The sequence below is a fragment of the Rattus norvegicus genome, chromosome 16 (genome assembly GCF_036323735.1).
Source record: "Rattus norvegicus strain BN/NHsdMcwi chromosome 16, GRCr8, whole genome shotgun sequence".
NCBI lineage: Eukaryota > Metazoa > Chordata > Mammalia > Rodentia > Muridae > Rattus > Rattus norvegicus.
In genome coordinates, this window is record NC_086034.1 from 18,540,001 (window position 1) to 18,648,329 (window position 108,329).

The window sequence follows — 108,329 nt, forward strand, 5'->3', positions numbered from 1 at the left end:
CCTCTGGAAGACCAGCCAGTGCTCTTAACCTCTGAGCCATCTCTCCAGCCCTACATATATCTTACATTGGTAGAAATCTTTGTAATTGATACAAAGTTGAAGTTATAGTCTCTTACATTGGTACAGAATTTATTTCATACAAATTTAAAGTTTTTGTTGGTATGTATTGTGTTGATATTAAATTGGGATTAATTTTGTTACTCTTAGATAGGCACTGTACCTATGCAACACATTTAAGAACAAAAGGCATAGACCCAGGCCTTCTATGGCTGCCATTACAAACAGTTTTTAGATGACTAAGCAATATGAGTTAAGGCCCAGATCGCAAACTCAGGGTTCTGAGTCAATTAAAAGGGTGGTTTTGAGATACTTCAAGTAGACATGGCCAAGAGTAGTCAAGACTTCACAGTCCAGATGTGCTTTGTATAGATACATAATCTTCAAAGGCATCAGAAGTTCACAGAATCTGATGTTTATGGCCATTTCCTTATTAACATCATTTCACTAGAGACCTGTCTGCTCCCGACAGCACCCCTTCTTGGATTCTAAGAAGAAATTGAGCATCAGTGGAGTTGCTCCAATTGTGGTGAGACAGCCATTAGGCAAGAATTGCCTCAAGTTACCTACAGACAAAATACTGTCCAGAAAAGGACACATTATGCAGAATAGTTGACTGATAATCTCTGCCAAGACAGGGTGATTAGCCCTTCAAAATTCTGCATTACAGGGGTTGGGGATTTAGCTCAGTGGTAGAGCGCTTGCCTAGCAAGCGTAAGGCCCTGGGTTCGGTCCCCAGCTCCGAAAAAAAGAAAAAAGAAAAAAAAATCTGCATTACAAAAATCTGTCAGGTGATCATGGGCCAGAAGGCTGAAGACTGATGCTCCTATGTTTTGAGGCTCGAGAGTCCATCCAGGTGATCAGCAGTCTCTATAAACTGACTAAGTTTTGGAAGCTCTGTTTTGAGCTCCTCATATTTTCAGGTAATATTAGTCACTCTTGGATTTCTGATGGGTAGTCTCATAGCTAACCCAAGCTGTTTAGCACCGAGAACGATGATATAGATTTGACAGGATGGTTTTCAGGTGGCAAGTCATCTAAGGTGAGGACATAAGTCTGGTGTAGAACTATAAGCCTTTTTTTTTCTTTTCTTTTCTTTTCTTTTTTTCGGAGCTGGGGATCGGAGCTGTAAGCCTTTTAAGTTAGGATATAGTCTGGGTGTTATCTGGGTGTTAAGTGTATCTTATACTTTATAAATTATAGAAAGGAAATAGTCATATTCAAATTTTATCTGACAGAAAAGAGCCTTTTAATTGGACAAAAGGGGGAAATGTTGTGAATTGCCCAGGTGCTATTTATATTTTGATATTAATTCTAATTCCCCAAGAGGGGCTGCCTCAGATGAGGAGTGAATCGTGTACTCAGGTGACTTCATGTGAACCTTCTCCCCATTTTGACTTGTAAAATAAAGGCTAGAGGACTGGAGAGATGGCTAGAGGTTAAGAGCACTGACTGTTCTTTCAGAGGCCCTGAGTTCAATTCCCAGCAACCACATGGTGGCTCACAACCATCTGTAATGGGATCTGATGCCCTCTTCTGGTGTCTGAAGACAGCTACAGTGCACTCATATACGTAAAATTTTTAAAAAAAGAAGAAAAAAAAGGCTAGAGCCAGTGATTGGGCAGTGAAAAGGAAAGGTGGGGCTGAAAGTTTTAGAGAGAAAGGAGGAGAGGAAGACAGAAGAGTTGGAGGTGTAAGGAAAATGGAGCAGAAGCACATGGCTGAGAGAAACCACAAGTTCTAAGGGATCTCCTAGCTGGGGAATAGAGTAGTGCAGTGGTAGATCTGCCCAATCTATGCACGCAGCCTGCATTCACTGTAATCAAGTTGTGTTTTCCTTGCATGAACCTACTTGGCTGGAGATTTCCTGCAATCTGTTACCCCTCCAGAACACCCCCATCCTACTCACCCTCTGTCCCCTCGCCTTTGCATCCATGAGGGTGCTCCTCCACCGTCCCACAATTCCTGCTTCACTGCTCTAGCATCCCCCTATGTTGGGGCATCAAGCCTCCACAGGACCAAGGGCCTCCCCTTCCATTGATGTCAGGTAAGGCCATCCTCTGCTACATACATATGTGGAGCCATGGATCCCTCTGTGTGCTCTCTGGTTGGTGGTTTAGTTGGAGTTCTGGGTGGTCCAGTTAGTTGATATTGTTGTTCTTCCTATGAGGTTGCAATCCCTTCAGCTCCTTCAGTCCTTCCCCTAGCTCCTCCATTGAGGTCCCGGGGCACAGTCTGATGGTTGGCTGTATCTGCATCTGTATTGGTCAGGTGCTGGCAGAGTCTCTCAGGGAACAGCCATGCCAAGCTCCTGTTGGCACTTGTCTTTAAACCCCAGTACTCAGGAGGCAGAGGCTGGTGGATCTCTTGTTAGTCAGAGGCCAGCCTGGTCTACATAGTGAGTTCTGGGACAGCCTGGGATACACAAAGAAATCCTGTCTCAAAAACAAAACTAAACAAACAAAAACAAACAAGCCTCTGTGTGTGTGTGTGTGTGTGTGTGTGTGTGTGTGTGTGTGTGTGTGTGTGTGTGTGTGTGCATGTGCATACATGCAGGTAACTCTGGAGGCCAGAACTAGGAACTGAACTCTGATTCTCTGCAAAAGCAGCAGGTGTAAAAAGAGAAAAGTAAAATCGTACAGGTCATTCTACTGGTTTACAACATTGAACCAGCTGATGTGATTGTGCTGTGACATTGGCTCCATGAACGCTGCAGGGGACATGTATGACCAGGTCCATTCCGGTGTCTGCTCAGGATGCCGACTTCACATGCAGATGGGAAGGGTGTTCCCAGCCTCGCCCACATTCTACCTCTGTTCAGTCTGTGTCTTCAGTCAGGCTAGTGCACCTGATAGGTGACCAACCCATACAATTCCAGAATGCTGTGAGGGGTTAAGACAAAAGAAGACAGCTTCCTTGTGTTTTTATTTGTAAGTAAAACTACTTTACATATGATGGCCCAGAGGGCTAGGGCGCATCAGAGAATATCTGTAAGTCCCCTCAACAGAGCCTCAGCATATGAAACCAGATCGGCTGGTTCCAATGACAGATGTAACAAGAGGGCTCATGTGTTTTCCAGGGTTCTTGTGTATGGCTAAGGGCATATCGAGACAAGGTGGGACCCTGAATGAGTCCTGTCTTAACTCCAGTGCACCAATTTGGTTCCATTAGACCACACTGGATTGAAGATAAGAGGTACAAAAAGGCTGCTTCCTCCTCCCCCCTCCCTTCCTCTTCTCCATCCTCTCCCTCTTCCTCTTTCTCCTCTTCCTCCTCCTCTTCCTTCTCTTCCTCTTCTTCTTCCTCTCCTTCCTTCTCCTCTTCCTCCTCCTATTCTTTCTCTTCTTCTCCTAGCCTCTCTTTTTCCTCCTCTTCTTCCTCTTTTTTTTTTTTCTTTTGCAGCTGTAGACTTGACTTAGAAATTAAGAGTACGTAATGTTCTTTCAGAGAACTGGAGTTGAGTTCCCAGCACCATGTCATGGGAATGTAACTGCCTGGGATCCGTGCCTGTTCTGGCCACAAATAAGATAAATATATTTTAAAACATCTTTAGACAGGGTCTTACTATGTAGGTCTGGCTGGTCTGGAACTCAGTATGTAGACCTGATAGCTTTGGTGATGCTAAATTCACAGAGACTTTTCTGCCTCCACCTCTGCCTCCCAAGTGCCAGGACTAAAGACATGTGCCACCACACACAGCATAGAAAATACAGCTTCCCTTAGTGCAAAAAGCTAGAATTTTTCCCCTAAAAATTAATTCCTAGAGTGAAGATAGTTGGAAAAGTGGCAAGCTCTGTTATATTTGTCTTATGGTTTGACACGACACAGTAAGTGTCCCCATCATTCCTCCCTCCCCCTTTTTCTCTCCTCCCTCCCTCCTTCTCTCTTCCCTCCCTCCCCCTTTTCTCTCCTCCCTCTCTCCCTCCCATCTCTTTTTTCCCCTTCCCTTCCTCCCTCCCTCCCTTCCAGACAGGGTAGCTCAAACTGTCATCAAACTCACCATGTAGCTCATGTGTTCACACAGCCTGGTGACCCTCTGTCCCAGCCAGGGAAGCATCCCTGACACAATCCTGTCTCTACACAAATGCCAGAGTCACTATCAGGACCTGGTCCCTATTCCAACCCTTGGTTCCTAATAGGGGACAAGGTACAGGGGTGCAGGGCACAGACTGTCTCAGTGTAGTAGCATCAGGCTGGATCACCAGTCTTGTATGTGCATCCTGAGTTAGGCTGGGCTCTGTGGCATTGATGCAAGTCACTTGAGACGCTCACTAGTGGGTGGCCCTGGGGGGGTTCAGGACGGACACCATATCCTGAGTAGCCTGTCCTGCTGGGCCTCTAAGGGAGATTGTAGTCCCACCAGCTCCTGTTGCACAGGCTACTGGCAGGAGGTGGGAATTCATGCTGCCTTCTCTGAGGTTCTACAGAGTCCCTAGGGTGAAAAAAGCACCTTGTCCAGGAAGAGCATTCATTGTCCTCTTGAAGAGTTGACCTCCTTCATGCAGCTCTTTGCAGCTGTCTCTTCTATTCCCAGGACCCTTCCACCCAGAGAGACCAGCCCATGAGTGAAGCACACACTGGTGAGGGACAGCTGATTTGTCCCTAAGGAAGGCCACCAATTCTGTCATTCCTGAGCCTCATCTGAGGCCTGCTTGCCTTCTATTAGTGTGGGAGAGTTTGGTCAGGGCCTTCTGGCCTTGGAAGTCTCAGGTGGACAAGGGAAGACTTTCCTTGCTGCCTTAGCCCTCCCTGGAACAGATTTCCCTGCCCTGACACCCTTCCCAGCCTTGCCCCACTATCCTCCTATGCTGCCCAGGTGAGATCCCCCAGTTTCCATTGTACACAATTCTTAACAGTCACACCATGGCCAGTGTGGCCCTCCATGGTGGTTGCTTTGAAAAGGAATGTTTGACCCAATTCTGGGTCAGAAACTAGGCCTTGTGGCCCAAAGACGTCCAGGAACATCAATCCCCTGCAGGGTATTAAACACACCCAGGCCCAGGAAGCCCATGGTTTCAGGAGGATATGAACCCAGAGACAGCACACCAAATCATTGGAACCGGAAACGTCATAAAAGAGTATTTCCCAGGCTCGAGAAGCTTCGAGCTGCCAGAACCACAGTTCCCACGGCCCCACCCATGATGTCACATCAGTCGGTACAAGGGTCTCTCCCACCTGTCTGGAGGCCCAGTCTTCCATGTGAGACCCTGCTCATCTCTACTTCTTCCAAATCTATGTGAGATATGTCAGGTGTGGAAGGACAAACATCGGACAGCAGTCTCAGCTGACATGTCCAGACCCTAAGTCTGGAGAGACTGCAGAGTGCCCAGGACACAGGGAGGGAGGGGGTTCACTGCTTAAATGTACCAGAGTTCCGTGAGAGACACTGGAGACATTCTGAACTAGACATGCGTGGTGGGTCCTCCAGGACACGCTCCTTCAGAATTGGTGGGCCCGCACACCACAGTGACCGCAGATGTGCCTATGGGCCTGGCTCTCCTTCACTTGGCCCACAGTGCTTTGCAGGCTGTAGTATGGGCATTTGTTTGTTTAGGTTTAATAAAGCCTAGATTAGCCTCAAACTTGCTACAAGCTGATTGCCACCTGTTCTTGCTTTCTACACACACACACACACACACACGCACACACATACCACATACACACACACATACATACACCCACACATACATACACATACACACACATACATACACACACATACACACACACATACACACAATACACACACAATACATACACACACATACACACACATACACACACACCACACTCACATACATACACACACATACACACACATACCTACACACATACACCCACACATACACACACATACCTACACACACACACACCACACACGCCACACTCACATACATACACACACATACACACACACACCACACACACACACATCCACACATACACATACACACACACCACACACACACATACACACCACACACACACGCACACACACACCACACACACATACACACGCACACACACACACCACACACACACATACACACCACACACACACATACACACCACACACACACATACACACCACACACACACATACACACCACACTCACACACATACACACACACACACACACACACACACACACACAATAATTCAAAGAAGGGAACCCTATCACAGATTTCTACAACTTCTGAGAGTTTTGTCATTTGTTAATGGCCCCAGATCTTTTTTGTTTTAATCTTTAAAAAATATTTAGGGTGAGGGCAGGGGCAGAGAGATAGTGTGGCTCAGTGGTTAAGAGCACTAACTGCTCTTCCAGATGTCCTGAGTTCAAGTCCCAGCAACCACATGGTGGCTCACAACCATCTGTAATGAGATCTGGTGCCCTCTTCTGGTGTGTCTGAAGACAGCTACATTTATGGGAAATAATCTTTTTTAAAATATCGATTATTTACATGTGTATAAGTGTGTGTTTGTCTGTCTCCCCGACTACCAGCCATGGTTTGACTAGGATACTTGATGGGCTAGGGTGATAAACAGGCATCCGCTCTAGCGGTTCCACAGGCAATCATGACCCTCATCTCAGAGATTGCCCTTCTGAGCTAAGGTCCCAGCATGCCCTCCATCCACCTTCCCAGTACCCTGGGGAAGCTGGTTCATCAGATCGTCAGTGATCCCTACAGGCAGGGCCCCGGCACAGCAAACTTCCCCTCTACCTAACCTAACCTAACCTAGCTCAGCTCAGTTGTGTCACAAGGTAAACTGTAAGGGGCCAAAGGCCAGATGCAGGGGCTGGCATGCTAGGTATGAGTGAGGTCTCGAGAATCCAGCTGTAAAGGCCTGGAATGATTACCCCAAGTCATCGGCCATGGAGCAACACCTTCCTTCGTGGAACCTCACTGAGGAAGGTGTTACTGGGGTCCTGACTTTGCCTGCAGACGAGGCTACAGAGTGGAACTGAAGTTTACATGTGTGGTGATTTGAATATGCTTGGCCCAAGGGAAGTACTACTATTAGATGTGGCCTTGTTGGACAATGTGTGTCGCTGTGTGGGCGAGCTTTGAGGGCTCCTGGTGTTCAAGCTCTGCCCAGTGCATAAGAGTCAGTGTCCTCGGGGCTGGGGATTTAGCTCAGTGGTTAGAGCGCTTACCTAGGGAGCACAAGGCCCTGGGTTTGGTCCCCAGCTCCGAAAAAAAGAACCAAAAAAAAAAAAAAAAAAAAAAGTCAGTGTCCTCCTTGGCTCCCTAGGGATCAAGATGGGGAGCTCCTCCAGCCCCATGCCTGCCTGCACGCTGCCATGCTTCCTGCCATGATGATAATGGACTGAACCTCAGAACTGTAAGCCAGCCTCAATTCAATGCTTTCCTTTACAAGAGTTGCCTTGGTCATGGTGTCTCTTCACAGCAGTGGAAACCCTAAGACACATGGGCTCATACAGTGAGTGACCAGAACATCTGACCCGAGTATTCTCCAATGTACTGTTTCCTACCTTGCCTTTCCCACAAGCCTAGCGTCATGATCTGTACAGATCGTGGGGACAAGACACCAGTCCCATCCTCTTGGAGTGCTCCCTCTTCTTGAGAAAAGCAGAGTGTGGGAGAGATAGCTTAGCACTTAACACACACATTGCTCTTGCAGTGGGCCTGAGTTTGTTTCCCACATCCCTGTCAGAAAGCTCCAGGGGAACTGACACCCTTTTCTGGACTCCAAGGGCACCTGCACTAATGTGTGTGTGTCCATAAACATGCACACGCATAGACATGAAACAGAAAATCTTCTGCTGTTTACAGAGAGACATTTCTGTGTAGTCCTGTCTGACCTCAAACTCAAGAGATCTGCCTGCCTCAGTTAGCCTCCTGATTGCTGGGATTAAAGGCATGTGGCACCATGTTGGGCAAAGGTATATCTCAGGGGGGCTGGAGAGATGGTTCAGTGGTTAAAAGCACTGACTGGGGGGCTGGGGATTTAGCTCAGTGGTAGAGCGCTTACCTAGGAAGCGCAAGGCCCTGGGTTCGGTCCCCAGCTCCGGAAAAAAAAGAACAAAAAAAAAAAAAAAAAAAAAAAAAAAAAAAAGCACTGACTGCTCTTACAAAGGTCCTGAGTTCAAATCCCAGCAACCATATGGTGGCTCACAACATCTGTAATGGGATCCAATGCCCTCTTCTGGTGTGTCTGAAGACAGCGACAGTGGACTCATGTACATGCATAAGTAAATAAATATTATTAGACAGTTGTGAGCATCCCAAGTCCTCTGGAGAGATGTGGTTAATCCCAAGCCTCTCTTTAGCCCCATTCTTTTTGATTTTGTAATGGGCCTCAGATGGGGCTGACCTGCCCCCAAATAGTCATGAAGAGTGTTGGGTTGTTGTGGGTCACTGGGTCAGTGGTCCTATGGAGTAAAGGTTTAAACTGCAGGCTTCCAGAGATGGTCACACAGCCTCCCAGCCTAGCCTGTGCAGCCAGAAGCCAGGCCTTGGCCTAGGATTGAGAGAACTGGCTGAACCAGACTTTTGTTTTCTTGCCACCCAGGGTCTGGCTGCGACACTACGGCCCTCCATACAAAGCCTGCTGGCCTTGACCAGACCAAACTGCATCTAGACGGCCTGGCCAGTTACTGGCGCTGTGGCCGCTGCTGGCTGCTAGGCAGAGTGAGCACACAGCCTGAGAGGAAGAGAGAGTGAGTCAGGTATGTGGGAGGATGAGGCAGAAGGATGGCTGGTTTGAGGAAAATGCCCACAATATACCAAGTGAATCCGTGACAGCAAAGAAGTCAGGGAGCTGGCGCCTCACCTAACGGCCCAGCCTAAGCCCGAGCACCACAGCAGCACAGTAAAGTGACAAGGATTTTTTGTGAGACAGGTGGCCTTGGATGCTGAGATTCACCTGCCTCCCCACCCCCACTGGGAGTCCACTTAAACTCACAGCACTGGGGAGGCAGAAGCAGGCCAAGGCCAACCTGAGTTTGGGGCCAGTCTGGTCTACAGTGAGTGCCAGGCCAGTCATCTTGTCTAACAACCATAAAAAGCAAAAAGCTGAGTTCAGGACCTGCTCTGGGTCCTGTCTTCTGGGTGTGGTCAGGTCTCGGTTACAAGAGTCACCGGCTTCACACTGGTGGCTTCAAACAGTGGCAACTGTTCCACATGCTTGGTCTTCAGCTGGTGATGTCACATTGAGAAGCTCGAGGAAGTCCCGTTGGACACAGAGCCTTGGAGAAAGGCATCTCTGGCCTCCCTGTCACACTATCATATTTCTGGCCATGAGCTGAGCTGCTCTGCCATGCCCCTCATGGCCTCCTTCCAGCTGTCTCTGGAAAGTATTTATCACTGGTTATTCAGGCGAGCTGGTGGCTCAGTCTAAAGACTGCCCTGTGCGTGCACGTACCCCCCAGAACCCCTATGAGGCTCAGGCCTAACATCACAGCAGATTGGAGGTGGAGGCCAGGGTCTCCATACTGAGTGGACTGGGGGGATCAGGGTGATGGACACCGGTGCACTGCTGGCTCTTCTTGGGGCTCCCTGCCCAGGTCTCACATCCTGTGGTTTCTGTTCCAAGGGTGGATGAGCAGGTTAACCAGTCACAACACCCTGAAGCTGAAGCCCTCTGAGCTCACCTGCCGCAGAACTGGGTGGGCCAAGGGGTTTCACACACTGCGGTAGCCCAGCCTCTAACACAGGCTGCTTCTGAACCATCTTGGCTTGACTGCCAGTCCCACAGACTTCACGCTGACTCAAGTGCCCATAAAAACCTGAGGGCTGAAGACAGGGTTCTGTGGCTAAGGAGCACTTGGAGAGGACCCTGGCTAATTCCCAGCATGACCATGGTGGCTCCTGAGGCTCTGACGCCTTCTCTTCTGGATCTTGTGCACACTACAGGTACGCGGTCTAGGCAAACACTAATGTCTACAAAATAAAGACTAAGAGAATTAGACCTGAGACCACAAGGGTCACTCAGAAGCAAGGTGCAGTGGCACATGCCTGTCACACCAGCTATCAGGACACTAAAGCAGGATTGCCACAAGTTCTCTCCCAGAATGGGCCATTACTACTGCCTCTGCAGACCCAGGGAGATGGCTCAACTGGTAAAGGTGCTTGCAACCAAGCCAGAACATCTGAGCTCTGAACCCACAGTGAGGGAAGGAAGCCAGCCCTCCAAGGTATTCTCTGAGCACAACACGTATGCCAAAAAATACAGTGACCCAGACCAAAGAGCCATCCTGTGGCTGAGATGGTGACTCCGGCCTTTCATCGTGGAGGTAGGCTGTGTCCATCTTGGAAGGTTTAAGGTTGCAGGGACTCGAGTCAGGAGAGCAGCTGGTCATAAGGAGGCTCACTCATGTGCTCTCATTACATGTGACTTACCTTACAGAACAGACTTGTGGGAGCAGAGCCTTGCTCTTAGACCCCAGATGATCTGTGCCACCAGCTCTGTCCCCTATCCAGCACCCACCCAGAGCCTGCAATAGAAGCTACCTGGCTGGTGATGGGCGCACAGCCCATAGCTGCTTCACAATGGCCTGGTGAGGAGCTGGGACACCCATCAAGGCTCTATGGAGTTGGTGCCCATCTCACTGCCTGGGACAGCACAGGTACAAAGCCATGACCCTGAGTGTTCCAGCAAGCTCCAAGGTTGGTCCCACCCCAGTGTCTTAGTTAGGTTACCATTGCTGCCATGAAGCACCATGACCAACATCGCATTGGAGAGGAAAGGGTTTATTCGGCTCACACTTCCACATCATTGTTCATCACCGGAGTCAGGACAGGAACTCATAGGGCAGGAACCCGAGGCAGGCACCGATACAGAGGCCGTGGAGGGTTCTGCTTACTGGCTTGTTCCCCATGGCTTGCTCAGACTGCTTTCTTAAAGAACTCAGGACCACCAGCCCAGGGATGTCCCCACCCACCATGGGCTGCCCCTCCCCCAATGATCACTAAGAAAATGTCCTGGGTTGAAGAGATAGATGGCTCAGCGGTTAGGAGCACTGACTGCTCTTCCAGAGGTCTGAGTTCAATTCCCAGCAACCACATGGTGGCTCACAACCATCTGTGATGGATCCGATGCCCTCTTCTGGTGTGTCTGAAGACAGTGACAGTGTATTCATATACATAAATAAAATCTTTTTTTAAAAAAGAAAGAAAACAAAAATGTCCTCCAAGCCTGTCTACAGTCTAATCCTATGGAGGGATTTTCTCACTGTCGGGTGACGTTGGCTTGTATTGAGTGGACATAAAACTACCGAGCACACCCTAGCCTTCGTCCTTATGAAATCTTCCCCGTGTGGTGGCTAGAGTCACTGGGGAAAGGAACCATCAGTAAGAAAATGTCTCCACCTGATTGGCCTGGGTAAAAAAGCAGGATGACTGGGTGGGGAGGAGGCCAGCAAGCAGTGCCCGCCATGGCCTCCACATCAGCTGTTGCCTGCCCTCCTGCCCTAAACAAACCCTTCCCGTAAGTTCTTTATGGCCACAGTGTTTATACAGCAGTAGAAACCTAAGACAGTAAGACCAAAGTCTCAGCCATCTGGTTTATTTTTTGTGGTTTTGAAACAAGGATTCACTATGTAGCCCAGGCTAGCCTGGACTCCGCATAGATCCTTCTGCCTCTCCAACCTGAGTTCTAGGACAGAAGGCATGGAGAGCCGTGCTTGGCATGTGATGGGGCGCGGACAAGAGATAAAGCGGTGTGGCTCTCGCCCTGGGTGCGTCACACACAGAACTGTTGCTCCCGGGCCGCCCTGCAGTGTGGGGCTAGAACTCCACCTTGCAGGCAGGGAAGGCCTCGTCCTGCATGGACACCAGGCTGCCGCTGCCCAGCACCCTGATGCCCAGTGCCTGGTGCTGCTCATGCGTCTCCTCATACCACCTGTGCATCACTGCAGAGTCGAAGGTGGGGATCAGTGTGACCTGGGAAGACAGCGGGCAGAAGGTGACCTTTCCTCTCCCCTCTTGATGACCCAACTCCCCTGCAGCACCAACACTTTTGTCACCAGGTGCTACACACAGCCCCGGCTGGCCCACCACTCCCCACACACTGGAGTCTACCCCATGCCACTGTGGTTGAGCCATACTGTCCCCTGGCCTCGCTAAGGCTCTCTAGACCCCTGCTGCAGCCCCAATGAGCTGGGGCAGCCCTGGCATGGGGCCTTGGTTCCTACGGTTCCTGAAGCAGATGCAGCACACACAGGACTGACTGCCATCTGCTCAGCCTGCAATGTGCCTCTCAACCAGAGGCCCTCCGCCTCCAGGCCCCGGCCACACACAGCTTTGGTGACACTCCTCAGCTGCATGAACACCACCTGTCCCCCAGAACTGTCTGCAGGACAAGGGCCCCTAGGGCCCATGCCTCGCGCGTCCTTAGGCTGAGCAGAAACACCTCTTGGAAGCGAGACCTCAGAGTCCTGTGGTCCACCCACCTGCAGGTCAAGGTCCCACTGCCTCTTGCCAGCCAGCAATGCATCCAGCACGCCACGCAGGCCCTCTTCCTGGCGCTGGCCTTGCCCACTGATGACATAGCAGAGTGCACGCACACGCAGGAAGAAGTTCTGGTCCAGGTGGCCAGCACCGCCACCAGGCAGGTAGGCCAGGTCCAGGTACACAGGGGAGCCAGCAGCAAGCGGTGCAGGGCGGCTACTGGGTCCTGTGGGGGATGTACAGGTTGCTGGTGACATCATGCAGATACAAGGCACCTCTGTGGGAGGTGGCTATTACCTCCCGCTGGCAAGGACACCCCAGATCCCTGCACCCTATATTCACTGGGGCTTTGCCTGTGTGGCTGAAGCTCAGGGGCCCAGTGCAGGCCACACCTCCTGGGCCATGGGGCTGGGTGCCCAGGGAGAAAGCTCAGCCCGCAGCCCGATGTGCACAACTGAGGCTGCTCACAAACTAGCCATGTGGTAGGGAGAAACAAAAGCTTTGTCCCCACTCCCAGGTGACAGGGAGCCAGGACAACAGACCCTCACCCCCACCCCCACAGCAGCCTGGGTGCCATGAGGGACAAGGTAACTGCAGAGAACTGCCACAGTGAAGCCAATGGCGGCTCTGCTCAGGACAGAGCAGACCAAAGTCATGGCCCCCCCGGCAAGGCCCTTCTGAACCTGGGCCTCTCTGGGTGTGTGTGAGGCCTGAGAAGCTGCAAACATCATCATCTCTGCCTGGATCTGACATAAACAGAGCTGGTGCCGCGGTTGGCTGTGCACTGTCCTCAGAGGTGTGGGCCTGTGTCCAGCAAGGTCACTAGGAGCCACTCTGGGTAGACAGAGCTATCAAGTCTCTCCCATCGGTGCGGTGCCATCTCCAACTAGGCCCACGACCGACCTGCAGCAGTGCTTATGGCCAGAGCCCTGCTGGGGACGGCCCAGAGACAGTACTCAGTGCTGCCAGGGGACAGTGGACACGCCCTGCCTTCAGAATAGGCGGGGGTCCAGAAGGCATCGCCCTTGGACCTCACATGCAAAGTCAAGCCCAGGCACTCACCTGTTAAATCAGTATCAGAGGGAGGCAAGGGGATCATTTCTGGTTCTAGACCAGCCTGGACTGCAGTGCAAACCCGCTGTCTGCCCCTGAGACAGGGTCTCTCTCTCCCGGCTGCCCTCAAACTCCTAAGACCTAGCTGCCTCTGCCTCCCAAGTGCCAAGGTGAAAGGCTGCACCACTATGCCAAGACCTGCCCAAAACATTGAAAAGAGTTCAGCCTAACCGCAGCTCAAACCCTCAGCCTCCGCAGGCAGAAGGACTCGGCATGCAGCCATCTCAAAGCACAAGACCACAAGATACGGACAGCTTATGCAGGTGATAGGTAGAGAGGGCAGGACAGACCACATACCCTGTCAGCAACACCCAACCCCTGACAGGCCATGTGGGGACCAAGACAAGAGGTGTCTGAAATACCATCACGTTCAACTAGATGAGAGGCAGGAAAGCCCAGAATCTAGTGGAACTTCCTAGAAAGCAAACGTAGCCAGACCCAGACCGGAAGGCCTCTCTGAAGGCGCTAAAGCTGGTGCACGAGGATTAAAGGGACTCACCAGGGGTTGGGGATTTAGCTCAGTGGTAGAGCTCTTGCCTAGCAAGGGCAAGGCCCTGGGTTCAGTCCCCAGCTCCAACAAAAAAAAAAAAAAAAAAAAAAGGAAAAAAAAAAACGGGGGACTCACCAGAGGAGTTCCTTGTGGCAGAGGCCATCTTGGGGACTGTCTTAGGGACCGAGGGCTTCCTGGTGAGGGGCACTCGGCCTGGTTTGTCTGCAGGCTCGCTGCGGGCACTGAGTGGCCGGCTCCGGTCCCCCACTGGACCCTTTGTCTTGGCAGCTACAGTTGCAGCTCTGGGGGCTGCAGACGCAGAGCTTGGCCTTGCAGGGGCCTTGCGGCCACGGCTGGAATTGGCTGTGCTGAGAGGCTGCCGTGCACGAGGTGGTAGCGCCTCAGGGTCCACCATGCAGATTCCTGGTGCGTCCGGCAGTGGTGGTGGCACACGAGGTGTAGGCAGCGGGTCCCTGGCCGCGCTCTCACTGCCTGCATCGTCATCAGAATCCGCCACAGGCACGGGATCAGAGTCAGACAATGTGGGCAGTGACTCGCTCACAGACGTGGGTGGAGTCTCGGGTGGCCGCTCCTGTGACCGAGCACTGCTGTCTGAGCTGCCTGGGGATGCAGGAGGGGGTGGCTTGCGGTGTGAAAACTCACAGGGTGACACAAGGCACAGGTCTACATCATGAGGAGATGTGGAGCGGCGTGCGAGGCGCAGGGGCAGGCTAAGCCCTGCATCACCTGCTGGCAGTACTTGCTCGAAGGACACGGAGAGCGACTCGTCCACCTCAGTTGAGTGGGGTGAGCCCAGCTCCGCGGGAAGAGAGGGTGTGGTCAGCGTGGGCGTTGTGGCTGACGGGGATGCGTCTGGGGCAGGTTCTGGGCGCAGCGGGCTGAGTGATAGGCGCTCAGGGCTATTGCCGGGTGCTGTAGGTGGTGGGGACTGAGCTGGGGACAAGGTCGGGGATGGGGCAGGTGGCCGCTCCGACTCCACGATGTTCTCTGCTTCTCCAGGGAACTCGGGCGCAGGGGCTGCAGGTGGCGCTGCTGGAACTGGGGCACGAGGCCCATTCTGTGACACTCGAGGCTTTGTGGTGACAACACCAGGCCCGGAGCGGCGCACGTCTCGGACTGTAGACCGAGTGGGCCCAGGTTTTGTGTCCTTCTTCTGGTCACGAGTGGCCAGGGCAGGTTCCCTTCGCACTGCACTCCTGCTGGTGGCACCAACAGTGCCACGGACTGGCTCCTTGCGTGTACTGTCCCTCGAGGCCAGACTGTCTTGGCTGTTGGCCCTTGAGGGCACTTCCAGGTCTTGCGTGGTGACTACTGGCCTACGTAGGCACGGCAGGTGCTGCAGGCGCTGTAGCCCATCCAGCAGGCGCGCTGGTGGTGTGCGGCCAGGAAACAGCACTCGGACCACCTTGTCACCAGGCGCTGCTGGCTGCCACACGAGCAGAGCACAGGCAGGTGCTGCAGGGTCCCCAGGAGGAGGATGCAGCACAAAGAGCTCAAGGCGGCCTACGCCTAGCTTCTCGAAAAGGACTGTGGGGCACGAGGGCTGTGGGCCGCGCTGCAGCGGCAGAGGGACGATGCCCAGGCTGCGTAGCAGGCTCCGCGCACACACTGCCTCGTCCTCGCCCCCACGTAACCGCGACCCAGCCTCACGAGCATTCAGGAACACCACGCCCAGTGCAGGTGACAGCAGCCTACGCAGCCGCTCCTCATGCTGTCCCTGCGGTCCTGCGGCTGCCTCTCGCTCTGCCAGTTTGCGGCGCAGCAGGCTGTTGAGGCCAGGCAGGCTGTCAGCACCCGCGTGGGTCACAAGCACGGCGTCCACGCGATCCAGGTGGCGCACCAGCTTCCAGAAGCTCGACTTGGGGTTGGAGCCGCCGTTCACCAGCACTGTAAAGCCGTTGACAGCGAAGAAGGCAGCGTCTCCCAGGCCACCCGGGAACACATAGCAACAGGGTCGTGCCAGGCGCAGAAAGCCACCTGTAGCCGGGGGTTCCAACAACTCGAAGGGCGATGGTGGCTCCAGCGACTCAGCCACATACTCCAGGAAGGCACGGAGGCCCTCTGAGGATGGCAGCCGTGCAGGCGGGTTTAGTCGCAACCGCAGCCCAGGTGCAGGTCCCAGCAGCGCCCAGTCCCCAAAGGTTGGACAGGACACTGTGAGGGCCGGGGCTGCTGGTGCCGAGGCCAGTGCATCCTGAACCTGTGGGGCAAGCACAGGACCACCTGGACCTGAGGACTCAACACCACTTCCCCTAATCCCCACCAGCCCCACTGGTCACCCCCGGCCCACCAGGTCTCTGGTGGAGTTGCCCTCCTGGCCATGGCCCCATTCTGTGCACCATCCCCACTCACTGCGCTCACCTCTTTGTCCCCCAGCACCTGCAGGAAGTGGTGGGCCGAGAACCCCCCAGTCTGCAGCAGTAGCTCCCCAGTCTCCTCCAGGCAGGGCCCTGCCAGGACCAGCAGTTTGTGAGGGGCGGGGTCCATCAGGAGGTTCCGGAGCTGTGGGTGAGGTGGGTGGCCCTGTGAGCAGCATTGAGCCAGGTCCCTGCTCTGAACTCATTATCAGAGGCAACTGAGAGGCTGAAGGGAAGCAGAACCAGCCAGGTGTGCCCACCACAGCCCTCCCCTTCCCTGAGGCCAGCTGACATCCTAGCAGGGCTCCTCCAACATGAGAGTCCTGTGGAGACCCACCTAACCCTTTCTCTTCTTTCTTTAGGCAAGGTTCCTCTACAAAAACACAGGCTAGCCTTTACCTCCTATTCCTGCTTCTGCCTCCTCCTGCTGGGACAGGCCTGTGACAACATTCCCAGATCAACTTGTGGTGAGCAGCAGGAAGTCCCAGAGCTGTCTTATGACTGGAAGGAAGGTACAGACTGACCAAAGCCAAGACTTCTAGCCACCTAGGGCAGCCCTTGCCTGCATCAGGTGGAGGCCAGCCAGGACACAGCAATACTCGGTTCCTACTGCCTCCAGCTAGACACAGGACATTCCATGACTCTAGGCTCCAGCCTTGTGGCCCCACCTCTCCCAGAGGAAGTAGGTACAGAAGCATCAAGCACACATGCTGGGTCAGGAGTGAGGACAGCATAGGGCCCAGGTCCTCCTACCTCATCACACAGGGACTTGTCTGAGGGATTCAGCAGGACCAGTGTCTCCAGGGTCTCTCCACGGTGGTGCAGGCTCCGCTGCCCTATGGGATGACAGGGACAGGCCTTGGCTCAGGCTGCCTCATGCCAAATCCTGTCACCAGGGAACCCCCAGATACTCAAGCTACAGGACCCACACAGGGTGCCACAGCACCCGGTATAGCTGAGAGCAAACATGAGAGAACATGGAAGCCCATGGGTGCCCTGGGCCTCAAACACAGACAACAGAGACAATCTGCTAGAGGTGCTAGGCTACTCACCAGCACAAGCACAGCTTAGCAACTAGGCCAGGAGGCACTGGGAGGCTCCACATAGCGGACAGAGCAGCTTCAGTCCCTCCCCTGCAAACTGCTGCTAGGACTCTAGCAGACCAGGCCAGGGAACATGAGACTACCCAGAAGGGGCTTTTTCATAGGGGCTGTGGCACACTATAGGTCACTTCCAACCTTTTCTCCATTGGATCAGAGATCAGGAAGCCACTGTGACCCAAAGGGACACTTCCTTCCCTTCCTGCAGCTGTACGTGGTGACTCAACCCACTGGGCAAGGGCCAAGCTACAAGCAATAGCCATAAAGGGGCTGCTCTGGCCACCCCGGTATCCCGAGGAGCTTCCCTTGTACCCCATCTCTATTCCCCTACTGGTTCTCTTCCCCAAGGGCCCCTCCTTAAAGTCACTGCACTATTCTGTAAGTTAGGGACAGAGCACATGACTTGCTTCTAACTGTCCCAAAGCCAAGGCAGCAACCACCAACCAGAAGTACTTCTGTGCAGGCCTTAGCAGTGCCTCACCCTATACCCAGCACACAGCTGTCACTCAGCAGCATGGCATCTGGTGAGTGGCAGGAGAACCAAGGGAGGCAGAGTGGGGCAGGTCACCTTTCACTATGCTGGAGAAGGTGGCGGAATGCCGGGACACAAAGGCCTTGAGCTGCTCATCCAGGCTGCAAACATCGGGGTCTACATCCTCCCACGAGCGAACACCTGCAGGCAGCAGGAGACAAAAGCTGAGCCCCAGTGCCTTCCCTTCTCAGCTCCCCCAGCTTAGATTCAGGGGAGGCAAAGTCAAGGGGCTCAGAGACGCCTTGGCATTTCCAATTCGAGGCCTGGCCAACAAGATGACCAGTCCCTGGCTAGCCTCACATATCTGCTCTATTAGGATCCTAAGTCTTTGGGGGATTTTTCTGTGTGTACATGTATGCATGTGTACTCCTGTGTAGCTATGTGTGTGCATGAACATGTACAACTATGTGAGTACATGTGGAGGCCAAAGGACAACACTCGGTGTCTTCCTCAACTGCTCTGAATCTAACACTCAGGGACAGAGTCCCTCAATGAAATCATCAGGTCATCAACTGGGTGGGCTGGCTCCCAGTAAGCGTCCAGGAGATCCTGTCCCCATCTCTCCTATAGGATACAGGCACACACTGCCAAGCCAAGCTTTGATGAAAGTCACAGGTTCTCAGCACTCTAACCGCTCAGCTATCTTAGCCACTGGTTTTGGGGTAGCAGTCTCACACTAGCATATGCTGACTTGCACAACAGTCTCCTGCCTTGAACTCCAAAGTACTGAGATCACACCTAGCTCTCTTGGGCTACCCCCACCTGAGAAGCACCCCCTGGCACCTTTCCCCAATGTGCAGGGTCTCCAGCTGTGTGCCCTCCCTTCAGACTCTGTCAGGCATCTTAAGTCAGTGGTTGTCAACCTCTCTAATGCTGTGAGTCTTTAATACAGTTCCTCATATTGTGGTGATCCCAAATCATAAAATTACTTTTTTAAAGCTTTTAATTGTGTGTATGTGCGCTCTCTCTCGCTCTCTCTCTCTCTCTCTCTCTCTCTCACACACACACACACACACACACACACACACACACACGACTGTGGGCTGTGGGTCCCCTTGGAGGCCAGGGGTACTGAATACCTTAGAGCTGAACTGACTGGTGGTTGTAGCCAAGATGGATTTTAAGTGTTTTAGCCTCTCTTATAGTCTATCACTCACTAGAGGTAGTAGAAAAGAAAGGATTTGGAAGCAGTGGACCTGTTTAGAAAGGTTTTTTGGAGTAACTCTCATCTGTGTTGTCTAGAAATCAGCAGTGTAGGGCTGGAGAGATGGCTCAGTGGTTAAGAGCCCTGACTGCTCTTCCAGAGGTCCTGAGTTCAAATCCCAGCAACAAATGGTGGCTCACAACCATCTGTAATGAGATCTGATGCCCTCTTCTAGTGTGTCTGAAGACAGCTACAGTATATAAAATTAAAAAAAAAAAAATCTTAAAAAAAAAATCAGCAGTGTAGTTTATAGGTTGGCAGTGGCAGTTTGATCCATTCGTAAATCCTTTATGGACATGTCAGTGGTACAGTTTGGTAGAGTCAGGTTAGCAACAGTGGTGACCTAGTGAGACAGCCATGCCTCAGCCTCAGCTCCAGTCAGCAGGAGGGACCAACAGGAACATCAGAAGTTCTCAGCTGTGCCTTGCAGGGAAGAGAAGATCAACGAAGATTCAAGACCCACAGCGTTACACGGCTAGCTGTACCAGCAAGCCAAGTTCTGTCTCTGTCACTCTCTAGAGTCCTATTTATACCCTCCAAACATGTGTCCACTGTGCCTTGCCTCAGCATGTGAATGTAATCAGCCCAAGTCCCCAGAAGTGGCAAGAAACTGTAGGACACCATCAGAAGTTTTGTTTTTTTAATGGAGTCTCAACAAACGTAGCTCAACTACCAAATGTAGGTCAGACCATATATGTGTGTTGTTAGTAAAGAATCTCTTATCGTGTTTCTTTTTATTTTAGAACATCCTCTCTCCTATGTCTGCTTCAGTCAAATGTTCCTTTACGAGTCTGTTCTCAGCCTTTTACATCTGTGTATTTTAAAATGTTCTTTCACGGGGTTGGGGATTTAGCTCAGTGGTAGAGTGCTTGCCTAGGAAGCGCAAGGCCCTGGGTTCGGTCCCCAGCTCCGAAAAAAAGAACCAAAAAAAAAAAAAAATGTTCTTTCACGGTTGCCCCAGCAAAGCCCCACCCAAATGACCTTCCAAAGAACCTAAAGTTTCCACTTCACTCAGGTTCTCTGGAAAATCAGTACTTGCTCTTAATCACTGTGCCACTTCTCCAATCCCATAAAGTTATTTTCCTTGCTACTTGATAACTGTAACTTTCACGTTTGCCCCATCAAAACGACTTTCCAAAGAACCCTTAAGTTTCCACTTCACTCAGGTTCCCTGGAAAAAGAGTACTTGCTCTTAATCACGGAACCACCTCTTATTATTATTGCTACTTGATAACTGTAACTTTGCTAGTTACAAATTGTAACTATCTGCTCTGCAACCCCTCTCCAAAAGGGTCCTGCATCACAGGTTGAGAACTCCATCTCTAGGCCTTCCGACTCCTGGAGTACCAATACCATGGAAGTCATGCTTGCTTTGGGTCCTTTTCCCCAGCCATCACTATTTCTCAGAAGGCAAGGAGACCTTACTTGTCATTCAGCTCAGCACTGCCCGTATGCTGAGTCTAGGTAGACATTTTTCGTTGTTCTGGGAATTCTATTTTTTTGAGACACGGTCTCATGTAGTCCAGGCTGGGTACAACTAATCTATGAAGTTAAGGACAAGCCCTTTATCCTGCGTCCATCTCAGAGGTGCTGAGATGACAAATGAATGCTGAGGATGAAGCCCAGGGTTCAGCACTCCAGGCAACTTCAGTTCTATCAACTCAACCCCAACACTTGTTTTGAAAAGGCTGTCTTGTCCAGGTTGTCCTGGAACTTGCAGTGCTCCTTTGGCTTCAGCTTTGGACTGCAGGGGTGACCGGCACATAGCATCGCACTCACTGCCCTGTGGCAGGCGATGCTGCTGCTGCGCCCGATGCCCCAGTGTGGCAGGTGCGCCTGAGTCAGCTCTCCTCGTGCCAAGCATCCCTAGGGCGGCCGCGCCACCCACGCACCAATTAGCAGCCCGGGAAAGCAGGCCCCCGGGCGCCGAGGGAACGTTCGAGCCTGGTGAAGGGAGGGGCCGTGGGAAGAAGGCCGCACCCCGTCGGAACCCCGAAACTGCAGCGCCCACCCGGCTCGAGGCCGCCTCCCGAACCCTGTACCCCCGGAATCAGACGCCCCATCTGCCGTGTCCCACGCGGATCCCAGCCGGCGGTGCCCCACCCGGATCCAGTAACCTATGTGGTAGTATTTTATCCAGGCGGCCCCTAGGCACGTGCGCACCCGTACGCCCGCCTGGATCGTAGGCCACACTCGGAACGTTGCGTCCGGGGACCCCCGAGCCCCACCCGGACCCCAGCCCGCCGCGCGCCGGAACCCCCAGCCCTGGACGCCCCGCCCCGCCGCCGTCGTCCCAGGTCCCAGTGGGCCCGACCTCGTTCCAACTCCTCCAGGACGTAGGCCAGCAGCCCGGGGCAACCGCACTCGCCGCCCACCACCAGCAACAGCAGGGAGCTGGGCGCCTCCGCAGGCTCCGGCGCCGCCATCACCGCCGCCATCTTCGCACCGCCCGGACGCTCTGAACGCCGGGCCTCCGCTGGCCACGCCCCTTCGAGGAGCTTACCGGAAGCACTGGAGACCCCGGCCGGAAGCGCCCCCTCCTCTCTACCCCTTCTGTCAATGCCCTCTAGGCTTTGGAAGACCATAGAGGGCTGAGCCTGACTCTGTACTAAGATGCCGTTATCCCTCCCAATTTTCATCCATTCATTTTTCATTCATTCATTTATTCGTTCACTCATCTCTCACTCAGCAATATTGTCCCCTGAAAAACTCATTCTATCACAGTGGTTCTACCCAGAACCAGAGTGTGATAGGTACTGCGACCTTCCTAAGGTAGGAATTTAACAGAGACACCTTTAGGATGTGTAGCAGTTTCCTAGGTGTGTGTGGTGGTCCAGGTCCAAGGGAGACAGACATTACAGTATGAGCACTGTTTCTGTCATTTTGGGAGAAAGGACATTTTGGAAGGGTAAAATCACCAAGCCTACTGAGAGAGAGCCCATCTGACATCCAGTCAGTTTATCTCTAGGTGACCCTGGAACTAGTTATCTTCCTGCCTCCACAGCTTCCCACACGCTGGGACAGCAGACAGCTTGGGACTCACTTGGGCTGCACACATATGGCTCCCATCCAGACCTGGAACATTTTCACCCCAAACTTGCATGTTTGTTTGTTTGTTTGTTTTTCAAGACAGGGTCTTTCTGTGTAGCCCTGGCTGTCTCAGAACTTGCTCTGTAGCCAAGGCTGGCTTCAAACTCAACAGAGATCTGCCTGTCTTTGCCTTTTGAGTGCTGGGATTAAAGGTGTGCACCACCACCGCCCAGTCCAATATCACTTCTTTCATGGACATCCATGTTAAGTATTTGAAATGCTGTTCATCCCAAGAAGGACCAGCTGGCTCCCCTCAAGAGTGAGCCTCCTGTCTGGGAAGTAAACAACTAAGACAGGTGCTTTGTCACTCCCAAGGAGGCTGAAGCAGAAGAATCAGTTCACAGTTAGCCTCAGCAACCTAGCAAATATGGGCTACATCAGGTCATATATCAAAAAGAAACAACAATCTAAAAAGACAAAGATTCATACCTTTAGCCTCACCTTTCTAGAGGCAGAGGCAAGAGGACCTCTGTGAGTTCAAGGCCAACACTGGTCTACATAGGGTTACATAGACTGTTTTAAAACAAACGAAAAAAGGGGCTGGGGATTTAGCTCAGTGGTAGAGCGCTTACCTAGGAAGCGCAAGGCCCTGGGTTCGGTCCCCAGCTCCGAAAAAAAAGAACCAAAAAAAAAAAAAAAAAAAGAAAAAAAAAAGCAAAAGGCACATCAGAACTGATGTGAAGCCTCAGGAAGCAGAATCAAGCCTGCTGCTGACTGAAGTTCTATCCGAGACTTGTCCAAGCCAACTTCCTCCTTGATCAGTGTGTGTAGCAACAGCCATGGCCTCAAGCCATGGTCTGAGGTTCCTGGATACTAGTTTCCCTGTCTTTTTGGCTCCAGTATCCTTCCCGAATTCTGACTCCTCCCACTTGGCTGGTCAGCCTGCAAAAGTTGATGGCTTGTGATTTCCTGTTGTTATAACGGAAACAGAACTGGGATTGATCCATCTCTGCCTGTGGCTAATTAAGATCAAGTGCAGGATGGGCTTGGCAGTGTGTGCAACATCCCTGACTCATCACAGAAGGCTGAGGGAGGATGACCTTGGAAAGTCTGAGGCCACCCTGGGCTACAGAGCAAGCCCCAAAACAGTTCAAAGCTAACCTGGAATAGAGAGTGAGTCCCAGGCAAGACTGGGTTAGTCCTTTAAAATCAACACAAGCGGGGTTGGGGATTTAGCTCAGTGGTAGAGCTCTATGGATGCACGAACATGTGTGGGCACTCAAACACTAAGAAATCTTTAAAAAAGAAGAGACAGGCGTGTTGACATGCATCTAATCCCAGCACACTGGAGAGGGGTAGAAGCAGGAAGATCTCTGAATGTGGTGAGCCCTGTCTACATATAAAGTTTTTGGCCAGTCGGGGATGCACAGTGAGATCTTACTACAATATCAGAGCTGGAAACTAGCAGGCTTTTTTTGCGGGGGGGGGGGGTTCTGTTTTGTACAGCGGACACAGTGGAGGCTTGAAAGTTCTTCAGACCAGACCGAACAGCCCATCCCCCATTCTCTGCCCATTCATTTGCTCAGTCTTTTCATGCAGAGTCCCTCGGGATTCGAACCCAGAAGGCCCTGGCTGAAGTTTGAGCTCTCCTGCTGCCTAAGGCTCTAACTGTTCTTTTTTCCCCACCTCTCTCTATATTCCACAGTGGCCTCAAAGTGACAAGTCTCTTGCCTCAGTCTCTCAGCTTAGGGCAGGACAGATGGCACCACTGCATTAGTAGTGAGTGTTGATGTCCTTATGTGGTCTCTGGGCCTGGAAGCTCCACACTACATTTCTGCCATGCGTCAGCTGGGGAAAGATTTGGTTGGGAGTCCCCGCACAGGGAGTACAAGCCTCCTGAGAGATGACTCAATGGTCAACTCCAAAATACTAGACTTGGGTCTCAGGTCACTCCTCACCTCCATCCATACCTAGATCCAGCCAGCTAATGGAGCAGTTGTCTGGTTCAAGGGAGGGGCAGGGGGAAGGAGGAAGTGATGGAGGAAGTTGTGAGCCCTTGGGCAGTCAGACTTTCTATTCTGCAACACTCCCAAGCTGTTTAGCCAGACATCCCTCTCTACCTCTGCAGCCAAGCCTGGGGCTCCACATGACCTAGCCACATCCCAGCCCCTTCCCCTAGTGGGTTCTAGGCTAGCATCCTATCCCTGAGTTGTAGCCGGTCTTTGCAACTTTGTGGGTTCTTTTCCCACCCTCTGTCCCCCAGTTTCACCCCATATCATTACACAGGAGAGAAAGAAGGATAGAGGGGAGAGAGACCACAGCATCTGATTCCTTTCCTTTTGTTTCTTGGAGTAACTAACAAACCGCAACCAAGCCCCTTGAACAACTTACAACCACCTATCCTATACCTATCATTAGCTGGCAAAACCACTCCGCTAGAACATGACATAAATCACTGCCGACTGCTGCAGCCAGTCCAAAGCAGCCCCTATATCCACACAGCTGGGGTCAAAATGAAAACACTTGGGCTGGAGAGATGGCTCATCCCTTGAGGGCTCTGACTGCTTTTCCAGAGGTCCTGAGTTCAACTCCCAGCAACCACATGGTGGCTCAAAACCATCCGTAATGAAATCTGATGCTCTCTTCTGGTGTGTCTGAAGATAGCCACGGTGTAGTTATAGATAGTAAATAAGCACATCTTTTAAAGAATGAATACACTTTCTTATATTTCTGTTGTTTTGAAGAAACCAAATTCCAAAATTATCACTGAGTCACGCCCCCAGCCACTCCCTGGATGAGTCTAGGCTGTCGCTCTTCCTCTGAACCATGCCCCCAGCCAGTCGCTAGAGGGTTTTAGGCAGACAAACTAGACTCCCCTGGAACTTACTCTTCGCATCTCCATCTCACAGCCATGGGCTGGCAGATGCGGGACACCAAGCTTAGCCCTGTTGAGCTTTGTGAGCCATTGCCATAGCTCTGACAGCGACCACAGACTTCTCCATTCCTTCTAACAACTCTTCTGCATTCCCCCACGACAACTCGGGAGCGCCCCACATCCCAGACTGAGCTTTTCCAATCCCAAAAGCCACCGTCAGCCTCAGGCAGCCTCTGGTGGCGCCCGCGGGAGCCCGGGCCACGCCCCCTACAGTTTGCACCAATCCTGTGCCTCTCTCTCTAACACGCCAGTCAGAGCCTTTTCTCTCAGGCACCGCCTTCCCACCCTTCACACTAGCTTCCCGGATCGCTTTCCCTCAGAGGGGTCAAGTCCTCTTTGCTCTTCCTCCCCACGCCCCTTTATCTCTACTCCGTCACGCTGTAATGGTTGATTGCTGAGCCCCTCACTCCTGTGGTTCAGATCCAGCTAGTGTTAAGTGCGCCAATTACATGCAAATGGCCAGCAGGGACAGTCAAAAGGACTCGGTTGGTTTGTTTTCGGTTTTGATTTTGGTATTGGGGGTGAGGGGGGATGTGTGTGCTTGTTCAAGACTGAGTATCAACATAGCTGTCCTGAAACTCACTATATTAGAGATCCGCCTGCCTCTGCCTCCTGAGTGCAGGGACTAAAGGTGTGGTTCACCATCGCCCAGTTTTACTTCCTTGTTTTTTGTTTTTAAGATTTATTTATTATATAGAAGTACACTGTAGCTGTCTTCAGACACACCAGAAGAGGGCATCAGATCTCATTACAGATGGTTGTGAGCCACCATGTGGTTGCTGGGATTTGAACTCGGGACCTCTGGTAGAACAGTCAGTGCTCTTAACCGCCGAGCTATCTCTCCAGCTCCTTGTTTTATTTTTTTTTTTAAAGATTTATTTATTTATTATGTATACAATGTTCTGCCTGCATGTACACCAGCAGGTCAGAAGAAGGCACCAGATCTCATTACAGATGGTTGTGAGCCACCATGTGGTTGCTGGGAATTGAACTCAGGACCTCTGGAAGAGCAGATAAGGCTCTTAACCACTGAGCCATCTCTCCAGCCCCCTATTTTTTAAATCTTAATGTTTGATAATCCATGAGCATTGATTATTTTTTAAGATTTATTTATGGTTTATGTGAGTGCTCTATCTGCAAGTTTGCTTGAATGACAGAAGAGGGCATTAGATCGCATTAGAGACGGTTGTGAACCCACACCACGTGGTTGATGGGAACTGAACTCAGAATCCCTAGAAAACGCTGAACCATCTCTTCTGACCTCTAGTCAGGAATTTTTTTTTTTTTTTTTTGGTTCTTTTTTTCAGAGCTGGGGACCGAACCCAGGGCCTTGTGCTTCCTAGGTAAGCGCTCTACCACTGAGCTAAATCCCCAGCCCCAGGAATTTTTTGACATGCGTAAACTTTGTAACACCTCAGAGCTTGAGGAGGCCTTTTCAGAACCTCCATCTAAACTGAGAACATCTGCCAAGGTGTGGCATGCTATTCAAGATGGCCTCTGGGGCTGGAGAGATGGCTCAGCAATTAAGAGCACTGACTGCTCTTCCAGAGGTCCTGAGTTCAATTCCCAGCAAACACATGGTGGCTCACAACCATCTGTAATGGGATCTGATGCTCTCTTCTGGTGTGCCTGAAGATAGCTACAACATCATATAAATAAAATAGTTCTTTAAGGGGTTGGGGATTTAGCTCAGTGATAGAGCGCTTGCCTAGGAAGCGCAAGGCCCTGGGTTCAGTCCCCAGCTCCGGGGGGGGGGGGGAGGGGGAGAGGGTCCCATTTTGCATTCTTCTTTAGTCTCCTCAGTGGCTAGTATGTCAAATGTATGCGTCCATCCACCCTGGGTACAAGAGACTGTGTGTGTATGAATGTGAGTCTGTGTGTGTATGTGTGCTCACACACAGGTACAAAACCACCCACATGCATGCCACAGCATGTTAGTGACAGAGCACTTTAGAAGTAAGTTCTCTTCTTCCACCCTGAGGGGACCCTGTGTTCTGATTCAGGTCCTCAGGCTTGATGCCAGGGACTTGTGCCAGCCAAGCCATTTTACTGGCTTCTTTTCGGTTTCTCTTTCTATTTTGTTTGAAGCCACATTTTATGTAGCTCAGGCTGACCTTGAACTACCGATCTCTCTGGCTTCCTAATGTTGGGGATACAGGCAAGTCCCACCACACCCCTCTCCGCTTGCCACTGCCCTCTGTGGGCCTCACAGAGTAATGGTGAGACCAGGAGATGTTAAAAGCCAGGAGAGAAAACAACTGACAGAAGGGAATGCGGATGGCCCAGGAGCTGGGGCCAGCAGTAGCACCCACGGATCCATGTCGGAGTCAGCTGAGACATAGTAGACAGAGCCCTAGGGCTTCAGAATTAATAGAAATCGACCTGATAAACAGTAAATATGAAGAAACAAGAATGGCATGACCCCTGTGAGTCCTGTGAGCACAACCAGGCTTCAGCAAAAGAAAACAAATGGAATATTCCTGAGAACATGGTTCATCACCATCAAGTCAACAGCGAGACACAAACGTGGCAGACCAGCTCTCCCAGCTCCCTGGCAGCAGGCACACGAGTGGTGAGAACAACCATACAAGTGAAATAAGTCACCTAAAGTCCCTGAGTCAGCTGTGCGTGGTGGAACACTGGGGAGGCCGAGGCAGGCAGGCTCACAACCATATGTCATGAGATCCAATGCCCGCTTCTGGTGTATCTGAAGACTGCTACAGTGTACTCTTAAAAAGTGTCATTTGTGCTGGGTGTGGTGGCACATGTCTATCATCTCAGATGGGAGGTGGAGGCAGGAGTAATTCAGGGACATCAACAGCTACATAGTGAAGTCAGAGCCAGCCTGGGCTACATGGGAAAGAATAAAAACTACAGCCAAGAAGTCAGAAGTTTAAAGATGCTCTCTCACCCCTAAAAAGCCCTAAATACCCAAATTCCAGACCCTGCTCTCGGCCAACGAGTAGGTTAAAGGTCACATTTCCTGAGCCTGCTCTCCCAGGAACTAGATAAAAGTGCTTAAGATAAAAGTGCCTTCCCTTAGGTACGTGATCCCAACCTGTTAGAGATAACAGAAAGACTTTCCCAGGAACCAGCTGACCCTGACTGTAAAGTTAGATTACAATCTTAAAAGCAATCTTGAGAGACAGGAAGCTTCTCCTTGTAATTTTTCACTGGTATTCTCCACATTTTCCAATGACAGCATCCCTAACCCCTTAGGTTATGGCTTCTTCCTTTAAATACTCCTCTCAGCTACTCAGGGTTGAACTCCTCTGCCCCTGCGTGGGATATGAGTCTCAACCCCAGTGCACTGGTTCCTATCGATAAACCTCATGTGATTACAGCAAGGAGAGTCTTACATGAGTTCTTGGCGGGGGAGGGGTTGCGTCATCCCAAGACTTGAGTGAGGGCCTCCCTGCTCTGGGGGTCTTTCATTTGGAGGATCGTCCGGGATCGGTGACCACCCTCGTCTCCGAAGACCCACTTGGAGGTGAGATAGCATCTGTGTCTTTGTGTATTCGTGCCGACTCAACTCTGGGTCTGTAGTTACTCGCAAATACTGGTGTTTGCAGTCGCTCTGTCTCAGGTAGAGGCAGAGGCTCGTCTCTCTGGAGAAGACGAGGGAATGTGAGTATTGGTAAATGTGCCAGGGACTCACTGACTGCGCTGCCCTGGGAAACATCCCAGGAGGTGAGGAGGGACCCAGGGATGCCTGGGAGATTCCCGTCTGGGGGCCGGTGAGGATTCCGTGATTCTCCTGGATTGGAGAAAAGACCAGCCCTCTCAGCCCTCCCAGCCCTCTGTATTTCCAGAGTGGTCTTTGTGTGTCTTAGGTCTTTGTTTTGTGTTACTTGTCACTTTGACGATGGGACTCTTCTGAGTTTGACTTTAGACCACTGGACTAAACTTAGGGCTAAAGCATACAATTTGTCAGTTAAGATTAAGAAAGGACCATGACAGACTTTTTGCTCCTCTGAGTGGCAGGCGTTTGATGTCGGCTGGCCTCCAGAGGGCACCTTTGACCATTATTTTTGATCTGCTCTCCTTCATCTGTCTTGTTGGGAAAGAGGAGTGATGTGAAATCCGCTCGTTTTCATCTGTCTTTGGTGAGCTCACAGAAACTCCTGTCTGAATCAGTTCAGCTTTGTGGTGATCTCTTGGCGGCCGCTTGTTTTTGTTTTTGTGCGCACTTCTGTTTTTGTCTGTTAATCTTTTGATTGTCTTTCTATGTGACTGAATGCTATTTGTCCTCTTCGGCGGACCTCTATTTTCTGGACTCTCTTCTTGTTTTCTCACCATCCCACTTGAGATGCTTGTTAGTAGCTGTTACAGGTCCTCTTTACCACTGAGGAAATACAGAATCCTACTAGAGGCCAGAAAGAATGTTCCAGACACAGATGGAAGGTCCTCACTCCTGCCTGTTGACTCCAATACGCCTGAAGGTAGGGAGTGTTACAAGTCTTTTACCAGGCTCTAATGGTGGGTCTCTGAGGGGCTGAAAAACGCATCAATCTGGATATAGTAAGAAAAAAATATATAAAAAAAAAGTTACAGAAACTTAAAGGGTTAAGCTAAGTTGCTGAGAGAGTTAGTGTAAGTTAGAGTTAGTGTAAGTTAGAGTTAGTGTAAGTTACAAAGAAAGTTAAAGTACAGTTCAGGTTAAAAAAAAAGAAGGCAAAAAGAGTAGGAAACTAGACAAAAAAAGGGACCAAAAAAAAAAAAAGCTAAAGAAACTTATACTGGCCACGGTAGTTAGAGAGACTAGGAAGACAGTACCTAGCAACAGAAGAGAATTCCTGGCTAAAGATCAGAGTGCCTTTTGTACTGACCAGGATAGAGAGGAAGCCCACCCAGTGTTTTGTGGATACAGGGGCCCAACACTCTGTGCTCCTTCACCGAAGTGGGCCAGTGTCCATCAAAAGACCTTGGGTACAGGGGGCTACCAATAACAAACAATACTTATGGACTACCTGAAGAACAGTGGACCTTGGCGTGGGCTGGGAAAACCACTAGTTCATGGTCATCCTTGACTGCCCCTATCCCTTGTTCATGAGAAATTTGCTCTCCAAAATGGCTTGCATGGGCTGAAATGGCTGGGTGAGGCCATATCAGCATATGTATACATATGTATACATATGGGTGTATACATATCTGCAGACTGTGTATGTGGACCTTAAGACCTGTCTCAGTGCACCAGTACCTGATGCTAGGAGATGTGTGGCTTAGTGCCTTTCTGCCTGGAACACACCACTCCTGCCAGCTGGGCACTAACAATTATCACCCAATCCAGGACTTAAACTGTGATAGAGTGGCTGATGTTTTGCCTTTGAATAGAATGTCCCAGAGGATGGGACCACTGGTCAGCTGACATGGACTAGATTCTCCACCGGTTGGGGGCAATCTGGCCACCTTGAGTCTCAAGTACTGGCAGAAGCCCATGGGTGGAGAGAAGACCTCTGCAACTGACCGATCAACTCATACTGAAAGCCGAGGCTACCTTGTCTACAGACCAGAACAGTTCTCTTCATAAAGGTCAGAGATGAGTGGGTGCTGCCATGGTGGACAACACAAACGTCATCTGGGATGGACAAACCTCTACCCCCAGCACATCAGCGCAGATGCCTTTGCCATCTCTTGGATGCCCTGATGAAGCCAGCAACTGTGAGTATTATTCATTGCCCAGGACATCAGGAGGGAAGAGATTCAGTGACATGGGGCAATAACAAAGCAGATCAAGTGGCTCGAGAAATGGCTATGCAGGAGCCTATACTGGTTAAAGGCCTGCGAGAGACAGCCACTGGGAACTGGGATTGGATTAAGGGATGGCCTCACTTAGAACGTACAACAGAAGAAAAGGCCCAAATTGCTTAGAAGAGAAAGGACAGGGGGCTGGAGAGATGGCTCAGTGTTTAAGAGCACCGACTGCTCTTCCAGAGGTCATGAGTTCAATTCCCAGCAACCACATGGTGGCTCACAACCATCTGTAATGGGATCAGATGCCCTCTTCTGGTGTGTCTGAAGACAGCGGCAGTGTACTCATATATAATAAATAAATAAATCTTTAAAAAAAAAAAAAGAGAAAGGACAATGGCACACTCGAGGGAAAAGCTATTCTCCCCAGAGAACAAACAAAAGACTCACTTTGCCAAATACACAAATAGACTCATTTAAGAGATAAAAAACTTATCCAAGTAGTTAAGATATATGTAACAGACTTTAAGATTTAGCCAGAGAGGGCTGGAGAGATGGCTCAGAGGTTAAGAGCACTGACTGTTCTTCCAGAGGTCCTGAGTTCAAATCCCAGCAACCACATGGTGGCTCACAATCATCTGTAATGAGATCTGATGCCCTCTTCTGGAGTGTCTGAAGACAGCTACAGTGTACTCACATAAAATAAATAAATTTAAAAAAAAAAAGATTTAGCTAGAGAGACAGTAAAAAGTATAAGATATGTCAGCAAGTAAATGCTTAAAAAACAGGGCAAAAAGACCTAAGAAGTTTAGTGAGAAGTCGAAGTAAACTTCATTGAGAAAATATGGTTACAAGTATCTTCTAATGTTTGTAGATACCTTTTCAGGATGAGTGGAAACTTTCCCCACCAAGCAAGAGACAGCCTAGGTAGTCATCAAGAAGATACTGGAAGAAATCTTCCCCCAGTTTGGAGTGCCCAAGGTAACCGGGTCAGACAAGGGCCCTGCTTTCTTGAAAGATAAGCCAGGGTGTGGCCAGGTATTTAGAGGTCAATTAAAAATTACATTGTATCTACAGACCTCAAAGTTCAGGACAAGTAAAATAAATAAATAGAACTCTAAAAGAGGCCCTGACTAAATTGACCATAGAGACTGGTGCAGACTTGGTGGCACTCCTTCCCTCTTGCTTTCTTCAGAGCAAGAAATACCCCTTCCAGATTCAGCCTTACCCCCCTTGAGATCTTATATGGGGCCTCAGCTCCTCTGACTGTATTAGAAGATGTTATTAAATCAACATGTCATAGTAATAATGATTTGTATGCCAGACTAAAAGACCTACAGGTGGTACAGAAAAAAGTTTGATCACAGCTGACAGCAGCCTATGCCCTGGGGACCCCTGAGACATCTCACCAGTTCCAGGTCGGAGACTCAGCTACATACGACGACACCGAGCCCAGACACTCGAGCCTCCCTGGAAAGGACCATACCTGGTGCTGCTGACCACCCTGACAGCCGTCAAGTCTCAGCCCTCACCAGCCGCATACTAGCTGTTGGGGCTGAGAGCTGGAACCTAGAGGGACACTTAGATCTTCGAAAAGCTCCCTAGACTTACACATCAGATAAGTGGATACATCAGAGACATGACTGGGAGGTTGCTATAATGCTCACTTGAGGAGTATGCTTTAGAAAAAAAAAATTTCATGTTTGCCCTGGGTTCCATCGAGATAGGTGTGAGAATAGGCTTGATTTCTATTACAAATGATGCACATTAGTACTCCTAACACTTCTTGGGACTGTGCCTCAGGGATCACAACCTGTATAAGTTTAGAGGTTCTAAAAGACAGTCATGACTTTTGTGTGTAGGTTCAGATAGTGTCCAGATTAGAATCCTGATGCTAAAGACTTTTTAGCTGACCTCCAAGAAACCCTAGCCTCCCTCTCAGAGGTAGTCCTTCAAAATAGTAAAAGATTAGACCTGATATTCCTTAAAGAAGGAGGTCTGTGTGCTACACTAGAGAAAAAAAATGTTGTTTCTACCTAGACCATTCTGGGGTTGTTTTATTCTTAAAAGACGGAAGATTATGCGCTGCTCTCAGAGAAAAGTGTTGTTTTTATAGAGACCACTCAGGTGTATACTAAAATTTAGTTTTATGATTAGAACTAGCCACTAGAAGAAGTGGGGAATGAAAGAATAAAAAATACAGCCAAGAAGTCAGAAGTTTAAAGATGCTCTCACCCCTAAAAAGCCCTAAATACCCAAATTCCAGACCCTGCTCTCGGCCAACGAGTAGGTTAAAGGTCACATTTCTTGAGCCTGCTCTCCCAGGGACTAGATAAAAGTGCTTAAGATAAAGTGCCTTCCCTTAGGTACGTGATCCCAACCTGTTAGAGATAACAGAAAGACTTTCCCAGGAACCAGCTGACCCTGACTGTAAAGTTAGATTACAATCTTAAAAGCAATCTTGAGAGACAGGAAGCTTCTCCTTGTGATTTTTTCACTGGTATTCTCCACATTTTCCAATGACAGCATCCCTAACCCCTTAGGTTGTGGCTTCTTCCTTTAAATATTCCTTCTCTCAGCTACTCAGGGTTGAACTCCTCTGCCCCTGCGTGGGATATGAGTCTCAACCCCAGTGCACTGGTTCCTATCGATAAACCTCATATGATTACAGCAAGGACGGTCTTTTGTGAGTTCTTGGGGTGGAGGGGGGTTCGAGTCATCCCAAGACTTGAGTGAGGGCCTCCCTGCTCTGGGAGTCTTTCACATGTCTGGAAAAGAAAAAGCAAGTTGTCACAGAAGCATGGGTTGGGCCAAGATTTTCTTTCTTTAATAAAGTTTTTTTTTTAAGATATTTATTTATTATGTAGTGTTCTGCCTGTACACCAGAAGAGGGCACCAAAACCTCACTACAGATGGTTGTGAGCCACCATGTGGTTGTTGGAATTGAACTCAGGACCTCTGGAAGAGCAGTCAGTGCTGTTAACCACTGAGCCCTCTCTCCAGCCCCAGGCCAAGATTTTTCAGAAGTTTTTTTTTTTTTTTTAATTGGTTTAGCCTTACATAAAAAAAGATAAAACTTTGCTTTAAGAAAAAAAAAAGCTTTCAGGTAAATGTGGGGATGTTTGCCTGTGACAGCATGCAGAGAATGGGAAGCTCCTGGTCAGCCTGGACTATACAGGGAGGCCTAGTCTCAAAGCAAAAAGACGATGAGACCTGCCTGCAGAGCCTGTAGGACGGGCCGGGAGGGAAAGGCAGATCCTTGCACAGTGAGGAACCCAAGCATGGCAAACACAGCACCTGCAGGTCCTGCCTCTCCCTTCCTCAAGCCACCAGGGGCTCTCCCTTCTTGCGCTACTTCCTTATGCCTGAATAAAACAAGGTCCAGCTATCAAAATTCATTATCTACACTAACTGACCTGACTGGTCAGGACTTACCAAATCACCCTAGCACAGAAGACTTCCCCTTTTCTCCTTAAAATCCACTTCTGCAGAAATACCTGCTTTGCACAATACAGAGACAGCCCTCTCCAATCCCCACCCCTGCTTGTCCCTGGGGGTAAATAAACGCCCTTTGTGCTGAGGATTTGATGTTTGTCCTCAGAGTGTATGGCCTGGTGCAGACAAGAGAAACCAGGGCTAGCAGGGAGTAAGCGTGAGGGCTGGGTGGGGTATCCTGCCTAGTTCGGAATGCACGGGGCAGAAGTTACTAAGGTGGAGACCACTCTGCCTGAAGACTGGGGAATAAAAGCAGGTACCCTGAGATCCCAGATTAACAGGTGTACTGCAGAAGGAGACAAAAGCAGAGGGGACACGTTGGTCAGTGGACCTCGAAGTCCAGAATACTCACAGCCTGTGGTGACAGGGTTGCCGTGACAGAAGCCTGAGGTCTTACCAACAGGTGGCCCTGCTGGGATTCTTCCCAGCCTCTAGGAGGGGAGACAGTTGGAGGGGAGGTCTGTTAAGGGTGGAGGCTGTCACCACTCAGGAGAAGTCAAAGGGGACATCTGCAAAACAGGAGGTGAAATGCCAACACCATTCTGCCCCTCTCCAGCTGGGTGGTCTTTGGCACGTGGTCTTAAACTGTGAGTTTACACCAAGGTTCCACTCAAGGTTAAGGCTGGGTCTGTGAATACCAACCTTTCCCCATACTCCTGTCTCTCCATTCTTTTCCCTGTGCCCGTTCAAGGTGTAGCTTGCACCCCAGGATCTGTCCTGCATCTTATAGAATGAATCTACCCCACTTCAGCCACCTGCAGAATACAGGCATGGAGCAATGTGTTCCAGCAGAGATGGACTGTGTCCTAGCCTGCCCATTGCACACCGTCAAGTTCATAAGCTGTTTATTTCGGGGTGGGGACTGTAAGATGAGCTTTCTGTAGCCAAGGCCATTTGTCATGAGCCTCCTAGCCCTCAGGCATGCACTACAACGCCCAATTTCTAAATCTTACCACTATCCTATGAGCCAGGGAGTGTTAATGCGACTGGGGAAACTGAGGGCCCACACTTGTATGCACCTGAGCGCAATGGAAGCCGAGGACCTAGAGGCACACATCTCAGATTGGCAAGCATTGCCGCTGAGCCAAAGAAAAGCGCTCGCCACCTAGTGGCCACTAATGGAAACACACTGCAGATATTGTTGCCTACAGTTAAGGGGCCTGGCCAAGTAAAGGACAGTCAGTGGCACAATTCTGATGAAATTCTATAAAGAAATAGTTACGTGGGTCTGTAGGTGGCACACTCCAGTATCCCAAGAATCAGGAAGAGGCAGGAGAATTACAGTGAGTTACAGGCTGGTTTGGGCTACACAAATCCTGTCTCAATAAACAGTAAAAACCAAAACAAAAGGGCTGGTGAGATGGCTCAGCGGTTAAGAGCACTGACAGCTACTCGGAAGAACAAAATAAATCTTTTCTTTAGATTTATTTTTTCCCACCCCTAGCCCCACTCCCTAGATTTATTTTTTAGTTATATGAGTACACCGTAGCTGTCTCCAGCCCAATAAAATAATCTTAAAAAAAAAAAAAACTGATGACAGATAAAAAGATAGATGGGGGTAGAGAGATAACGCAGTAGTTAAGAGCACTGACTGGGATTCGATTCCCAGCATTTACCTCACAACTCACAACCTTTAACACCAATTCGAGGGACTTAGGCCCTCTTAGGGTCTCCAAGGCACCAGACGTGCAGGTGGTGCAGGCGACACATCCACACACCTAAAATAATACAGCAATTTCTTAAAAAGATGGATAGGTGGATAGATGCACAGAGGATGGTGTAGAAAAAGGGAAGAAATGGCAGAGAGAGAGGGAAGGAGGGAGGGAGAGAGAGAAAGAGGAAAATCCCGGAGTCTAGCTAGAGACCACGATTAAGCCTACACTCCCAGGATCCTCTGAGCGCGATGATGGGGTCGGCCCCCGGAGAAAAGTGTGTAAGTTCGTCGCGCTCCCTCCTGGGAATTGTAGTCTCCGTGGAGAGAGGCGGGAATTATACGTAGCTGATCCGTAACCAATAACGAAGCTAAGAACTTAGAACGGTAGTAGCTGTACCCAATAGACGCACGGCATTAAGAGGGCGGGACTTCCGTCAAAGACCATGGTGAGAGCCTGCGCGGAGGATCACACTTCCTTTTGTGAGTGGCAGTGAACGAGCACGCACTGCTATGAAGGCGTCGGGCACGGTAAGAAGGCTGCGGCGGGGCCAGAAGCGCGGCGTTGGCGGCGGGGCCGCTCAGGTTGACTGTGTCCTCCGGGATGATAGTGCGTTCGGCCGCCAGGGTCCCTCACCGGTCACGGGCTGCTCTCTTCGCCCACAGACTCCCCAGGCCAATATGGCGGCCGCCTCGTGCTGGGCGGCCGGCGAGAGAGCGGGTTAGATCAAGGATTCCCCGGAAGGCGCTCTCCGTACTTTTGAGTCTGTCAGTATTTCACTCTTTTTCACTGTCAAGTCTTATTTCATGGTTGCTTAGTTTCAAAATCAAAGCTAACCTGGGCTACTTAGATCGAATGGAGGCACGGCTCCATCTCGGTTTTAGAGAGCATTTGATAAGCAAGCGTTGCGGCCTACTCCCACCACCGGTGCCACACACTTATCGCAGTACTTGAGAGAGACAGATCGTCACTTGAGTCATCCTTAGCTCGTTCTAAAGACTAGCTGACACTTGTGAAGGACGTAGAGCAAACAGCACCCTAGAGCGCCATATCATACTGGCCCTGTGAGCAGGAGGAATGCTTTTGAAAGGCCCAGGGCTAGTGTGTTGGGGACATATGAGATCCTTCTGGCTCTTCGTGAGAAGCGAGTTTGGAATCTTCCATTGGTCCCCCCACCTACAGACAGTTTCTCTGTGTAGACCAGACTGGTCTTTAAACTCAAGAGATTTTCCTGCTCTGGGATTAAAAGGCATGAGCCTCCACTGCCATCTTGGCCTGGAATTTTCTGGGAGAGCACAGCAGCCTGTATGTGAACTAGTATATGAACTAGGCTCTGGAACTGGAGAAATTGAGGCAGCTTCAGAGCGGGATGCATGCGTTCTGACATACGTGCCACTGGGCTCTTGGAAGGTGAAGTGTGTGAACCCAGCTTTGGTCAGGGGAAGTGGGGGTGCCAGGTTGGGACACCCAGCCTGTTGGAATTACTAGATCTTGGGCAGACTTCACCTCCCATCACATATACAGCTTATCTCCTGGCATTTCTTTCAGCTTCGGGAGTACAAGGTGGTGGGGCGTTGCTTGCCAACCCCAAAATGCCACACACCGCCACTGTACCGAATGCGAATCTTTGCACCCAACCATGTGGTGGCCAAGTCCCGCTTCTGGTACTTTGTGTCGCAGCTGAAGAAGATGAAGAAGTCATCCGGGGAAATTGTGTACTGTGGGCAGGTGAGCCTTGGGGCCCCACCGGATGACGGTCCCTGGGTACCATCAGAGCCAGGGCAGTACACAAGCCTCACATCCTCCTTACTCCCCACAGGTGTTTGAGAAGTCACCCCTGCGTGTGAAGAACTTCGGCATCTGGCTGCGCTATGATTCCCGAAGTGGCACTCACAACATGTACCGAGAGTACCGGGACCTGACCACTGCCGGCGCGGTCACACAGTGCTGTGAGTCACCAACCCTCTGTCAACCCTTGGCACCCAACCCAAGAACTGCCGCTACTATAGCGGCTGTTTAAACAGTGGTGCACACAGCAAAGTGCTTCGTCGCCTTTGGGGGGCTGTGCAGTGCCCTCCAGAGTGAATCAGGAGGTTCTACAGTTCTGTGGGTGTTCTGGGTGGCTGGGGCTGACTTTCTTCTCTTTCCACAGACCGAGACATGGGTGCCCGACACCGTGCCCGTGCGCACTCCATCCAGATCATGAAGGTGGAAGAGATTGCAGCTGGCAAGTGCCGCCGGCCAGCTGTCAAGCAGTTCCACGTGAGTGAACCTGAGTGTGGGGCTGACGCAGGGCTGCAGGGGGTGGTTGCGCATGGACAGTCCCTGGACATGCATCTCCTCCCTCCCCACAGGACTCCAAGATCAAGTTCCCATTGCCCCACCGTGTGTTGCGGCGCCAGCACAAACCACGCTTCACCACCAAGAGGCCAAACACCTTCTTCTAGACACAGAGACCCACTGAATAAAAGCTTCAGACTGTCCTTGCTTGTTTGCCTCTGTGTCCCTGACAGGGTCCCAAGTGGACCCTAACAACAACAGGCTTGCCCCACCTGCCTGCCAGCCTTGGTTCAGTGGCATCTTTCTATAGTTGTGTATCCTACTGAGTTAACTCAACCCCACTGCAGTTTGTGTGGGACATAGCCTGAGCCCTGTGTGTGACACCGAAGGGTGGCAGGCTGTTTCTGCAGTCTCCAGGGTGCTGGCTTGGGCCTGAGAATTCCAGACATGAACATAATCCAGGCCTGGGGACCTGGTTGAGCTCTTTATCCTGCTGGCTCTAAGCCTCTGCTAGGTGGGAATGAGGCCAGCCAAACTCCGGGGACCTTGAGCCACCAAGCTTTAGGTGAGGACTACACTGTGGATCATGGAAACACGGGGTTGCTTTTGTTGGGTGTGGCCAGCACCATCACGGTGCCTGGTTTTGAAGGAGTATAGCCTGAAGCCTCCGTGGCTGTCTTGTCACTGCTCTCAAGTCTCTACTGGCCACAGAGAGGAACACTGCACTTGCTTCTAGCCCCTTGCAGATATTTCCATACGTGTATGCACATAGCCCAGGGTAATTTTGAGTTTCAACCATCCAGTGCCAGCTAGAGTAAAAGCCTGTGTCTATACTATGAAGGCCATAAGAGGGCACCGTGTCGAAGAGAAGTCTTCCCACTGAGTCCATTGGCCCCACATCAAAGGAATGGGTGATCCCTCTGACTATGCAGTGTTTCCCTGTGCATTGTGGGGCCAGTGGCTGCTACTTTAAAGTCATGAGGAATCTGGACACTCTGAGGACCTGGGTTTGTCCCTGTATTAAGATACTGCTCCAGGGCATCGGATGCCACTGGCCTCTGCAGGCACCCGTATTCATGCAACTATCCTTCACCCACATACATAATTGTGGTTTTTTTGGGAGTTTGGGGAAATGATGTGTGTGACTAAGCCACTAGGAGTCAAAAGTGTAGGCCATTCTGGTCTACAAGGTGAGTTCCAGAACAGCCAGGGCTACACGGAGAGGCCCTATGACATAAAGTTGCAGTGGCATGCAACACCAGCTCCAGCCCTCCCTGGTGGCTGAGCACCGGCATGACCGCGAGTGTCCCAGCATGGCAATCCAGCCTACCTGCCTCTGGAAGGCTCTTCCCCTCCCTCCTGTTTGTCGACCTCTTAGCCTGCCACCTAGGCTTACGAGCCTGCCCTAGTCAGGTCTCCTGACAGCACTTCCAGGCGGGCGGCGAGTCCATATACATCATGAGCCCACAAGGGGGCGCGTGCCTTAGTCCTACCTGCCAGCCACCAGAAACGGAGGACTCCACAGGCAGTCAACCCTGAACACCCCAGAACCGGCCAGTTCACCAGAAAAGGGTCCCTTGAAAGTCACAATGGGCAAACTGTTCTCACCCAGTTATGCCTGCGATAGAAGGGAGTGATGGGTGCCCAACAAACCCTCACTTCTCATCCCAGCAGTAAGGAAGCTAAGGCAGAAGGACCTCACCTCCGAGGCCAGCCTGTGGGAAAGGGAAAACTGAGAAGACAGCCAGGTCAGGACAACATGCCAGCCTGAGCTGCATGAGACTTAGCCTCAAACGCGTGTGCACATGTACACACATCATAGGTCCAGAGTGCCCTTGTACAGGTGGGGAGTCCTAAAGCAGAAGAAAGAAATTCTCCAAGAGAACCTGAGTGCCTCCCACCGGGTTAGCTGAAGGGCAAGGTTGGACAGTTCCTTCTCCCAAGCTGCGGAGAAAGGTAGATGCTCTCTGGGGGAAGGGCTCCAGTCGCTCGCTTTTTCCTTATGGAGCCCGGAAGTCTCCGAAAGTGAACCCTAGTCCGGGGTTCCTCATAACTCCGCTTCCTAAATTCCTTAGACTGTGAGCGGAGGTCTGAGCCGTCCATAGCCTTTCCCATCTCTCCACAACCCTATACGGAACAAGCCCTAGATGTGGGAGAAAGGGTCAGGAGACACGAGTGTTCCCCCACCCCGACTGCCCGCACCCCTGCAGGCCCGCTCGTCCCAGGACCGAAAGGGTGCGGGTCGCGCCCGCCTCCCAGGCTGGGGGCGGAGCTGCGCTGACCCCGGAGTTCAATAAATCCGCAGCGCGAAAAGCGAGTGGATCGACGGCCCAGCGGTGACTCGCGCTGCGACTCTCCCACTGACCGAGAGTCCCCGACGTCCTCCGCATCCTCTCCTCACCGAGTCACCTGTCTCCATGGAGGGTGCGGAGGCCGGGGCCCGGGCCACCTTCGGCGCCTGGGACTACGGCGTGTTCGCGACCATGCTGCTGGTGTCCACGGGCATCGGGCTATGGGTCGGCCTGGCCCGCGGTGGCCAACGCAGTGCCGACGACTTCTTTACCGGGGGCCGGCAGTTGGCAGCCGTTCCTGTGGGGCTGTCGCTGGCCGCCAGTTTCATGTCGGCTGTGCAGGTGCTCGGGGTCCCCGCCGAGGCAGCGCGCTACGGGCTCAAGTTCCTGTGGATGTGCGCGGGTCAGTTGCTCAACTCGCTGCTCACAGCGTTTCTCTTCTTGCCGATCTTCTACCGCCTGGGCCTTACCAGCACCTACCAGGTAGGGAACTTTGTCCCACGGGAAGGTTCCGGGAAGATGTCTCGGGCACCGGGCAGGGCCAGGAAGAAGGAAGATCGAGTCCGGGTCCCACAGCTCACAGCAGCCTTGGGGCAGTGGCCTCCTACTGACACCCGTCCCCGCCTGCGCCCCGGATCAGCCACCCACAGGCGCCCGACAGAGTTCAAACGCCTGCAGCAAGGTGCAGGATTTCCCAACCGCTCAACAACCGTAGTGAAAAACGGGACGGCATCGGCCAGTAGTCTCAGCACTAGGGAGATTGAGGCAGGAAGATTGCCATAGTACCAGGCCAGCTTGGACTCACTAGGGAGACCCCAGTCTCAAATCTGAGGGCGACTCTGCAACCGTCCAACAAGTGTAGTGACAATTTGAAGTCCCATGTCTGATATCTCAGTACTAGAGAAGCTCTGACAGGAGGAGTGCTGCGAGATCCAAGCCGGCTTGGCCTACACAGAGACTCTGACTCTGTAAAAGCTCAGTTGCACACTTCGGGAGAGAGTAGGAACATTGAGGGTGGCTGAGGGGTCACTTGCCCGGTAACCTCCATCCCTTGGCTCCCTCTGCAGTACCTAGAGCTGCGCTTCAGCCGAGCGGTCCGGCTCTGCGGGACGCTGCAGTACTTGGTGGCCACGGTGAGCGAGCTGCCCGCCCTGCCACGCCCACACCAACCATTCTCACAGCCCGCCCCAACCTGACCTCACGCCACACCCCCATTCTACATGGCCCCGCCCCTTCCCGACCTGAGCTCAGCTTTTGTGAACATACCAGAGTCACGCTCATAGCTCCCTCAGCACACCTAGCTCCACCTCATCCCACCTAAAATCGCAACCTGGTTCCGCCCCTCCCTCTGCCTGAACGACCCCCCCCCTTTCTGGCTCCACACCGTTCGCCCTCCCCTTGCCATCACCGCCCTCCCCACCCACAGATGCTGTATACAGGCATCGTGATCTACGCGCCTGCGCTCATCCTGAACCAAGGTCTGGCTGTAGTGAGGGGGAGGGGCCAGGAGCCCAGGCTGGACCCTATGTGAGCAGACAGGATGAGGGAGACTTAACAGGACATGTGTTTTGCAGTGACCGGGTTGGACATCTGGGCATCGCTCCTGTCCACAGGAATCATCTGCACCTTGTACACTACCGTGGTAAATGGGTTGTAGCAGCTGACACGGGGTGCGGGGCGGGGGGAACCCCAGGCAGGCAGCACCATAACTGCTCCCTGGGTCCTGAGGTAGCCCCTGTGTAACTGGCCCCTGTGACCTCTCCAACATAAGGACTGATGGACAGACATGTGAGCTTCAGGTGTGGCTGGATCCAGCAGCCCTGACAGAGTTTTGCCTTCCCATGGTCGCTCTGGTGCCTAAGCTGGCCCTCTGCCTTTCCTGGCTCCTGCCCAGCAGTGAACTGGTTTCAGCTGGATCTGCCTGAGACTCTGGCCTGTTCTTCTCCTGGCCCCCTGATTGGCTGTGCCACCTGAGGGGCTGGCACGTTCTAGTTGCTGTTTCCTGCCGTGGAAGCTCAGCTTTATATGAATGGCAGAGAGAAAAAACAGCTGGTGAAAACAGGAGTAGCTGTCTAGCTCCTGTTACAGCAGCACTGGGGTGGCTGAGGCTGGAAGCTTGTAAGTTCTAGGCCAGCCCAGTCTACACGGGCCAGAAACAAACAAGGGATAATGACAATATTGGGTGTTGGACTGTTTTCTGAGATGCCTGGGGCCATCGCATCCATTCCCCCTCACCCTGTCTAACCCTCTGACCCACCAACCCTGGGAAAGCACAGTTTCCCAGAGGGGAAGGTCAAGAAGGGGGCTTTGGTTTCCTGTGCCACAGGAAACCAGGCAGGGTGAGCTGGGGTCACTCTTCAGCCTTCTCCCCACTCAGCCCAGCCCAGGGGCCCTGGGTGGGCCTATGACCTGCATCCCCTCTTCTGCACAGGGTGGTATGAAGGCCGTGGTCTGGACAGATGTGTTCCAGGTTGTGGTAATGCTCGTTGGCTTCTGGGTGATCCTGGCCCGAGGCGTCATTCTCCTGGGGGGTCCCCGGAACATGCTCAGCCTCGCTCAGAACCATTCCCGGATCAACCTGATGGAGTGAGAGCTGGGGCCTCACTGTGCAGCCCAGGCTAGCCCCACTTCTGCCCCTCAGCCTTCCCAGCACTGTGATGATAGGATGATAACTTTTGAGTCCCCACACCCAGGGGTCACAGAGGGGAACAAAACTCAATGTAGAAAACTCCTCATACTTCAAAACTCACTGCAAATGTCCCCTTAGGATCTAGAAAAGCCATGGGTGATCTGGGGAGGGTGACATCCTTGCATGGTTGGTAACCTGCCTCATTCCCTACTTAGCTTTGACCCTGATCCTCGGAGCCGGTACACCTTCTGGACTTTCATAGTGGGTGGCACACTGGTGTGGCTCTCCATGTACGGTGTGAACCAAGCCCAGGTACAGCGCTATGTGGCCTGCCACACAGAGGGAAAGGCCAAACTGTGAGTATGCAGGTGAGGGACCCACACAGAGGCTTCTGGGACAGGCTGCCCCCTCCCTACACACTCCTAAGGCCACTCCATCCCCCAGGGCCCTGCTTGTCAACCAGCTGGGCCTCTTCCTGATTGTGGCCAGTGCAGCTTGCTGTGGCATTGTCATGTTCGTCTACTACAAGGACTGTGACCCCCTCCTCACAGGCCGTATCTCAGCCCCCGACCAGGTGAGCTCACATACATCAGACTCTGCCTAACTTCCCCCTCCATGGGGACTGGGGGTGGGGGCTGGAAAAGCATTCCTTCTAGAAGGTGCAGCCTGTGAAACTTTGTGAGACAAGAGAGCTCAGAGGATGGTCTGGGGAAAGCGGGGAGGTGAGCCTGGGAGGCAGTAGGGAGCCACAGTCTTGTGAGAACAGACCAGAGGATCAACTGAGAGTCACAAAAATGTCCCTGTGGACATCAAGAAAAGATGAGACCTCAGGCCAGCATGACAGGACACTTAAGATAATAATAATGGCTACACTCTTCCTTTTGGAGGGTAGGGGTTGTTGAGATAGGGTTTCATTGTAGCTCAGGCTAACCTGCAACTGACAATGTAGCCCAGGCTGGCCTGTCTCCTTGTCCCCCATGTCACAGAGGCCTCTGTCTTCTGCAGTACATGCCGCTGCTTGTGTTGGACATTTTTGAGGATCTGCCCGGAGTCCCCGGGCTCTTCCTGGCCTGTGCCTACAGTGGCACCCTCAGGTAAGCTCCCTGCTTGCCCCTCAGCTGTGACTCAGCCTCAGGGCCTCTGGTCATAATTGACTGACTATCATCCCCTGGAGGATGCCAAGTTCTGGCCCTGTCCGTCAGTCATGGAGGATGGCTTCAGGCAGAGGGACGGTACCAGCCCTGTCCATGTGTCTGGTGGCCTGTGCTTAGGCAGCCTGCACTGTGTCCTAAGGCTTGCTTCTCCTCCATCACAGCACTGCATCCACCAGCATCAACGCCATGGCAGCTGTGACTGTGGAAGACCTCATCAAGCCGAGGATGCCTGGCCTGGCACCTCGGAAGTTGGTTTTCATCTCTAAAGGGCTCTGTGAGTTTGGGGGACTGGGGTTCAGGGTTCAGCACCAGAGTGGGTACCCCATACTGACTGTGATACCCCTCTGCCACAGCATTCATCTACGGCTCTGCCTGCCTCACTGTGGCTGCTCTGTCCTCACTGCTGGGAGGTGGTGTCCTCCAGGTGAGACCCCAACCCCACCTGAGGCTCAGGGAGATGCTCAGGTTACTGGGGACACTAGTGGGGGCGGGGGCAGGGGCGGGGTCGGGGCGTTGGCATAGTATTGAATGCCTGTCATCCTAGAGGCTGAGGTGGGAAGATGAGGAGTTCAAGACCATCCCTAGCTACATAGAGAGGTCGAGGACACATGTGAAATCCATCACTGACTCTGTCTACCAGCATTGGGGGAGAAATAGGGTTGAGGAAATTAGGGCACAGAGGAATCTCAAGACTGGCAATGGTATTCCATAGGGTAAACTGAGTCCCAAGAAGTGGTGGGTAAGCCCAGCCCTTCTCCACCACCCTTGTAGGGTTCCTTCACTGTGATGGGTGTCATCAGTGGGCCTCTACTAGGCGCCTTCACGCTTGGGATGCTGCTCCCAGCCTGCAACACGCCAGTGAGTGGGGAGGGTGGTGGGTGTGGTCTTGAGAGGCGTGGTCAGCATGCCCCCCCTCACTGTGGCCCCGCCCCCAGGGCGTTCTCTCCGGGTTGGCAGCAGGCTTGGCTGTATCCCTGTGGGTGGCCGTAGGGGCCACACTGTATCCCCCTGGAGAGCAGACCATGGGGGTGCTGCCCACCTCGGCTGCAGGCTGCACCAACGATTCGGTCCTCCTGGGCCCACCTGGAGCCACCAACGCTTCCAACGGGATCCCCAGGTGAACAGCCTAGGATTGGGGGTCCAGGGTGTGATTTGAGGATGTTAACAGGTATGGCCTGGGAGGTGAGGAAAGAGCATTCCTAGGGGGACAAAATTGGTTTGTGCAAAGGCCCTCGGGTCAAGCTACATTCAAGTTATGAGGCTACAGTGAGGTAACCTGGGCTTAATAGAAGGACAGAGGAGCCAAAGGCAGAAGAATTGGCTTGCTTTTACTTTTTATTTTATTTTATTTTAGTACTTTGAAACAAAGTTTCATGTAACCCAGGCTGGCCCTAGAACTCTCTATGTAGTCAAAGATGACCCTGAACAAACCCCTGATCCTCCTTCCTCCACCTGCTGCATGTTGAGGTGACAGGTGTGTTCTAACACATCTGACTACTCTGTTTCTTTCTTCTTTTCTTTCTCCTCTCCCCTCTTCTCCCCTCCTGTTCCCTCCCATCCCTTTCCCTCCTGTCCCTTTTTTGTTTCTCCAGACAAGGTTTCTCTGTGTAGCCCTGGCTGTACAGAAACTCACTCTTGTAGACCAGGCTGGCCTCAAACTCATATAGAACTGTCTTCTTTCTCTATTAATTATTCTATTTTTATTGGGATGTAATTCACATGCTACACAGCTAATCATAAAAACTTAGTTTTCACTGGGTATGGTGACAGAGCTTCCCAGCACCTTAGAGGCAACAGGTTAGATCACAGACTATACTCGACTACAGAGTAAGTTTGAGGACAATTTGGTCCGCATTAAATAAAATTTTGGGGTTGTGGATTTAGTTCAGTGGTAGAGTGCTTGCCTAGTAAGTGCAAGGCCCTGGGTTTGGTTCTCAGCTCCTAAAAAAAAATTAATTAATTAATTAAAATATTTTAGTTCTCCTAGCTTCTGGGAGGATCCATGTTTTTAAGTCTGGGTTCACCTCTACTAGGCATTTCCTAAGAACAGACTCTTAGAATATGTGAACTTTTGCATCTAACTTTATTTTGGAAGTTCACCCTGGATTATCTATGACTGTAGTATCCACCATCAGTTCCTTCCCTTTCAGGGCTGAGTAATATTCCATTGAACGGATATACCTGTGTATAACTGCTCATCAGTGGATGGCCATGTGGGTGATTATCTATGACTGTAGTGTCCACCATCAGTTCCTTCCCTTTCAGGGCTGAGTAATATTCCATTGAACGGATATACCTGTGTATAACTGCTCATCAGTGGATGGCCATGTGGGTGATGCCCTGGTTGGGGCTGTTGTGAACATAGTTGTGCACAAAGCCAAGTATGCACAAGCTCCTCTTCCCAGCCTTGGGGAGGCTATGAGTTCAAGACCTTTCAGACTTTGGGTTTGGGATGTTGCTCACTGGTTGAGTACTTTCCTAGCATTAGAGAGGTCCTGGGTTCCTTCTAGAAAAATACAGAGAAAGAAGAGAAAATGCTAGGCAAAACTTCATGCCATCTAAAACCTTCCGAAGCTTAATCAGGTCCTGTTGATGTTTTCCTGTGTGTGCCTCTTCAGAGGGCACATCTAGGAACTAACTTCTTCATGCACAGCCATGGAGGTTTTGACCAGGTTTCTTTCTTTCTTTCTTTCTTTTTTTTTTTTTTTTTTTTTTTTCCTTTTTCTTTTTTTCGGAGCTGGGGACCGAACCCAGGGCCTTGCGCTTCCTAGGCAAGCGCTCTACCACTGAGCTAAATCCCCAACCCTGACCAGGTTTCTTTCTAAGCATTCAGTTTCATTTAATTGCAAGATCAATGGGCGACCATGGTGGGTGGTAGGCCATAACAGAAAGAGGGGAGACCTGGCCACTGCACACACGGTATCTGAGGAATGGCTGAAGCTGGGCTCAGCTGACACAGCGGGCTGGTGGACAGACAGAGGAAGAAGGCATCTCACGCCTGTGCTCTCTCACCCCAGTTCTGGAATGGACACGGGCCGCCCTGCCCTCGCTGATACCTTTTACGCCATCTCCTATCTCTATTACGGGGCTCTGGGCACGCTGACCACCATGCTTTGCGGTGCTCTCATCAGCTACCTTACTGGTAAGTGCAGCGGCCTCCTTCGGAGTCAGCTGCTCATCCTCCTGCCTCCACCCTCCACTTTGCAAAGGGAGAGGTAAAAGAGGCCCCCATCGGGCTGACAGCTGGCACGTTTGCATCATCCTTTAGGCCCACAGCGCCGAACAAGGCTGGTTCTGTTTTGCAGATGTGGGAACTGAATGAGGCAGGTTCCACCAGGAAAGTCCCTGCCTTGACCGGGGATGTGGGGCGCTGTCCGTGGTCCTGAAGCAAATCTCAGCGTGGGGAGGCTCCTGGGTTTCACAGCATCCTGTTTGCATGGGTTTGAGATGAGGGGTCTCACTCTGCAGCTCAGGCTGATCCTAGAAACAATCCTCCTGCCTCACCTTTATGAGAGTTTGGATGACCTTTGTGCGTCACCGAACTCAACACAGACTATATTCTTTCTCTTTTAGTCATATATTTCCTTTCGAGACAGGGTCTCATGTAGCCCAGGCTGGCCTCAAATTCCTTAGGTAGCTGAGGCAGACCTTGACTCCCCCTCTTCCATCCGCCCCTGAGGGCATGCACCACCATACCTGGTTTATGAGGTTCGGTTCTGGGGATGGAAGCCAGGGCTGTCTGCACAGCAAGAGCTCTCCCCTCTGAGATGAGGGCCTTTGACACCCGACTCCCAGCCTCAGCCTGGCTTCCTCACTCCTGTGATTTGGTGACCTGATACCCTCAGGCTTTTGTTGAACTTCTAGACATTAGGGTTGAAACAGAGAGGGGCCAAATGCTAGGCACTCCCAGCCAGCTGAGGTAGGTGATGATGCCCGTCTGTGATGCCAACACTCTGAAGGCAGAGGCAGGAGAATGCCATCAGTTCCGGCACACACTGAACTGTACTGGAGACCCTAACTCAAAAGAGACAAATAAACTAAGACTGAAACCATTTGACCCCTCTAGCTGCAGATGAAGCAACTGAGATGAACTGGGTGGGCCACCATAGCTGCTGACCGAGTTGGGCGAACACTCAGCCCTGAGTTCCTGTTCTCTCTGCCCCTCAGGTCCCACCAAGCGCAGCTCCCTGGGTCCCGGATTGCTGTGGTGGGACCTTGCTCGACAGACAGCGTCTGTGGCCCCAAAGGAAGACACTGCCACCCTGGAGGAGAGCCTGGTGAAGGTCAGATCTATCCCGAGTCACTGGGAACCAAGGCCATGGGGACCTGGCGGGTGTGACCAAAGGGGCCCGGCAGATTCCTCTCTGTGGTTAAAGCTGTCCCTTTCCCAGGGGCCGACACATGAGCACTGTCTATTTTTATCTTATCTGTTTTTTTAAACAATTATTTCCTGCCTGTGGCAGGGGAAACTGGTTTCCCCTTGAGAGAAAGAGAGAGAGACTCATGAAGAATATTCTTAAGATAACATTACTTAATTCACAATTACATAAGAAACAGGGGGGCAGGGGAGCTAGGCTAGAGCTGAGGTCGGGGACTGTAGAACCAGTCAATGACCTGAAAGTGGGAGACACTGTCACCTCAGATCAAGTGACCAGAGTAACACAAAGAAAGGAGAAGTTTTTCTAGTACAAAGATAGAAACGTGGAGTGCCAGGCCAGGAGTTCGAGGCCAACCCAAGCTGCATAGCAGGCCTGCCTGGGCCCCATGAGAGCCTATTTCAAGTGACAGTAGGAAGTGACCGGCTAGGCCTGCAGGTCCGTTCCTGGCACTACATGAACACCATTGTCTGCCACTCCAATTCCCCAGGATCTAAGGCTCCAGGCATGCACACATGCTGGCATAACACCCACACCTCACACCATAACAGAAATAAAATAACGTTATGAACCTGATGTAGGCACTGAGGCAGGAGGATCACTGCAAGTCTTACACCAGGATAGAGTGAAACCCTGTCCTCAGAAAACACAATGAAATAGAGCCGGGGCTGGGGCTGGGCCTGGGTGGAGTGCTTGCATAGCACCAGGAAGGTGGAGGCAGGAGGATGAACCTCAGCTACAAGGCTAGCCCGGGCAGCAGTTTACTCTGGTGGACGGTTGCTGGGTCACCCTGCACGTAGCTGACCTAGTCCTGGGGACCCCATCTGGGGCGGGTGTATGATGTCCTCTGCTTTCTCCCAGGGACCGGAAGACATCCCTGCTGTGACCAAGAAGCCCCCTGGCCTCAAGCCAGGCGCCGAGACCCACCCCCTGTATCTGGGGCACGATGTGGAGACCAACCTCTGAGGGTGGGGTCCAAGAAGGCCAATCACAGGCCTCGGGCCAGCAGCCTCCTCTCTGGATGGTTGGACCTGAGCATATATAGAAGCTTGGCTGATACATGCCCTGCCCAGAAGTCCCTGTGTCTTACCCGCACCAAAGAGAGAGAGAGAGCGAGAGAGAGAGAGAGAGAGACAGAGAGAGAGAGAGAGAGAGAGAGACAGAGAGAGAGAGAGAGAGAGAGAGAGAGAGAGAGAGGAGTTGGTTCTCCATCCACAAAGGAAACCGTCTGGAACCTTCATGCCCTTGTAGATTTCAGTAGGCAGCGGAGAACACTCAGCTTCTCCAGACTGAGGTTTTCTCATTTATCAGGCAGAGAAACCGAGGGCTGTCACCCCAACACCGGGGAGGAGACAGTAGAAGGGTCATAGATACAAAGAAAACTAAGGCAGAGGGAGAAATGAATTGTCTACAGAGCACAGAGCTCCAAGGATTGTGAAGCTACCTTGAGGTGCCAAGGGACGGATTCTCAGAGCCTTCACAAGACACAAACGGACGAGTTGCCTCCTCCAGTTCAGATGGTTTGCAGACTATCAGAGAACATGTTTCTCCTGTGATCAGCTACCTAGCCTCTGCCAACGTGTTCCAGCTTCCAGGAGGCCACACAGACCCCACCCCCCATGCTCTCACCCTTTACCCCTGTGCTTTTCACACACTAGGCAACTGCTCCACCACAGGACCTCACACCTAGACCTCCGTTTTTGACACAGGGCCTTAAGGTAGTCTGGCTGCCATCTGACTATCTCTCAGCACGTTCACGTGTATAATATTTCATTCTTTTTCATTGCCAAGTTGTCTTGTAAGGAGAGACCACAATGTGTCATCCATGCCCAGCTTTTGTGTCTAACAAATAAAATCGCTGAAGGTGTTCAGGTGCAATGGCCTGTGACATTATCAGTTGGCTGTCAGTCTCTGGGCTCCATACCTGTGTGTTCCAGGAACCCATAGATGGAAAACATTTGTTTTTAAGATTTATTTGTTTGGGGTTGGGGATTTAGCTCAGTGGTAGAGCGCTTGCCTAGCAAGCACAAGGCCCTGGGTTCGGTCCCCAGCTCCGGAAGAAAAAAAAAAGATTTGTTTATTTTTATGTTTATGAATACACTATAGCTAGCTGTCTTCAGACACACCAGAAGAGGGCATCGGATCCCATTACAGATGATTGTGAACCACCATGTGGTTGCTGGGAATTGAACTCAGGACCTTTGGAAGAGCAGTCAGTGCTCTTAACCGCTGAGCCATCTCTCCAGCTCTGATGGAAAACATTTGAAACAGTTACTTTACTAAACATATATGGCCTTATCTGGAGCCATGGTTCCCTAGACAAAGGGTGTAGGAAATAGCTACCAAGTGATGACTGCTCTGTTAGGGTGTCCGTGGGAGCAAGTTGCTGTGGGGGCGCACCTGTGAGCCAGCCCTCAGAAGGTAGAAACAGGAGCGCACTATGGCTTCCAGACTCATTTGGGCGATGGAATGTTCCCCTGTCTCAAAACTACAGGACAGCAAATCAACCGGGCAGCTGCTGTTGTGACCTGGAGAGTTTGTCGTGCAGGCCAGAGGCTCTGTCCACAAAGACAAGTCGAGAAGACTGCGGTTTGGCTCTGTGCAAGGACAAGACGTACAGGGCCTTGAGTAGGCATGGCATCCTGAAATCTGTGCTCCTGAGGCCACCACATTAATTTTCTCCTGGGAAATCCATTTCTTGGATGGCCATGACCTGCCTGGTTTAATTTGGGGGGCGGGGGGGGGGCGGGACAGACAAAGTAATATGTAGCCCAGCCTGGCCTCCCGTTTGCTATATAACTCAGGATAACCTCTCTAACACCTGATCCTCCTGCCTCTGCCTCGTTTGTCTAGCAAGAAGCTCAGGAGCCCTCCCACAATCTCCTCCCAGACCCCACCACCTCCTTTATTTCATTTTATTTAATGGTTTGTTGGTTTTCTGAGACAGGGCTTCTCTGGGAGGCCCTGGTTGTCCTGGAACTTGGTATGTAGATAAGGCTGGCCTCGAAACCAGAGATCTGCGTCCCCGGTACTGGGATTAAAAATGTACACCACCACTATACACCCCACCCCCAAAGATTGCTCCCTTTTATTTGTATATATGCAGACACATTCCGAAGCAGGGCACCGAGAGGCCAGAGGGCGGCTTACAGGAGTTGGTATTCTTGTACTGTGTAAGACTGCGGAGGATCGAACTCCTGTTCTCAGGCTTGGCAGCAAGCCTATGAAACCATTTCTGCGGCCCCTCTTTCTCTTTCACTCTGGCCTTGATTCTTTTTTCTTTTTTTTCGGAGCTGGGGATCGAACCCAGGGCCTTGAGCTTGCTAAGCAAGCACTCTACCACTGAGCTAAATCTCCAACCCCGATTCTTTTTTCTTATCTGGATGGCAAACATCTCCACAGCAGCATTAGCTGCTAGCCAGGGTGGTGGCAGCCTTGCCTCACCCAGAATGTGTTGTGTCTGTCCTTCAGTCACCTGACACAGGCAGGCAGCCCTATCCACTCCCTGGCTTGGAGCAGCCTAATTTCCCTGGTTCCTCATTTAGCACTTAGGCTGGCAGATGTTATCAGGCTCCTCCACACGGTGAGCTGCTCTTCGGGAATTTTTCTTCCTCTCATGTTTGAATGATCCAGGCCCTCCAGAGCTCCAGGGTTCTTCTGGTCCCTGGAATGAAAACCTTGCACACCCCCGGCATGGTGGCCTCTGCCGCACAGCTGACTTCAATCTCCTAATATTGTTTTTAGCATTTTTGCATGCACAGCCTCCTGCACCACCACCCCCTTCCACCCCACTCTACCCCCTCCCACTGTTCTCCACCAGCTCTTTCCTGTGGTGGCTTCAGCAGGGCTCGTACAAGCTCTTTACCTGCTGACTCACCCCAGACTCTCACTCCAGACCCTCTCCAAGAACGGCCTGTGCCGGGCCAAGCGAGCACAGGGTCCCCGGCTTCCCTCTCCTCACCCCCACATCCCACCCTTGCTGACAGTCCCAAAGGGCCAGGTGGGGCCTCCCTTACATGGCTGTGTCTGTCTCCCCTGCTGGGCTAGGCATCTGTGGCTCAGGCCCAGAGCCTGCTGACATTCCTGTAGGCTCTGGGGCAGCAGGGGCGCTGTCAGGAAGCCAGGAGAGACGGAGCCGCATCAGGCAGGAAGCAGTTAAGTTCCTTTGGCTGAGTCAGCTTTCGGCTTGGCTGGCTCCAGGGACACCTGCGGTGCTGAAACCCAAGGTTCGCCCAGCTAGGTGGGACTTGCCCGTCATCCTAGCACATTCCCATGAAGGTGGAGGATCTTAAAAGTGCAGGGTGTCATCCTTGGCTTCAGGGTGAGCACGGAGACAGCCTGGGCTGCCTGAGACTGTCTCAAGTCCCAAACAGCAACCACAAACAGATTCAAGATTCAAGACCTGTCCACAGACATTGGACGCAGAGTTGGGGGTCCACTCTCAGAACTGGAGCTCCTCAAACTTAGCTCCCAGAACATAGCATTACCCACTAATACAGAATCCCATGAGGTTGCTGTGTGACCCACACCCAGTGACTGCACCTCTCTGGTTCCCCACATTGTTTCACCAGGGCTGGCCAGACAATGGGTTACACAGCAAGAGCTGAGATGCCGTTGCCCTAGCAACATAAAGTCAACCAGATTCCCAAGGGTGCTCTTCTAAAAATCCTGTATCTTGGATCAGGAACACGTCTCAGCAGGAGCGCACCTGCCCTTCAGGTTTTAGCTGCTGACAGTGCTAGAAGAAGGGTTCCTGGTTCCTGGCTGTCATCCCACTCCCTCCAATACAGTAGGATCTGAGTCTTCCCTTCCATGCTGCTGCAAGCCAGCCCCAGGGCCCCCAGAGAGTTTGTCTTAAACAACAAACAGTAACGGGAGTGGGAGGAGGGAGTAGGTGTGTGAACTCCGCAGGACTCTTCAGGATGGAGGTGGGATCCAGGGCTGTCAGCCAGGTGGACTGGAAGTGCTTCTGTGGAGTCAGGATAAACAAGGCCTGGAACTAACTGAAGCCTTCCTGGCTCTGGTGGGGCTTGAGAAAATGTCAGCCAGGAGTGAATCCTAGGCCCCCCGATGCCCAGATCCCAGAGCCAGTGATGGATGCTGAGTGGGTCAATGGTTTTCTTGATTTTTATCCAACATGGATGGGTGAACCTGTGGCTTCAAGACTTTTAACGAACCTCGAGAACAATCTCACTATTTACTCTGTAACAAAAATAAAAAGGCAAATTTTAAGAGCCAGAGAGAGGGCTCAGGAACTGCTCTTGTAGGGGATCCAGGCTCAGTCGCCAGCAACAACATCAGGTGTCTCAGCTCCAGAGCATCCAATGCTCATTTCTGACCTCAGCAGGCACCAGGCACACACATCCGCATAATTAAAAAATAATGAAATTGGGCAGGAGAGATGGCTCAGTGGTTAGGAGCACTGACTGCTCTTTCAGAGGTCCTGAGTTCAAATCCCAGCAACCACACGGTGGCTCACAACCATCTGCAATGAGATCTGATGCCTTCTTCTGGTGTCATAAAGACAGCTACAGTGTACTCACATACATAAAATAAATTAATTAATAAATAATTCTTTAAAAATAAAAAAAATGAAATTAATATCTCTAAAAAGGAAGAATCGAAGATGAAGGGTTTTTTTTGTTTGTTGTTTTTTTTTTTTTTTGGTTCTTTTTTTTCCGGAGCTGGGGACCGAACCCAGGGCCTTGTGCTTCCTAGGTAAGCGCTCTACCACTGAGCTAAATCCCCAGCCCCCGAAGATGAAGGTTTATTCAGCTGGACAAGGTGGTGCACACTTTTAATCCCAGCATTCAGGAGGCATAGACAGGAGGATTTCTATGAGCTCGAGGCCAACCTGGTCTACAGAGAGAGTTCTAAGATAATCAAAGTTACATAGTGAGATGCTGTCTTGAACACACACACACACACACACACACACACACACACACACACACACAGTGGGGGAGGGGGGAGAATGTGGGGCTGGTTTTTGATCTCCTGGAGCTCTGCCTGTCACAAGAGCAGACCCCACAGGGTGGCTGTTTGATGGCGACAGCTTGTCCACATATCAGCACAGCCCACATTATACTGTGCAACAGATTGCCCGCAGGAGAGGAGGAGAGGGGTCAACCCCAGAAAGCAAACAGGCCCTTGGCCTCTGCTTTGTGTCCCCAGGGGCCTTGTCAGGCTTCATGCCTGCCCAGCCCACCTCCGAATAGAATAGGGCTCCTGCGGTTGCTGGATTTGGTCCTTTCTCAAACATTTGTTTTGAGACAAGATGCCTGCAGGTGAGTCATGGCCGGGGCAGCTGAAGGGAGAGAGGCTAGAGCTCTACAGCTGCACTGGCCCTAGAGGCAGATGAGAATCTGGGGCCACTGCAGCCTGGAGCCCTGAGGGGGGACCAGCACGAGGCACAGCGTTAGGACAGAGGCCAGGAATCTTCAGGGAGGAAACTGACATACAAGCCCCTCTGTGACAGTGAAGGAACAGAAGTTCCCAGAGTGAGTGATTTCATTGATTGAAAGGTCAAGAACATGCCAGGGCTGGGGGTAGCAGTGAGGGCTTGAAGGGGAGCCCAGGTGACTGCCAACAGTTTGGTGTTGGAATATTTTGTGACTTGACAGTGGTGGGGGTCCCTTAGAGGAAAAGGGACCAAGGGCCTGTAGACTGGAGTTTCTCTCTTTAAAAAAACAAAACAAAACAAAACAAAACACCTGGGTACCACCCAGTCTCTTTCTTCTTCTTTTTCTTTTTTCTTTTTATTAGAATTATTTATTTTATGTATATGAGTGGTACACTGTACACAAGAAGAGGGCATCGGGCCCCATTACAGATGGTTGTGAGTCACCATGTGGTTGCTGGGAATTGAACACAGGACCTCTGGAAGAGCAGTCAGTGCTCTTAACCACTGAGCCATCTCTCTGGCTCCCTGGAGTCTCATTTACATGACTTTGGTCAAATAAACCAGACACATGAGCTGTTGAGATGGCTCAGCACCGGCTACTCTTGCAGAGGACCTCTGTGAGCACTGAATGCATATGGTGCAGACAGACAAGTGGGTGAAACAGTAATACACATGAAAAGTTAAAAGGCAAAATACACCAGGCAAGCTGCTGTCATTCCAGCACTGGGGATGCAGTGACAAGAGGCCCCCTGGGACTCACTGGCTGGCCACATGGGGTGACCTCCAGGTGTCTCAGAAAAAGAAGACAAAGAGAAGCAAGGAAGACACTCAAAGCCACATACACACGAACACAGAATGAAGAAACAATTAACTTAGACATAATAGAAAACAACAAAAATAAAACCGAGGCCAGGCTTCGTGCAGCCAATCACAATGCACAAGTGAAGACCACAAGTTCCAGGCCAGCCTGGGTTGCAGGTCAAAGGAAGAAACTGGAAGCAGCTTCTTCTGCACCCTGGTGCAGTGGGACCTGAACCCACCCACGGCCCTGTGAGTTCGCCCTGGGTCTCACAGCAGCAGGAAGCCCTAGAAGGTCAACTCTGCTCCCCGGAAATTCCTCTGGTCTAGTGGTGTTGGCTTGGTCACAAAGAGACATGGGGTCTCCTGCCCTTAACTGAGTGAACAGAGACTTGTTTAGATTAATTTTAACTAAACTGATACCATTCTCTTCTCACATACTAGCTTTGTTTTTCTTTTTTTTTTCTTTTTTTCCGGAGCTGGGGACTGAACCCAGGGCCTTGCGGTTGCTAGGCATAGCTTTGTTTTTCTATACCCACTACTTAGGACAGAACTAAGAACAGACTCCAGCCCTCACTGGAGATTCTAGCCAGGGGCTCCACTCTGAGCCACGCCCCTAGCCCCTCACTGGGGAATTCTGGGCAGGAGCTCCATCCCTGAGCCATATCCACAGCCTCTCACTGGGGATCCTAGGTAGAGGCTTTACCCCTGAGACATACCTCTAGCTCCTTCCTGGGGGATTCTAGCTTGGGCCCCAATCCTGAGCTACTCCCTCTGCCCCTCACTGGGGTATTCTAGCAGGGGCTCCACCCCTGAGCCACACCCCTGCACCTCCCTGGGTATTCTGGGCAGAGGCTCTACCCTTGGGCAGTGTCCCCACCCCTCTTTATTGTAACCCTGGGTACCTCTGGGGCCCCACTGTATGTGTGAAGATAAAGCAGTTTGCTCTGGCTGTGGATGGCTGGGTTTGCTGACTGAGGTGCGTGACCTCATAAGTATATCATGTGCAGGAGATTAAGGCTTGATTCTGAGTAGATGGATTTCGCAAGCAAGTGTGTGAAAAATGTACCTTTTGGGAGGAGCATATAGAAAGTTCTTCAAGGTGTTTTCCAAGGTGCTATATCAGAGAAAGTAGCTTAAAACTGGGTTATTCGGTCCCAGAATTAGGTGTCCCTGGTCTCCTCTCTCAACCCCTAGTTTTTTGAGGTGTTGTGTCATTCACTGATTCTGAGCTGAGTATAACCCTATTTCTGTCACGCTCTATGAGTGGTTGAAACATCGGGGTTTGAGGACAGCCTAACCTTTTTTTTTTTTTTTTGGTTCTTTTTTTTCGGAGCTGGGGACCGAACCCGGGGCCTTGCGCTTCCTAGGTAAGCGCTCTACCACTGAGCTAAATCCCCAGCCCTTTGACAGCCTAACCTTTACAGGGAAACCTACCTCATAGAAAGTCATAGTGGCTGGCTCAGCTGGTAGAGTGCTTATAGCTCAGTTGTTAGAGTCCTTGTTGCTCAGTTGATAGAGTACTTGTCACTCAGCTGTTAGTTGTGGCTCGGGCTGGAGAGATGGCTCAGTGATTAAGAGCACTGGCTGCTCTTCTGGAGGTCCTGAGTTCAATTCCCAGCAACCACATGGTGGCTCGCAACCAACTGTAATGAGATGTGATGCACTCTTGTTATGTGTCTGAAGACAGATACACGGTACTCATCTACATAAAATAAATAATTCTTAAAAAAAATAAAGAGTACTTGTGGCTCAGTGGTATAGAATTTGCCTAGTGTGCATGAAGCCCTGTGTTCCAACCCCAGCATACCAGGGTATGGTACCCACACCTGTCGGACACAGAGAGCTCCTGTCTCAGCATCAACAATGAAAAGAGGTCCACTTGGCTGCTCCAAGAATTTCTGTCTCCGAATAACCTGCAAATGTATCATGCCTACCAATGTCATCTGTGAACTTTGCCATTCAGATAAATTAATAAGCTTAATAACAAACACTAGGGGATGGATTATCAGGAACAAATGTTTGCATTTCTCTAAAGGTACCTACGGGCCGGCTGTCGCCTCTCACAGAGACAAGTCTTCCTCCTGTCACTCAGGGAAGCAGACAGAGCATTTCTCATAGTTCTTTTCTTCCACCTTCTCTTTTTGGTTTTCTGTTTATTTGTTTTTTGTTTGTTTAACCAAGGTCTCTCTATATAGCCCTGACTAGCCTGGAACTCACAGAGATCCTCCTGTCTCTGCCTCCCAAGTGCTGGAATCAAAGGTGTGCGCCACCATCTGCCCAGCTTTCTGGGTTTTGTTTGCTTGTTTTGTTTTTGATTCAGGGTCTCCTGTAGCCCATGCTGGCCTCGAATTCAAGGCTAGCTTTTGAACTCCTCCCATCCTCAGACTCCTGTGTCCCGGGTGACAGGTGGATGCACCATGTTCACCTTTCGGGCTTTGTCCACACAAGGGCTCTACCCACTGAGCCACAAGCACTCTAGTAACTTAATCTCAGTACCCACTTTTTAAAATTACATCCTACTTTGTAGCACAGGCTGGTCTCAGATTCATGATATTCTCCTGCCTCAGCCTCCTGAGTGCTACCACACCAGGTACTGTTCAGCTCTTTTTTTTTTTTTTTTTTTTTTTTGTGAATCTCATACAATTGGAACGTATTCATGGCAGCAGAAGTGCTGTGTGCTGGACCCATCTCCCCTGGGGTTATGCCATCACTGCAGAGGCTGATTGCCTCCAAAAGGCTTGAAAAAGCCAACATTAACAGTCCACAAACTGAAATACCATGTTGACAGTTGTATGTCTCTCCTTCTGCCCTTCTCAACGTCTACCACATGGGTAAGGAGCCAGTGTAGGCTGTGGTTGGGGTGGGGGTGGGGGTGGGACAGCACCTCTTCCCACTGAGCCTTCTTTCCTGCCCTGTGTTCCCTCTCACAATGAGCAATGGACACCTCGATCTGCACCTTCTGCTTTCTTACCAACAGGGGCATGCCTGCCACCACAGCTCCTAAGACACTGAGGCAGGGGCATCAGTTCAGGGTCACTTATGGCTACACTCACTCACTCTCAATAAACCAGCAAACAAAGCCAGGTGTGGTGGCACACACCTGCCTGTCCCAGCAGAGGCAGGTGGATCTCTGTGAGTTCCAAGGCTAGCCAAGGCTAGACATTTAGAGTCTCTCAAAATAAAATAAAATAAGAAATAGAAACCTGAGGTCGGAGTCTTCATGAAAGGTTCAGTCCTGATCTGTGTACCCCATACCTGAGTTAGGCTGGGGTAGGAATGATTGGAACCTGAGATAGGAGAGTGGCCCTTCACCCAGAGCCCTGACTAAAGCAAGGATCCAGTCTGACAGTTTCCAATGCTCAAGCCCCTCCCTCCCTGGCTGGAAACCTGCAATTTCCTGGGCATCTCCAAGGACCCCATTTCTAGGGTGGGCAGGTCCATTCGTGCACCTTAGCAGCTCATGCCTCTGGCTCGCCACATCCCTATCTGCAGCTAGAGGTGATGGAGACAACCTCGAACCTCAACACTTGCATTCACGAATAAACACACACACTCACATGCACACATACACAGGCACTCACACATACAACATGCACATATGCGCAGACACACAGCGGCACACATGTGCACATACACCCCCACACATGCACACGGGAACATGCACACACAAACACACTCAAACACGCTCACACTTTAAGGAAAATGTAATTTTGAAAATGTAAATGTCTTTTATCAAAGCAAGGCTTTTCCCTGAAAATCCTCGCCTGTGCCTCAGGTGGCCTCCCACTCGTGTTATCAAACCTTCATGCTTAGTCACATGCTTAGTCACTGAGCATCTGGTTTTTACCTGAGTCAATTTCCCTGGAAGAATTGGTAGCTGGTAGCTCCTCGGGCTCTGGGGGACAGCGGGTAGCTGTGCTCCAGTCACCAGCCTCACAGTGAGTAAAGAGAGGATCCTGCCTTATGGTTCGAGGAGGATGGGCTCAGCCCCTCCCTCTCCTTGTGCCAACCCGCCTTTCCGGATGCCAAACAACACCCCAATGCCCGCAGGTTCCCTGTTCCTAACATCACAAAATAGGGAAAGCAGCATCAGGCAGGACCAGGCCTGGTAATTTTGGGAAGGAGGCTGCAGGGGCTGGGGCTGACAGGAAACAGGAAGGCTGGTGCTAGGGTGGTGGAGGAAGACCTGCAGGCAATGAATGGGGAGCCAGGGCAGATGTTAGAGCGGGGAGATCCCTGGGTGGCTCATGTCCCAGCAGAGGCACCATTGGGAGGAATGACTCAACTTGTCCCTCCTCAGGGGTCTGACACCCAGAAACTCCAAGGATGACCCGAAGTGGCGGTAACTGTGACAGATATACACAACATCTGAAATATTACAGACTAAGATTAATTTAATCACCAATGAAGCAACAGAAGCATCAAAAAAACTAGCGGGGGGGGTGAGTAAAGAAAAGCAAAAGGGTTACACGGTGAGAATCGGCTTCAACAACAAGGGAGGGGCTGACGCGGGCAGCAGAGGACACCGAGTAGCTGCGATTTATTTAGTGATTCGGCTATATTCAGTTAATTTTGAGACAGTGTCACTTTTAGCTCAGGCCACTTTTAGTCAGTCCTTCTCCTTCGAGCCCCATCGTCCTGTGAGGAAAATACCGCTACGTCAGTTGCATTTAGTCTAATCCAATTTCTACTCCCTCTGATCCTCAGTTTCCCGACTCCAACAGGGCAAAGAATGTCTTCGGACTTTTTTTGAGCTGGGGTAACCATTGGCCTGACAAAGAGCCGGGAGCAGCCAGGCCCACACCCCGCGTGGGGCACGGACGCCCCCTGGCGGCACGGCAACCATGTCCGGGCCGTCGCGCTTAGGGCTAGGGCCGGCCTCGCAATCTTTCCTCCGGGCAGCGGCCATCTTGGTGAGGTCATTGTTTTAGAGTGTAGCTTTTATCCTCCTCTTTTGTTCATAAATGCCTGAAATGAGCCAATAACATGATATTCTAAGAAACATTCTGCTTAGAAAGAAGAACTGGCAACACTGGTTTAGTATTTTGGCTAAGAGAAAAACTGATACAGACTCTACCAAGATGGCGGCACTCGAAACGTCATGAGCGGAGCGCCACCAATAGATAAGTGCGCAGATGCGGTGACGTCACCGACACGCGACCAAGCCGGTGCCGGGGGAAGAGGTAGGAACGGCTGTGGCGCGGGCGGAGCCGGGTTGCGGGGCACGCTGGGCGGGCGCGGCTCGGCCTGGGGGTCCTGCCGGCGGGAAGGCGGAACCGGAGATGGGGTGCCCGGTGGTGGGTGCTCCCAGCGCGCAGGCGCAGAAGCTCGCGGGGAGTTCAGCCAGTTTCCGGCCCAAGTCGAGCCGGGAGGGCTTCCTGAAGGAGGAGGAGGAGGCGTTTTCCGCCACTTTCCTCCTGCCGTGCGGCCTGGCAGTCATGGGGAACCACTGAGGCACTTTTCGAAGGGGATTATTTAGACTTCTGGTCTCATTTTGTAGCCTAGGCTGCCTCGAACTCGGTGTAATCCTCCTACCTCAGCATTGCCAAGTGCTGGGATTACAGGCGTGGGCTCACGATGCCCGGACTGTCTTTTCTTTTTCTTTCTTTTTTTTTTTTTTCGGAGCTGGGGACCGAACCCAGGGCCTTGCGCTTCCTAGGCAAGCGCTCTACCACTGAGCTAAATCCCCAACCCCCTAGGGCTGTCTTTTGCGGATTTGATTAGGTCCAGGTCCCTGGTGAGGAGGGTCCTTGCAGTCTGTGCTCGCGGACTCCTTAATGCCCCCAACCTGCTGATTTATTAAATGACAAATTAGACATTCAGGCAGGAGGATTGTGAGTTCCAGGGCAGCCTGGGCAAGATACCGGGATAAAAATGTCTGGATGAAAATGACCCCAGATACCTCCACCTACCCCCCCCCAAAAAAAAAAAAAAAACAAAAAAACAAAAACACCCACCGCCACCACCAAATGCCTTAAAGAGAACTTTCCGGTCTGAAAAAGTCAAGAGTTCTCGGTTTGCTTTCTCACTGGGGCCACACCTGAACTGGTTTGCCTCTGCTGGGACTAGAGGCATTTGCCACCATGCCATGCGTGGCCCTGAAGTTTCAACAGTTTACTGGATTAAAAAAGTAGCACACCTGTCATCCTGCTGAGGCAGGAGGATGGAAAATTCCAGGCCAGGTGTGCAAGTATTGAGGGCAGGGGTGATTTGTGTGCTCGAAGGCTCAAACGGAGGCAGGTGTGGCTGTTATAGGAAAGAGATTCCGAGACTTGTGCCTTGGCAGCGCGGAGTGGAGTCGCGCGCCTCAGTTTCCCTGGGTGTCCAGGAGGGTGGCCTCGCTTCTGCACGTGCTCCTGGGATCCCTGGAGAGCTTTGCTGCCGGCCTAGTGCAGTGAGAAGCTTGGGAGGAGTCAGGGAATGTTTGTGGTCCACACGCACTGTCTTGTGCAGGGTTCTGGTATCCCAGAATTCACAGCGTTCCTGTGTGAAAACTGAGACACACAGGCGTGCCTTGGCCACAGGGGACCCAAGTTGCCGTGGTCTACCTTGCGCTTTGTCTGTCTGATGGCCCTTTTGAGGCCAAATAGTGCTTAGGAGCCAGGTCAGGGCCCTCCACCATTCATGAACTGGCCTCACAGCCAGCTCCCAGGACCCCATGCCCACATGGCATTCATACCCAGCTGTGCCCACAGGATCTGAATGGGGCTCTGTAAGCCAGATAGGAGTGTGTCCCCAGTCCTGCCTCCCTCCTCTTTCCTACCCTTCACTCACCTACCAGAGCCTCCTTGGACCCCTATAAACATACAACCTCATTCCTGCTGCAGGACCTTTGCATGCCCCTGCTGTCTGCAGGGACTCCTCTCCTGATAGGATACATGGCTGTGTATGCACGGGGTTTTCAGTAGGGGCCGAGTGGATTTTACACAGAGAGGGCTTGAGGGATGTGATATCCTTGTGGTCCTGGCCCACTAGGGACTGTCTCCCTCATTCTGAGGCACTGAGCTGGAGATGGGGATGAGGCAGAGAATATTCTAGATGAGGGCACTAGGTGGCGAAGTCTGAGGTCCAATATGTTGCAGGCTGTGGGCAGGTGCATATTGGGTGTCGTTATTTCTTTGTGTATCTAAGATGGCCTGAAACTTGTGATCCTCATGCCTCAGCCTCCCAAATGTTTGGATCGAAGATACACCCCACCACACCTGACAGGAACAGGGGTGTGCCTAATACCAGCAGCATGGTCTCCCCGTCACTGAAGTCCAGCCTCATCAGCTTGTCCACTTACCCCAGGGATAACTGACACCCCACAGTTGTTCTGGGGGCTTACAGTTGAGTCAGTTTATATACAGTATCTCCTTCAGGCACGGATCCATGCCTCCTTTCATCTGGTGGGATCCAGTGAAGTTCACAGGCCACAGCCCACCCCGTCTACACAGGCTCTGATCCAGGGGACAGTGTGAAAGAACTCATCTGCACAGTCTAAAATAGGGCACCCCAACAGCAGCGAGAGTCGCCCACCTTGCAGGGTCCCACTACACCTTGATGGATGGTAGAATATGCTCCACACAGCATACATACTATGGCACCTTGGATACTTAGACACAACACAAAACCCACTGCTGAGTGACAACGGCCAACACAGAAGGCCACATGGTGAATACCTGGGTGCAGAAATTACCTCCAGGGACAGGCAGAGGGCAAGTAGCTCAGGGACTGGAGCAGGGACAGAAGTGACAGCTGATAGGGATGGGATCTACTGGGGTAGGCAGTGCTGGTCTTTGCACAACATTGTAATTAGAGTTTTAAAAACTTATTTCAATGGGCTAGAGAGATGGCTCAGCAGTTATGAGTACTGACTGCTCTTCCAGAGGTCCTGAATTCAATTCCCAGCAACTACATGGTGGCTCACAACCATCTGTAATAGGATCCAATGCTTTCTTCTGGTGTGTCTGAAGACAACGACAGTGTACTCACGTTCATAAAATAAATAAATGTCCCTGTCTAGAATCCCCCAGGGAGGGGCTGAGAGAGTAGCTCAGAGCTAGAACCCCTGTCTAGAATTCCCAGTGCAGGGCTTTGGGTGTAGCTCCAAATGGAGTCCCTGCCTACATTTTGTGGGTGCAGAGTTATATATATTACTAAAACGAGAGGGAATGCTGACATGTTGCTCCTTGCTATCCCAATAGCTTCCAAGAGTCAGACAGGGTCATGTTGTCAGGCCAACCTGGTGTACTTAGTGAGACCCTGTCTTTTAAAAAAATCGTTTTTGCATGTGGTCTGTAAGGTTGTGGAGAGGGGCGGCCCTAGCCCCAGTCCAGCCCCTCCACAGTGTCCTTCCTGCAGCCTGCTGAGGGATGCCCAAGAAGTTCCAGGGCGAGAACAGCAAGTCGGCCGCTGCCCGAGCACGGAGGGCTGAAGCCAAGGCGGCAGCTGATGCCAAGAAACAGAAGGAGCTGGAAGATGCTTACTGGAAGGATGAGGACAAACACGTGATGCGGAAGGAGCAGCGCAAGGTGGGCGCTGTGGGGCTTCGGTGTTGAAAGGTGACTCGAGGTAGCCATGGAGGGATGCATATGCAGAAGCCAGCTGAAGTGGGTCTGCATTTGTCTCCAGCCTTAATTGTGTCATCATTCCTTCCTGACCGAGGCCTGTCTTTGAGCCAGCCCCAGGTGCCTACTTAGTACTTGGTACCAGGTTCGGGCCTGATGCTGACGGGTCTCCCCACTAGGTGGCGACAGAGACCCTTTCACCTCGCAGGCCTCACTCTGCAGAGCGGCTGAGATGCCTGGTACCAGCTTTCTTTGCCTTTAGGGTCTCTGTGACCCAGGCCGGCCTGGAACACCTGGGCTCAGCCTCTCCTCCTGCCTCAGCTTCCCCTGCAACTCAGTAATACTCCACATTTGTACCATGATCAGAATTTTGTGTTTCTCACTCAATACTGATGGCCACTTGGTCCTGGGCTCTTGAAACTGTCCGAAAAATCTTCCTTCTTTTGGGGACGGGCTCTCCTACCCAGACCCTCTGTCCCTGAAAGACTGAGAGTGGGATGTTCAGAGCCAGTGGAGGAATTCCAGAGGGCAGGCTGGTGTGCAAAAACCTGTGGCAGGACAGGGCTGAGTCGAGGAGCCTCAGGAAGATGCTGCCCCTGGCTTACAGAGAAACAGGCAGACGCCAGTAGCTGCCCTCAAACACGTTTGACTTTGACCCCAGACAAGCATTGCTCCCCACGTTTGGGGCAACGGCACATGGAAGACCCGGTGAAACACTTTAACTGTCCAGGTCCTTTTGCACAAGGGTGCTCTGGAGGAGCGGGGAGGAGGGACCCAGGCAGCTTCTGTCTGCATAGCATTGGGTAGGCAGTGCTTTTTGACCCTGTTGCCCCCTGCAGGAGGAGAAGGAGAAGCGACGCCTGGAGCAGCTGGAGCGCAAGAAGGAGACACAGCGCCTGTTGGAGGAGGAGGACTCACGACTCAAAGGCGGCAAGGCCCCACGTGTGGCGCCCGCCAAGGTCACACGCGCGCAGATCGAGGACTCACTGCGCAAAGAGCAGCGCGCAGAGCCAGGTGCGCATGTGGCCTGGGGTAGACCCCCCCCACCCAGGACTTCGCCTACTGCCGCGTTCTCACATTCTGTCCCTGTCACCCTCAGTGGAAAAGGCCAAGAGCCACCTGGAGCTGCCACTGGAGGAGAACCTGAACCGGCGCCTGCAGGAAGAGGGCAGCGTGGAGGCGCGCACCGTAGAAGACGCCATAGCAGTGCTCAGGTGGGCGGGGTAGGGCTGTGTGGGCGGGGCCCTGAGGAGGACAGCGTGGTGGGGGCGGGTCCTAGGCATGGGTCTTGACTCTTTGGCTTGCAGTGTGGCTGAGGAAGCTGACAGGCATCCTGAGCGCCGTATGCGAGCGGCCTTCACCGCATTTGAGGAGGTGCAGCTGCCACGGTTGAAGCAGGAAAACCCCAACATGCGGCTCTCACAGCTGAAGCAGCTGCTGAAGAAGGAGTGGTTGCGCTCTCCTGACAACCCGATGAACCAGCGTGCGCTGCCCTTCAATGCACCCAAGTGACAGAACCGGGCTGAATCCAGCTTGTCCAAGTCAGCTCATCCCTCTTCAGCCTGGCCTGACCAGGGATTAATAGAGTTCCGGGTCTGGGGGTCTCCCAGCTGCGCCATAGGTCACCCTCAACAAACCAGAGGGTCCCCGCTCTGACATCCTAGCCCCCGTGCATCCTGCAGAGCCCGGTGGAGTGCCCGCGCAATAAAGGCTGTGGCGAGGCTGTCTGAAGCCCATGTCTATATGTGTGGTGGGTCCCATAGGTGACGGGAAGGGCTGTATGGTGACCATGTCTGAGCCACTAGTCCAGACCCGTAGCACCCTCCTTGGATAGCAGGGCAAGGTGATTGGAGAAATGGCTGAGGCTTGAAGTCACACAGCAGTGGGGAGCTGCAGCCTGTGCCCGCCCTGAGCCTGAGGTATAAGGCAGATTTCTCCAGGCTGACACACAGGGATACAAGTGTGCTGGGCTGACTGACGCTAGCTGATAGGATTTGACCCCAGAACTGCTTTTTCTAGGTGTGTTACTCCTGAAGAGCAGAGAGGGAGCTGGAGAGACCCACAAGCCTGTGGGCAATGCTAACAGCATCATGCCAGTGAGGAAGGCTGGCTTGCACCCTGGCCATGTCCCCATCTGAAAATGGCTGGTAGAAGCACCTTTGAGAGGCAATGGTCAGACAACCAGCAGCACATACTGAATGTAGAACTTAATGTCTAACAGACATGGGCACCGAACTCATGCCCTACTCCTGACCCAGTGGTCATAAGGCATTAAGATGGCCTATCATGGGGGAATTAAGGCACAAGGGTGGGAACTGGGGGTGGGATTTATAAAGTCCTACAATACTGACACCTGGCATACACAAGGTTGTCACCTGCCACTTGTGCCCTTGTCAGCCCTAAGTTTTGGGTTTTCCAGACACAGCAACTGTGTCACTTAGGACCTTTTACCCGCCCAGCTTCTTATACCAGGAATGATGCAGGTGTCCCTGCCTCCAAGGGCCAGGGCTGGGTCCCATATAAATGTAAGCTTCATGGAGTGGGCCTTTGAAGAATGTGAAAGAGTTCTGTACCTAATCAAGAGAGACAGGCCATTGATGCCAAGGGAGGGAGAGACACATAGATACTGGATATGGCTGGAAAATCATCTTCAACAGTAAGAAGTATAGCAAGGTTTGTGGGATAAGTAGCAGTGACTGCACTTGGCCAGCATGTTTGGGGGCTTGAGCTCCAGCCTACAACTGGAAACTCAAAAGCTCTAAACCAGCCATGGGGGTGTGTGCCTGCCACTTCCAGCCCTCCAGGCAGTCAGGATTTCGTGGCTATCCTTTGCAGAGGCCAGTATAGGCGCCATAGTCCTAAAGGTCTTGTGGGGAGAAAAGTCTACCGAAGAGACTGACCCAGGCTTGCAGTGCACCCAGAGGCAGCCCTGGGAACAGGCAGTGGGGTGCCTGGCATCTCTGGAAATCACCTGGGACTCTTGGTGAGGCAAGAGGTTGAGGGAGGCGCCATGCATGGGGCGTGGCAGCAATGCCATGCAGTAGTTCGGGGTCAGTATACCTGAATGTGTCATTTCCTGTACCCCTGTGTGTACCCTGTGACAAAGCAGCTAGAACACGGGAGGAGAAATCCACCATCCTTGCAGCTCCAGGTGCCTCAACTAGAAAACAGGTCCTGGGAGCGCCCTATAAGGAGGTGTTTCCACTGCATCCCACCTTAGTGGCCTTTAAAATCTTAAGCAAAGTTATCTTGTGTTCCTGGGAGGCTGCAGCAGGAGCCAACCTGGGCTACAAAGACCTTCTTCCGACCCCATACTTCCAAAAAGACAATTGAGGGAGCTAGAGAGTTGGTTCAGTAGGTAAAAGCACTTCATAATTGTGACTCCAATGCCAGGGCCTCCGATGACCTCTTTGATCTCCAAGGTCACCAGATACACACGTGGCCCAAACACATATCTACTTATGTGTGTCCAGACCAAAAACAACAAAAAAAACCAAAACCATAAAACACTATACACATAAACGTTGAAAATTAAAAACTGTAGCTAAGAGACAGTCTAATATAGCCAAGGTTGATGTTGAACTTATTCTCCCTCCATCTCCTTTCTGCTGGTACCAGGATGCACCGCCACACCCAGCTTCCAGGACCACTAATGACGCAGAATTGGCCACACCATGTAGGGCATCGCTAGAAAGGTACAAGCGCCCTAAAGAAGGCGACCCGTGGAACCTCCCACTGGCCTGTGTTGGACTCTCCTGGTGACAGGAGGAAGCCGGGCGGGAGGGGTAGGGGTCTGGGAGCGCACGGCAGAGCAACGCGCAGAACCATGCATCTGGCTGTTTTCCTACAGAGTGAGGACATAAAGGAATGTGGTGGCCCTTGCCAGTCATCCCAGCAATGTGGAGTTTGAGGGAGGAGCATTGCTGTAAGTTCAGTGCCAGGCTGAGCCACATACAGAGACACTGTGTCAAAAAAAAAAAAAAAAAAGACACGGACCGGAGCAGAGGAAACAACCTTTGTTCTGTAGAAAAGCCCCATCTCCCGGAATGCAGCCCGCGCCTGCGCACTAGCAGTGGGGAAATCCCTGACTCCTGTACGGGTTTGCTGGAAGGGAGTTCCGCGCAGTTGCCAAGGAGACCAGGCGGTCCTAAGAGTCACGCGCTGCGCACGCGCGGAGTACTTTGTTTCCCTCACCTGGGCTTTCCCTCCGTGTGTATGTGGGGGGGGGGTTCTGCGCGCATGCGCCAGCCGCTGCTAGTCCCGGGGGACTAGGGGAATCCTCCACCGCCACTGCGCCCACGCGGTCCGGGGTAATCCGCTTGAACCAGAGAGGAGCTCCTGGAGAGGGCGGCGGGGGAGGGCTGCCGGCGGGGTCTTCCCCAGGTTTCCTCCCTCGCGGTCGCCATGGCAACCGTGCGGGGGCTGCAGAGAGGGCTACAGGGAAGCCGGGTAGGTGTGCGCATGCGCCGCCAAGGCCGGGGGTTTCCCTTTTGCCGGGCCTGGACAACTAAGACAAAGGGATCCACGCGCTGCTGGAGAGGAGAGCGGGGTGGGCCTCGCACGGTTAGCCACACCTGTTATCCCAACACTTAGTGGAGGCATGAGAATTAGGAGTTCAAGGCCATTATGGGCTCCGTGAGCTCTTGTGAAAAAAATCACATGGCACAAAGCCTGCAGCCAGAATTTGGCTCCTCTCCCCCTGTCTCTCCACTCATTTCCCCCTCCCCCCTGCGACTCCCCATCCACAACCGTCTCCCCAGCCTAGCCCCCTCCACTTCCCCAGGTCTCCACCCTCTCCCCATCCCGGTGTCATGAACTCCAGCCCAGTGTATGGTACAAAGACCTGGCTCCCTCACGTAGCTCCGAGCGGTCCAACCGGGTGACTGGCCCCACCGGCAGCGCCTTTGGTGTACTCTGGGGCGCAGCCCGTGCCTCTCCGTCCGCATCACTCAGGTGCGTGGCAGTGTCCAGAGGGACAGTCTCCTGTCGCGGACCGCAGCGCCACTCTTTAGGGTGCAGACGCCTTCCTCGCGCCTTTGTCCTTAGTACAAAGCTTTCTTCCATCCTTTGTGGAGAGAGCGTGTGACACACAGGCTATGGGAATAATGAGCCGCAAAGAGGGTCAGGTCCCAGCGGACACCCTGAACACACACGCTATTTGATCCCCAGTGGCGGGGCAGCCCCACTGCGTTACTGAAGTTTCGGGGACGCCCTACAGAAGGCATGAAGGCCTTCTGTGCTGGGTCCAAAGGTCCTTCCCAGCTGTCTGTGCACAGACCCCCTTCTCCGGCACCTTTATTTGAGGTTGACTCGCCCCAATTGCCGCTTCCTCCCGGCTCCCTAAGTGTCTTTAGGTGCCTCTTTCTCCTTGAGGAGGGTGATGAATGTATCAGGAAAGGAGGGCGTTAGGGACCTGAAACCGGGGCGAGATGGCCAGTAAGGACGCCGGTCGGGAAAGATCACCTTCAGTCTATGAATGAGATGTGGGAGTAGTTGGCACAGGACAGAGCTGGCCAAAGGGTCCAGATGCTAGGGGTCACCTAGGGGTTCTGGGAAAGACTATGGGTCTGGGAAAAGCCAGGTTGGTCTCCTCGCTTGCAAGGAGAGACAGACAGGGGAGATGTGCTGGACCGGAATGTGACCTGTCACCAAGCTATCAAGGTGTTTCATGAGGCAGGGATTGTTGGGAGTCCAAGAATCGCGGCTTGAGGACTCCACTCAGGGCGATACAAGGTTCAGGGTTCCCCACAGCGATGGGAGTCCTTTGTCGTCCCTTCCCCCACATCTACGTCCCTCCCTCGAGCTCTGTTCTTCAGACCCCGAAGTCCCCCTTTCTGCCATGTCTCTCCCCGCCCGCAGCTCCGCGATGGGAGGGGCCCTCGCAGCCCGCGGCTGTCGCCAGCGCATCCCAGCCCCGCCCGTCCGAGGAATCCCCGGCCACCGCGGGAGCGCCGCGTAGCTCTTGACAAGCTGCGGGGCTGGGGGACTGGCGCGAGGGGAACGGCTATTTTTAGAATGTATGGAAGAAAAAATACAAAAACAAAAATAACAACAACGAAAAATGATGGAGACTCTTAAAGGCCTCCAGACTCGCAGGAGGAAATCCCCCCGTCTCAGACCGTGGCTGAAGGTGGGTGGGTGCTCAGGGGTGGGGCTAAGAGGGAAGGGCTGCTAGGGGGGTTGGGGGGGTCGACACTTAGAGGACAAAGCAGGACAGAACCAGCAGCCCACATTTCAGTTTTGGAGAGCCACCCCAGAGTGGGCTGGGGGAACTGAGTCTTGGGTCTAGCCCAAGTCCGGGCTCCAGACTCTGCTTTTCGGCTCCTTGAGCTCTCCAGACCCCAGGAGGCTCATTGTTCTGGCTGGGTAGTTTGACCTTCACGGTCCCGCCACCCCGGCATTCGCCGTTAGGGGCGCAGGGGGGACCCCATCTGCGTGAGCAGCACCTTACAACCAGACACCGGGACAGAGAAGTTTTCTCTTCCTGCCGCTCTGGTCACTTAGGCACCCCACCCCCCAACCCCAACCAGGACCTTCCAGTCTGGGCCGCGTCATCAGCTGCTCGAGTCTCCCGGCGTCTCTCCCTCTCGACCCTCCCCTGCCCCAGGCTCAGCTTCCCGCAGGAGTGCAGTTCTCTGTGGGAGGCGACAGCTGCTGCGCCTGACTGGGTTGAAGGGCAAGGGTTCCCGGTCCTGGTCGCAGCCTCAGTTTACCCGTCTGTAAACTGTGTGTGTAAAGCCAGCGGATACCAAGGTTCACCCCAGCCCTTGGCGTGTCCTCGGTCACTGTCAGCCTCGGCGGGGTGCACGCTGGGAGCCGCCGCGGAAGGGACACCTGACCGTCCCCAGCGGGCCGCGAGGGTGGGGGTCCGCGCTGCAGCGGCGCGCGCACCTCTGTTCCCACGCCCTTGCCCGGCTGCTTGTTCACTTGGTTTTGCTCTCGGACCAGGACGCAGGGACTCCAGCAGCTGAAGCTGAAGACTGCTGGTGAGTGAACAGGCGAAAGCGGGGAGCGATAATGTGGGGGTGTCTCTTTGCCCGGCTTCACTAAGTCTACCGATGCTTAGGAGACCTGCGGGAATCACGGGTGTCCCTTCATTTTCCCCAGACAATCTGAAGCAGAGACTCCTAGTATGAGACCTGAGTCCCTGGGAGAAAGGGGCTCAGCTTCAGGTGAGGTTGGGGACCTGGGGACTGCCACTCAGGATAGCAGTCCTCACAACCCCATGGCTCCTTCCTTAGGCATTGGTCCTCATGTTTGTCGGGGATTCCCCCCAGAGGTGGCAGACAGGAGCTTCAGAGCTGATCTGCTAGACCCTCAGGTTTTTTCCTCTGGCTTTCTCTCTTGGCCGGTCACCCCCTGCAGTGGGTAGCTTGGGGGGGGGGGTGTCCAGAGAGGGTTAGTACTCAACCAAGGTCACCCAACAAGGCAGGGGCAGACCAGTCTTGAACCCAACAAATCCTGGGTGGGGTCCTGTCTGGGCTTTTTATTTCATCCTTGAGCCTGAGGTGTGAAACCCCTCAATCTGGTGCCCAGGAACTAGGGGGGAGGTTAAGTAGGATTCCCCAGGATTCATTTCATGGCCACGGTCTAGCTCAGTTGGCCGGGCCCAGCCCCAGATCCTGTGGATCACCTAGGAGGCAGGTGTCTGGAGGAGGCCAACAGATTGACCTTGGCAGCCCCTGCCCTCGCCAGCCACTGTCAGCTCTCCTGAGCCACCACCCCACTACCCGTGGCCACTGCCCCTTGCCCAGGTCCTGGGAAAAGAGAAAAGTCACGTTTAAGTTCACAACAGCAAGCAAGGAAGAACCAGGAGGGAAGGGGAGTGTAGAACAGCAGTGTGCAGGACCCTGAGCTCAAGGAGGGCGCAGGCTCTGAGAATGCAGCCTCTGAGAGCGAAGCCTCTGAGAGCGCCTGAGTAGCTTAGGGAGCAAGCTGCTGTCCCAATGCCTCATCGCCTCATCGACAAATGAAGCATTTCACTATTTGGAGAGAAAGTCTCACTCCACAACCCTGGCTGGCTTTGAGTCCGAGGTCAGCCTTCCTCTGCCCGACTGAAAGCATGGCTGTGGCTACCTGGTACACCTTGTTTATTTCTTTGATTTGGTTTGATTTTTTTGTTTGTTTGTTTGTTTCTTTGGCTTTTTAAAGACATTATCTTACTGTGAAGCCTAGGCTGCTTTGAAACTTGAGGTCTTCCTACCTCAAATGCTGGGCTCACAGCTGTGGGTCCCATAGTCGCCAAAGCCACTAATCTTAAAGAACACTGAGACCCATAGGCCTTCAGCCTGGTGCTGGCGCATGCCTTTTAATCCCAGCGCTCACAAGACAAGACAGAGGCATCAGGGCTAAATCTCTGTGAGTTCAAGGCCAGCCTAGTTTATACTGAGAGTTCTGGGACAGCCAGGGCTCCACAAAGACCCTGTCTCAGAAACCAAAAGCAAAACAAGAAAAGGAACCCTGTGGCCCTGTCCCATCTGGTTCCCACGTCTGATCCTTACAGGTGTGGAGAAGAAAAGAGCCACGGGCAGAGCCATCCCACCTCTGAGGGCAACTTCAAGGCACCAAGTAACACGGACCTCAGGTTGGTGGTTTCCAGAGCCCTTTACAGCCCAGGGTGAGTTACCTAGCCCTGGTCACCCCTAGGTGTCGGGCAGGAGGGTTGATGCCTGCCAGGCCTGAGTTGGGGGGAGGAGGGCAGCCTGGGCTACAGAGTGATACTTTATCTGAAAAAAACAGCAACAAAAAAGCAAAGACAGGACTGGGCAGTGAGTCAGGTGGGAGGGCGCCTGTGTAAGTAAGGGGACCCGTGTGGATCTGCATGCTCCATGCACACGGGAAAGCAGGGTGTGGCCTGTGTAGAACCTCAGCACTGTGCAGGGTGGAGGCAGGAGAATGGCAGGGCTGGATGGCTGCCAGCCATCTCCAAGCTAATGAGAAACCCTGTCTCAGGGTATAACTCTTGAGAGTGAGCCACAGAGGCCGATGCTCTCCAGCCCGCTCAGGGATACACAGAGGGGGGGGGGGAGACACAGAGAGAGAGACACAGGGGCGGGGGGAGACACAGAGAGAGAGACACAGACAGAGAGACACAGACAGAGACACAGATGCACAAAGACACATACTGGATAAGTAAACAATAAATAAATAAAGTCTGCTGCCCATGTCTGTCTGCAGGCCTCATGGCCCTACACTGGGCAGTTGTACACAGAAGGCTTAGCTAGTGCCATGACTCTGTAGTGAGTTTGAGACCAAGGTAACTTAAAATCCTGTCCCTTTAAACAAAACACACACATACACACACACACACACACACACACACACACACACACGCGCGTGAAGTTAATTAAAAGCTTTTTAAAATTAATTTTATTTTGGGGGGGCAGGGTTCTTTAAACAGGCTTTCTCTGTATAGCCCAGGCTGTCCTGGAACTTGCTGTGAAGACCGGGCTGGCCCCAAACTCACTATGATCCACCTGCCTCTGCCTCTGTCTCCCAAGTGCTCATATTAAAGACATCAACACTACCACGTCCTAATTTTGATTTTTTTAAAAAAGTATATGTCTGTGAAGGCATGGCACGTGAGTGCAGGTGGAGACACAGGAGGTAGTGAGCCACTGGTGTGGGTGCCAGGCTGGGCCTCTCCCAGAGCAGCAGGTGTCTTGCTGAGCCCTAAGTTTAAAAAAAAAATAAGGATTTTTCTGAGATATGTGCACATATGTTTGTGCCTGGTGCAATGCTGCTGACCTTGGGAGCCAGAGGATGGTGTTCGATCCTGGGGAATCGGTGACAGAAGCGGGTATCTGCCCTCTCAATTAAATATTTTAAAGGGGCTGGGGCTGCTCCCTTGGCGCACTAGCCTGGCCCACACCAAACCCTGGCTTCTATTCCCAGCACTGCGAAAACTAGGCATGTGGGAGATGAAACTAGGAAGACCTGAAGCTCAAGGTTATTCTTGGCTACCTAGTGATTTTGAGTATAGCCTGAGCTACATGAGACCCCCACCTTGAAACAAGAAAACAAGGGAAAATAAAAACTTAAAAAATTAAAACCTGGGCTGGAGAGATGGCTCAGCGGATAAGAGCACTGACTGCCCTTCCAGAGGTCCTGAGTTCAATTCCCAGCAACCACATGGTGGCTCACAACCATCTGGAAAACGGCATGTCTGAAGTCAGTGATGGTGTACTCACATACATGAAATAAATAAATAAATCTTTAAAAAAAATTAAAACCTGGTGTTGAGGATTTAGCTCAGTGGTAGAGTGCTTGCCTAGCAAGCACAAGGACCTGAGTTTGGTCCTCAGCTCCAGAAAAAAAAAATAAATTAAAACCTATAACAACAACAGCAAAACCTCCTGAAGCTTAAGGGAAAAGGCCTAGAAAAGACACAGCATTGAAAGAGCAGCAGCACAGCTGGCTGGCAACATCACCATTGCCCAGTTCGATCCTCTCAGCAGGGGCGGGGAGCTAGTTCAGAGAGGTTGGTGACCTGCTTAGTGTCACACAGCCTGGTTGGTAGAGTTAAAGGCAGGTCCAAAAGATCCTGACCCACCCCTCCATCTCCAGTCCTGACTGATGTCTAATGTCAACTGTGCACTGTCCATGGGGTCAGTATTAGACAATCAACAAACACTGCATAACTAGCTACTATCCATAAGATCTTGGGCGAGGTGCTGTGTATATAGTAGGGACTGAGACCTTCTGTTAAAACAAAAACCATCAGATAGCACTTCTGCATGAGGTCAGATTGTGAAGTCTGGGGACAAGCAAAGGTCCTGACAGTTGCAGAGATGAGTGGGCTGGGTCTCCAAGGCTTCCTAAGGAGCCTGTGGATGTCACCTTGTATGTTATTGGGGCGTTGCCTTCCCGGAGACGACTGGGGCTGGTGCTCTCCCACTTGAGGTCTGGCCTGTTGGGAGCTTCTGTTATCTCTGAGAGGACAAGCTCTGTATACAGAATGGGCTCAGGGCACACAGATGGGTAAATCCAAGCTCTCCAAGCCCCAGATTACCCAGAATTAGCTCCCTGAGATGTGGGACCCCACTTCTGTGATTTCCTTCTCTGCTCCTGCCTCAAGGCCTTTACACACTCAGCGATGACAAACTCCTTCCTGGTTTTCTGTTCATTTTGCAACAGGGCTATAGCCCAAGTTGGCTTTCTCTCTATATTGGGAAGGCTCGTCTTTTCCTTTAGGGCTCGGCCTCCCCAGTGCTGGGATGGCTGGTGTGTGCTGCTGGGCCTGCTTGATTTCAGAGCCTGGGGGAGAGTGTGTGTGACCAGGCCACCTCTGCTTCAGCCCCTGTCTCTGGGTGCCATCAGGCCAGAAAGGGTTTCCTGGTGTCCTTCAGCCACTGCCCAGGACTGGTGGCTCAGCCCTCAGGCCCTAAGAAAGTGCCTCGTGTTCAGCAGTCTCCAAAGGACAGTTTTTGCAAGGCTGTTTTCTGTCACAGGAGTCTAACAGTATCCCAAGGGTATCTGTGGCTCCTCCACTCCCTTCCTGCCCACCATAGCCCTCTGGAGCCCATGCCTAGAATGAAGGTGTGGCCAGTTTGCACTCAAGCCCAGAATCAGCCCCTGCCGATTACCGGCCCCAGCCTCATTTGTCCTCAGGGCTGAGGTTCTTGGAGGTCTCTGGGCCATCCCAACTGGTTGCTAGGATACCTCCTCCTTGAGGGGCTCCTTAAAGGCAAGGTGGGCCCCAAGAGGGAAGGGGTGTGTCTTATAGGCAGAAGTGGCTGCTGAGCCTGTTAATTCCTTTGTTGGACTTGATTGTGGCCACAGGCACCATGGGTGTGCATGGTGAGACAGGGATCTCAGGAGAACTAGATGCGCAGTGAACACCCCAATTTTCATGACAAACTGGGGCATGTCCCTAATCCCTGGGAGCTGTGAGAGGTTGAGGCGTGTCTCAGGAGGTTGTGTGCTTACAGCTTCGTTGGTGGAGCGCTTTCCCAAAGTTTATGAAACCCTGGGTTCTGGTGTCAGCACTAGCAAATGGGGCTTGATGGCCCATGCCTGTCCCCTCAGGCAGGACTAGAGAGGTAGAGACTGGAGGGTCAGTTCCAGGTCGCCCTCAGCTCTGCAGTCAGTTCGAGCCTCACAAACACAAAAAACCTTTCTTAAAAAGAAGAAGAAGAAGAAGAAGAAGAAGAAGAAGAAGAAGAAGAAGAAGAAGAAGAAGAAGAAGAAGAAGAAGAAGAAGGAAGAAGAAGAAGAAGAAGAAGAAGAAGAAGAAGAAGAAGAAGAAGAAGAAGAAGAAGAAGAAGAAGAAGAAGAAGAAGAAGAAGAAGGGGGCTGGGGATTTAGCTCAGTGGTAGAGCGCTTACCTAGGAAGCGCAAGGCCCTGGGTTCGGTCCCCAGCTCCAAAAAAAAAAAAAAAAGAAGAAGAAGAAGAGGAGAAAGAAAGAAAGAAAGAAAGAAAGAAAGAAAGAAAGAAAGAAAGAAAGGGAAAGGCAAGGCACAAAAAAAGATCCCTGGGTTGTCCAAGGAGGGGCAGGCAGGGAAGGCCGATGGCCTCAGGATGAGGTGGCCTCAGGATGAGGTGGCCTCAGGATGAGGTGGCCTCAGGATGAGGTGGCTGCATACAGAAGGTTCAGGGGCTGGAGACAGAACCTGGTGTTCTTGGCCTGTCCCTTATAGTGTCTCTTGGAACCTGCTCATGTCTGTCATGTCAGGCCAGTTCCACCTGGCTCCCTATGTGCATAGCACGGATGTGGCAGTGACCCCCAACACCTGGGCTGTCACTGTGCTGGTGGTTCTGCTGGGCTCAGTGCTTCACTGCTCCAGGGCCACTTGTTGGCCACACATCTGCCCCTTGGTCCTTCCCAAGGCTCTGTGAGCTGCATAGACGCTGGGCCAGGAAGGAATCGGATGGAGCCGGGAGGGAGAGCTGCACCTGGGGGCGACCAAGGCTGCAGACCAACCTCAGCTCCCCAACATGACTGAGGGGGTGGAGAAGAGGGCTACCCCTTGGTCCTTCCGGTGTCTTGGGAGACACCTGAAGCTCCAGCACCTTAGGGAGAAGGCTGAGGCAGGAGGACTTCAGTGAGTGAATTCAAGATTAGCTTTGGATACAGAATGGGACCCTATCCAAAAACAAAAACAAACAAACAAACAAAAACCCAAAAAACAAAAACCCAAGACCACAAAAAATGTTGCATGGGCTGGGAAAGGGAAAGCCTGTCCCAGCGCTCTGGAGGTGAAGGGAGAAGGAACAGGACTTAAAGGTCATCCTTGGCTACAAAGCCAGTTCAAGGCTAACCTGGGATCCCTGGTAAGTTCTAAGGCAGTCTGCACTTCACACTGAGTTTGACGCCAGCCTGGGCTACATAAGACTTTGATTCAAAACAAAAACTTGCGTGAGTGAGCTCTGCAGGTTTGGCTTGGGGATGGGGGAACAGCAGGTTTGGGGTTCTCTACATCCTTGATGATTCCAGCTCCCCGGAGCTCTTTCTGCCGGCAAAGCTGATAGGGTTCAGGACCGGTGGCCTTGAAGTGAGCGGACTTGTCTGTCCCCAGAGATGAGGTCCAGGTGTGCAGGATCCCTTGGAATAGCTGGTTGTCCGCGCACAGATGTCCATCTCGGGGACACGGGGGTGGGGGGGGTGTACGCTCCTAATCTTCAGAGCGCCCAGGAGGAAGCTTTAAGCATGGGCGGGGCCTGAGGGTCATGGGGGCGGGGCCTGGCGTGCTCAGCCAATCCAAGGCGCTGCTCATCCAGGGCGGTGCTGCTCCCCCTCCCTGACCGGCCGCGGCGGGGACGCGCTGGCACGCGGGTCCAGGTCCCCGCTGTCGCCCGCAGGTATTGGCGAAAGGAAGCGGGGGGTGGTGCGGGGGGCGGCGGTAATAGTGACTCCCCGGGCTATGCGGCCGGGGACGATGCTGGGGATGGTGTCGCCACGGGGTCAGGGTCAGGGACACAAGAGTGGGTGCGCGTGTCTCCCGGTGAGGGAAGATTGTGAGTGGGAGACGCTGAGTCCACGAAGTCCGTGCACAAGGGTGCATGTGGTACTGTCAGTGGCATGAGCACGCGCTCGCCGGCCACCCTGAACCGAGGTCAAGGTGCTCAGTGACAGCACCTGGGCTGCCAGCCTGGCCTTGTAAGCTCCCTGGCGGCCGGTGGGCAAAGGGCAAGCAGACCCGGTCACCCTGAAGAGTCAGTGAGCCTGGTGAGGAGAGCTCTGGCACCCTTCCTCCGCCCCATGGCCTTCTGGGTGCTGGAGAGGCCATCCAGACACAGGTCTAGTGTCCTGAGAATTTCTATAATGGGCCATTCTCGCTGCGGTTCCTGCGAAGGGGTGTGGGGAGGTGGGTGTCTCCTTGAGACTCAGCAAGGGACACCTACTGATCCGATTTTATTTTGTAACAGGGTCTCATGTTTTGAAACAGAGTCTCGTGTAGCCCAGGTTGGCCTCAAGCTCACATAGGACAGGCTAGCCTTGGCGTTCATCACCTCTTGCCTCAGCCTCCCCAGTTGCTTACATGATAGGTATGTATCACCAATCCTGTCATGATGACTCACATCTGCCATCCTATCATCTAGTGTATGTCACAAGCTCTGGGCCAACCTGGGCTATTGATTGAGAGCCTGTCTCTAAGGTAAATAAATAAAATCACAGAAGACAAGAAAAAGAAACAGACTGAGGGGTTGGGGATTTAGCTCAGCGGTAGAGCGCTTGCCTAGGAAGCACAAGGCCCTGGGTTCGGTCCCCAGCTCCGAAAAAAAAAAAAAAAAAAGAAAAAAAAAAAAGGAAAAGAAATAGACTGAGCTGGTATCTCAGGCCCCATGACAGAAAGCAGCTCTGTCCCAGCTCATAGCCCCTCAGGGGGAGAGGCAGGCTGGTTCCCTGTCAAGGCCCTGCCCACTGCCACCACCAGGCAGAGTTCATCAGTCACTGCTCTAACTTGGTGCTGGTCGAGAGCCCAGCTGGCTGCCTGACATTCCTTTAGAAAACCAGAGCAGGAGTTCCTGGTGCCTTTTACCTGGAGGCTCAAAACACAGCGAGCCTAGGACTGTTCACCCAGGTAGCTCCCCTCCTTGCTCTGCATCCATCCTCCTAAGCCAGCCCAGACTACCCAGGAGGAGGCTGCCCAGGGGAGCAACATGGCAGCTCCTAGGCTGTGCTTGGCACATGTGTCAGGCAGCTGAGTCACAGCCCCAAACTGCCTCTCCTTCCGTGTGGGGAGAGGTATGCAGTAGGCCTTGCAAGCACCCAGGCCACCTTGTCACTTGCTGTCAGTAGCTTGAGGGGAAGGGGGTGCTCAGGCCAGGGTGGTTACAGGGCACACTGGTGTCTGGAAGGTAGAGATAGCTCTGGGGAGCTGCAGCAGGGTTTGAGCAGGGGAAGGTATATGCTGACATGATCCACATGATCAATGCATTCCAGACTCTCCCGAGCCTTGGAATGTTCTGGAATAGCTACAGTGATGGCTCTTTCTTGTCTCCACAGGTCTGTTCGGAAGCCCTTCTGCTGAACCATGCTGGGCCCCAACGGGCCTGCTGCAAGTCCAGCCCACGGAGGCAGGTGGCCATGAGTAGCCGCAGCCACAATGGCAGTGTGGGGCGGCCTCTGGGCAGTGGGCCTGGATTCCTGGGCTGGGAACCTGTGGACCCCGAGGCAGGCCGCCCCCGACAGCCCACCCAAGGCCCCGGCCTGCAGATGATGGCCAAGGGTCAGCCTGCTGGGCTGTCACCCAGTGGCCCCAGGGGCCACTCCCAGGCGCAGGAGGAGGAAGAGGAAGAGGAGGATGAGGACAGGCCAGGCTCAGGGAAGCCCCCGACCGTCAGTCACCGCCTGGGCCACCGTAGGGCCCTCTTCGAGAAGCGTAAACGACTCAGTGACTATGCACTCATCTTTGGCATGTTCGGGATTGTCGTCATGGTGACAGAAACAGAGCTGTCCTGGGGTGTGTACACCAAGGTAGGCCCCGTTCCCCAACATCTGCTCAGCCTGGGGTTGGCATCTCATCTGGGTTCCATGAGCAAAGGCAAGGGGCGCAGGAGAGGGAATGCAGATGGGTGCCGCACGCTGAAGTCGCCAAGATCCGTAAGGCTGTGCCACACTGAGATGTTTCTGGGAGCCAGAGGAGCTGAGACTGGAAAGGGGGAAGCCGCAGGGACAGACCCCGTTTGGGGGGTAATTGTCCCCACTCAGCTGGCGCCTGGGCAGCTATGCCGGGAACCACAGTGTCCCCTCCCTCTCTGCGCAGGAGTCTCTGTGCTCATTCGCCCTGAAATGCCTAATCAGCCTCTCCACTGTCATCCTGCTTGGCCTTGTCATCCTCTACCACGCCCGAGAGATCCAGGTTGGTAATCACCACCTCGGAGGTGTGACCCGACGCTGGGCAGGGGCCTTGGGGACCCTCCCAATGTCCCTGTTTTGTCTGTTCTCCAGGGGGTTGTTTTTTGTTTTTGAGACAGGGTCTCAAGTAGCCCAGGTTGGACACTATTGATCTCGTCACCATCTCCCATGCTGGGATGACAGAGTGGGCTGCTAAGACCAGTTCTTCCCTTTGATGCTAGGGAGGCAGGCAGGTGCCCTTTGACCTGAGGCATAGGGATGGAGACTGAGGGAGGCCACAGATGTAGCTCTGCAGTGCTGAGAAGGTTCCAGAATGGGGAAGTTGCTAGGATGAACAGACTCTGGGCTGCAGGAGGGCCAAGGGAGTCAGACTGAGGGCTGACAGTGATGAGGTCTCTGGTTGGCACTTGGGCCATGGAGAAGGTGTCACCTGCAGTGTGGGGCAGGTGCCCTCCTGATGGCAGGGAGGCTCTTGAGGCCTACCAACACCACTGTGTCCCAAGACAGTGTCAGACCATGTGTCCCCCACAGGGCGAGGTGGACATTAAGCTAAAGGACTTCTTTGCAGTTCAGGTGATCAGACCCAGGGCAGCGAGGCAAGCACTTTCCCCAGAGCTCAGCCCAACACTTCCTTTCCTCCTTTTATTTTGCACGTGTGTGTGCACATGTGTGTGTGGTGTATGTGATGTGTATATGTGGTGTGTGTGGTGTGTAGTGTGTATGTGGTATGTGTGGTATACATGTGTGGTGTATGTATGTGGTATGTGTGGTGTGTATGGTGTATGTGGTATGTGTGATATATGTGGTGTGTGTATGGTGTGTGTATGTGGTGTGTGTAGTGTGTATGTGGTGTGTGTATGTGATGTGTGTGGTGTGTGTATGTGTGATATGTGTATGTGGTGTGTGTAGTGTGTGTGGTGTGTGTGTGTGTGTGTGTATGTGGTGTATGTGGTGTAGTGGTGTGTGGTGTGTGTGTGGTGTGGTGTGTGTGTGTGTGGTGTGTGTATGTGGTGTAGTGGTGTGTGGTGTGGTGTGTGTGGTGTGGTGTGTGTGTGTGTGTGTATGTGGTGTATGTGGTGTATGTGTTACATGTGGTATATGTGTTGTGTGTGTGGTGTAGTGGTGTGTGTGGTGTGGTGTGTGGTGTGGTGTGTGTGTGTGTGTGTGTGTGTGGTGTATGTGGTGTGGTGTGTGTGATGTATGTGTTATGTGTGGTATGTGTGTTATGTGTGTGGTGTATGTGGTGTGTGGTGTGTGGTGTGTGTGTGTGTGTGTAGGTTATTTCTTTGGAATCCCGGACTTGAACTGAGGCCCTCATGCTTGCAGGCAAGGCAAGCATCTTTGGTTGACTTTTAGTTTTGGCTACATCTGAAAAACCATGTGTCCTACATGGCACATATCACATCATCCTACTACTTTGGAGACTGAGGTAGGAGGATTTGAGAGTTCAAGGCCAATCTGAGCTTTATAATAAAAGCCTGTCTCAAAAAGACAAGACAAAACAACAAACAAAACAAAACAAGCCAAACGGAGTGTTTTACACCTGTCAACAAACATTTGGCACTGATGCATAAGAATCAGAACTTCAGTGTCATTCTTGGAAATCTAGAGGGTCGGGGCCAGCCTGGGCTAAATGAGACCCTCTCTCAAAAGAACACAAACAGAAATAATCTTTGTCCAAAATCCTGAGCTGGGTGGGATTGAGACCCATGCCAGCATTCCCTCTGAAGGGGGTAGCCCCATCCCCAGGGGACCCACTCAGCCACCACCGCCTTCCCACAGCTGTTCCTGGTGGACAATGGTGCCGATGACTGGCGCATTGCCATGACGTGGGAGCGAGTGTCCCTGATCTCGCTGGAGTTGGCTGTGTGTGCCATCCACCCAGTGCCTGGCCACTACCGCTTCACATGGACGGCGCGGCTGGCCTTCTCCCTGGTGCCGTCAGCAGCCGAGGCGGATGTGGATGTGCTTCTGTCCATCCCCATGTTTCTGCGCCTCTATCTGCTGGCTCGGGTCATGCTCCTGCACAGCCGCATCTTCACGGACGCATCCAGTCGCAGCATCGGAGCCCTGAACCGTGTCACCTTCAACACACGCTTTGTCACCAAGACACTCATGACCATCTGCCCTGGCACTGTGCTGTTGGTCTTCAGCATCTCCTCCTGGATCGTCGCTGCATGGACAGTGCGCGTGTGTGAGAGGTGACCCACCATGCACCACCACCGTCCTGTCCTCGAACCCAAACCCCAGGTCCCCACCTCAGCCCATTCACCTGCAGACAGTCCTGTGACCTCACAGGAGCCTGCATGGGGGACCTCAGTATCTCTGGCTGGGAACTATGGCCATCCCTGCCCATGTCCTCAGTCTCTGGTCCCCGGGGAGACCCATCACTCCGTCCCTGACCTCCTCCGGGCATCCCATGCTGGCCTCTGACTATAGCCCCCCGACAGAGCTGCCTCCATCCCGGTCCCTCCACTGATACCCCCACTTTCTTATTTCTGGGGAGCTTGGGTAGAATTCAGGGCTCAGGGCCACCGCGTACAGGCTCAAGTTTAATGTTAACTTTCCCTCCCTGTCTCTGGCCTTCCGGACCCTAGGGGGAACACGTGAGTCCCACGGTCAGCTGAGCTGCCTCCAGCCCCACCCCCACCCCACCCCCATCTGCACCCCTGCACCCACTCCCATGACTCAGCCACCCAGCTACCTCTGTTGCCCACCAGCCCCACCCCCACCTCACACACCCCTCCCCTGACTCAGCCACCCAGCTGCCTCTGTTGCTGCCAGGGAGGGGAGCTGGCAGCCAGGGTGGGCCTGGCTAGAGGAAGGAACACCCAGAGTCCAGGCTTTTTGTCAGCTCTGGGATAGAAGTCTCAGATCCCTCAGGGCCTGGCGGAGGGTATAGAGTGAGGGAGGAAACGATGTCATGCCTCTTGAAGTCCCAGAAAAGGAGACTGATTTCCTCCGGGATTGAAGGACTTGCCTGGGGTCCCAGACCTGACTGAGCAGAGACAGGTATAGCTGGGCTGCATTAGCACAGGAGTGCCTCGGTGGTGGGTATCATTTACCCATTTGGTGGTTATGAGGTCCATCTGCTCTGTGCCGGAAAGGCCTTGGTGGGAGACCTGGATCTCCCACTTCATGTCCTTCCAGGGGTCAGGCTGCTTCTCAGGGATCTGATGTGCCCACAGTTCTTGTAGCTGCACCCTGATAAGAGCGGAACCTTGGGACCCTCCCTGGACCCCTACTCTAAGCCGGGAGAGGAGCATGCAGCCTGCCTTAAATGCCACACTCTGCAGTTTGCCACCTTGCCTTGCTGTCCCCCCCACCCCCAGCCCTGTCCCCACCCGCATGTCTCCATCCCTGCACTTGGGTCACCCTGTAGCTGCAGTCTAACATGGGAGCTACCCCTGTCATCTCAGCACTAAGGAGGTGGAGGCAGGGGGCTATCCTCAACTACATAGCAGGCTTGAGGCCAGCATGGGCTACATGATGCCCAGTCTCAACAAAAAAATCAACACTAGGGGTTGGGGATTTAGCTCAGTGGTAGAGCGCTTGCCTAGCAAGCGCAAGGCCCTGGGTTCAGTCCCCAGCTCCGAAAAAAAGAAAAAAAAAATCAACACTAACTGCAGAACCATCTCTGGGAAGCTTGGGACTGTGGGCAAGTTCCCTGCTCCCCATCACTCCCAAACCTGAGCAGGTCTCTGCTGTCAGGGCACTCAGTCCCCATAGCTCCTATAGGTGAGACCTTTCCCACAGAGGCAAAAATCCAGCTGTTATCCAGTCCTTTCCACACCCAAGGCCTCAGGCTGGGGGCCTGACTCCCACCTTTCTCAGTGCCCCTCCCCCTCCTTACACTACAGCTACCTCTGGCCTTCTGCCTCCCCCAGTCCTCTTTCCTTAGGCCTCACAGGCTCTGCTATGGGAAGTTCTTCCTAGTGTCTACCCTACATGCTTGTCTTCTCTGTGGCTGTGCCTTCAGGCCATCCTTGGTCATGCCATGGGGTTTAGGGAGGGTAAACATGGTGGGTTGCAGCATGGGTGTCAGGGTAGTGAGAGGCTGGAAGGACCATGGAGGAGGAGGGCACAGTATCCCCATCCCAGCCCTCACCACTCAGCCCCCACCCCAGTCCCTGAGCAATCAAGAAACACGCCCCAAAGTCCTGTTCCCATCCCTAGGGGTGTGATGAATGGAGATTGTGAGGACAGCATGGAATGACAAGCCTTGTCTGTGCCCCCAACACCAGGTACCATGATAAACAGGAAGTGACCAGCAACTTCCTGGGGGCCATGTGGCTCATCTCCATTACCTTCCTGTCCATCGGCTACGGGGACATGGTGCCGCACACCTACTGTGGGAAGGGCGTGTGTCTGCTCACCGGCATCATGGTGAGTGCAGAGCCCCTGTCTTTCACCCCAAGTCTGGCTCCAGTGTTGCAAGGGTTTGTCTAGGGAATTCTGGGGATACCACACCCATGCCTAGAGGTCCCAGCTGGCCCACATCTGATTTCGGGGATCCTGAGTGTCTCATCAGCACCTCTAAAAGTCTGTCTGTAGTGACTCTAGGAGCCAGGAAGAAGGAAGCCTCAGCTCTCTCATCTTTGGTGGGTGTGGTCCACTCAGGTCATCAGATTCCTTTTCCCTTGGTTTAAGTAACGGTTTTCTTTGAGACGGGAGTCTCACTATGTATCCCTGGCTGCCTTTGAACTCACAGAGACCCGAATGCCTCAGCCTCCCAAGTGCTGGGATTAAAGGCAAGCACCACCAGCAGCACAGCCTAGGCAGCAGTTTTCTAAGCCGCTGACTAGTACACCATTCTTGCTGAAGCACAATATTCTTGCAAAGACAGCATTATCAACGGTCACAGTAGCACATGCCTGTCACCCCAACATTTGGGAAGCTGAAGCAGGTGGGTGGCCACTTCCAGGCCAGTTTGGGCTGCCGTTAGAGATGCTGTCTCAAAACAAAATTAAACTAAAAGTAAGTTCTCAGCCACACAAACTTTAGCTGGCTCTCACCAGGCCCAGCTCATGTAACCATGTCTCTCTAAAGGCTTCATGGACTCTTGGCTAATTCACCTGGCTGTGCTCCACCCAAGAAAAGAGGGAGAACAAGGATGGGCCTTGGCCCAGTCTCCCAGAGCACAGGGCTGAATTCAGCCTTGCAGCCCACAGTGGCCTGGAGGGAATACAAAACTACATTCCCTAATGAGCCAGATCCCTTCCAGAAAGTTCTGTGGTTAACCATAGTCCTTTAATGGACATAGCTTTAAAAGTACGAGTCCTTTCAGAAAATTCTAACTAGCAGCTAGAGCATCACCCAAACCCCTCCCTAGGGGATTCTAGGCAGGGTTCCGCCCCTGAGCCATGCCCACAGCCATTCACTGGGGGATTCTAGGCAGGGCTCCGCCCCTGAGCCATGCCCCAACCTCTCACTAGGGGATTCTAGGCAGGGTTTCGCCCCTAAGCCACGCCTCCTGCCCTTCACTGGGGGATTCTAGTCAGGGCTCCGCCCCTGAGACGGTGTCCCCAGCCACACATTCTTACTATGCTAGAAGCAGTCCTGAAAGTCCTGGACTCTGGGGCACCACCTGCCTCTGCCTCCTGAACTGCTAGGACTTTGGTGCTCCAGCTGCCTGACTTGCTGCTCTCCCCTGCCCCATCTCCTGTCGCCATTTCCTTTTCTGGACACTGACAGTTACACTTTCGGCTTCCTCATTTCCAACACCTATCTGGCCTTTTGGAGGCAGACATGGGTGACTTTTGTGTGTGGCAGCTGTTTGTGCTTTTGTGCTCTGTAAGGATCTTTCTCCCTATTCTTTGTCCTGACTCTGTAGTATTCCCTCCAAAACTTTCCAGCAAATTGCTTTAACCTTGTCAATGTGACTTTTCCCAAAAAGCAGCCTCTTGGTCCTTAAAGACCCTAATCCAGACCAGGGTTGAGGCAGGCTCATCTTGGTGGTCTTAGCAGTCTCACTATGGTGGTCACTTCAGCACCTGCCCCCTCCCTCAGTGCCCCGATGGCACCCCTTGGGTGTTGGAGGCTCCCTGTTTCACTATGGCAGATACCTTCCCTCTTTTCTGTGTAACTTCTCATGTCCTGCTCCTACTGTCGCAGAGGGGCCAGGACACAGGGCGGGCTTCGGAGGTGGGTGTGCCTGGCACAGGGATTCTGATATGCCCTCCCACTACACACAGGGAGCAGGCTGCACTGCACTCGTGGTGGCCGTCGTGGCCCGGAAGTTGGAACTCACCAAGGCTGAGAAACACGTGCACAACTTCATGATGGACACACAGCTCACCAAGCGGGTGAGGCGTCTGCAGGCCACTTCTGTCTCTGTGGGTCACCACTATAGCTGTTCCAAAGTGGCATCAGGCTCAGTCCAGTGTCCACTGTCCGCAGCACAGAGGAGACATGGCCATACTGCACTTCCAGCTCTGGATCAAGCTGCTAAGTGCACACCCCAAGTTCTTCAGTGTTTGCACACGGCCCTTTCTGTGCAGATCTGTTCCCCATGTATAAAACGAGGGGCCAGAACTCAGCAGGCAGTGTCTGCCCTGGATTCCCTCCCTCCCAGCACCACACAAACCAGGCATGATGGTGTGTGCCTGTCATCCCAGCACTCAAGCCAGAGGCAGGCGAACAAGGCCAGCCTCAGCTACATAGTGAGATTGAAGCTAGCTTGGGCTACATAAGACTGTGTGAAACAATGGCTCCCAGTCTTCCTAATGCTACAACTCTTTAATATAGTTCTTCATGTTGTGGTGACCCCCAACCATAAAATTATTTCTGTTGCTACTTTATAACCGTAATTTTGCTGCTTTATGAATTGTTATGTAAATATCTGACACTCTTAGGTGAACTGTATGAAGGGGTCATTTAACCCAAGTAGGTCACAGTCCCCAGGTTTCAAGCCACTGCCGTAGTAACTGATAGCATGTGCACGGTTGTTAGAGTTCCATATTCACCATTTGACCATTCAGTACCTGTGTTGTATAGCCATGGGCATGCAAACACACCCAAACACATAGTGCAGAGATTTCCCAGAGGTTTCTAGAAACTGACAGAAGTTTCTGATCCTCTGATAATAACCCTATTCTTTTTTTTTTTTTTTTTTTTTTTGATCCCCAGGTTAAAAACGCCGCTGCAAACGTTCTCAGGGAGACATGGCTCATCTACAAACACACCAGGCTAGTGAAGAAGCCAGACCAAAGCCGGGTTCGGAAACACCAGCGTAAGTTCCTTCAGGCCATCCATCAGTAAGTCCGGCTCCTTTGCAGCGCCTTTCTCTCTGCTCACCTGGCTCTCAGAGTCACACACAGCTTTGCCCTAGTGTTGGCCTCAGGGAATGTTGAAGAATGTTCAAAATGATTCCGGGAGAGGAAAGTGGGAGGTTGGGGGACTGAAGAGTAGACTCTTGGGAGACAGTATCCCTGTGTGAGTCACCTGTGTCTAGGACATGACGGTCTGATGCAACCCCCTCTCCGTCGCCCCTCCCTTCCGTCGCCCGCCCCTCCATAGCCCCTCCCCTCCACCATCTTTCCCTGTATCCTCCAGCAGTTATTGAGATCAAACACATTTGGATTAGGGCCTAGAGGGAGGCAGAAGCATGGACAGGAATCCCACAGGCAGCCGTACTGAGGAGGGTGTGAAGCCCAGGCTGAGGTAGGGAGGTGGGGGGAGCGATCACAACTACGGAACCGTGCTAAGGAGAGCCCTGACAATGGAACTAGTGTTTGAGCTCTCAGGAAACCAAAGAAATAAAACCAAAAAGGGACAGTCCTGGGAAAAATACGCAGAGGCACAGTGATTGCAGGGTGAGGATCTTCCCAGCTGTGGTGGTGTTTCTTGGAGAGGGCCTGCAGCAACTCGGTCCTAGTGGGACTCCCAGTACAGGAAGTGTTGCGTGCCTGTCTGCCGCCCCTTCCCCTTCCCTCTCCCCTCCCTTCCCCATCTTTCTTTGCCTGTGATGCTATGACACTCCAAAGGCGCCAGGGTCAGAACTCTGGGCCTTAGGAGGCAGCCCACAGCCCTGGGGTGGCATATGCAGGATGAAAGTGGAAACAACCTTTGTTCACCTCTGGTGGGCAGCACTCCAAGCATCAAGGGTGCACCTGGTCAGCAGCTATGGTCAGCAGTTCACGTCCTGTCTGTGTTGTGCTGATCCCCGTTGGCACCGCCCCTGCCAGCCTCAGTTTCCATTCAGGATGTTTTCTCAGCAAGTTGCCCATGGAGGCAAGGTGCCACTCAAGGGACTGTGGGAGAAAGGCAGTGACTGGCAGCTACCCAGGGCTGCCAGGAAGTCCCCGGGGTGACAGGACACAGGTGTCTTAAGGGGTTGGCCTCTTACATTATGAGACCGGATTCCAGCCCACCGAGGCAGCAGCAACTTGGCAGCCCAGGACCCCCTGCCAGGAACTGGGGCGTCATCTGGTGATGGGCGCTGCCAGCCACTAAGATGTTGCTGCTTGAGACTAAAATGGCTCTGTGCTTTTCTCATTCTCGGTTTTCTTTTTCTACGCTCTCCTGGCTCTTCCCAGGGCGCAGAAGTAAGTCTTGGGGTGACTGGAAGTCTGGTGGTGCACGATGCCCATGGGGGGGAGGGTTATGCCACAGGCATGTCTGTAGTGGGCAGGGAATATGTCTGTCTTTGTCTTGTGGATGGGCCCACATCCTTGGAAGTGGCCTGACCTGGGCCGGGATTACCCGCAGCCCCGAGGGTCTGCTGGAGCCTCACCTGCTCCGTCCCTGCCCTATCCCTAGGCTCCGGACTGTGAAGATTGAACAAGGGAAGGTGAATGATCAGGCCAACACGCTGGCTGACCTGGCCAAGGTGAGAGTCAGCAGGGCGGGCGGGCGGGAAGGACAGGCTCCGGGACACAGGGACAGTGTCTGATCAGAGGAGGCTGGAACCCCACAGTGCAGCATCGAGTTTCTGCTCCGCTTGGCTCTTCAGTTGAAATCCATGAACAGAACAATGATTCCAGGCACGGGACCACAAGCCCAGGTTCTAGCTCCTCCAGAGGCTGAGGCAGAAGGATCCTCTGAGGCTAGGAGATCAAAAATAGCCCGGGCTATATAGAGACCCAGTATTAAATACATACACATACAGCATAGGATTCTAGGCATGGAATCCACCCCTAACCAGATCCCCAGCCCCTCACTCAGGGATTCTAGGCAGGGGCTCCACCTCCCGGTCTAGCCAATAATGGCTTTGGAAGATGTTAAATTCTTTTTGTTGCTTTTGAGACAGTCAGTGTGTCATATAGCCCGGTCTGTCCTGGAATTCACTGTACAGCCGGGGACAATTTAGAACTCCTGATGCTCCTGCCTCAGCTTCTAGAGGTCAGGAATGTTAGGCAGAAGTCATAGAGCAGTTCGTTTCACATAGTATACTCAGTGTACACATGCCTGCAGGATGATGTCCTGGAATCCTGGAGACTATGTCTTAAAAAATACATACATACATACATACATACATACATACATACAATACATACAATATATACATACATACAATACATACATATATACAATACATACATGCACACATATAATACATATATACAATATATACATCCAATACACACATACATGCAATACACACATACATGCAATACATACAATACATACATACAATACATACATACATGCAATACATACATATAATACGCACATACAAACAAACAAATAAAGCCAAGCTAGGCCTGGTGGCACACACCTTTAATCCCAGAGCTCTGGCTTGTGAGTTTGAGACCAGTCTGGTCTATATACCAAATACCAGGCCAGTCAGGGCATGTGGTTATTTATGCCCTGTCTAAATAAATAAATGAATGAATAAATAAACAAATAAAATACCTGAGATGGCTATGAGCCAACTGAAGGCTGGCTACAGTTGTGGGTTTCTCCAAATGTCATCCTGGCTTCTGGACAAGTGGGGACAGGTGAGGTACAGTCTGGGCAAAGGCATGGTGGCCCAATGGAGAGGGCCTTCCTCTAGCTCTGTCTGACCCTGCCATGTTCATGAGCCTCCTCAATGGTGGTGAGCTTGGCGCCTGTGATGGGACTCTGCACGTCTGGCGCCCCCTGCTGGTCACACAGCTGGCCAGCTGCTAGAGCAGAAATTGCTTAACCCCCCTGCTCTTTAATCCTTATGGTGGCCCCTACTGTCCTTAGCCTTCTATCCTTAGCCATCTCCTGGCCCCTCCCTTGTCACTTGGTCTGTCTCTCCATCTCTGCAGGCACAGAGCATCGCATATGAGGTGGTGTCGGAGCTGCAGGCCCAGCAGGAGGAGTTGGAGGCCCGTCTGGCTGCCCTGGAGAGCCGCCTGGATGTCCTAGGCGCCTCCCTGCAGGCCCTACCAAGTCTCATAGCCCAAGCCATATGCCCTCTACCACCACCCTGGCCCGGGCCCAGTCACCTGACCACAGCCGCCCAGAGCCCACAAAGCCACTGGCTGCCCACCACGGCATCAGACTGTGGGTGAGGGCCTGCTGGTCACTAGACTGCTTAATCTTGGCCATTGTGTGGCCACAGCTAGCTCCTCACTGTTCTGGACCTCCGGACGACTGAGTTTGCAAGCTTGGGTGGAACTGAACTGACTGGACTGGCATTCATTCCTCTGAGGCTGGACCATGAGATCCATGGCCCCTTAGCTGTCCCAAGCCCCAGGAGGGCAAGGAGTAGTAGAAGGGGGGCCTCGACATTTCTAAGTAAATCAGAAGCCTCCAGCCCACTTCCTGTTTACATGGCAGGGGGGCCATGACCATCTCCCCAGAGGAGGTGGATGACCCAGCCTGTGGGTTCCTGAATGGGCAAGGACAGGGGTGGAAAGTCACTGCCCATGCATTGAGTACTTGCTGTATACAGGGACTGATACAATGACTTTTCTTCAGGATCTAATTGGAGTAAGGTACAAACAAATGAAAGTTGAGAGAGGTGAGGCCACTTGCCTGCAGTCACACAGCAATGGTCTGAGGCAGACACACTTGTCAAACAGCACAGGTGGATAGATTCTACTTGGGGATCCTCATGTCAAAGTAAGGGCACACGGGAGGGTATGGGGGCAGATGTGAGAGGGTGAGAGGCCAGGGTTACAGACAAGCAAAATCACCACGGTCCCTTCAGACCTCAGGTTCCATCCAGACTTTGGGTACTTGGGGAACACCGAGACACCTCACAGGGGTAGGTGGCTTGTCACAATCAACCATGGAGCCTAAGTCATGGCAGCCCCTGATATGGACGTTAGCCACCTGTCTCAGGAGATAGTAGACCTGAACTGAATCCCAGGGGCCCAGCTTGGACTCTACAAGTTTGTGGGCAGGAGCTGTGGGGTGGAGCGGGGGGTGGGGCTGGTTTTATTTCCCTGCTGCTATGGGGCAAGTCTCTAAGGGGAAACAGGCCAAACCTAACCCCCACAGGGGTCAGACAGTAGGTGCTCAATAAATGCTCCCTCTTCCTGAGACTGCCCATGAAGGCTTGGGAAACATAGCCTCATCCAGTCCCCTCTGAGTCCAGTGTTAGCTCCTGTCCATGAGGAGGGGACTGGGATCAAAACAGGACCGGAAGAAGTAAGGCAGGTCAATGTGACACATGCCTTTATTCCTAACACTTGGGAGGCCAAGGCAGGAGGCTTGCAATGTATGCACAGTAAGACCTGGGGGTGGCACAGAAATAAACAAGGCTGGAGGTGACTTGAGACTCCGGTGGTGACATTTGGGCATGGAAGACTCGACTCGCACTGCGTGCTGCATGTTCTAAGGTCCGAGAGGATCTGTGGTCCGCGCATCACCAGGAGGCAGGATGGGGCTGAATGAGAGCCTGAAATGCAGCTGTGAGGGAGAGCTACATGTCGCTTCAGTCAGCGGCCACATTCTCCCTGCCCGGGCCTGAATAATCAACGCTGGGGAGCAGGAAGTCAGGGTGTCTCAGGCCTGCTGGACATGCAGCTGGGCTCCAGGCGCAGTTTGGCGCTGGAATTGCGGGAAGTGACGCCGCAGGGCTTTGGGGATCAGCAGCTGCTGGGCTGGGTGCTGTTGGAGGTAGCCGTGCCGCTGCGTGTGCAAGCGCTGGTGGTGGCGGCATGGGGCCAGGCGGCCACGTACTGGCTAGAGGGTGCAGCATGGGCGTGAACGCTGTGACCAACAACTTCACCGAAGCCAAGACCTACCTGTGACGCCAGGAAGTGCTACTCTCGGGTGACCTTGCAGAAGCAGGAGCGCCCTATGCAGTAGATACTCAGGAAGCGGAGGCAGAAGGATTTCCAGGAGCTCAAGGCCAGCCACAGCTACATGGAGAGACCCTGTCTCAAAACATAAGAAATAAACGTTAGATGTGGCTGCACATGTCTGTCATTCCAGCACTGAGGAGCTGAGGCAGGAGGAGTTCTGCCTGGACTATGTCCCTATTCCAGGCCTGTGACAACCTAGAAATAGAGGTTCGTAGAGGGATACCCCCAATTAAAGTGGGAGAAATCAGGCTCCATGCAGGATCTGTGGAAACCGGGGGTGGGCTAGAGAGTCTCCTGTTTAGGGCCTCCAGGTAAGGGGGTTCCAATTCTCAAAGAAGCTTCTCAGGCGTGCACTCAGAATTCTGCCTGTTTGCTTTGCCCTGTCTGCTACTTTGGGTCTGAAGTGGGAGCAGGTCTGATGGTGTTTCAGAGTGGGAAGGGAATGTCCCACGGGAGAGGGGGAGCCCATGGGGATTGAAATGGGGGACATTCCACTGTGGATGGGGGTCATAACCCCTCCCACTTCCCATCCCTGTGTCAGAGAACTGCTGTGTGGCTGCAGGGCAGATGTGGTACCTGGGCTGGGCTCCCTGCCCCTCACTCACTCAGCTAAGCCAGGCCTCACTATGCCAGACCGAGAAATAGGCAGGGTAGAAACAGGGACCGCATCTGTTCCAGAAGCTCTGAACAGATAAATCCGCAGAAGGGACCCCGTTGAAACTTTCTTCTCCAAGTGACTCAAAGGGAATCCTGAAGCCACCCAGACTTTCACTGAGGACTTCCTCTAACACACTCACTGAGGACTTCCTCTAACACACACACACACACACACACACACACACACACACACACACACGGTGGGGTGGGTTGTGACATGCTGCGTGACACCAGGCGAAGGCCAGGTCCTCTCTGGGTCTCGGACGCTTATCTGTGTGGTACACTCACCGTGGGACGGGGTGTCTTCAATTCCAGCACTTTCCTTTAGGCCAAGGCCTGTGAGTCCTCTCTGATCCTCCAGGCCGCCCCATCCTCTCCCCGGGCTGCTGGTGAGAGGTGCTGCATGCAGCCTGGGGATCCCTGTGTTCACACAGCTGGGCTCAGGAATGAATTCGTGCCCCAGTGCACTCCCATGTCCACCAGGGGGCGCCGGCGTCCTACAAACGCCGGGCAGATTTTCCCGCAGGAGTAATTCTTCCTGTGGCTCTTAGGTTAACGGAGGCCCCAGAAGGGTCTTGCTCTCCCCAGGAACGCTGCAGCCCTGGACTCAAAATGTCAAAGAGTCTTCTGGGTTTGCTGCCTATGCATGGCGATTTCCTTCTGGATCTGAGAGACTAAGTTCCCCCATACCCTATGGAAGTGGAAACTGAGGCACGTCTTCCTCGTCCCTTGCCTAGGTCCCTTAGGCACACGGGGGGTGGGGTTGGATGGGGGACGGTGAATGCGGGAAAAGACCAACCTTCCCTGTCCCCACCAATTCGCACTGCAGGAAACAATCAGCCTGTAGTAGGGTGCTCCAGATAGGTCTGCAGGCAGAAGTTGATGATTAAGCTGGGAGGTTCTGGCCCAGTGGTCACTCCTGCCAACCCATCGCCTAAGAGGCTAAGACCGAAATTCCGTTGCTGTGAGTTCCGGGACCGCCTGGGTTACAGTATGAGATCCTGTCTCAAAATATAAGAAACAGGGGTTGGGGATTTAGCTCAGTGGTAGAGCGCTTGCCTAGCAAGCACAAGGCCCTAGGTTCGGTCCCCAGCTCTGAAAAAAAGAAAAGAAAAAAAATTATAAGAAACAGCCAGGCACTGTGGCAAACGCCTATCAAGCCAACTCTGAAAGACTGGTGGGGTTGGGCAAGTTCAACGTCAGGCTCCGTTCGAGTTCGAGGTGAATTCGAGGCCACCCTGGGCTATGTGAGACGCAGCATCAAAAGAAAAATAAGCTTTCGGGTTCAAAAACCCGATTTGAACTTTAATTCCAGCACTCGGGAAGCAGTGGCAAACTCATCTCTTTGAGTTCAAGGCCAGCCTGGTCTACATAGCGAGTTCCAGAGCAGCCTAGGGAACCCAGTGAAACCCTGTCTCAAAACTACCTGCTTGGGCTGGAGAGATAGCTCCTTGGTTAGCAACCACATGGTGGCTCACAACCATCTGTAATGAGATCCGATGCCCTCTTCTGACCTGCAGACATACATGCAGGCAAGATGCTGTTTGTATATATAATAAATACATCTTTAAAAAAAAACAAAAAACAAAAATACTACCTGCCTATCATCCAAGCACTCAGGAGGCTGAGGCAGGGGAACTGTCTCAAGTCCCAGGCAAGACATGAGAACCAGTCTCCCAAAACAACAGAAAAAAAAAAAAAAACAGTGACAGCTGGGTGACTAAGACCGGGTCCCCCATTCCTGGGTCTCAGTTTCCTTGTTTGACTGTGTATTTGCGAGACCCAAGGCGGCAGAAGTGCGCTGCAGCACCGCCCACTCAGGCTCGCCTCCAGAACCAAGCCCCGCATAAGGGTTCGTGAGGCCACGCCCCGCCGCGCTATTGGTGAAGTTCTTTTCGGTAGGCGAGGCTTTCTCTAAGGCTCCGCTCTATCTGCTTCGTGCTATTGACTCCGGCTCCGCAGGAGCGGAGTGCCCCTCAGACCACGCCCCTCTACGTTATTGGTCTAGTCCCTAAGAGGGGGCGCGGCTTTATCTCAGGCCACGGCCCTCGAGGAGACGTTGGCCTAGTTCTTTGCAGAACCAGGCTTTTTCAGGCCCCGCCTTCTCACTACGCTATCAGTGGGGGTCTTTTCCTGAAGGTGTGGCTTTCTCCTCAGGCCATCCCTTCGCCGCACTATTGGCCTAGTCTTTTCTGTGGGACTCAGCATTCTCCCTCTGGCCCCGCCCCTACTGTCCTGTTTACAGAGTCTCTTCCGGTAGGCGCGGTCTTTTCCCCAGGCCCCGCCCTCGCCCTGTTGTATAAGAGCGACGCTGGCGCGGGTCACCAGTGGTCTTCGGTCCTGCTGTCCGGTGTGTACGTGTACGTAGTTCGAGCCTGCTGCGCTCGTAGTCTATCTAGATAGCTCTTCCTCATCGCGGGTTCGAGCACCTGGTCGGTCTGTTTTTGGGTTCGCGTCCGTCACCTCAATGCTGTTCGATAAGGTGAAGGCGTTCGTGGTAGAGCTGGATGGGACACGCGCGGGCACCGAGCCCGTGTTCCACGGAGGCCAGGCAGTGGCGGGCCGGGTATTGTTGGAGCTGGCGGGCGCGGCACGAGTGGGCGCGCTCAGGCTGCGCGCTCGGGGGCGCGCGCGCGCGCACTGGACAGAGTCGCGCAGCGCAGGCTCCAGCACTGCTTATACTCAGAGTTACAGCGAGCGCGTGGAAGTCGTGAACCACCGCGCCACGCTGCTCGCGCCAGGTACGGGCTGGGGACATCTTGGGGCGCACCGGTCATGCGATCCCCAGGCCCACATCCGCTGAGTCCCGGGTCTTGTTCCTAGACTCGGGGGACATCGTCATGCTTCCCGCTGGACGCCACGAGTTTCCCTTCAGCTTCCAGCTGCCTATGTAAGCCCCGCTGTCGCCCTATGGCTGGCATCTAGGGTCCCCTCATCCCTGACTACTCGGGACACCCCTCTTGCATGCCCTCCTTCATCTCATTATCTCTTGATAGTGATTCCCTGACCCGCCCCCCCCCTCTTGCCACCCCAGCTCCCTGGTGACATCCTTCGAGGGCAAACACGGCAGCGTCCGCTATTCCATCAAAGCCACCCTGCACCGGCCATGGGTCCCTGCACGCCGCGCCCGGAAGGTGTTCACTGTCATTGAACCCGTGGACATAAACACACCTGCCCTGCTGGCAAGTGGCTGTCCCGTCGGAGGGAGGGGTCCAGCCTGGCTGCTTGTCACCTTTTAGATTTGAGGGTCTTAAGCAGCCTTTGAAACAGGGAGCCAGAAGTTAGTGATGAGTACAGAACCCACCATAGCTAGGTGCAGATTCTGAGGGTGCTCACCTGCTGTGTGCTTCTGAGCAGCTACCTTGCTCATTCCCAGACTCAGATACCCGGTTTGGGAAACAGGATATGATAGGGCTTTTTGGGTTATTGTTTTTACTAGTTTGGGGTTTTGTTTTTTCTTTTTTGTTTTTTTATTTTTCATTTTTTAATTTTAGAAAGGTCACTCTGGGGGTTGGGGATTTAGCTCAGTGGTAGAGCGCTTGCCTAGCAAGCGCAAGGCCCTGGGTTCGGTCCCCAGCTCCGAAAAAAAGAAAAAAAAAAAAAAAAAAAAAAAAAAAAAGAAAGGTCACTCTGTGTGTAGCCCTGGCTGGTCTGAGGCTCACTGAGTAGACCAGGATGGCCTCAAGCCCACAGAGATCAACCTGCTGGGGCTCAATGTGTGTGTCACTACATCCAGTCTTATTTTTATTCAACTTTTGGCTTACAGGGTTACATTTTTTAGGAATGTCTGGTCAAAAATTACAACAACCCCCCCTTGTCTCAGCCTTTCTATAAGACTAGGGTCTCCAAGTACCCAGTGCCCAAAGTGACCCTTGGTCTCTCCACAGGAACCCCAGGCTGGAGCCCGGGAGAAAGTGGCACGATCCTGGTACTGCACCCGTGGCCTGGTGTCTCTCTCAGCCAAGATTGACCGTAAAGGCTACACTCCAGGTAACAGGGAAACTATGTGCAGCTGGAGCAGGGATAGTCGGTAGTGGGGAAACTGAGGCAAGCTACTGTCTGCTGCAGGTGAAGTCATCCCTATCTTTGCGGAGATTGACAATGGTTCCACGAGAGCTGTGCAGCCCCGAGCCGCCCTAGTACAGACACAGACCTTCATGGCCCGAGGTGCCCGCAAGCAGAAATGTGCTGTGGTGGCCAGCGTGGACGGGGAGCCTGTGGGCCCTGGTCGCCGTGCGCTCTGGCCTGGCCGTGCGCTGCGTATCCCCCCAGTGGGCCCGTCCATCTTGCACTGCCGGGTACTCAGTGTGGACTACTCCCTCAAGGTACCCAGACTCCCCTACATGCTATCATCCGGACTGAGGGGGAAGGCACAGGTGGGCGTCAGCCCACTTTGCTGCTGCTCCCTTCAGGTCTGCGTGGACATCCCAGGCTCTTCCAAGCTGCTGCTGGAGCTGCCGCTGGTCATCGGCACGGTCCCCCTGCATCCTCTGGGCAGCCGCTCCGCTAGCGTGGGCAGCCGTGCCAGCTTCCTGCAAGACTGGGGCCTGTGTGCCCTGATGGAGCGGCCAGAGGGTGAGCTTAGCCAACTGACAAGGGATGTGGGCGGCCCAGGCCCCGCCCTTTGCCCCCGGGGTCTCTGTACAAGCAGGGACTAATCCCAGACACCTATCTAACCTGCACACAGAGGGCTAAGGAGTCAGTTCAAGGCCAGCTTTCAGTACTTAATAATTTAGAAGCCAGCTTGGGCTTGAGGAGACCTGGACTCAGAAGCCGAGGGTAAGCAGGGATGGCTGGAAAGCCAAGGTGCGGAAAGACTGGCCTATGATGCCAGCGTCCAGAGGGCAGCCTGCTCTACACCAAGATCCTGGCTCAAAACAGGCAAAAGAACCAGTAGCCAAAACTGAAGAGTCCAGGTTGCCAGCTGAGGCAGGAGGATTGCTACAAGTTGGATGTCAGCCTGAGCAAGTGAAGCTGACCCCATGGGGAAAGAGCTCGATACCATGTCACAGCCAGAAGCTCGCAGAAGCTGAGCTCCTGAGCCTCACTCACTGTCTCTCCTTTCCAGCCCCTCCTGAGTACTCAGAGGTGGTGAGGGAGAGCCCGCAGGTAGCGGCATCACAGGGCCTCTTCTCCTTCCTGCATGACCCTGATGTGACCACAGAAGGGCCCTACTTTGCCTGTCTCCAGGAGTTCCGCTACCGCCCGCCTCCTCTGTACTCGGAGGTAAGCCGCCTGTACCCTCCCTGGCTTTGGTGGGCTGCTCGGTGACATGCTGAGAGGGGGCAGGGTGTCGTGACACAGGCCTGTTGTCTCAGCCTTTGGGAGGCTGAGGTAGGGGATCCTAAGATTCAGGCGAGACCCTCCTTGGCCCCAACTGTCTGCTCTCTGAGCTGATCTGCAGGAGTTGGGCTGGTGGGGCAGACAGTGTGGCTCACTTGGGCTCTGTCTGTCAGGAGGATCCTAACCCACCCTCGGAGGCTGCAAGGCCACGCTGCATGACCTGCTGATCCACGGGCTGACACCTCGGTAACGGTTCACATGTCTTTGGCCACTGCAGTCCTGCCACCTGCTTTGGGAACACAGGGTTAGATGAGGTCTTGTGTCTTCCAATGTCGTACAGGACTTAGAAGCAGCACATGGCTTCCGTGGACAGGTCAAAGCTTCTGGTTCTCTGCATTGACCCACCAGGAGCCAGCAGTGCTAGGGAGAGAGATGAGTCTAGGGGTGGACACTTCAGCCTCATGGGACCAGAAGCCGCTAGAAGTCCAGAGGGAGGCAGAAGGCTTCCAAAGGGCATTTCAGTGGAGGCTCTATCGTCCGCTCAGCACGCAGGCAGCACAGAGCCAATGGTCAGAGCAGACAGCGCTTACTCCTTCCTGGGGTTGGGAGCCCAGGCATTTAAGTGCCTTAGACATGGCCTCCCTGTGAGGTTAGCAGGACAGAGGGCCTCACGGACAGACACAAAGGGGAAGTCGGTGGGACCTGAGGGTCCAGGAGTTCAACTTTTGAGGACCAAGGACTGGTGGTCCAGATGAGCCCAGAACTGTGGTTGTGATCTGCCATCCATGTTCAGAACCTCAAGCCTCCCTCAGGGATCAAGATCCAGACAAAGACATCGCACGGAGGACAGGCGACTGGGGGCAGCTGGGCACCCCCATCCCCCACCCTAGATCTGGCCGGGACTTGCCATTTTCACGGTCTGAAGAATGGACCACTTTTGTATATTAATAAATAAATAAACAAATGTGGGAGGAAGACGCAAGGCTGTCTTGTCATTTTTCTGTGACAGCTGGAGGCCAGCGCAGCTCTGACCCCTTCCTGGGAGGGTCACTGGGACTGATCACACCTCACACACCTGCCACCTGCTCAATAGCTCTGTCTGCTGTTTATTATAAGGTTTGCCCTCCCCCACCCCTGCTGAATATCTCTGCACTTACATGAAGTGCCCATGGAGGCTGGAGGGGTCATCGAGACCCTGTAGCAGGAGTTGACAGATAGCCATGAGCCCTCATGGGTGCTGGGGACAGAACCCAGGTCTTAAACCCTGACCCCTCTCTGGCAGGTCTGCTCTGTTTATAGTTTTAAAGTAACTTCCTCAGCCCTGCGTGTGGCATCTGCACGTGATCCCCGGGTCCCCTCCCTGAGGCACAGCATGTACGGTTGTCACCAGCATATAAATGCAGACAGTTAAAAACTTGCTGAGCACTCAGAAGGTTGCGGCAGGAGGATTTCAATGAGTTCAAGGCCAATCTATACTACTTAGTGAGACGGTAGCAATGTCAACTGATAATAGATTCTGTTAATCCCTTGTGAGCAGAGGCAGGAGGATCTCTGGGAGTTCCAGGCCAGCCAAGGCCATGAGGGGAAACCAAAACAAAACTACAGTCTTAAGTGGTGTTGGTCACCACAGCCTCAACATGAGGTGGGAACCCAAGGTGGTGCAGATCCCCATCCAGAGCCCCACACAGCCATGGGATACTCGGGGTGTCTAGGCTAGGGAGCCATCCTCACTACTGCCCCCAAATCCAAATCTGAAGCCAGGGACATTGCATCCCCACCACGTGGGTGCAGGATCCCACTTCCAGGTGTGTTCCTGAGCCTCACAGTGTCCCAAGAGGGGTCATTCGACAGTTCCAGGGCGGTTCCCTCAGGGCAGGCTGACAACTGGACACCTGAGCCGGCAGCTGTGGGGACCGGATGCTTACAGAGGGTTTTTGGGGTCAGGTGAGCAGCTAGCAGGAAGGGTCTGGTTCAGAGGTCCTAGGAGAGGAGAGGGAGGGGTCAGGTGAGGTAAGGTTGCTTCAGGCCCCCTGCTTGCTGCTTCAGGTCCCCTCTTCTCGCCCTCTCCTCCCTCTGCAGGGACCAGGGCTGCTTTCCCACCCGTGGCTACAGGACTGAAAGCCAGGAGGCTCACCTCCATGCACTTGCTCCTGGGACCCCCTTAATCTGACCAATGAGTGCTCGGTGTCAAATTCCAGGTCCCTCTCTGTCTCTCTGAACCCTGACGGTGTCCCTGCTGCCTCTGAGCCCTGGGTGACAGGCACGCAAGGCACAGACAATTGGCAGCTGGCCGGGCTGGGCGACTGTTCAGGAATCTACCCACAGTCTCGGCCACCCTCACCATCTCCCAGCCGCTCCCAGGCACATTCTGTCCGGAGCAGGGCGCCCTGGGGTGCCGGGGAGGGGGCTGCTGTCCTGCTGGGCTCCGGTTACAGGACACCCTGTCCCTACCTCCGGTCAGCGCAACCTCCAGAGTCCCCTCCTGGCTCCTGCTCGTATCTTCCTGAGGAGGGAGAGCAGCTTCAACCCCAGGACCTTTACACCTACTCCACCAGCAGCTCCCGCTCCTCAGCCTCCGAACCCTGTTTGTTTTTATTTTTGTTTGTTTTTGAGACAGTCTTGTGTAGTGCAGGCTGCCCTTGAAGTCCACATGTCCCTGCCTCCACCTGTTGTGACAGGCAAACACGTTTCTGGGTTCCTGGGACAAGCGGGTCTTTGCCCAAGGTAGGCCAGTGCTCTGTCTACTGAGCCCCAGCCCTGATCCCTAGGCTTTGTTTATGATGTTGAGGAAAGTCCCCAAAAAAGCTAAGGAGGAAGTGGTGACTCGCCGGGACGGGTGGTGCCAGCTGTGGCCAGTGGGGGAGGGGAATACAGCTCGGGAAGAATAGAGGCATAAACAGAGCAATTCCTCCGCAGGAAAACTGTCCAGGGCTCCTCAGAGTCATAATAGGCAGGAAAGAATACCAAGCCTTGTGCACAAACTCCCGTCGGGGTATCGGGTCCTCCCCTCCCAGCCAGACCCGCCCCATTTCCGGGCTCCTTGTGACCCTGGACCATCTGATCTGGCAGAGCCATTGGGGTTGGCTCACAGGGTCCTGACAGAACCAATCAGACTGAGGCTCAGCAGAGGGAATCCAATTCCATATCCCTCGGTGACTAAGGCAGTAGTCTCTGGGACACCTGGATGGGGGATGGGGGACGGGGGTCGGGGGTCGGGGGGGCACGGAGTCCAGGCCGCAGAGTCAGGGTAGATCCATGGAAAGAAGGCAGATCTGGAGGGTCCTGGAAAGAGAAGAGGACATTGGAGTTGGGGTTTAAGTGGATGAAGAGGGGTTTGCCTGGGAAGTGAGTTCCAGTCACGGGGAAGAATCTGTGCAGTAACAGAGCAGACAGCAGTCAAAGATGCTGGGACAGCCATGGCGGTGGTGAATAGAAAGGGGGTAAGGGAGTGACCCCGGAGCCCCTAGGAATGGAGCTACAGGTCAGGAAGGTCTGGTAGTTCCTCAGGTGTGAACCTTTGGCCCAGTGAGTAGGGCAGATCAGGAGAAGGCTCTAGTCACTTGTCTTCCCTGAACAGGCAGCGGCCTCAGGGCTGTGGACTCTTGGGGATGGGGGTGCTGTGATCTGTGAGGAGGGGTGAGGAGATTGCAGGGTTCAGGATTGGCTGAGGAGTGCCAGAGTCCTTTTCCAAGCATAAGCTGCTCCTCGTGTGGGCAAAACAAAAAGCAGGTCTGGAGGAGCCCCAAACACAGGCTTCCTGAGCATTCAGCAGGCTGGCCCAGCTGGGTGTGGACACTGCCAGTAACCCCCATGCAAGGACTGCACTGCACAGAGGTGGGCTGCTCTGCTATCCCGAGAAGCACAGGCCTGTGTCTCCCTGTGGCCATGCTGGTAGCTGTGGTGTAGACAAGAGACAGGCGACCCTGTTGAACCCTAAACAAGGACTCCAGCTTCAGTTTGGCTGTGTCCCTTTCCAGGGCCTTAACCTTGGCCACATCAAATGGGAACAATTCCAGTCTGAAGTCACTCTGCTCCTGATACCATTGGAGTCCACTTTCTATCATGTCACCAGGATGCTACATTCTTGTAAACTTTTTTTTTTCTCTTTTTCGGAGCTGGGGACCGAACCCAGGGCCCTGCGCTTGCTAGGCAAGCGCTCTACCACTGAGCTAAATCTCCAACCCTCTTGTAAGTTTTTAGTCACCTTTGAAAATCCCTAACCTGAGCCTGGCCCCCTTTCTGCCTCTCCAGCCTGGTTCTGACCCCCCACAGGCTGAGGGTGTTTGTATCTTGTATGGGTCACTGTTCTTCTCATCCTGGCCAAGGCTGAGGCCTCTCAGGGAACCAGCATCAGAGAAAAAGGAAGACAGGACCATGTTGTTGTAAAATTATAAGTAATGAGACAGTCTTTTTACCCACTGTAGGTCTTGTACTGTAGTGTCCCAAGATATCTGCTAGATATCTTGGTGGAAACGCATCCCAGCTCCGTGGCAGCCCAGATCAGCAGCCCCACACTCCCTTACAGTTAAATCTACACACGAAAGAACACACAACACAATAACCTTTGATCCAATTGATAAGATATAATTGCCCACCTAAACATACAAAACCCTGTATACATCCATTCCCTTAAGAACATTCATAACAACCTGTAAAGGTACAGCGTGAAATCTTAACGTCAGCATCCATGTTGTCTTGCAGCTACCCTCTGCCCTCTCCTCCTCTCTCCTCCACTTCCCTTAAACTTTTTCTCCCACCCATCCTTCCTTCTCATCCAATGACAGGCCTCATTCTAACCTGTACTGGCCCTCACCTATATTTTACAAATTAAATGGGGAGAAGGTTCTGGTGAAGTCACCTGAGTCCTGAGTATGTGACTAGGCAGCTGTCCTTGGGGCAGTGAAATTAGCATCAAAATACAGATAACTCCAGGGCAAACCACAACAGAACCATATTTCTCAAATATGACCACCTGGTTGGGTCCTATAGACTAGCCATACCGCCTCACATAATTAGCTTTTTTTATTTGTTGAGGCAGGGGGCTTGCCTGGAGTTGAGTGCACGGTTATTCTCCTTCCTCAGCCTGTGGATGGCTGAGCTCACAGCTCTGCCTGAGAGAAGCCCCAAGGTGTCTGAATTCAGCTCTTCCACCATCATGGCTGCAGGATGGCCCAACAGGAGCCCCATCCCACCTAGAACTGGCAGCTGCCCCTATGGGGACAATGTTTACTAAGTATCGAGTGATATCAACAAGTGACCAGACTGGGTCACAGGAGTGACACTGTAGGGCCCCATGGCAGTGCCAGCAGTGTGGCCTGATGGTGAAACCCAGCCTGCTGGCACTGCCTAGCCTGCTGCTGGCATGGTCCATCCAGGTTGGCTGCCAGACACCAAGTCCAGGTGGCAGAAGGCAAGCAAGAAGGAGCTTATGGTACCTTGCCTGGCCCCAGCCTGCATGCCAGCTGGCTGTGCCACTGTCCCGCACTTCCTCAGTCATGATGGACCTAGCTTTCTCACTGACATGTCAAAGTGAGTAGAGGCTACCCCTACAAAATGCTGATGTCCCAGGTGGCTCCATTTCAGATGAAGAGTGAGTCTTTCTTTCTTTCTTTCTTTCTTTCTTTCTTTCTTTCTTTCTTTCTTTCTTTCTTCCTTCCTTCCTTTCTTTCTTTCTTTCTTTCTTTCTTTCTTTTTCTTTGGGGGGGGGGTGTCAAAGTGTGAGCTTGCAGAAGATGTGCCTGGATCCCAGGACCTTTTCACAGCTGAGTACTTCCCATCAACAAGCAAGAAGGGGCCAGCCACACGGCTCAGCAGGCAAAGGCATCTACAGCCAAGCCTGTTGGCCTGAGTTCGATCCTCGGACCCTCATAATGGAAAGAGAAACTGGCTCCTGCAAGCTGTTTGTTCTCTGACCTCCGCATGAACACCATAGCATGTCCCCGGATCCTGCATGGAATATACATATAAATAACAAAATAAATCTTGGAACACTCAGGAAGCAGCAGAAACACAAGCACAGCTTAGTCAGGTCCCGCCGAAGGGGCACACTGGGGCTGGGCCTTCCAGAGGCAACAGGGTCCCAGGCAGGAAGAACAAGCAAAGGTCCTAGGGTTGCAGAAGCCGGATGGCTTGGGGTGCGGGAGTTGTGTACTCTGGAGCTTGGGGATGGAAACCCAGGTTCCATCCACAGAGCTAAAGAGAAAGAAAAGCCTCACGGTTAGGAACTCAAGGAGGAGATCAGTCACCAGCGCCTCTTCACATTCACAGCAACCATGTCTGGTAGACCTGGGGCTGTGCCCACCCACGACTTTCCAACAACTAGGTTCTTCCAGGAACAGAGCTAGGGGCCCAGTCCGGGCCTCAGTTTTCAGTGGGCAAAGTTCTCCGGCCTGTGTAGCAAGGGTGAGGAAGTCGAGGAGCAAGGTGAGCAGTTCACTTTCTCTTTTGTTTGTTTAAGGCTTTGTTACTTTTTTCTTGTTTGTTTGAGATAAAGTTTCACACAGCCAAGGCTGGCCTCAAACTCACAGAGATCCGCCTGCCTCTGTCCCCAGGGTGCTGGGATTAGTAATGCATATTACTCTTTCTGATTTTATTGCAACAGAGTCTCACTATGCAGCCAGTGAGACTTTCCAAGTGTTCAGGCCCAAGTGCTGCCCGCATGCTTAGCTTCAGGCTGTGACAGACAGCCTATTTTCCTGCCACCTGAATCTATTTTAACCTGATTCTAAATGGGGGGGGATGGGGGTTGGGGTGGGAGGGAAGGCGTGTCACTGCAGACAGCCTGGGGTGATGTCTGCTACAAGAGCAGGAAACAGTCTTAGTGTGGAGCAGACCCCAGGCTGGGATGCTGTCCACAGAGATCCAGTCTCTCTCTCTCTCTCTCTCTCTCTCTCTCTCTCTCTCTCTCTCTCTCTCTCACACACACACACACACACACACACACACACACACACACACACACCTATGGCATTGCAGTTGTCACTTGTTCGTCATCACATTCATACTGTCATTTTTGAAGCGGGATCCGTCCCCCTGAACCCAGGGCTTGGCAGTTCAGTCAAAGCATTGAGCTGGGGTCCTCCTGCATCCACCTCCCCGGGGTGTTCCTTTAACAAGCCCAGGACGGGACATTTGGGTGAGGATTGAAGGTGAAGGACTTGGTGACTGTGGGGCCTGGCTATGGCTCAGATGTGTCACGTGACCCTGGTGGTGTGGGCAGGGGCAGGAGGGGGCTGGGGTCACTACCAGGATGGCAGGCCACATCAGCCAGGTCACTGCGGATCAGAGCTGTTCCTGGCTTCTAAACAGGCCTGGAATTTTCCGGGGACTCTGTAGGGATCAGCTGGGCCTGTCCCGGCGATGATTAGTTCTGTCCCTGAGGCACCGGTAACTGTGGAAGCTTCACGGGGGAGGGGGGAGGGGGGAGAGGGGACGGGGAAACGGTCTGGGGATGTTCCTGTCTTGCGTGGATGCCGGGACTTGTGTGGCCACCTCTTGGGGAGCGCAACTCTGCTTTGGAGGGTCTGGGACGGGTGTTGCAGGGCTGTGGGAAACTGAGGACCCTGAAGCAATCCGGACGCTCAGAGTGCGAAAACGACAAGGAAGAAGAGTCTTGACTTAGTCAAAATACTAAAAAGTGTTTAAATCACGTGTTTATTTTATTCCTTTACTTTGCGGGGTGACATGGCAAGATCCTGGTGCTTAGGTCAAGGGATAGCTTGCTAGAGTCAGTTCTCCTTCCAGCATGTGGGTCCCGGGAAGTAAATTCGGGTACTCAGACTTGGCAGTGAGCACCCACTCAGTCATGGTGCCAACACTACCAGAAATATTCATCATCAGACCAGAAAGATGAAGGTATAAGCCTGTCATCTTGACACATGGGAAATTGAGGCAGGGGGATGTCTTTGAGTTCCAGACCAGCCAGAGAGCTACAGAGTGAGACCCCCATCTCAAACGACAACAACAAAGATTGGTGGGATCTACATCACAGCTGAGAGGTAGAGATCCAAGGTCATCCTTGGCTATATAGTATGTTTTTTAGGCTAGCCTGGGCTACATAGGTAGAGCTGTCTCAGCAACAACATAAAGCCCTGTTTAAGAGGGTAGTGCAGGGCCCAGCACTTCTGGAGAAAAGTGAGGTGGCAAGACTGGTCCTACCAGACCCTGGGAGCAATTTCACGGCCTGTGGTTACATCAGAAAGATTGCCACAGGGAGGGGCTCATTGATCAACACAATGGATTTTGAGGCCCACAGAGGCTTCCACACAGCTCAGGAACTTTGCCCTGAGGTTAAGAGGGTCTTTCCCCAGAGAGAGGGGCCATCGGCACTAGCACAACAACAACACAGCTCAAAGTGGTAATATGTGGCCAGGTGTGAGGGCGCACACTCACAGTCCCAGTACTCAGGAGAGGTCAGAGGATGGTGAGATTGAGGCAAGCCTGGGCTACTAGAGGGGGACTCTGTCTCAAAAAACTGAAGGGAAAAGGTTAATGTGTACAAACTGGCATACATTAAGGAAGGAGGGGGCTGGAGAGATGGCTCAGGGGTTAAGAGCACCGACTGCTCTTCCAGAGGTCCTGAGTTCAATTCCCAGCAACCACAAGGTGGCTCACAGCCATCTGTAATGGGATCTGATGCCCTCTTCTGGTGTGTCTGAAGACAGCTACAGTGTACTTAAATATAATAAATACATAAATCCTTTTTTTAAAAAAAGCGGATAGGGAGGCAGAGGAGACGGTGCAGGGAGTCAGTTTCCTGTTGTGTCAGCATCAGGACCGAAGTCTGAGCCTCCAGATTGTGGTGCATGGCTTTAATCCCAGCACTTGGGAGGCAGAGACACGGGGATCTCTGAGTTCAAGGTCGGCCTGGTCTACAGAGTGAGTTACAGAACAGCCAGAGCTATACAGAGAAACCTTGTCTGGAAAAACCAATACATACAAACATACATACATACATAGATACATACATACATACATACATACATACATACATACATACACACACACACACACATATACATACAGGTTACATGCTGGTGTAGCAGTAATCTCAGCCCTCAGGGCAGACACAGATGGTTGGTGGCACTGTGGTTAGTGAGAGACACTGTCCCAAGGAACAAGATGGGCTGCCGAGATGGCTCAGAGGGTAAAGGTGCTTGCTGCCAAGCCTGACTGTCTGAGTTTGATCCCCAGGAACGAAAGAACTGACTCCTGAAAGTTGTCCTCTGACTTCTACTGAGCCCTGGCTTCTGAATGCCCACAGGCAGGAATGATGCAAGCACACACCC

At 52.7% G+C, this 108,329-nt stretch overlaps 6 protein-coding genes, 3 long non-coding RNA genes and 1 other non-coding gene across 28 annotated transcripts; 7 read left to right on the plus strand and 3 right to left on the minus strand.

Moving 5' to 3' along the window:
- Nucleotides 1-11,572: 11,572 nt before the first annotated feature.
- Map1s (microtubule-associated protein 1S) lies at nucleotides 11,573-21,760 on the minus strand. Its single transcript, NM_001106070.1, has 7 exons — nucleotides 21,603-21,760; nucleotides 18,121-18,225; nucleotides 17,206-17,288; nucleotides 16,457-16,597; nucleotides 14,210-16,295; nucleotides 12,474-12,697; nucleotides 11,573-11,964 (listed from the first exon to the last, which is right to left on the minus strand). The coding sequence occupies exons 1-7, from the start codon at nucleotides 21,724-21,726 to the stop codon at nucleotides 11,809-11,811; spliced, it is 2,919 nt and encodes a 972-aa protein (NP_001099540.1). The 5' UTR covers nucleotides 21,727-21,760; the 3' UTR covers nucleotides 11,573-11,808.
- Nucleotides 21,761-27,036: 5,276 nt separating this feature from the next.
- On the plus strand, nucleotides 27,037-33,753 carry LOC134482467 (uncharacterized). Its single transcript, XR_010058641.1, has 3 exons — nucleotides 27,037-30,914; nucleotides 31,819-31,925; nucleotides 32,269-33,753. It is a non-coding gene; the product is annotated as an uncharacterized LOC134482467 (long non-coding RNA).
- A 2,713-nt stretch (nucleotides 33,754-36,466) lies between these two features.
- Rpl18a (ribosomal protein L18A) lies at nucleotides 36,467-38,653 on the plus strand. Of its 2 annotated transcripts, NM_212510.3 has the most exons (5): nucleotides 36,551-36,621; nucleotides 37,640-37,819; nucleotides 37,911-38,040; nucleotides 38,244-38,353; nucleotides 38,446-38,574. In NM_212510.3, exons 1-5 carry the CDS (start codon nucleotides 36,604-36,606, stop codon nucleotides 38,536-38,538), a joined length of 531 nt encoding a protein of 176 aa, NP_997675.1. In that variant the 5' UTR covers nucleotides 36,551-36,603; the 3' UTR covers nucleotides 38,539-38,574. The 2 variants fall into 2 exon arrangements, with proteins under 2 accessions (XP_063131225.1, NP_997675.1); XM_063275155.1 differs by having other exon boundaries at nucleotides 36,467-36,621; nucleotides 38,244-38,653.
- Nucleotides 38,067-38,195, plus strand: LOC134478789 (small nucleolar RNA SNORA68). Its single transcript, XR_005495152.1, has one exon. It is a non-coding gene; the product is annotated as a small nucleolar RNA SNORA68 (small nucleolar RNA).
- Nucleotides 38,654-40,704: 2,051 nt separating the features above from the next.
- On the plus strand, nucleotides 40,705-50,692 carry Slc5a5 (solute carrier family 5 member 5). The gene is made up of 15 exons (NM_052983.2): nucleotides 40,705-41,145; nucleotides 41,730-41,795; nucleotides 42,089-42,140; nucleotides 42,237-42,304; nucleotides 43,094-43,248; nucleotides 43,507-43,647; nucleotides 43,736-43,865; nucleotides 44,297-44,385; nucleotides 44,607-44,719; nucleotides 44,799-44,869; nucleotides 45,217-45,303; nucleotides 45,381-45,562; nucleotides 47,463-47,587; nucleotides 48,613-48,728; nucleotides 49,683-50,692. The coding sequence occupies exons 1-15, from the start codon at nucleotides 40,789-40,791 to the stop codon at nucleotides 49,785-49,787; spliced, it is 1,857 nt and encodes a 618-aa protein (NP_443215.2). The 5' UTR covers nucleotides 40,705-40,788; the 3' UTR covers nucleotides 49,788-50,692.
- Nucleotides 50,693-60,399: 9,707 nt separating this feature from the next.
- LOC134482469 (uncharacterized) lies at nucleotides 60,400-64,313 on the minus strand. The gene is made up of 2 exons (XR_010058643.1): nucleotides 61,098-64,313; nucleotides 60,400-60,993 (listed from the first exon to the last, which is right to left on the minus strand). It is a non-coding gene; the product is annotated as an uncharacterized LOC134482469 (long non-coding RNA).
- On the plus strand, nucleotides 60,737-66,556 carry Ccdc124 (coiled-coil domain containing 124). 2 transcript variants are annotated; one of them, NM_001106071.1, is made up of 5 exons: nucleotides 60,737-61,208; nucleotides 64,369-64,538; nucleotides 65,414-65,588; nucleotides 65,674-65,788; nucleotides 65,882-66,556. In NM_001106071.1, the coding sequence occupies exons 2-5, from the start codon at nucleotides 64,380-64,382 to the stop codon at nucleotides 66,084-66,086; spliced, it is 654 nt and encodes a 217-aa protein (NP_001099541.1). In that variant the 5' UTR covers nucleotides 60,737-61,208; nucleotides 64,369-64,379; the 3' UTR covers nucleotides 66,087-66,556. The 2 variants fall into 2 exon arrangements, with proteins under 2 accessions (NP_001099541.1, XP_006252929.1); XM_006252867.5 differs by having other exon boundaries at nucleotides 60,987-61,208; nucleotides 64,310-64,538; nucleotides 65,882-66,305.
- Nucleotides 66,557-68,781: 2,225 nt separating this feature from the next.
- On the plus strand, nucleotides 68,782-92,571 carry Kcnn1 (potassium calcium-activated channel subfamily N member 1). Of its 16 annotated transcripts, none has more exons than XM_063275661.1 (12): nucleotides 68,790-69,527; nucleotides 70,434-70,704; nucleotides 71,105-71,560; nucleotides 73,078-73,158; nucleotides 80,024-80,494; nucleotides 80,784-80,879; nucleotides 82,658-83,076; nucleotides 85,120-85,261; nucleotides 87,070-87,180; nucleotides 88,004-88,131; nucleotides 89,636-89,705; nucleotides 91,114-92,566. In XM_063275661.1, the coding sequence occupies exons 5-12, from the start codon at nucleotides 80,105-80,107 to the stop codon at nucleotides 91,357-91,359; spliced, it is 1,602 nt and encodes a 533-aa protein (XP_063131731.1). In that variant the 5' UTR covers nucleotides 68,790-69,527; nucleotides 70,434-70,704; nucleotides 71,105-71,560; nucleotides 73,078-73,158; nucleotides 80,024-80,104; the 3' UTR covers nucleotides 91,360-92,566. The 16 variants fall into 16 exon arrangements, 12 of the variants coding, with proteins under 12 accessions (XP_063131737.1, XP_063131731.1, XP_063131732.1 ...); XM_063275662.1 differs by having other exon boundaries at nucleotides 68,790-69,023; XR_005494662.2 differs by having other exon boundaries at nucleotides 68,790-70,704; nucleotides 88,004-88,106; nucleotides 91,114-91,183.
- Nucleotides 88,683-95,762, minus strand: LOC134482468 (uncharacterized). Its single transcript, XR_010058642.1, has 2 exons — nucleotides 94,048-95,762; nucleotides 88,683-93,174 (listed from the first exon to the last, which is right to left on the minus strand). It is a non-coding gene; the product is annotated as an uncharacterized LOC134482468 (long non-coding RNA).
- Nucleotides 95,763-95,882: 120 nt separating this feature from the next.
- Nucleotides 95,883-100,019, plus strand: Arrdc2 (arrestin domain containing 2). 2 transcript variants are annotated; one of them, NM_001107303.2, is made up of 8 exons: nucleotides 95,883-96,500; nucleotides 96,583-96,649; nucleotides 96,794-96,941; nucleotides 97,647-97,749; nucleotides 97,828-98,084; nucleotides 98,172-98,334; nucleotides 98,828-98,985; nucleotides 99,216-100,015. In NM_001107303.2, exons 1-8 carry the CDS (start codon nucleotides 96,227-96,229, stop codon nucleotides 99,267-99,269), a joined length of 1,224 nt encoding a protein of 407 aa, NP_001100773.2. In that variant the 5' UTR covers nucleotides 95,883-96,226; the 3' UTR covers nucleotides 99,270-100,015. The 2 variants fall into 2 exon arrangements, with proteins under 2 accessions (NP_001100773.2, XP_063131444.1); XM_063275374.1 differs by having other exon boundaries at nucleotides 96,062-96,500; nucleotides 97,828-98,334; nucleotides 99,216-100,019.
- Nucleotides 100,020-108,329: the final 8,310 nt, after the last annotated feature.

Bases quoted from the DNA above. Each gene is read 5' to 3' on its own strand.
- Kcnn1 (NM_019313.2), top strand. From the start codon at position 80,105: ATGAGTAGCCGCAGCCACAATGGCAGTGTGGGGCGGCCTCTGGGCAGT. The intron at 83,077-85,119 runs GTGACCCACCAT...CCCCAACACCAG, and splicing joins ACAGTGCGCGTGTGTGAGAG to GTACCATGATAAACAGGAAG. The intron at 89,706-91,113 runs GTGAGAGTCAGC...CCATCTCTGCAG, and splicing joins CGCTGGCTGACCTGGCCAAG to GCACAGAGCATCGCATATGA.
- Ccdc124 (NM_001106071.1), top strand. From the start codon at position 64,380: ATGCCCAAGAAGTTCCAGGGCGAGAACAGCAAGTCGGCCGCTGCCCGA. The intron at 65,589-65,673 runs GTGCGCATGTGG...TGTCACCCTCAG, and splicing joins AGAGCAGCGCGCAGAGCCAG to TGGAAAAGGCCAAGAGCCAC. The intron at 65,789-65,881 runs GTGGGCGGGGTA...TTTGGCTTGCAG, and splicing joins GACGCCATAGCAGTGCTCAG to TGTGGCTGAGGAAGCTGACA.
- Slc5a5 (NM_052983.2), top strand. From the start codon at position 40,789: ATGGAGGGTGCGGAGGCCGGGGCCCGGGCCACCTTCGGCGCCTGGGAC. The intron at 45,563-47,462 runs GTGAACAGCCTA...CTCTCACCCCAG, and splicing joins GCTTCCAACGGGATCCCCAG to TTCTGGAATGGACACGGGCC. The intron at 48,729-49,682 runs GTCAGATCTATC...GCTTTCTCCCAG, and splicing joins TGGAGGAGAGCCTGGTGAAG to GGACCGGAAGACATCCCTGC.
- Rpl18a (XM_063275155.1), top strand. The intron at 37,820-37,910 runs GTGAGCCTTGGG...TACTCCCCACAG, and splicing joins AAATTGTGTACTGTGGGCAG to GTGTTTGAGAAGTCACCCCT. The intron at 38,041-38,243 runs GTGAGTCACCAA...CTCTTTCCACAG, and splicing joins CGGCGCGGTCACACAGTGCT to ACCGAGACATGGGTGCCCGA.
- Arrdc2 (XM_063275374.1), top strand. From the start codon at position 96,227: ATGCTGTTCGATAAGGTGAAGGCGTTCGTGGTAGAGCTGGATGGGACA. The intron at 97,750-97,827 runs GTAACAGGGAAA...TGTCTGCTGCAG, and splicing joins CCGTAAAGGCTACACTCCAG to GTGAAGTCATCCCTATCTTT. The intron at 98,986-99,215 runs GTAAGCCGCCTG...TCTGTCTGTCAG, and splicing joins CGCCTCCTCTGTACTCGGAG to GAGGATCCTAACCCACCCTC.
- Map1s (NM_001106070.1), bottom strand. From the start codon at position 21,726: ATGGCGGCGGTGATGGCGGCGCCGGAGCCTGCGGAGGCGCCCAGCTCC. The intron at 16,598-17,205 runs GTAGGAGGACCT...CCTCACCCACAG, and splicing joins ACAAGTCCCTGTGTGATGAG to CTCCGGAACCTCCTGATGGA. The intron at 16,296-16,456 runs GTGAGCGCAGTG...CTTGCCCCACAG, and splicing joins AGGTGCTGGGGGACAAAGAG to GTTCAGGATGCACTGGCCTC.